The sequence below is a fragment of the Arvicanthis niloticus genome, chromosome 3 (assembly GCF_011762505.2).
Source record: "Arvicanthis niloticus isolate mArvNil1 chromosome 3, mArvNil1.pat.X, whole genome shotgun sequence".
Classification (NCBI taxonomy): domain Eukaryota; kingdom Metazoa; phylum Chordata; class Mammalia; order Rodentia; family Muridae; genus Arvicanthis; species Arvicanthis niloticus.
Window position 1 is genome coordinate 67293508 of NC_047660.1, and position 130960 is coordinate 67424467.

General features: G+C 39.6%; 5 protein-coding genes, 1 non-coding gene and 1 pseudogene across 8 annotated transcripts; 5 read left to right on the top strand and 2 right to left on the bottom strand.

The window, feature by feature from the left end:
• The first annotated feature begins 2463 nt into the window (after positions 1-2463).
• Ccnb1ip1 (cyclin B1 interacting protein 1) lies at positions 2464-12410 on the top strand. The gene is made up of 5 exons (XM_076930495.1): positions 2464-2537; positions 3372-3510; positions 8246-8562; positions 10678-11011; positions 11663-12410. Exons 2-5 carry the CDS (start codon positions 3483-3485, stop codon positions 11863-11865), a joined length of 882 nt encoding a protein of 293 aa, XP_076786610.1. The 5' UTR covers positions 2464-2537; positions 3372-3482; the 3' UTR covers positions 11866-12410.
• Positions 2641-2717, top strand: LOC117706459 (small nucleolar RNA SNORD126). Its single transcript, XR_004606548.1, has one exon. It is a non-coding gene; the product is annotated as a small nucleolar RNA SNORD126 (small nucleolar RNA).
• Positions 12411-15779: 3369 nt separating the features above from the next.
• Positions 15780-35264, top strand: Ttc5 (tetratricopeptide repeat domain 5). The gene is made up of 10 exons (XM_034498566.2): positions 15780-15925; positions 19739-19871; positions 23920-24131; positions 24481-24631; positions 26410-26501; positions 28019-28075; positions 28715-28861; positions 29000-29214; positions 32962-33106; positions 34665-35264. Exons 1-10 carry the CDS (start codon positions 15875-15877, stop codon positions 34782-34784), a joined length of 1323 nt encoding a protein of 440 aa, XP_034354457.1. The 5' UTR covers positions 15780-15874; the 3' UTR covers positions 34785-35264.
• A 19287-nt stretch (positions 35265-54551) lies between these two features.
• Positions 54552-64281, top strand: LOC117705935 (olfactory receptor 11H4). Of its 2 annotated transcripts, none has more exons than XM_076930496.1 (3): positions 54552-54699; positions 55291-55397; positions 63266-64281. In XM_076930496.1, the coding sequence occupies exon 3, from the start codon at positions 63279-63281 to the stop codon at positions 64218-64220; it is 942 nt and encodes a 313-aa protein (XP_076786611.1). In that variant the 5' UTR covers positions 54552-54699; positions 55291-55397; positions 63266-63278; the 3' UTR covers positions 64221-64281. The 2 variants fall into 2 exon arrangements, with proteins under 2 accessions (XP_076786611.1, XP_034354613.1); XM_034498722.2 differs by having other exon boundaries at positions 54552-54694.
• Positions 64282-86127: 21846 nt separating this feature from the next.
• LOC117705911 (olfactory receptor 11H7-like) lies at positions 86128-93064 on the bottom strand. Of its 2 annotated transcripts, XM_076931084.1 has the most exons (3): positions 92791-93064; positions 91166-91202; positions 86128-89979 (listed from the first exon to the last, which is right to left on the bottom strand). In XM_076931084.1, exon 3 carries the CDS (start codon positions 89967-89969, stop codon positions 89028-89030), a length of 942 nt encoding a protein of 313 aa, XP_076787199.1. In that variant the 5' UTR covers positions 89970-89979; positions 91166-91202; positions 92791-93064; the 3' UTR covers positions 86128-89027. The 2 variants fall into 2 exon arrangements, with proteins under 2 accessions (XP_076787199.1, XP_076787200.1); XM_076931085.1 differs by lacking the exon at positions 91166-91202 and having other exon boundaries at positions 92791-93063.
• A 7723-nt stretch (positions 93065-100787) lies between these two features.
• Positions 100788-101762, top strand: LOC117705929 (olfactory receptor 11H4-like; annotated as a pseudogene).
• Positions 101763-121570: 19808 nt separating this feature from the next.
• LOC117705930 (olfactory receptor 11H7-like) lies at positions 121571-127569 on the bottom strand. Its single transcript, XM_076930497.1, has 2 exons — positions 127359-127569; positions 121571-124794 (listed from the first exon to the last, which is right to left on the bottom strand). The coding sequence occupies exon 2, from the start codon at positions 124782-124784 to the stop codon at positions 123843-123845; it is 942 nt and encodes a 313-aa protein (XP_076786612.1). The 5' UTR covers positions 124785-124794; positions 127359-127569; the 3' UTR covers positions 121571-123842.
• Positions 127570-130960: the final 3391 nt, after the last annotated feature.

Genomic DNA, 130960 nt, shown 5'->3' on the forward strand with positions numbered 1-130960 from the left:
ACAGTATTTGGGTTTTATGAGAAAGTGGTTGTCCCTTGCAAACAAGGTAAAAAGCACTTGGATCAAAGACTTTTGAGGCAGACATTGTTCAAACTGTGCTGTGTCTTCCTATTTACTCCATGAGAGATGTGGAATAGCCCTTTGTGCATGCATGTCTCATTAGTTTCTGACCTACAGAACCAGTGCTCTCATTTAGTCTAAAGCAAACTGTCATCTTCCATAGCTATTTCACACTAAAGTGAGCAGAGTTAAGTTTAGGCAGAATTGTTATATATTAGGGAATTGATGTAAATTATCAGAGGTAGAAAGTTCTATGTAAATATGAAATTGTGTGGTGTTTTTTGTTTTTTGTTTTTTTGCCTCTTTTTCTGGGCTGTGTAGCCCAAGTTGGCATCATTTCTGATCTTAGTTTTACCTCTCATGTGTTGCGATCACAGGTATTTGCTTCCACACTTGGGTAGTAATTGTGTAGTCATTTTAAAGGTGGCACCCCTTTCTTATCAACTTATTAGTCATGCTAACTATCTTAGTCCTTATTTCCAGTGCAGTTTTCTGCAATGGCTTAAGTTTTCTGTATTGCATTACATTGTATTGTTCAGGATTGCAATACAGGTTACTAAACAATGTTGGTAGCTTGAATAGTTTTGAGATAAGCTCTTGCTTGGAAGCCCAGGCTGGCTTCAACTTGTATTGGTTTTCCTGCCTCTGCCTTCCAAGTAAGTTGGCATTACAGGATATATAGGAAACTTAATCCTAATTAGTTTTAATCTAATTAACTAGTTTTAATTCCCTAAGAATCCACAAGGAGGCTCACAAACAACCTTCTGTAGCTAGCTCTAGTTCCAGGGAATTTGATGCCCTCATCTGGTTCATGTATGTACTGCAGACATGTAGGCAAAACACAAAGTTAAGTGGCCTACTCATTAGTGCCATTCCCCTTGCTCCCAAATCTCAGCTGAGTTCTAAGATTAGGCACAGTATGGAGTGAGAATATATTGTGTGTCCCCATGTAACTGGGTATAATAATCTTCCAGCAGACCAGGCTTGGCTTGGCACTGACCAAGATTTCATAGGGCAGTGGTCTGTTCTGTTTCATGTGCTGGATCCCTATCATTAACAGAGTGTTTTATCTTCTAAATGCTTCTTTATGTGGTTGGAGTAAGTGCTTAATTACTACACATGTAATTTTTAATACCTACCTAATACATAACCTTGTTCAGAAGTATTCCTTGACAAGGGATTCTTTTTGTTTAGACTGACTGTGTTAAACTGGCCTTAAATCCAAACATCCTCCCTTTGAATGCTGGGTCGCACTCAGCCACCACATCTAGACGATGATTTCTGCCTTTCATTAATCTAGCCATAGTTTAATGTTAAATTGCATACTATTAAGAATTTTTAGTTCATAATTAGGTGGAGAATAGAAGTGTCAGAAGGCTATTTGTCGTAATGAACTTAAAAGTTTTCACTGCCTCCCAATTGCAATTTTCCCTACCTGCTCTCCTCCCATCCCCCGACCCTTCAGAAAAGAGCAGGTCATCCAGGGATATCAACCCAACATGGCATACAAAGTTACTTGGTACCTCCTCTAAGGCTAGACAGGCAACCCAGTAGGTTGAAAAGGGTCCCAAAAGCAGGCAAAGGGCAGAGACAATCCCTGCTCCCACTGTTAGGCATCCCACAAGAAGACCAAGCTACACCTTATATGTGCAAAGGGTCTAGGTCAGTCCCTTGTAGGCTCCCTGATGTCACTTCAGTCTCTGAGCCCCTATGAGCCTAAATTAGTTGACTCTGGGTTTTCTTGTTACAAGAAAGCTCTTAGGACAGAGGAAGTAAAAATTTCCTTTCACTGCCATCTTGTGGCCAACAGGGGCTCTAAGTGATTTTCCTATGTCTGGGGAAGTTGAAGATTAATTTAATTAGTATTGGCTCAAGAGAAATTAAAATATGATTTGAAAACTATTGTATTACTGTTCTACTTATTACAAAATGTGTGAATTGGTTTTTTTTCATAATTTTTGCTTTGCCAGAAGAGGGTGTTGGACTCCCTGGCTTGCTGTGTGCTGCCTGACATGGGCATTGGGAGCAGAGCTTAGGTCCTTTGGAAGAGCTAGTTCTCTGAACTGTGAGCCATCTCTCTAGCGCCATCTTAATTTCTAAAATTCTGAGTTTGTGTAGAGGTCCTCCCCCAATTTGGTGGTGAATTGGGATTTTGTTTATTTATGTTTTGCAGGGCCTTTTGCAGCCCAAGCTAAGTGACCTTAAACTTGGAGTATTTGACTTCAATATTTCATTCTCCTGCTGGGATGGCAGGTGTATAACACCACATCTGGCTTTAAATGACATTAGTGGCAAGTCAAGTTGAAAATAAAGTTACTCTAATTTTCCTTATCACTTGATATATAGAGCATGTTGATTGTGATTTATGTAATTATAATAAATAACCTTTGTGTTTTCTTATAACAGATGATGGTAAGCAGTTGGCTCTAGTATTTCAATTTGGATTCCTAGATTAAACAGGATTCATTTGGCAACAGGTAAATTTAATAATCATCTTTACCATGAAAGATAAGGGATGCAATATTACTAGAAGCTGACTTAGTTGCAAAGGCCTTTGTTTGCCCTTCCTCAGTCATTTACAGTTTGCTATGATGAGATGCATGTTAAGTCCGTGTTTCAGCTGATCACACTGATTATATACATGTGCTGAGCAGACTATTAGGGCAAACACTAGAAATTGAATTCAGCTTGCTAAATATTTCTTAACTTGCCTTTAGTCCTTCCTTCCCAGGGACTTCATTTAAAGAATTTGACAGAATCAACATTTAGTGTTTTGGTCTTTGGGCTAATATGAGATAAATTTAGTTGATCCTTAATATCTTGAACGATACAGAAAAAGTACTGATAGCTGATATAATTCTGTTAGCTAATGAGTTTGACAGTTTAAAAATTTTCTATGTATATTGGTATTTTGTCACCTGTGTGCCTATGTACCAAGTACCTACAGTGTCCATTGGGGTTAGAGGAGGATGTTTTGGATTCCCTGTGACTGGAGTTAATGACAGCTGTGAGCCACCATGTCAGTGCTGAGACTTGAACTTGGGTGTTTTGGAAGAGTAGCCAGTGCTCTTCCCCATCCCCACTTTTTAATATCTTTTAAGTTTGACAGTTGTAAACTCATCACTTTTCAGTCTTTATATGATTACTTGTTTAACATTATGCAGTTTTAATTTATTAAATGGGTTTGCATGTCAAACAGGTTATAACATAATTCCTTACTTGACACTTTTTATACATGTTTGTATGAGAAATTTGGAAGCACACATAGCTCATGGACAGCATTGTATACCCCCTCCCTTTTTTCCCTCCAGAAATGAAGGCTGAAATACAAGAAGTACAAATATTTAACATTCAGGAGAGAGTACCAGGTTGATACCAATCACATTTCCTGTCTGGACCTTCATGCTGTAAATCATGGTTGTATGAAAAATGATAGTTGGAGTGTCAATGGTAAGTCTTAAGATTGGGAGATTATTGATATAGGAGAATCTGAAAATTCTGCTTTGTAATTAGTGTCCAGCTGCTTGAATTTTAGTATTTAAAAAGCCAAAGCTCTTGGAAGGTGGTACAGTATAGTGGTTACATGTAGGACACATAGTAGGCTTCTAGTCACACTGGTTTATAGGCTTGTGTTCTATCAGTTCAGTTATAACATTGGCAAATTTTCTAATATTTTATCCCAGATAGTAATAATAGTATAAGACTCAAAGGGTAATTATTCTATACTACCTAGAAACTTCTGACCTAGAGAGGTGGTTGGGGTTTAAGAGTGCTAGTTGCTTTTCCAGAGGAGTAGAAGGACCCACATGGAAGCTCACAACCTTCTGTAGCTAGCTCTAGTTCTAGGGAATTTGATGCCCTCATCTGGTTCATGTATGTGCTGTGCACAGGGAGTGCAGACATGTAGGCAAAACACAAAGTTAATAAGTCCTGTGTCTGCCAAGTGGCCTACTCATTAGTGCCATTCCCATTAGCTCCCAAAGCTCAGCTGAGTTCTAAAATTAGGCACAGTATGGAGTGAGAATATATTGTGTGTCCCCATGTAACTGGGTATAATATTTGTCCAGCAGACCAGGCTTGGCACTGACCAAGATTTCATAGGGCAGTGGTCTGTTTCGTGTGCTTGGTCCCTACCATTATCAGAGTGTCGTCTAAATGCTTCTTTATGTGATTGGAAATAAACTTTGCTCCTCACTGTTGAGCCTAGGTATCATCATACAAAACTGACTTGTCTTAGGGCTTTGTGAGGATAGACAGGGTGTCTGTCCACAGTAGTGTTTTCTGAACTTTGCCATGTCAAACAATTACAAAGCAGCAGGTGAAGTGTTCAAAGCGTGGCCCATAGCTATAGTGGACTTTTTGATTATACTAGTATTCCACAGTGGTTGATCTTGAGAGTTATTAGAACATGTTTAAATTGTAAATGATTTGTTTTAAAATTTAAAACAAAAATTTAAAGTTTTAAAATTTAATATGTGTATGAGTGTTTTTGCTTGACTGTAAGTCACATCTGGTGCTTGAGGAGGTCAGAAAAGGGCATCAGAGTTACAGGCAGTTTTGTGATGATGCTGTATGTGTGTTGGAAATCAAACTCAGGTCTTTTGCAAGAACAGCCAATGGTTTTAACCATTGAGCCATCCCAAGTAATGGATTTCCTTCTTTTCCCAGAGGCATTATTTCTTATCCCAGCTGTCCTTGAACTCTGTATATCAGGCTGGCTTGCAACTCTCAGAGATCTGCCTTTCTCTGCCTCCTGAGTGCTGGGATTAAAGGCATGTGCCACCATTACTGGGTCCAATTAATAAACATTAATACATTTATTATATTATTAATAAATGTATTTGTTAATACATTTATTAATAAAAATTAATACATTTCAAAGCATCTTCAAATAATGCATTATTGAGGGTAGAATGTACTCAAAGATGAAAGCTGACTCACCAGAATTGTGTCACAGAATCAACTTGCAAGATGAACAAGAACACAAAGTAAACCCTGAAGGTTGCACATTTTGCTGTCTATAGTGTGCTTGTATTTTATGTCAGATTTATGGGGCAACATAGTTTACTTGAATTTTACATTAACACAGCTCCAGAGTATTTGATGGGGATTTTGGCATGTCAAGGAGATGTGCACAGAGGTTTAGTCTTGTTTTTAACTGTAAAAAACTGTTAGGACAATTACTTAGTATGCTTTAGTATATGCCTATTAGAGGGATGAAGGCAAGCACCATGTATTTCTTGACTTGGTATAAGAATTAACTTGGAAGTTCAGTTCTCTAAGTAAGTATTAAAATCTCTGCTTATACTCTTTGACATTTAATGAGGTTGTTTTGTACTTGTATTCTTTATGTCTGGGACAGTTAAGCAGAAAAACTCAAGGCTCAGTTGTAGTTTATCCATGAACCTACCTACTTAAATGCTGCTCCCTCAAGTTAAGGCTGAAGTAAAGCAGCTGATCCCAAGTCCAGATACCCACTGATTAATATCATGGGCCCTGCAGTTTCAAAACCAGCCTGCCTAAGAAAACAGCTACCTTCTCCATTCCCTATCTTAGCTACAGAAACCCATCATGAAGAATGTAATCTCCATTTTCTAGAGATCTGATTTCTGAGTGACTGGGTCCTGTGCCTTCATTTTGGCCTGTGCAAAACCAAGCTATAGCTGTTGGTTTAAATTCTCATCTTTTATTTCTTCCTATAAACTTAATTTGTACTTATGCTTACCTCTCAAATTTCCACTGACTTAACTGGTACCAGTAGGATTTAAGTTGCTAGGGGAAAACAAATGTTAGAACTATTTCATTAATTGAATGAATATGGTTTCTAATGGCTGTAGCTTAGTTTGTCTAACATGCATGAAAAACAGGCTCTATCTCTAGCATACACTCCCTTGATCCCAGTATTCAGTAAGTTCAGAAGTTCAAGGTCATTCTCTTACACTGAGTTCAAGGCCAGTATGGGAAACAAGAAGCCTATCTCAAAGGGAAAGAGGCTTACTGTTGGGAACTTCTGTTTGGTGTTATTAGTTCACAGCAGGTTCATACCTTCTGAAGGTGGCTGCAAGAAAATGGCATTACAGTTTGCATCCTAGCTACCTTCTAACCCTGAGACCAAGAATGCTGGCGCATTCAGCTTCATTTTAACAGTGAGAAAAAAAAAAAAAAACCACAGTTGCTATAGGTAAGCTCAGAAGGGCAGAATGACAGCAGTATTTAGGATCTGGGAGATGGCTCCGTAGGTAGAGCACTGCTGCTCTTTTGGATGTCCTGAGTTCAATTCCCAATACCTAGTTGGCGGCCCACAACCATCTATAGTTTCATGGGATCCTATGCCCTGATTTGCAGATGGTGTGCACGCAGACAACATACACGTTATTTTCAAAACAGCTACTTAACTATCAGTAAAGATGCCTCAAAGTTCTGAGACTGGAGGGATGCCCCAGCAGTTCTCACTGACCAGCTCTCAGCATCTGAGAGGGCCTCTCACAACTCTGGGGCATCCGCGCAGAAACACAGGAAGCGGGTCGCTTTTGAGAAAAGCGTCTCACTATATGACCTGGGCTACCGTGGAACTCGATTAGTCTTTTTCTCCAGTGCTGGGATTAAAAAAAAAAATCAATATCAATAAAGGCCGCCGTCACCACCACTACCTATTGCTTCCTTTAAAGCATTTTGTGAATAATTGTAACTAGGTTGACCTGTAAAAGCAGGAGACTAGGCATCTGATTACCTCAAGAGTGAGTGCCAGGTGCTACCCAACAGCCCGCCAAATGCTACCCATCAGGCCTTGCGGGGACTACGCATGCGCTCTGGCAGCTTGGCTGCGTGAATTGTGTCTTCCGTGGAAGGCCGACACCTTTAGCTTGCCTTGCTGCAGGTATTTGTTTTTGTTTTTTGTGTTTTTTTTTTTTTTTTTTTTTCTGTGAGAGGTGGGGAAAGGCAGAAAATTAAGGGAAAACCGCGGGTCATGTTCTGAAAAACTTGGCCGGCCGTCATCTTGTGTGACTTTGCCGGCTGCCTTGTGGCAATGTGGAGGCTGCACCTTCACCTCAGCTAGGAAGGGCGCTTTATACCCTGCTGGAGGTAAAGTAAAATTGGCCTCTGTTGTCATGTGAATTGTATCTAGAAACGCAGCAAGGGTGTCAGTATATCTGAACACCGGGGTCTCATTGTAGCCCATGGTTGCCTCAGATTCACAGAATCCTCGGGCGGTCGGCAGTACAGGTGTGACTTTTGAGATGAAGGTGTCAACATATCCATTCCCCTCACCCGGTAACATTGGTTAGTTTTTTGAGACAGGATCTTGGTGTGTAGATGAGGGTGGCCTGGAACAAAGGTTTCTGAATGTTGGGATTATAGGTGTGGCCCATCAATCACACTACTAAGGAAACCCTTAGTACTAAGGAAACATTGATTACTTTTTCCTTGTGGGTATATAATTGATACACCCACTGTTAAACACTATTTGACTTGCTAAAGCTGTTGCTTTCAATGATGAACACTACTGATAAATAACTTAGACTAGAGAATTTGTTGGAAACGTTTTAAATCAAACCATAGCAATATTCACAGATGCATTATTTAACTGAAAATATAAACAGGCATTTTAATGTGGAATTTTCAAGCTTCATTCATAATAGATAAATTAGCCTCATCAGACAGCTAGTCTTTTAAAATCAGGGCAGTTTGGTTAAGGGATATGAGATGTCAAGATGTATAAAATAACCTAAAGATGTCACTTAAATTTTTACTGAAAAGACACTGAAGGTATCTGCAATTTTGTATTTACCAAGTATGAGGAGTACTAGTCCTAACTGTCCTGGAACTCACTGTGTAGAATGGCCTGACTTGGAACTTTCAAGTACTGTATGAAAAAGACTTGGGCCAGCATTCTTGGTCTTAGTAGAATGCTGTATGTTTTGGTGGAAAATGGCACAAAGGACAAATTTTTGTTTCTTTGGACTATGATGTTTCTAAACATTTGCATGTGCACAATATTTTTGACATTGATAAGGGTTGGAACTATCTGTATAAGACTTTATGGCTTTGGAAAGACAAGGCATTGAAGCTGAAATCAATGTACTTTTAAAACAATGTCCATTTTTTAAAAAATCAAATAGCAGCACATTTTTTTTTTTTATTTTACATTCATTACAATTTGTCTTACCTTCTTATTTCTTGTTAGGATTCTTTTGGAGATTCATCATGTCTTTGTGTGAAGACATGTTGCTTTGCAATTTTCGGAAGTGTCGTATCAAGCTCTCTGGTTATGCTTGGGTCACTGCCTGCTCTCACATCTTCTGTGATCAGCATGGCAGTGGTGAGTTCAGTCGTTCACCAGCCATCTGCCCTGCTTGCAACAGTACCCTTTCTGGAAAGCTAGATATTGTCCGAACAGAACTCAGCCCATCAGAGGAATACAAAGCTATGGTGTTGGCAGGGCTTCGCCCAGAGGTTGTTTTGGACATTAGCTCCCGAGCATTGGCCTTCTGGACATACCAGGTTAGTGCCTGAGGTCTGGGGGGATGTCTCAGTGTGTAAAGTGCTTGTGTAGGCATAAGGACCCGAATTCAGTACTATAGGAGAGCTGGGCTCTCATGGTGAAGATACCTGATAGGCAACATCACCCTCCACATGCACAAGCACATGTGTATACAGACACACATATACACGGAAGTGTGATTTTGAAGCCTATGGAGGATCTTTGTTTCTCTTGATGTGAGGTGCCAAACTCAGGGCCTTGTGCTTTAAAGGTTGTACTGTACCAGTGAACTCAATCCCTAACTACCCTCCGAGGGTAGAAAAGTCCTTTCATTGTTATATTTTATATAAATACATGAATGTGCAGAAAACTTAGTTTAAATATTTTTCCTAATGATTTTTATTATTTAAGTATTTGTCACATGCTAAGTAGGTATTTTTGTTTTTATATTTCATGAATAAACTCTGTGAAAAGTGATTATTAATATTCTCATTAATGCTGAAAATTAATAAGTCAGCAGTTTTTTCTTAACCAACTAGTTTTCCAAATAACCACATAGAGATCTTTTAATATTTCAAAGCTTAGGCCTCAGCTGGGTAGACTAACTAGCTCATGTAATTAACCCATCCAATCTTGTGGCTAGCTATACCTACATACATGTGTCTCCTGTCTCTTGGTGAAAAGCTTCCTTTTTTCTTCCCAGAGTTCCCTTCTCCCTCCCAGGAAGTCCTGTCTATCTCTCTCTACTGCCCATTCACAGGCCTTTTATTGACCAATTAACTTGGAGCAAGTTTTTTTTGTTTTTTTTTTTTTAATCAAATCATAATTTTTACTTTTTTAACACAGGGGTTGTAAACACAAAAATGCAGGATGTGGGGAAGGGGATGACACAAGAGCATAGGTGTTCATGGGGAGTACAGATATCTTTCAGAACAGGGTATCAGCTGGGTGAAGGTTCAGGGGACAGGTCACTATGACTCTGCCTATGATTCACTTGTCCTTATCTAAGTTGGTACTATCCGCCAAGGCTACCTAGACTATTTACAAGGTCTATGACTACTCAGGCTGGTAGATTTCCACAAAAGCTGCCTGTTTACAGTAGGTTATAGCCATCTGTTTCAGTGTTTTTCCACAGAGACCCACGACTTTGTGTTATCAGGCATGTAAGTCAGGCCTATTGCTGATTTTAGGCTGATGGCTGATTTTAGGCCTTCAGTGTATAAGCAGGGCTGCCCCTGACATCTCCTCCCTTCTCCAAGTATAGAAGGGCTATGGCGATTCTAATCTTGCCAAGGCTGGGATAAAGGCCTGACCTCCAGTAATTATTAAAGGGGACCTTGTAATGGCTCCTGTTCTCCTGTTGTCCAGTGAAGCATGAGAGGGGAGCAAGGTTTGCACAACAAAAGCTGGCATATGTGAGATTTCATTCGCCTTCAGCCACCAGATCTAGGGATATAGCATTTAGCATTTCATTACATAGCGGCCCCAGGACCAGCCGCCAGTGTCTGCTTCTGCTTCTGCTTTATGGTCAATGCCATACTGCAGTTTCCTACACTTGTGTATCTAGAGTGGTTCTGTGGTGGGAAGGACCAGGCTCAGGGTTGTGCACATGCTAGCCATGCTGAACTCTTCCAAAGTGGCCATACTACTTGGTTTGCTATGTTCTAGTTACATGTTCTGCCCAACATGGGGTTACACGTGTGTAAATGCTAGAAAGCAAGGATATTTGAGATCTTATTATTTTATTCTGGATCATTAGGAAAATTGGACTTCATCTATATGTCCTGTATTACGATTTTTTTTCTTGGTTTTGTCCCATGGGGCCCAGGTGGCCTTGAGTTTGATCCTCCTGCCTACATTTCCTGTCTGCTGAGACTACATGTGTAAACCTTCACCTAACTTCTGTTGTATTTCTTAACTTTCAGGCTGCATGTCACTTGTAGATAAGACATCTTGTTTTGATAGTACAGTTTTTTGAGCAGCCCATTTTCTGTAGTCTGCTCATTGTATGTTGTGATTATGTTTTTAACCAGGTTTTAAATATTGTGATGATGATGTCCCTGTATAAGCATTCTTTCCACTTCTGCTTGGATGAGGATTTAGAGTCTATAATATTGTGCTGATTCTTTGGACAGGTACACCAGGAACGTCTCTATCAAGAATATAATTTCAGCAAGGCTGAGAACCACTTAAAACAGATGGAGAAGATATATACACAACAAATACAGAGCAAGGATGTAGAATTGACCTCTATGAAAGGGGAGGTTACCTCCATGAAGAAAGTTCTAGAAGAATACAAGAAAAAGTTTAGTGATATCTCTGAAAAACTTATGGAGCGCAACCGCCAGTACCAAAAGCTCCAAGGCCTTTATGATAGCCTTAGGCTAAGAAATATCACTATTGCTAGCCAAGAAGGCTCCCTGGAACCAGCTATGATCCCACAGTCTGGAGTCTTTGGCTTCCCATCAGGTAAGAAGGAATCTAATACCCAACTCCTAGTTTTTTTACATTGTGCTGCAATGTGTTCCCCACATTTCAGAAAGCTCTGAGAGTGAAGAACCATAGTAAGCTGAGCTGTGGATGCCTTGTTTGACTCAATACACGATTGCTATTTTTATTTTTAATTTTTGGCATTTATTTATTTATTTATTTTTGGTTTTTCCAGATAGGGTTTCTCTGTGTAGCCCTGGCTGTCCTGGAACTCACTCTTTAGACCAGGCTGGCCTCAAACTCAGAAATCCGCCTGCCTCTGCCTCCCAAGTGCTGGGATTAAAGGTGTGCCCCACAACCGCCTTGCTCCCTGCTGTCTTGACAGATGACAGATGGAGTCAGCTATTCCTCTTCCTGAAGTCTAAGGAAGGTGTGGTAGAATTGGTCAGATGTTTATTCTGTCTGCTTGATTTTTCACATGGGCGATAGTATATACTGTGGTAGGGAAAAGTGGAGTGACATGGTCTGTCTTATCTTAGGTCTATATTTATCATAGGAGATGACTTTAAGATAATTATATTATCTATCTTGTAGGAGTTGAATTTTGTTAATATTTATTCAGTGATTATGAGTTGTTTCTAAAGATCTTTTAGGAAATATTCTTATATTCTTCCTAATTTTCTCCCCTAGGGAATAATAACTCAAAGTTTTCTTTGGACCGCACACCAGCTGGAAATCAGGGTGGTGGAGATGAAGATGTTCAGTTCAGACCGTTTTTTTCGTGTTCTCCCACAGCACCGGAACCCATTAACAACTTCTTTAGTTTTGCATCTCAAAGCCATGAAGCAGAGCAGCAAGTCTGCAGCAGGGCCTTTAAAGCAAAAAGAATTTAGCAGAGTGTTCATTCCTGCATCCCTGAGTTCTCTTCACATTCTGACCTTAGAAAAAGTTGGCTTGCAGTAGGGTGTGTGGCTTCCTGTTGGGTTTCTTCTCTGTTTCCTAGGGCATGGGCATTTCATGAATCTCTGTCTCTACATTTGTCATTGCTCACACAGTCACATTGTTCCACAGATCCTGTTTCAGAACAATCTGTGTTTATGCTCATGTGAGCACCAGTGTTATATTTACATGGAGCTTTGGATTCATTCTAGCATGTATATGTTAAGTGTGTGCATTGATTTTTTTTTTTCTCTGCTAGTATATTTCTGTAAAAATTATGGTCTTGGAAAATGATGGCCAAAAATGATGGTCTTGGAAAATGGTGGCTTGCTATTAGCATGTATTTTACAGTCATGTATTTTCATTTGTGTTACTTTGTTTTGGAGGTGTGCTTATGCCAGTAAATGAAAGTACAATTTAATGCATATGAGTTGTTTCTATTTAAAAATAATTTATACTGATAAAGTTATTTTAAAATAAAACTGCTTATTTACCTTTTATGTTGATGTGTTTTTGTTTTACATATTTTTATTTTTAATTATGTGTGTCCCTGGGTATGTGCACAAAAATTTGAAGACTTTTGTTTCTACTGTTCTAATCACCTAATCTAAAATACTGGGTAAAGGCCATATTTACTGAACTGCACATCAAATATAGTAATGAGGACCAGAGTGGTGGTGATGGACAGCTTTAATCTCACTCAGGAGGCCAACAGAGGCCAGCCTGGTCTACAGAACAGCCAGGGCTACACAGAGAAACCCTGTCTCAAAAATCTAAACAAACCAAAAAGGACTGAGGAGCTTGTGTGTTAATCTTTTATGCAAATCTTATAAGGGAGAAAATTGTTTTTCTGGCCTTACTGACAGAACATCGTTAAGGCTGTGAATTGAGGTGAACCTGGAGTTTCACTGGACTGAAAGTTAGTTAGTAACTTATAGTTAGTAAGACTATAGTGCTTTCTTGGCTCAGTCAATTCCAAACAGGTTGAATATAAAGCACAAGTAGAGTGGTTCCTAGTTATAAATGACCTCAAAGCACATTAATGTGGTTACAGATTAGGTGAAAATTAAGATTTGTGAGGGTCAACTTTAAACAGAACTTCTCAAGCCATTCACATACTGCTGCTACTGACTATAAGAATGATTTAAGACAGTTTTTCTTTATTAAGTACTATTTTTAACTTATAAAGTAATTGTGCCTAATTAGTGCATTCAATTAGTGTTCCATTAGAGGGCAAACAGTATCTGGATTCCAAGTGTTTCCCCCTCCACATACACTAGTGTGAGACTGAGTTAACCTTTTTAGGCTTTGTTTTTGTAGAGATGTAGACAGGATTTTTGTTTATTTTTGGCTGGCTTGAGCTTACTATGTAGATGGTCAGTGAGTTTCACCAAATGAGGAAAGTTGGTGACAGTCTATTTCTAGCGGTTGGGGGTTGGGGGGACAAGTAGCTGTAGGTCTTAAAGGTGGCATCAAAGGTGGCCTTGGCCAAGTTGCCCATAGGGGCTGATGGCTAGCAGTTATTAAACTGGGCAGCAGCAGCAGCTTTTTAGGCACAGGATCAGGGACAATGCCATTGTCTCTGGGAGCAGGGATAAGATGCACCGACAGAGAGCCACAGTGGCCTGGCATGCATGGTACAGTGTGGGACTTGCCAATCTTGTTTTCCTAGTTGCCTTTCTGCACAGGGCAGAAAGCTTGGTTGAGATGATTGCCCCTTGATGGCAGTGCCTACCAAGACCAATTAAGTGAAAATACACATTTTATAGCTAATAAAATACATTTTAGGTTGTAGTATAAAATAAAATTTTCTATGAGATTTTTTCCAATTTTGTTGGGAAAACAGGAAATACACATCGTGAACAATTTGAAATATAAACGGTAGAATTGAAACAAAATCTAATTATAAACTGTCAGGAATATTATGCCTTTTCAAAAAGTTGTTCAAGAATTTTTAATTTGCATTGCAGGCTTTATTTTTTATTTCTTTTTAATCTTACTGCATTAATGTTTTGCCTGCGTTTATGTCTGTGTGAGTGTGTCAGATACCATAGAAATGGAATAGACAGCTGTGGTCTCTCATGTGGGTGCTGGGAACTGAACCTGGATCCTCTCGACTGCCCTGTTGTAGGCTCTTTTAAAGGTATGAAAAAGCACAGAGGAAAATTGCAGGCTTAGATTTTTTTCAAAACTTACTTTAATAAGGGTTCTTAAATGCTTTAATCTCCCTTCTAGCCTTCCACCCACCAGAGGTCATGCAAAAGAAAGGTTATTTAGGACACAGGTAAGTGGGCCTGTTTAGAAATAGTTCTTTGGGTGATTGCAATCTGTGTTGTCAGTATATCAGCAGCTCAGTCTACTAGCAAGCCATCACACACCAATCAGCAGATGCAGTTCAGTCCGCTCGCTTGGCAGACACCACACATGAGTTCAGTAGCCATAGTTGAATCCAGAATAAACGGAGAGGCTCTGCTGGATCTGTGCAGAGTCTGTGGAAATGACAAGAAGCCGGCAGAACATCATGAGAAGTTGTTTGGCGAGTTACTCTCTGTTAAGATCAGTGACAAGCAAAGATCAGCAACGTGGTGCGAGGCCAACCAGCGCCAGAATGTTCTCAATGGAGACCAGCGCGGTGCAAGCTGAGCCAAAGCACAAGCCTTGTCCCACTGTCTAAATATCACAATCCTCTCACGTGTCTGCTTCAGTGAAACATCTTTTCACCTGTCTGCCCCAGCAAAGCATTATTATGACCCGAGTCTCCAGAAATTTCCATTCAGGAAATGATTACCTTTTTTTCTTAATCTCTGCTGCTCAGTCTTTTTGGAAGCAGTTGGAGGTGTCTAATATCTCTTTGCAGAGATAATTTTTTAGCAAATGATTTTTAAAAGTTTTAAAATTGTGATTGGATGTGGTGATTCGAGTCTGTAATCTCAGTATTTAGAAGGCAGAGGCAGGAGGCGCTCCTTGAGTTCGCAGCCTAATCTACATTTAGCGTTCCAGACAATTGAGGTTACCTAGGGAGACCGTGTCTCAACAATTAAAATAAAATAAACACCAGGTGTAATAATGAATGTCTATAATCCAAACACTTGGAATTGGTTGCAGGAAGATTAGGAATTCAAGGTTATTTTTGGCTACATAGCAAGTTCCAGGCCAGCTTGGTGTATATGAGACTCTGCTGCAAACAAACAGAAGATTTAAAATTTTTATTTTTGAATTAGCAGTTCATGTTCAAGGTAAAAAATGGAAAATGCACCGAAAAGAGTTTTCTCAGGTCACCTGCAGTTCTCACCTTGTTTCTTTCTTCAGAGACTGTTTCTGGTGGAAATAATAAACATGAGAACATTATTAATGTACAATATGGTGGCATTCTAGCTCAAAACACAGTAGACTTATTAGGATAATACATTAAAAATGCTAAAAATTACACGTGCAGAAATCTTCAGTTGGTATATATTCAGACAAGTTCCCTTGTATTGCGTTCTCTTCCAAATACTACCTGACACAGATACTTTCATAGTTGGTCTTGCTTTTTAAGAGTGATATAAAAAAAGGACAAGAATATACAAAACAAAAAATGAATGTAATTAATCTAAGAACATTTTGATTCTGGAATTTGGGAAGGAAATTATGAATAAAACTATGAAAATTATTCATGAAACCGAAAGTGACCACAAACTCAGCAGGTGCTTGTTATCCCAGTTGAGAGGCCGTAGTTATCCACGTTGAGGTCAATCTGATCTACGTGGTGAGATTCTGTCTCAACAAAAGAAGCCAAACAAACCCCAAAGCAGTTCTAGGGCATGTTTGAGACACCAAGTTTTGGATTAAGTCGGTTTGTAGCAATGTCTCTGAGGCGCAGGTGGGCCTCCGGAGCCCCAGGGGTCGCTGTGGCTTCATCGGTGGAATGGCCGAGTCTCTGTGGTTAGAAAGTTGGGGGAGGAGAAGCTGAGAGCGGCTGGAATGATGGCTGATGAAGAGGAAGAAGCGAAGCACGTCTTGCAGAAATTGCAGGTGAGGCTGTGAGTTAAAATCTTTGGCTCGTTGCTCTGAAAGTAGGAAGTGCGGTGGTCAGGGCCAGGGCGGCGGAGGGCGGCGGTTCAGCGGGTGCCGAGGACTGCTCGGTGGGCGCCCGGAGGCAGTCTGCCCACCGGGGTTCCTCGGTTACAAGTAGCTTTGTACATGGTGTGGCAGGTGGCTCCCGACTGTTAACGGAGCTGGTTGTTCTCCACAGCAGCCATTTCTTTAGCATCTTTCTGCTTTGAACTTGGCAACACTCAGTAATAGACTGCAGAGCAAATGTCTTGGTTGTTGGTTTTAGGATTTACGGTGTTAATCTCTTAACCCCACCCACTCCCCAGGTGACTATTGTAGAAAGGCAGAGAGGAGTTTCCTGCAAGTTTGTGTTGTATCTTTATTTTTGTTTTAATGATTAAGATTTTCTTTAAGCCCCAGGAACTCAATTTGTGGTCTAAGACATCCTGGAATTTAAACTAGATACACTTCTATCAATTTGGTGTGTTTGTTGTTTTGAGACAGGGTCTCCTGGATGACCGGCTGTAAAGGCCACACTGGCCTCGAATTCTTAAAGATCCACTTATCTCTGCCTCCCAAGTGGTGAGATTAAAAGCCTGAGCCACCATGCTGGGTCATTTCTAACAAAATTTAAAGCATTGATCAGGTTTCTTTGTTTCTTGTGAGAGTTAAAAGAACACTCAGAACGTGGACTTTGATTAACTTTATTCCTTAGTGTGATTGGCAGAAGTCAGATTTTTAATCCTATCAGCAGCGAGACTTTAGATGCACTATGTACATTTGTATGTATAGGAAAGAAAGTACAAAACGTTATACAGAACAGTGTTTGTCCTTGAGGATATTTGGAGTGGTCATGAATCACTTTCTAGTGTCACATTTTCTTACTTATTAACAACTCATTTGTATTGCTGTCTCCACCACAGAAAATTGTTCAGCAAAATCAAAACGACTAAAACATCGACAGAAACACTTTGTTTTAAATTTGCAGCTTTGCTCATTGCGTGACAAAAAGAAACTGGCTGTGACTTTTGCTTAGATCTCTCTTTTAAAAATTCCACAAATTGTGTTCCACAGACTGTATTGACCATTTGTTTCTTTTTATTACAGAACAGAGTTGAACATGCTTACTTTATGTGCTCAAATCAGTCTCTGCAGGATTTGTTTTTCCTGGGAATAATATACATAAGAAAGTTAAAAAATACTTCTAAGGAAGGTGTCAGCTTATTGTTTTTATCAGGGTAGGGCTTTAATTACGCATATGAATTTGTTAATAACATAGGCACTACATTAGTTAATTTAATCATGACCCAGGCCCTGTTCTAATGCCTTAATCAACACGAAATTCTTTCCATTATGGACTTTACATTGGTGATTCCAGAAAGTAATGAATGAATTTAAATATATAATTTATAATGATAGTGGAGGAAGATATTAATTAGGTTTCAATCAGCGGTCCTCAACCTTCCCAATGCTGTGACCCTTTAATACAGTGCCTCATGTTGTCGTGACCCCAACCACAAAATTATTTTGTTGCTACTTCATAATTGTAATTTTGCTACTGTTATGAATTGTAATGTAAATATTGGATATGCAGGATCTCTATTATGGGACCCTTGTGAAAGGGGTCACTCCTCAGAGGGGTCTCCACCCACAGGTTGAGAACTGCTGCTCTAGGTAGCGGGGTTGTTTTTTTTTTAAATCACCTTGACACAAACTGGGTCATCTGGGATTGAAGCTCAATTGAGAAAGTGTCTCATTTGGCCTGAAGGCCTGTCTGTGGACATTTTTTTTTTTTTAATTAATGACTGATGTGTGAGGGCTCGGCCCACTGTGGGCGGTACCATCTTTGGGCTATTGGTCCTGGGCTGTTTAAGAAAGCAGCCTGATAGGGGCTGGAGAGATGGTTAAACGGTTGAGAACCCTAGCTGCTCTTCTAGAGGACACAGGTTCAATTCCCAGGACCCACATGGCAGTACTCTAGTTCCAGGAGGTCCAGTACCCTTACACAGACCTAGGTGCAGGAAAAACACAGGGGTTGACCATTAGCCCGTAAGCAAATCCTGTAAGCTGTGCCTCCAGGGCCCTGCCTTGCTGGGACTTCCCCTGGAGGCTGATAAGTTGGAGGCTTTCCTTTCTACCCCAGGGTGGGTTTTTTCTTTCATCATGGAAGTGAAAGCAAAGTAGGATAATAGGGTAAGCCTTGCTGAGAAGTTGACATCTCGGCTTCTATGGAAATTGATCATGAGCACATAGAAGCATTTAACACTTACTTGATTAAAAAAATGCAAGAAGATGCCAAGCAAACAACACAAACCTCTCAAAATTCTCCCAAAATACCAAGGTCACCAAGTTCAAATTGGTTGCTTTGTTGTGGAAAACAAGTCCTTCCTTACAGGTTTGTCATAGTTGCAAAGGCCCTATAGTTTTCATACGTCAGCATATGAAAAAATAATGGATACTTTTTTTTTTTTTCCAGAGCTGAGGACCGAACCCAGGGCCCTGAGCGCTCTCACTGAGCTAGAGCCCCAACCCCTGGATACTTTTTTTTTTTTTTTTTTTTAAACAAAACAAAACAAAAAACAGGAAATGCAGTTTGATTTTGGGAGTTGTGGTGTTTGTTTGTTTGTCTTTGGTGGTACCAGGAATGAGATCCAGAGAGTCTTATGCATGTTTTATATCTGTGAGATAACAGAGCTTAAAAGTCTATTTTTCTGTAATCACCACTCCCCATCCTCCATCTTAGTTACTGTTCAATTGCTGTGAAGAGACATCAGTAATTCATAAAAAAAAGAAAGCATTTAATTGGGCTGGCTTCTAGTTTCATAGGTTTTGTACATTATCATCATGGTGGGAGCATGGTGGCACTTAGGCAGACATGGTGCTGGAGAAGTAGCTGAGAGTTCTGCATCCAGATCTGCAGGCGCAGGAGGAGAGAGAGGTGGAGTCTGATATGGGCTTTTGAAACCTCAAAGGCCACTCCCAGTGACACATTTCCTCTGACCAGGCCACACCTCCTAATCCTTTCAAGTAGTGCCACTCCCTGGTGACCAAGTATTCAAATCTGTGAGCCTTTGGGGGCCATCCTTATTCAGAGCACAACCCCTTTGTTGTTTTGAGAAGGGAACATGTAGCCTTGGTTGTAAAAGAGTGCATCACCATGACTGCTGTGTGTGTGTGTGTGTGCGCGCACACACACATGTGCATGCATTGGGTGTATGCCAGGGCACACGTGTAGAGGTCAGAGGACAACTTGCAGGAGTAACCTGTCTCCCTTCCCCGTGTGGCTTCTAGAGCTCAAGACATCAGGCTTGGCAGTAGACAATCACCTTCACTCATAGGGACGTCTATCTCCCCTACCCAGCAGTCCAGCTTTAAGGCCAAACTGCAAAGTTTAATTCTTTGGGGGGCCAGAAAAGATAAAATAGCCTTGTTGACTTTGGCTTATTTCAAGTCTTAAGGTGTCTGTCTCCCATCTGTGGTGTGAGCAGTGCTTGGTCATACGGGAGCCCTGCCTGAGCTGGAGAGGTCCGTGTGTGTGTGTGTGTGTGTGTGTGTGTGTGTGTGTGTGGTGCTGAGGGACCCTTGCGGGACAGCTTGGAACCATGAGATCCTGTGATCCTGGTCCTTCCTCCTGATCTGCAGCGTTTGGTAGAACTGGGGACTTGTCTTACTCTGTGCCTCACATGAGCTAAGAGAACCAGCGTTGGTAGGCCAGGGCTTGGCAGGTAATGTAAAACCTTCTTGTCAGGTGCTCTCTCCAGTGAATGATACTGTTCTTGTCTTGTTTTCTAGGAACTGGTGGATCGGCTCTACTGCTTTCGAGACAGTTACTTTGAGACCCATAGTGTGGAAGATGCAGGGCGGAAGCAGCAGGATGTGCGGGACCAGATGGAGAAGACCTTGCAGCAGATGGAGGAAGTACTCGGTAGGAGCACCGAGGAGCATTCACCCCTCTGTCCTTCGGTGAAGTGTGATAGTGCTGTAGTCTTTTCTCTGTGGACTGTGTGGTATCCTGTGTGAGGCTGTTGTAGTTTAGCACAGAGTATTATTGTGCCCCTGGGTGTCAGAGCAGTCTTTTACTCCAGAAGTTTGATTATAGCAAATGGTAGAAGAGAATATACTTTTTGCAATAATTTTAATATTCTTAACTGATTTTTCTTCTTCTCCTTCTTCTTCCTCCTCCTCTTCCTTTTCCTCCTCTTCCTCCTCTTCCTCTTCCTCCTCCTATTTCTCCTCTTCCTCCTCCTATCTTTTTTTTTTTTTTTTTTTTGTGACAGGGTCTAACTATATTGCCCTGACTCTTCTAGAATTTGAATGTAGACCAGGCTGCCCTTGAAATCACCTTGAAATCTAGTGCCTCTACCTCCCAGTGTTAGTATTATACGTTTGTTCCGCCACACCTGGATACTCAAGTGTTCTTGAAGGTTCTAATGACGGAGTATCTGAAGTCTAGTCCTTTGACCTGAAATACAGTCCCCACTAAATCTTTCCTAAATTCAGCTCTAAAGTCTTGTTTGCTGAGGACTTTGAATTACTGCTTCTGTTTCGCTAGGAAATTTTCTACCTTTGGTTAAATTGCTTATCTGATCTTCTAACTTTGGTAGGTCCTGAGTATAAAATTTTAATATATGTCCTTATGATTCTCTGGATTTCTTTGGTACCTGTTGTGATATCTCCCTTTTCATCTATAATTTTATTAGTGAATCTTCTCTTTTAGTCTTTTAGTTGATTTGGCTATGGTTTTATCAGTCTGACTGACTCCCTCCCTCCCCCCAAAGACCTAACTCTTTGTTTCATTGATTCTTTGAAGTTTTTGTTGTTTGTTTCTTTTTGTTTATATCAGCCCTGAGTTTGAGTTTATTTCTTGCTTTTGCTTTTTTTGGGTGTTATTTTTTCTTTTTGTTCTAGAGCTTTCAAGTATGCTGTTAAGTTTCCTTCCTTCCTTCCTTCCTTCCTTCCTTCCTTCCTTCCTTCCTTCCTTCTTTCCTCTCTCTCTTTCTCCTTCCTTCCTTTCTCCCTTCCTTCCTTCCTTCCTTCCGTCCATCCGTCCATCCGTCCATACGTCCTTCTTTCTTTCTTTCACAGGGTTTCCCTGTGTGTAGCCCTGGCTGCCCTGGAATTCACTTTGTAGACCAGGTTGGTCTTGAACTCACAGAGATCTGCCTGCCTTTGCTCCTGAGTGCTGGGAGTAAAGACTGTTAAGTTTCTAATATGAGATCTTCCAATTTTTTATATTTATAGGCAATACTGTGAACTGCCTTCACCATGTCTTCCGAGTTTGAATATGTTGGGTTTTCATTTTCACTCAGTTGCTAAAAGATTTTAATTTCTTAAATTTTCTTCTTGACCCATTTTTTTAGTAGTGAGCTATCCAGTATCCATGAGTTTACATACTTTCTGTTGTTTTTATTGTTGTTGATATCCAGCATTAATCTGTGGTAGCAGGGTGTTAGGTCAGTTTTCTCATGTGTGTGAGACTTGCTTTGTGTTTAAGTACATAATCAATTTTGGAGAAAGTTTCATGAGGTGCTAAGAAGAAGGTATATTCATTCTTTTGTGTTTGGGTGGAATGATCTGTAATTATCTGCTAGGTTCATTTGATTTGTGACATTATTTAACTCCAGCCTTTCCCGGTTTATCAATTTTGTCTGTCCTGTCTATTGGCAAGAGTAGGGTATTGAATTTACCCACTATTGTTGTGTGTGGGTCACTATGTAATTTTAGCTGTATGCGTCTTTCTTTTTTGAACTTGGGTACCCTTCTGTGTGATCCATACATGTTTAGGATTCTAATATCTCTTAGTGGGGTTTTCCTTTGATGAGTGTGTAGTGTCTTTTCCTATCTCTTCTGACTAGTTTGGTTTGAAGTCTATTTCTTGCCACAACATATTAAAATGGTTACACCTGCTTGCTTTTGGGATCCATTTGCTTGGAATATCTTTTCTATCCTTTTATCCTGAGGTGATATCTATCCTTGATGGTAAGGTGTGTTTCTGATCTAATCTGTTTGTGTCTTTTTAAATTAGGGGATTGAGGCCATTGCTACTGAGAACCATCAGTTAGCAATGTTTTTGATTTCTGTTATTTTGTTGTTATGGTGTGGGTTTTCCCCCCTCTTTAATTTGCTATTTTGGGCTTATTTATTCCTTGTGTGTTCTTGGGTGTTGTTATAATCTTCTGTAGACTGAAGTTTTTCTTCTAGTGCCTTCAGTAGAACTGGATTGGTAGGTAGATACTTCTTATATTTGGTTTTATTGTGAGTATCTTTCTTTCTATCTATTGTGATTGATAGTTTTCCTGGGTATAGTGGTCTAGTCTGGCATCTCTGGTCTTTTAGAGTTTATAGAACACCCTTCTAGGTTTTTCAGGCTTTTTAGAGACTCTACTGAGAAGTCAGTTCTATCTACGAGGCCTGCCTTTGTATATTACTTGGTCTTCTTCCCTTGTGGCTTTTGGTATTCTTTTTTAGTGTTTTGATTATTATGTGATGTGGGGAATTTCTTCTCTGGTCCAGTACTGGTGTTCTGTGTGTTTCTTGTAACTTTTTTTTTTTTTCCTAAAGATTTATTTATTTCTTAAGACACACCAGAAGGGGGCATCAGATCCCATTACAGATGGTTGTGAGCTACCATGTGGTTGCTGGGAATTGAACTCAGGACCTCTGGAAGAGCAGTTAGTGCTCCTAACCACTGAGCCATCTCTCCATTCCTGTTTCTTGTACTTTAATAGGTACTTCCTTTAGGTTGGGGAAATTTTCATGTATGATTTTGTTGAAAATATTTTTTATGCCTTTGATATGGGTTTCTTCTTCCTCTTTTCCTATTATTTATAGATTTGTTCTTTTCATAGTGTCCCAGATTTTCTGGATGCTTTGTGCCTGGGTATTTTTTACATTTAATATTTTCTTTGACTGAAGTATTCATTTCTTCTACCTTGGCGTTAATGCTTGACATTCTATGTCTTGTATTCTGTTGGTGAGACTTACCTCTGAGATTTTTGTTTGACTTCCTAAATTGTTTATTTCTATTTTTATTTTAGTGTGAGGGTTTTTGTGTGTGTGTGATTGTTGTTGTTGTTGTTATTGAATTCTCTGTGTTTGACAGACTTTTTAAGAGGTTTATTCATCATCTCCTCTCTAAGGTCCTTGAACATATTTATAGTTGCTGTTTTGAAGCCCTTATCTTGTGTTTCAGCTATTTCTGAGAGGATACTGTTGTAGTGTTACTGAAGGCATAGTGTCTCGGCTGTTAATATTTGTGTTTTTAAGCTAGTATTTAGGTGTCTGGGGTAAGGATGATTGAGGTGTTTCTAGGTCTTGTCTTTGTTGGGTTGGTGTTCCAGTCTTTGTTTTTGTTGTTCTTCCTGGATCTTAGGAAACTGCGATTGCTGAGATTTGCCTGGCAGAAAATGCTTCTCCAGGTCAGTGGGTGTCAGAGAATCATAAAGGTGGGCTGGAAGAAAGTCTGTAAAATCTGAGGCAGTGAGCGAGGAGGACAGGCCCACCCTGAGAGTCGGGTCCTAGAGATGAAGTACTGTAGGAGAGGGAGCTCCTGTAAGTAGGTTGCAGTAAGTACGACAGAGAATATCACTGTAGAGACGGGAGTGAAATGGTGAGCCCTGGGTCTGTACAGAGAGGTGGATTCTCCAGTGAAAGGAGTCAGAGCTGAGGAGAAGCACCTGCAAGTGGGTTGCTACAGGGCTGAGGCTGAGACAGGAGAGATAGTAAAGGAAGACAGTGAAAATCTACCTGAGTCCCAACTAGGTGTGGCCCAGGGGTCCCAGGTATAAAAAGCATTTCTAGGTATTGGTGGCTGTCACAAAGGAATGGGGATGAGCTGAAAGAGAAGGCCAAGAGGATCCACAGGGAGGAGCAGAACTGAGTCCGCACTAAGATCAGATGGTGTTCTAGCCGCTTATTTACTGAGGGAAAAAATCCCTAGTTCTTCACTGCTTGATCTTTGCCTCTTTCCCCAGGTTCTGCCCAGGTTGAGGCACAGGCTCTAATGCTAAAGGGGAAGGCACTGAATGTGACTCCTGATTATAGCCCTGAGGCTGAGGTGCTTCTCTCAAAGGCCGTGAAGCTGGAGCCTGAGCTGGTGGAAGCCTGGAACCAGTTGGGTGAAGTGTACTGGAAGAAAGGAGACATTGCGGCTGCCCACACCTGCTTCTCAGGAGCCCTCACCCACGTGAGCTGCCCGCTCCCCCATGTAGTTGGGAAGTAATGGATTCCTTTGGTTCTTTAAATTACCCTAGGACAAGGATACCAGATCAGAATTGAGTCTGAATGAGGAGAATAGAGTCAGAAGGGCCGAAGGGTGGGGAGCAGGCTTGGATGAGGCCTGGATAAGGAGCAGAGGACCAAGAAAGGAAAAAGGATGGTCTCAGGTTTGGTCTAGGTGAGAAGGAAATAGCATTCGGGGTTATTCGGGCCTTAGAAGGTCAGTTGGTGCAAGCGTTGGAACTCTGAGGTCAGTGTGGATCTGCAAGTGACAGGTAGCATCATGAAGGCTGAGCGTGTTTCCTTTCCATTGGCAGTGCAAGAACAAAGTCTCTCTGCAGAACTTGTCCATGGTGCTCCGCCAGTTGCAGACGGACTCTGGAGATGAACATTCTCGCCATGTCATGGATAGTGTCCGACAGGCGAAGTTGGCCGTGCAGATGGATGTCCTTGATGGCCGCTCCTGGTGTGAGTGTTACGAGAAGATGTCCTGGTTTGTGCGCTAGTGGCCCCCAGCCGTGACGACATACTAGAGTCATCCGGAGTCTAGCTGTGCCGTCTGATTCTGAGGCCATCTCTGTTTAAAACAAGCCCTATCTTGTTTGTTTGTTTTTTAAATACTTGTGTGTGGTGTATGCCTATGTGATTGCCCGTGTCCATGTGGATGCCAGAAGACATTGTTACATCCCTAGGTGGATGCTTGGCTTCTTACATGGTTGCTGAGACACAAAATTGGGTCTGTATGATTCTACAGCAAGTACGTTAACCACTGAGGTGTCTCTTCAGCACCTCTAAACTTATTTTGATGAGCTGCTATTTTTGGAACTCTTGGATCTCTTGATTTAAGAGAGGAAACTTAAGTTTCCCCGTAAGCAATGCAGTGTCCTCTGTTGCCTTCTGCTGCTGTGATAAACATCATGACCAGAAGCAACTCAGGAGGAAAGGATTGATGTCCGTGAATAGCTTATCATCCACTGTGAAGGGAAGTCAGGGCAGGAGCTCAAGGCAGGAACCTGGAGCAGGGACTGAAGCACATGTCATGGGCAAATATTGCTTCCTAGTTTGTGTTCCAGGTTCATGATTAGCCTGCTGTCTTATAAAACTCAGGACCACCGTCCAGGTGTGGCACAGTAGGTTGGATCCTCCCACATCAGCTATCAACCAGGAAAATGCCCCACAGACATGCCTGTAGTCCAATTTGGTGGAGGTATCTTAGTAATTGAATTTTCCCTATTCTCAGACAACTCCAGCTTGTGTTGGGACATCCCCTCAAAACAAAACAAAAGAAAATCAACATAAAGACACCCCTCTCCTCAAACTAAATCTGACAGGATTTTGGTCAAATCTGTTCATCTTTCTTCTTGGGTGTCCATGTTTATCTCTTTATCTCTGTAGAATTTTAACTAATCAATACAGAGTAATACCTGGTTTGAATAAGAAGCAGGGTCTTTCAGAAATAGACTCTCAGCACCCAGGAGGTAGAAGCAGGTGGATCTTTGTTAGTTTGAGGCCAGCCAGGGCTACATTGGTGAGACCCTGTCACGGGACAAAGAAAAAAGGCTGGAGAGATGGCTTAGTGGTTAAGAGCACTGGTTGCTCTTCCAAGGATCCAGGTTCAAGTCCCAGCACCCACATTGCAAGTCACAACTATCTCTAACTCCAGTTACAAGGATCTGATGCCTGCTTCTGACCTTTGCAGGCACTGCATGGTGTAGTGCCTTGGCACACATGCAGTCAGTGTACTCACACACATAAATACAAATATAAAGAAACTTCTGGAAGCATAAGTCCTGAGTAATACTGGGCCCATTTTTTTTTCCCCCAGTAGCAGGTCTTATAAGATCCCTCACCCCTCCCTGAGGATATTTAGGCAATTAGTGGTTGTTGGGGGTGTGAGAGACATTTTGTCCTGTGTTGTGACCGCTAGTAAGGTGTCAGGTAAATAACCATGTTCATGCCCTTTTAAGCAACACTAATGGATTAAAATGAACATAGATATGAAAGTAGAAGAGGCATTGATTGGGAAGAGGGGATCAGTGGACATGGAAGGGGGACAGGAAGGGGATAATGGAGGGTGTAAATATACTCAAAATATAGTTTGTGTGTGTATGGAAATGTCATAGTGAAACTCATGATTATATACAATAATATATGTTAATAAAAACTTTAAACATACAGACTTCCGAGAGCTGCTGGTCGTATCTTGGACTGGGCTCTGAGATGGCCCACTGCTGTTGCTCTTGCAGATATCCTGGGGAATGCATATCTTTCTCTTTATTTCAATACTGGCCAGAACCCTAAGATCTCCCAGCAAGCCCTCAGTGCCTATGCTCAAGCAGTAAGTACTTGCGATCACCCAGGGTGGAAGTAGAGGCAGCGACGGAATCAGGAGCCTTTGTCCTTCCTGCGTTCCTTTAGTGAGCAGTGCTGGCAGACATTGCTGGCATCTCACATGTCTACAGAGCTGACTTAAAAGATAATAGGGTCGGTGCCTTGGTGACAGATAACTCCGTGAGTGTCTCAGTTTCTTACAGGCGTGCGTAATGACATCTTTTTCTTAGTAGGGCAAAAAAAACTTAGAAAAATAATACTTGTATAACTTTAAAGAAAATGAAAGCTCTGAAGATTAGGTAGTGTTAGATTAAGTAGTTACACCAAATTATCTATTTATTTATTTTGTAATCAGGGTCTCACTATGAAGCCCAAGGTAAATTACATGACACAGCTCTAGCTCTCCCATGGTTAGGCGGGAATGCACAGTTCCCAGGAACTCAGTGTTCTAAGCCATGTTTCTATTGATGGCACTTGCTTGGGGCTTGGGCTCCTTGAGGCTCCGAGTGCCTGTCTGTCTATTGTTAAGAGAGCTCTGAGTGGCTTTCTGGGTGATGTTTATGTAGCCTTCACTTTCATCTCTATTCTTTACTTTCAGATTCTTTGACATAATAGTCTGCTTTTAAACTTACTGTTGCTCTCCCTGTGCCTCCTGGCAGAGCAAGGAAGCAGCTATTGTATATTCATTCATTCTTGTGGTTTCAGAATCTGCCCAGAGGGCAGAGGAATTACACTGTACCCCCAATTATGTCCGTATTTATTTTATAGCTGGGTCTCACTATGAAGCACAGACTGGCCTCAAACCTGAGGCCTTCCATCTATGTCTTCTGAGAGTTGGTATTATAAGGATGCCTGGTTTTTACTCTAGCTTTTACATTTTGTGAATGTTCTCATTTTAAAGAATGTCTTTAAAATCCTGTACTCCATCTTCTGCCACAGAGTTGTTAACTCTTAATTTCCTCTTCTGCATGTAGAAAAAAAATCTTTGAACCAGCTGGTTAAACTGTTTCTTCTGCAGTGCCCAAGCAATGAATGTAATTACAAAACAGCAGCACTGCAGTTTCTACACACACATTTCTCTGTGGTGCTGCTAGCTTCTGTCCGTCTGTTTTAGAGTCAGGATGTGACTTGATATGGAACTACGACTTTGCCTGCATCCAGAGCCATGCTTATGGTGGAGGAGCGGTGCCAAGTTGTTCTTTCTGCCCTATGCTTTCCTCGTCTGTACCTTTCACTTCTTAATTAAAAGGAAACCCTCAGAATGCTTTCATCTGTCTATGTTATACCGCGTGGGTTAGTTCCAACTCTGTTTCACAGTTCAGCACCTGTATCCAGCTTTACATCTTCGACGCTTCAGGCAGAGCTGTGTATACTTAGTAACTGAACAGCAGCTTGGGTGTAGATAACATTTTGACAAGGAAGAACCTCGGGTTTTCCTAGGGAGATGAAATCGGGGGCATGTTGAGCTTGGGCATCCTTAAAGTCGAGTTGGTATCTATTGGTGATCTTTTTACCCCATTACAGGAGAAGGTTGACAGGAAAGCGTCTAGCAACCCTGACCTTCATCTCAACAGGGCCACGGTAAGACCCGTAGGTGGTGGTCATCTGATGGTAAAGTAAAAGACACAGAGGGGCTAGAGAGGTGGCTTAGGGGCTGGAAGCACTTGCTGCCCTGGCAGAGAACCTGTGTTTGGTTCCTAGCACCTATGTGGGTATAACTGCAGTCCTAGGGGACCTGGTGCTCTCTTCTGAGTGCACTGCATACACGTGGTATGCATACATACACACAGGCAAAGCACTTAAAAACAAAAATGTCTTTTAAAGAAAAATGGCATCTAGGTCTTAGCTTCTGAGGGTAACTGAGTTGGATATAGACCACGGAAAGAAAGCCTGAGCGTTCTTAGGAAGAGTGAGCTCAGTTTGACCTCGGGCTAGAGGAGTCTCATGAGTGAGCGGAAAGGCCACATTGAGTAGGGATGTGGCTTAGATAACTTCTGAAGTTTGAAGTATAAATAGGATAATGTGTGGCTTAACTGTTTCAGAGTTTGTGAGTTAGCTTCTCAGAAGTGAGTTTGTCTCTGTGCTGTGCATTGTCTTCACCTTGGCCTGGGACAAGAACATAGCTGGGGGAAGTAACAGTTTCCTCTAGATTTGTAGTCCACTGTAGTGTTTCCTCTGTGTAGTCTGTCTATACTTAAAATTTGGGTTACTTTTCTACAGTTACATAAATATGAAGAGAGTTATGGGGAGGCCCTAGAGGGTTTCTCTCAGGCTGCAGCGTTGGACCCTGCATGGCCAGAGCCCCAACAAAGAGAACAGCAACTCCTGGAATTCCTCAGTAGGCTAACCAGCCTCCTGGAGAGCAAGGTAAAGATGTGTAAGAGCTGTCAATCAGATAGAGAAATAATAGGTTTAGGTGCTACTGGGCGGTCGGGTGGTTGAGAGAAAGACTGGACTTGGCCAGTATCCCAGTTTCCAGCTGATCTGTTTCTCCTTCTTTTGCAGGGGAAGACAAAACCGAAGAAACTTCAGAGCATGCTGGGAAGCTTGCGCCCAGCCCATCTGGGCCCTTGTGGTGATGGGCGCTATCAGTCAGCCTCTGGGCAGAAGGTGACCCTGGAAGTCAAGCCACTGAGCATGCTCCAGCCCGGTGTGAACAGTGGAGCCGTGGTCCTGGGAAAGGTGGTGTTCAGCCTGACCACAGAGGAGAAGGTCCCCTTGTAAGTCTCACTTTCCTCTTCCCGCTGGACTCTCTTACCTGGCCTTTTCCTGGCCATCTTGCAAGTTATTGACTTCCCCCTTTATGGGATCTGCTCTACATGCTAGCCTTGTCTAGGAGATACCTAACAATCCCTTCATTAATTTTTTTCTTACGCTAGTACAGTTTTGTTCTATTTATTTATTTATATATGTGTGTGACAGTGCACATGTGCCACAGTTGTCATCTGGAGGTCCAAGAACAACTTGTGGGAGTTATGTCTTCTAGCATGTGTGTCCCAGGATCAAACTTAGATTTCTGTAGAGACATTTGGAGGTCCTGTCCTTTCTTGTTGTTTTCCCGAGTTTGGTGCTTTGTGAATTAATTAATTAACTCTTTCTTTCTTAATTTATTTATTTATTTATTTATTTATTTATTTATTTAATCTGTATGAGTGCACTGTTGCTATCTTCAGACACACCAGAAAAGTGCATTGGCTCCCATTACAGATGATTGTGAGATACCATGTGGTTGCTGGGAATTGAACTTAGGACCTTTAGAGGAACAGTCAGTGCTCTTGACCACTGAGCCATGTCTCCAGCTCATTTTTAAAGTAAGGCAGGTTATTTTTAAAGTAAGGCATAGAAACTTTAAAGTTCTTTATCTTTGAGTGTTCAGGCTCATGGAGTTGAAGACAAATTTAGATTCTGTGTCTAGATAGTTCTGGAAGGTGAGCTTTGGATTAGAATAGGGGCTTGGGTAGGATCTTATCTGGGTGTCTTACTTTTGTTTTCTGCCTGCCTTCCTCCCTGCCTCCCTGCCTCCCTGCCTCCCTGCCTCCCTGCCTCCCTGCCTCCCTGCCTCCCTGCCTCCCTGCCTCCCTGCCTCCCTGCCTCCCTGCCTCCCTGCCTCCCTGCCTCCCTGCCTCCCTGCCTCCCTGCCTCCCTGCCTCCCTGCCTCCCTGCCTCCCTCCCTCCCTCCCTCCCTCCCTCCCTCCCTCCCTCCCTCCCTCCCTCCCTTTCTTCCTTCCCTCTCTCCCTCCTTTCCTCTCTTCCTTCTCTTTCTTTTTTTTATATACAAACAACTCCCTTATTGACTTACTACTTAGTTTGGTCTGTGTAGCAGAGTCAAACTAGCTCTGTATTCTCACGTCTGTCTTTTCGGACAGGGAACTTTTTGAGCAGAGGGATTGTATTTTGCCATTTATTTATTCGAGTTTTGGCATACGTGTTAGATTGAGGAAAAACATATAAAGGACCCACATAAAACATGCTTGCAGTCCAGCAAAAGATGGAGTTAGTCTGTTTACCTAGAAACAATGTAAAGGCATTTATAGCTCATTTTATGTGCACGTGTGGGTGTACACATGCCATGGGGCATGTGTGGAAGTCCAAGGCAAATTGGGGCAGTTGGTTCTCCCTTCCACAGTGTGAGTCCTGGGCTTGAACTCGTGTTGCCAGTCTTAGTGGCAGGTGCTTTACCCACTAAACCATCTCCCCAGCCAGAACACGTTTAAATCTTGATAATTTAGGATTTAGTGAGTAATATACCCGCTTGATCCTTCACTCACTAGTTGGTCCTGGTTGAGTTCCTTCTTTTTGACAACAGTGGTTGGTTTTTTGAGCTAGCCCGTGCCTTGCTGGGACCCTGCTGCCTTTTCCTTCCAGGTCCCAGGCCATAGACACATAATCGCATTGTATAGCCCTGGCTGTCCTGGGATTTATTATGTAGAGGAGGCTGGCCTTGAACTCACAAACATCCACCTGCCTCTGCCTCTCAAGTGCTGGATATGTAGTACTTTACAGGGCCTCTCTTCTTTTTTAAACAAAACAAAACACAACACAACACAACAAAACAACAAAACATTTTTTACTGTGTATACCTGTGCCATGGCATGCTTATGGAGGTCAGAGGATAACTTTTTGGAGTTGATATTTGTGTGACAGATGTTCCATTACAAGACATAGCATGCATGTCTACTTATACCAGAAAGAGGAGTTCAGGACAGACTAAAATGTCCAATTTGTCAAACCAGTGCTTTTTTAAAATTGCAGTTACAAACATGAATATGGGTCAGGGGTTACTTAAAAGGAACAGGGATTACCCAGAGCAGCTGCATCACTGGCAAGCCCACTCCAACATGGGTGATGACTCCTGAAAATGCAACCCTGACACTCTATGAAGCTTCGTGCATTCAGAACATTTTTTTTTTCTTTCTGACATTTGGTTGGTTCACCCCTGAGCAACTGTTTATTCCCTTTTACACTATTGGCAGTGGCCTTCAGGCATCTTCTACTTTTTCTCTTTTCCTACACATGTGACACTTTGAGGCTGGTGAGCCTGGAACTAGAGTAACTGATGGTTCTGAGTTCAGTTGAACTCAGGACTTCTGGAAGAGCAGACAGTGCTCTTAACCACTGAGCAGTCTCTAACCCCCATCCCGGGCCTTCTTGAGATAGGCTTTCTTACTGAATCTGGAGCTCATATGCAGAGTGAGACTAGCAGGCCAGCAAGGCCCTGTGATCCTCCTTTCTCCAGTCCCCAGTGCTAGCATCACAGCCTTTTTACATGAATGGTAAAGATCTGAGCACAGGTCCTCTTGCTTGCATGGTAGGCTCTCTGTCAACTGAGGTATCTTCTGTCTCCCCACCTTGTTTTACATGTCTTTCTCTGTGTGTTTCTTTGTGTGTGTGTATACACAGAGGTTGATGTCAAAAGTCTTCCTCAGTTGCTCTCCACCTTATCCATTGAGACAGGGTTTCTTAGTTGAATACTGATCTGGCTGTTACAGCTAATCTGGCCAGTCAGCTTGTTTCTGGGATCCCTTGCCTTCACCTTCCTCTGCTGGAAGTACAGGTGGGCAGGGTAGGCCTCACATTTGTAGGGATTCTGAGGCTCTGAATTCTTGTTCTCATATTGGCACAGCAAGTGCTAGACCCACTGAACCATCCCTCAGGCATTACCCTCTCTTTTTAGACAGAGTCTAGCTGTCTTTCATGCAGGACCCTCCTGCCTCTCATTCTCAAACACTAGGATGTGCTGTCACACTGGGTTTAGCGTTCCTGTTTTAACTAGCTAGTTTCCCCCATTTTTTTCTCCCCATTTTTCCTTATTTTCCCTTTTGATTTTTGGAATGGGGTTTTGCTGCATAGTTCAGGTTGATAGTAAACTCTGTGTGTTTCAAGCTGGCCTTGAACTTGTGATCCTCTTACCTCAGCATTCTGTGAGCTGGAACTGTAGGTATATCTCAAACATTCAGTCAAACATGGAGCTACTTCCCCAACCCAAGTGGTGATGGGTTTATCTGACTCCCGCTAGGCTATGGGTCATTATAGCAGGATTAGAATCTTACTGCTAACAATGTTTGATATGTAGTAGGTAATCAAAGTTTGTGGAGTCAACCTAAATTGACAGAGATTGCAGAGGGTTTGGTTAAGGATGTAGTAGTTAAATTGATAGGCCAGGAATAATGGTCTATTGGCTAGGCTATGGATAAGGGAGGGTCTAGCTGTTAGGCCAGGGATAAGGGTCCAGCTGCAATATTTATATATATATATATGTATATGTATGTATATAGATAGATAGATAGATAGATAGATAGATAGATAGATAGATAGATAGTATAGTGGATAATGGTACTTGTAGATTGCTAAGTAAGTGACCAAGAATGCATTTGTTGTTTTGTATATTTTAAAACCTCTGTTTGTATTTTCCCTGCTCACAAACCTTACTTTTTTTCTCTCCCTCTTTAACCAACTTTAACCTGCAGCACATTTGGCTTGGTAGATTCTGATGGTCCTTGCTATGCGGTGATGGTGTATAATGTGGTACAGAGCTGGGGAGTGCTCATTGGGGACTCTGTAGCCATTCCCGAGCCCAACCTTAGGCATCACCAAATCCAGCACAAGGGAAAGGTGAGTAACAAGGAGTCTCGGAAACTCAGTCTCTGAGGGTGGCACCAAACCTCTCTAAACCACAGAAGTAGAAGTAATGATTATGTGTGTGATGTGTGTGTGCTCTCGTGTGTATGTACTGTATATAGATTTGTGTGATACGTATGTGCTCTCCATGTGTATGTGCAGTATATACATCTGTGTGATATGTGTGTGCTCTCTGTGTGTATGTATAGTATATACATTTGTGTGATATGTGTGTGCCCTTGTGTGATATGTGTATGCTCATGTGTCATATGTGTGTGTTCTTGTGTGTATGTATCATGTATACATTTGTGTGATATGTGTATGCTCTCTGTGTGTATGTACTGTATATATTTGTGTGATATATGTGTGCTCATGTGTCATATATGTGTGTGCTCTCCATGTGTATGTACTGCATATACATTTGTGTGATATGTGTGTGCTCTCTGTGTGTATGTACTCTATATATATTTGTGTGATATGTGTGTTCTCATGTGTATGTGCTGTATATACATTTGTGTGATATGTGTTGTGTGATAAGTGTGTGCTCTTGTATGTATGTACTTTTCTCAGGGACAATAGAAATATTGTTAGACTTAAATACCATGACCAAAAGCAATTTGAGGAGAAAAGGGTTTATTTCATCTTATACTTCTGCATCACATTCCTTCAGTAAAGGAACTCAGGGCAGGAATGGAGTCGGGCCTGGAGTTTCAGCACATGCAGCTGTGCTGGGTTTCTTACATGGATGCTGGAGACTTAAATCAGATCCCCATGCTGGAGAGCAAGCACCCTGAGCCACTAAACTATCCTTGGCACTGCTTAGCCGTTAAGAGCACCGGCTGCTCTTGTAGAGGACTCAGGTTTCATTCCCACCACCCACGTGGTACCTCACCACCATCTGTAACTCCACTTTCAGGGAATCTGACCTCCATGGGCACACATATGTACATGCATACATGCAGGCAAGACACTTATGTACATAAGAGTAAAATAAGTAAATCTATAAAACCAAGACGGCATGAGAGGAGGTACTTAGTTGTATTTTTATCATTTAGGTTGGGGCAGCAACCTAGTCTGCACAGAACAGAGCCAGTTAACTATCTGTTGTATAGCTAAGGATTGGCATATTTAAAACTTAAAAAAAAAAATACGTGTATTTGTGTGTATGTGTGTGTCTGTGTGTATGAGTGTGTGTGTGTAATTTTATTTGTATTTGATAGGTTAATTTCAGGCTTTACAACCAGACTAGCAAATTCCTGTGGTTCTGGCTGGCCACTGTTTCTAAAACCTCTGGAGGAGGGCAGATTCTCTGAGAACCAGTGGCATCCTTTTCTCAGGGAGCTCAAAGAATTTGCTTTGTTGAATGAGGGAACAGTCTTATTCTTGTAATTGTATTGGTGGTACCCTATCTGTCTCAGAAACTCTCCTTTGTTTGTTCAGTTGTATCCATACATATATGCATGTAAGATAGGGAGGGTAGGTGGAATAAGTTCATTTGTTGGAGTTATCTGACCTAGACCTGGAATGAATTGCTCTCCGTCTACTTCTCTAGGACTATTCCTTCTCCAGCGTTCGTGTGGAAACGCCTCTTCTGCTGGTGGTGAACGGGAAGCCACAGAACTCCAGCAGCCAAGCCTCTGCCACAGTAGCTTCAAGGCCACAGTGTGAATGATCTTGTAGAGACAGTGAAGACACATAGATGAGCTCACCGCTCGTGCTGTAAATGGGGATTTCTCTCCCCCACCCACCACCCTGTAACATAGTTGAGTCTCTTTCCTCCTGTCATATTCCAGCCCTCTTCAGAGCCATTGGGACCCTTGTTTATTTCTCCTGACTCTTCAAAGGTGCCGACTTGAAGAAAGAGCAAAGAACTCATAGAACTGTTGGGACCATGTCATGGGAGACTCAGGACCCCAAGTCCTGAGAGATTTTGACAGTCCACGGGATCCCTGTTCTTGCCTCCTTCCTGAGTCTAATATGTATGTACATAACAGTTTACTATTTATTGATGAGGGGGCTCAACTTTCTAGTGGCTTCATTTTTGAGCAGTTTTTAATTTTTTTAATTTTTATGTTTTAAGTTCTGATTGTCTAAAAAAAAGTTCTTTCTCTTCCTTAGGGCTGGAGCAAAATTAAATTTGTTTTAAAAAGAATTTACCCTATAGTTCTGTCTCCTTATTGTCTTCTGTTATAGAGATTCCTGGTATTAAAATCTATAAAGTCTGTTGGATTAGTACTGCTTTTTTGGGTATTATACAAAATAGCTTATCTGGAATTACAGGCAGTTGAGAGTTGCTGGTGTTGGGAACTGAACTCAGATCTGCATGAGCAGTATATATGTGTGCATGTACGTATGTACGTATGTATGTATGTGCATGTATGTATGTATATACATACGAATGTATGTATATATGTACGTATGTATGTATGTATGTATGTGCATGTATGTATGTATATATGTATGTATGTATGTATATATGTACGTATGTATGTATGTGCATGTATGTATGTATATACATACGAATGTATGTATGTACGTATGTATGTATGTATGTATATATGTACGTATGTATGTATGTATGTATGTATATATGTACGTATGTATGTATGTATATATGTAGTATATGTACAATTAATGTGAGTAGTATGTATGCTGAACCAACTATTCAGGCCTAAAATTTTTGTTTCTTATTTTGTGTGTATTGTGTGTGTGCAAATGCAAGTGTGAATTCCCAGATGTATGAGTGAGGCAATAGCAGGGTGTGGGCGTCTTTCTCATCTGCCCTGTTGCCTTGAGGTAGGGTCTCTCACTGAACCTGAACTTGCTGTTTTGGCTAGGCTGTCTGGCCATCAAGCTTTTGAGGTTCACCTCTTCCTACCTTTTAGTGCTGGAGTTTCAGGCACATGCAGCTATGCTGGGTTTCTTACATGAATGCTGGAGATTTAAATCATGTCCCCATGCTTGAGAGCAAACCCCTGAGCCACCGACCTATCTCCTAGGCACTGCCATGGTTTAATTTTTATGTTTAAAAATAAAACTTTTTTTTTTTTGAGACAGGTTCTTATAATATAGCCTTGTATGGCCTAGAACTCATTGTGTAGACCAGGCTGGTCTTTGAACTCAAAGATTTACTTGCCTTTGCCTCCTGGGGCAGAGCATCTCTATTAAAGGTGTGGATCACGGTGCCTAGTACTGCTGGGGCTTTAAACCAAGACATTCTATAATAATGTTTGTGTTGGTAGCATGGACCATTTCTTTTCTTTTAAATATGGTCTTATTTTGTTTTGTATGTATGTATGTATGTATGTATGTATGTATATATATATATATGTATGTATGTAATTGTTCATGTATTATGTGAATGTGCATGCAAGTATGCATGTATGCATGTATGTGAATGTGCATTTATGTAAGTGCATGCATACATGCATGTATGTATGTGAATGTGCATGTGTATGTATGATGTATGTATGTTAGTGTATGTATGTGAGTGTGCATAATGTATATATGTATGTGAGTATATTTGTATGTATGTGGTATATGTAGATCTGTATCACTCTTCTGCTGTTGTATCACTCTTCACCTTATTTCTTCACTAAACCTGGATGGAGCCTGGTGGCCTTGAGCAAGCACAAATGATACTCCTGTCTCTAACCTCACAACACGAGAGTCACCTGACCGTGTGGCCATGGCTGGCTTTTTATGTGGGTGCTGGGGATCTGAACACAGATTTTCATGCTTAAGATGCAAGCACTCTTAACCCGCTGAGCCATCCCTCTAGTCGGTAGCCCACTTCTGGGACAGTAGAAGAGTAGTTTGCGCATAGTATCAGCTCCAGAATCAGAGTGCCTGGGATCAAATTCATCTCACATGCTGCCATCTTAGGGTAAATGTCTTCTCTCTGTGTGTCTTGGGTAATGTGCTGAGCATGTGATGGCTAATTTAATGTCACAGTAGACCTACAAGGTAAGTAGCATCCTACTTAATAGCTGTGGACATGAAATTCCCAGGTAATCAAAGCTTCTCTCCTTGATCAAGCTGTGGCGGGGCTCCTCTGAGCTGTTTTGCAGCCTTGCATTGTAAAGACTTGAATAAAAGACTAAGATATTACTTATCTAGTTTATACTTTGTATCCTTTTTTAAGATTAGCATATAAGTAGTGTGTCTCCATCATGACAATTTCATATATTCTTTCTTTCCACTGGACAGTCCCTTCCAGGCCACTCCATCACCTTCCCCTCTAGTCCTTTCTGTCCTCCTCTGGGTCCCCATTTTTATAATGCCATTTCTAATTTTATGTCGCACTTTTTTTTCAAAATTTATTTCATTTAATTATATGTACATGTATGTATCTGAGTGTGGGCATGTGTCTGTGAGTTCAGGTGCCTGTGAAGGCCAGTGGTGATGGATCCCCTTGGAACTGGAGTTACAGGGGGCTTTAATTTGCTTGGTGTGGATATTGGGAGCCAAACTGTGTTCTCTACAACTGAACTCTGGCCCTTTGCAAAAGCAGCAGGTGCTTCTGTCCACCACGCCGTCTCTCTAGCTTCCATATCATGTGTATTCTATGTGTCTCCTCGTTCATATCCCTCTCTTTCCTCAGTCCTTTTCTAGTCAATACCTACATTCACACCTCCTCCATATTATACATGGCATACAACACAGAATCTGCACGGGAAGAAAGGATGGTGTCTGGTATTCATAGTCTCCTTGAAAGTCCTCTGAGAAAACTCAAGACTGCTGTAAGAATGGATTGCTTGTCTGTCTCCTCACACATGGAGATAAGGCACCCTGTCTCCTAGCCTTTGGAATGGGAAGGGCCTAATTTGATAAGTGCCAATTAAATCTCAATGAGTTTTATGTGGACCAGCTTTCTTCCTGCTTCTTGACTACTGGACAGCCTTTTCTCTGTGTTCCCTCATTATTTCTGTAAAGCTCCATCACTGCTGGGCAAGCTGAAGTTTGCAATGTTTGAGTCATGCTGCAATAGCATATTAGAAATATATCTGTGCTACTTTTAGTAAGTGTACTGTATCTTTTAATACAAGAGGCTGGGTTTGTAGCAGTGGCAGGGCACTCAGTGAGTGTAAAGGCCTGGGTTCAACCCTCATCAACTGCATAAAATCTGAAAGTCCATAGCCTTTGAAACAGTTAAGGGTTCAGATCCTGGCCTTGCTGCTTATTAGCACACGAACAGACAACATGCCATTATGCTCATCATTGTTAAAGACAAGAAGCAGGGCTAGAGAGGCCATGTACTGGTTCAGAGCATGCACTGCTCTTGCAGAAGACCCGAGTTTGGTTCTTAGCAGCATGTCTGATAGTTCACAACTGCCTGAAGCTCCAGCTCCAGGGCTCTGGACTCCCTCTTCTGGCTGCCACAGTGTAGGCATGCATAGCTACATATTTACACGTCAATAAAATCTTTTAAAAAACTGGAGAAAGTTTCAGCTATAGGGGGAAAGGCTTATGGTACCAGTCAGACAAGAAATGCCAAGCTACTGTGCTAAGTTACCTGTACTAAGAATGGAAAGGAAGTATATGAGGTGAGGAGAAAAGGTTGGTGTATCTGATGGCAGATTTGGTACTGAGGTGACTTCTTAGGTTTCTAGCCTAGGAGACAGTATGTGATGAAAACTGTTAACATGATAGATGACCACAGTGGTCACTGGTGGTTTTGATGTCTCCACTTTCTTGGAGCTCCAATGACTGTTTCGATCATCTGCCTGGCTCCTTTGGGTTGTGAGCTATTGAAGGTATTCATCTTTGATTTCATAGTTCCTGGGTGGCTGTACGACAGAAGTGCTCAATAAATGTACATGAATCTAATAACACCTCTCATTACATGCTAGGGTTTTCTTTATGGCTGTCCTCGCTGGTTTTTGTCAGTTGACCTGAACTTAGATTATCAGTTGAGAAAATGCCTCCATAAGATTGCTTGTGGGCAAGTCTGTGAGTCATTTTCTTTATTAATCATTGATGTGAGAGGGTCAAGCTCACTGGGGTGGCACTACTCCTGGACTTGTGGTCCAGGGTGGTATAAGAAAGCAGAGTGAACCAGTTAGGGTCCATGTCTTCTGCCTTAGTTCCTGCCTCCAGGTTCCTGCCTGGAGTTTCTACCCTGACTTCCTTCAATGATGGAGTTGACCCGAGTGTAAACTGAAATAAACCCTTCCCTCTGTGCATTGCTTTTGGTTATGATGTTCATCACAGCAATAGAAGACTAAGACCATGGCTAATCAGGAAGTAACTGTTTTCACCTTAATTGTCATACATGTATTAATTTGGAACAGGAGGTGGAAGCTTGCCAAAATATGGGCTACTTCTGGGCCCCCAATCCCCATTGCCTTTTCTTTGTGCTCAGGGAGTTGATCCTGATGCAACTGTGTGAGTCACTGTCCCTCAGTGCTGTTCGATCTGCTGCACTTTTAATTGGGACTTAGTATAATCACATTCCTCTCGCCACCCTCACAGCCTTCTCTAATTAGTTCTCAGGGGTCTTCCACTCCTGTGCCCCAAGCAAGCACGGCTGCTGCAGGGAGCTCCAGATGGGTGCCTGGGGAACCCTGGATGATTCTGATACAACTCTGCGTGTTTAAGTTTCTTTTCTAATTTGTTAAAACAACTTTGCCTTTGGATTGGGCCTGAGAGAAGAGGATTCCTTTGGGTGTTGTTTCAGAGGCAGTTTGGATGCTGCCAAGCGCTTCTAGGCATTGCCAACTACTGTATTCTGAATAAATCATTTTGTTCCTGTTAGCAGAGAGGGGAGAAAGGGTCTGGTCCAGCTGCTCAGAGGGAGCCTGTTTGGTGATGGGAGAAAGGAACGGTGAAAAGGGAAACCACTGAACCTTGGCATTGTGGTCCATAGACTGCTCCTGCCAGTACAGACCTTGTGAGAAACTTGTCTTAGAGTGAATTTGAGTTTTGCAGCTTTGGCCAATTATTTGGGTTATAGTAAAATATTTTTAAAATAAACTTTGTATTTTAGAGCAGATTTAAAGTCACAGCAACAGTGAATCAAAGTATAGCATTCCTGTGTGTCTACTTTTCTGCTGAATTCCCAGCCTCTCCTATTGGCATCACATACTAATACTAATAATACTGACATCTCTTGATCACTTCAAGTCTGCAATTTACACTCTTAATGAATATTTTATGGGTATTGTAAGTGTATACTGAAAGGTGTTTATCATCATGTGACATAGTTTCACTGTCTAAAATCTTTTGGGTTCCACTTGCTTAGCCGGTTTTCCTTCCAAATCCTTGATCATTTTATCTTCTCATAGAATATAAAGTTGCAGTTATAGAGTACATGATGTTTGCAGGTTGACTTCTTGAATTATATTTTTAACACCCCCCCACAAATTATTATGATTTTAAAGCTACGGTAGAAAACACATCTCTTTGAGGCACATCTAGCCGTATCTACCTTATGATCTCTTTTTCTGATAACTGATTATTACTAAGTGAAATTAATTACCTGGGTACCAAACTCACCTTCGAGAAAGCAATGATAGAAGTTTGATTTTCAGTATCTCTTTAAAAAATTATTTGTTCATTTTATGTGTATGGTATTTTGCCTGCATGTGTGTCTATGCAGCATGTGTGTGCCTGGTGCCAATCTCAGAAGAGTGTGTCAGGTTTCCTGGAACTGGAGTTACAAACAACCTGTGAGCTGCTCTGTGGGTGCTAGGATGTGATCTGGGCCAGAGAGCTCTTAACCATTGAGCTCTTTCCAAGCCAATCTTTAGTTAAAAAAAAAGAGAGACCAAGTTGGCCCCAGACTTGCTATGTAGCTGAGGATGACCTTGAACTTCCAACCCCCTTCTCTTGATTCCTGAGTGTTAGACACAGGCACATACCACCACATCAGTTTTATATGGTCTTAGAGACTGCACCTAAGGCTTCTGTATATGGTAGGCAAGCACTCCATCACCCCAATTCCTTTCAGTGCTGTTGACTACTGTTCTTTAGTGTGATTATAGTCAAGGTCCAGAATGCAAAGCACTTACTTGAAGGTTGAATTGCAGTGTTTACTGGATATCAGAGTAGTTGCTAGACTGTACACACTTACTTACAAATTTTGGTCTTGTAAGACAAGAAAGATGTAGAAATCTCAGTCAACACATAGTTTCATCAGTGTTCACTGAGAACTACATACAACATGTGGGTCACAATCCCTTTGAGGGTCAAACACCCCTTTCACATGGGTTATCTAAGACCATCAGAAAACAGACATTTACATTACAATTCATAACAGTAGAAAGCTACAGTTATAAAGCAGCAACAAAAATAATTTTATGGTTGGGGGTCACCACAACATGAGGAACTGTATTAAAGGGTCCCAGCATTAATTAGGAAGGTTGAGAACCACTGTTCTAGATAAAGCAACTATATGAATGTATTTTCATTACTTATATAAAAATTGTGATTTGGGAATTGTTCTAAGTACCTCAAGAGCTTTTAGTCTCTTTTAAATAGGAATATACCTTTTAAAAATGTGTGCCTGATTGTAGCATGATACCACTTTGCAGTACATAACAGTGAATGAATAAACATAATTTGTGAATATTTCATGGGCTTTGTAAATGTATACTGAAAGGTGTTTATGATGGTAGTGGCATGTGGTATAATTTCACTGTCACCATAATCACCATAATCATTAATGGCTATTTTTTGTTTTCTACCTTGCTGACTTTCAACTTAGAAGATCAGAATTTTACATATTTTGAAATATTTTATGTTTGCATTGCTAGAAACTTACTAGAGAAGGTAAAGAAAAATTACTTCATGACCATGTGTATCTTTGCTCAGATCAAAATGGCTGTAGATGGGCTCCTACTAGAATTCCATCAAATAGTTATAGATTTAGGGTGTTAGAATTTTAGAACATGTTCCCACCAGATGAAGAGTGCATGGCTGACCAGCAGTACAAGAATAGTTTCTTCAGGAGACATGGAATTTTAGGGAGTATATTAGCCTACCAAGATTCTAGTTCTGCCTAATTTTTCCTCTCTCTATATAAGTTTTTTTTGAGGTGGCCATTTTCTTTTGCCATATCAGATGTTAGAGAAAATCTGTTTTACTTTTTTATTTCTTTGCCTGATGTATCACTGACATGTTGACAAGCAAAAAAAGAGACCTGGTTCCTCTGAGACTCAGTTCTGTGTGTGTGTGTGTGTGTGTGTGTGTGTGTGTGTGTGTGCATGCATGTGTATGTGTGCATGTGTGTGCGCTAGTATGTGCGTTTGTATGCACATGTGTGAATGTGTGTGCATGTATATGCATCTCTCTCTCTCATTAGTATGAGAATTTTAAGATCAGTTAAATACCTATCTATCTTAGTATCTTACTATTAGGATATCTTTCTGAGAGAACAGAATTTGGATAGTTCAATTTCTTTGGATAGTGTTGGGAGCCGACTTTAGCAGAAAGCGGCTAGATCAACTTTGCAGCCATCTGGAACCATATACCCTGACGAAAGATTTGGTTTTCAATAGCCTACAACAGCTGAAGCACACTCTGATATCCCACATATTTTGTGTTGCTGTTTACTGCCTCCAGCTACAAGGCGCACGTGGTAGCCACGCCTGCAAGGCATGCGGTTCACATGCTGTCCACGTGCTATCCAGGCCATACATGCCTGTAAGGCGCACGTGCTATCCAAGCCTAGATCTCCTTTGCTATAATATTCAATGTGGCAGCCCAAAATGGTCAGTTATGCTGCATATTTTTAGAGATTTTGCGATCAATTAATATTTCCAAAGCATTTTCCATGATTTTGTTTTTCATGATTTCACAAAGGTGAAAGTCAGTTTAAAACATCCTTTATGAATTAGACACCTATCAAACCCAAGATGCTGGTTCAATGTCCTATCAGCTTTAGCTAAGCTTGTCATTCATCTTTCAGTTTCTTATTATAAGGAACATAAAATCTTGGGATAAAAAAGGAAGGAAGGGCTTGGTCTCCCAGGTCACTGCTGTTTGTTGTGGTAAGAGGCACATGCATTCCTCATGGTCATGGTTCATGGGACAATCTCAGTGTAATAGGATCAACAGCTTAATAGCAGTCAGCCTGCCAGTCAGACTTCAATTTTATGGAAACATACCTGGGGTCTTGTACTTTCTGAAGTTGATGTTGGCCAGAATAAAGTGGATAATGATTGGGCAATCCTTCTCCACATCAGGATTCTTAGGTTTAAACACAGCATTCCTTTAATTCTTCCCAATCAAACACATAAGGATCAATCTTTGGAAAGGGGAGCTTGTTCATTTTAGCCCACTTCTCTGCAAGCAGAAGTTCCTGCAGGGAAGAGAAAGATGCATTTAGAAATTTTCAGTCTTCATTCGCCAGCTGGTCTGTCCATTATTCTACATCTATTGGGTGTTAGTATCTTCCAGCAGTTGCTAAGACAAAAAGACAAAAACAAAAACAAAAACAAACAAACAAAAAAAGAATCACTGTGTTGTTCAAGGGCTGTGCACATCTCCAATATCTGTAAAAATGACTCTTTAAACTATTTTAATACCATTACATTAGTTCTCAACATGGGCTGGCTAAACAGCAGGCATCTGACAAATATATTAATGAACTAAATTGAATAAGAATTTACTAAAAAAAAAAATATAAATGGTCCAAAATATTTACAACTGTGTGAATGGGTTTTAAGCCTTGGGAGGTTAATGACTTTTATAGTGAAGAATAAAAAACACTGTGTCTTGGTTGGTGTGCTGTTGTTTTGTCAAATTGACATAGCTAGCATTATCTGAGAAAGGGGAACCACAATTGGCAAAATGCCTCTAGTAAAACTGTCTTGTAGGCAAGCATATGGGAGCTTCTTCTTTCCTTCCTTCCTTCCTTCCTTCCTTCCTTCCTTCCTTCCTTCCTTCCTTCCTTTTTTCCTTCCTTCCTCCCCCCTTCCTGCCTCCCTCTTTCTTTCTTTCTTTCTTTCTTCCTTCCTTTCTTTCTTTCTTTCTTTCTTTCTTTCTTTCTTTCTTTCTTTCTTCCTTCTTTTTTCTTCTTTCCCTCCCCCCCCTTCTTGGTTTCTTTCCATAACCAGAGCATTTGTCTTAATCAGTGATTGATGGGGGAAGGTCTAGCTCACTGTTGGTGTTACCACTCATATTTATGTAGTTGTGAGGTATATAAGAAAGCAAGCTGAGCAAGCCAGTGAGCAGCACTCCTTCACTGCCTCAGCCTCAGTTCCTGCCTCTAGATGATGATCCGACTCACTGGACAATGGATTACAAGCTATAAAGTGAACTAAACCCTCTGTTCCCAAAGTTACTTTTGGTCACAGAGTTTCATCACAGCAATGGAAACAGTAACTAAGACACCCTGTTACTGGATTTTATGCCTGTTATCTCCATCAAAGTGTAAAAAAACATATCAATTAAATTATTTTACTAAGAATGTGAAATTCAGGTGTGACTCACCATTAACTTTCATATCAGCATGGTATAAGTTCTTGTACAGCTGGTAAGATTGCTTGTAGAGAAAATACTTTTAAAAAACTGTAGGTTGGTTTTTGGATAGCTACTACATACAGTGAGATTCTAGAGCTTTCAGTGCTGGATGTTCCTATTTTGTTGGATTTTGTATTACTAGTAAATTGTTTTTTTTTTTTTTTTTTTTTTTTTTAATACAAATAAGTATGGAATGACATAATGGCAACACGTTTTAGTTTTACTCCCTTCCTTCCTTCCTTCCTTCCTTCCTTCCTTCCTTCCTTCCTTCCTTCCTTCCTCCCTCCCTCCCTCCCTCCCTCCCTCTCTTTTCTTTTCCTTTCTTTTTTCTTTCTTTCTTTCTTTCTTTCTTTCTTTCTTTCTTTCTTTCTTTCTTTCTGTTTCCTCCCCCCGTTTCTCTTTCTTGTTCTTACTATGTAGCCTTGGCTGGCCTGGAACTCCCCATGTAGAACAGATTGATCTCAAACTCCAGATACTTGACTGCCTCTGCCTCCTGAGTGCTGAAATTAAAAAATATACAACATCATGCTTGGCCTCTATTGTGATTCCAGGTTGGTTTTGGTTTTTTTTTTTTTTTTGACTCTTCCCTTGGGATGTCCAGGCTCTGCTGCACACCAATGGAGGAAGGGTGGAGTGGAACTGCTTTCTGACCTCTGCAAGCGAAATCCTGGGTCAGCATGATCCTAGTCTGGCAGTGAATGTAGGGAGAGGCAATCTCAGATATCAGTTACAGTTCTTCAGTGTTACAGCTCTTTTAGACAACAGCTTTCTTAGACAGTAGTCAGCAAAACAGCTTGTGCTCTTTGTTAAGGGTGAACAAGGACTATCTATCTATATAAGCCTTGGAAAGTGGGAAAGGGTTCTTCTTAGGGTAAAGTTTCACTGGCTGAGGTTTAAGGTTCTGGGGATACCTTATTTGCATGGAGAGGCATTCCAGGAAGTTGAACCTATAATCTAACCAAGGACTACATGACATTCCTTTGGTAGAGTGTGGGGGTTGGGCTCTTCAGCTAGAGTAGAGAAGAGGAAGCCCTGTTGGGAAAGAGAGGCCTGCATTTTACATTGAGCTCAGGAGAGCTATCTGGTCATGGTAGATTTATAGTAGCAGAATTTCCCAATACTATATTGTATTTCTTTTCTTAAAGTTTGCTAGATGTGGTGGCATATGCCTTTAATTCCAACATGTAGGACTCAGGGACAGGTGGGTTTCTATGAGTTCAAAGCCAGCTTGCTTTACATAGCCAGTTCTAGGCTAGCCAGGGCTACATAGTATGACTATCAACACATTAAAAAATATTTTAACATTTTTGCTGATTTATTTTATATTTATGAATGCTTTGCTTGCATATATATATATATATATATATATATATATATATATATATAAACATGTGTGTCTGATACCCTGTATCATGTTGGATACTCTGGAACTAGTGTTATGGATAGTTTTAAATCACCATGTAGGTGCTGAGACTGAAACTTGGATTCCCTGCAAGAGAAGCAAGTGTTTTAACTGCTGAGCAGCCTCCCTGTTTATTTTCTTAATTTTGAACTTTGCACATTTAACAAAAGTTAGTACACATCTTCACATCTTCAAAGTGAGCATGATTCATATCTTCTCATTTATTAGGCCATCTCATCAGTTCTTCTAAGTTCCACTCACCTGAGCAGAGTATCTCTATGCTCTTGTACCCAGTGAATTTCTTTTTGGGAGATAGGGGGACTTAGAATATGCTCTGTTTTATAGCCCAGGCTACCTTCAAAATCATCTTGCCTCAACCCCTAGAATGCTGGAATTTTAGTCAACATATCTGGCCCAAATAATATTTCTAGTCTAGCTCGGACTCCACCTTCCAATGGTAGCTTATAAAATGTTCTCCAGAAAACAGTGTGAGTGAAAGTAGGGGTTCAGCTTGTGGGATTCTAAAGGATGTCTGTCCAGCCCTGGTTGCTATATAATGTGTTTTTCCCTGACATATTTTGTTCAAATGTTATAGTTATTTACATTGATTCATAATGGCTATGGCAGTAATTCTTCAAGCTCTAGGAACACTCTTAGGAAATCATATAGAGTCTCTAGGAGACTAAAGTAAATTAACCAAGTTTGCATGGATAGTGAAAGATCAATGAGAAGAAAAGACAGACACAGGGATGAGCAACTTAATGCACACGTTTGTTTTTTGGGGAAAAAAACCACCCTGTAAGGAGGTTTCTGTCAGACTAAGAGCCCTCTCTCTGCTTAAAAGCTGGGGTAGTTGCAGGTCAGAATTGAGACAGGGAAGGGAGTTGAAAGTTTCCCCTTTGGTTCACAGTTGGCATTGCTGTGGTAACCAGTGAGCAGACAGTTAAAGAATGTCAGGTGATCAATAATCTCTTGTGGCCATCCATTTTCAGGGGTCTGCAACTGGCAGGGACAGAAATCTAGGCAATTTACTTTAGATTGGGAACAATAAGTCAAAGCAGAACCTCAACAGTGTCGGGTTGGTAAGAGAAAAGGAATGTGAATGTTGGGGGTCAGGGCTGGAAGTGGGCAGGACCTGAGCTGCTCTGACAGCATGGAACATAACAGAAGAGTTAATGACAGAACAGGTACCAGGGGAGGGCGTGTCTGTAGGACCTGAGTTTCCTTTTCGTGGGTGTTGTAGGGGAAGTATGAGAGTACAGATAGGTTTTTAATAGGGTTGTTATAGATCTCTTTAAAGTTAATCCCATTGGTTTGTGCTTTGGTCACAGTAGGACCACTGGGGTCCATTGTTTTAATAGTCTGATAGTCAGATTGAAAGGCAAGTGTCTCTTTAGTATATCTTCATTTCTGCCTGGCCTGTTACAAAATTAGTTGTTGTTAGTTTTTGATTTTTTTTTTTTTTTGAGACATTGTCTCACTGTATAGTCTTGGCTTGTTTCAAACACAGAGATTTAACTGCTTTTTCTTTATTGTAATCACTTTAAGTATGCTGAAAAAGAGAATGTATATATAGTTAAAAATAAATCACTGTAAAATGATTCTATCTATCTATCTATCCATCTATCTATCTATTTTTATCTATCATCTACCTATCAGTAATTTAGCTCATCTATCTATCTATCTATCTATCTATCTATCTATCTATCTATCTATCTCTTACTTATATATCATCTATCCATCCTCTCTCTCTCTCTCTCTCTCTCTCTCTCTCTCCTTTTCATACACAGGCAGATATTTTAAAATCAAGTATATAGTGCTCTATAATTTTGATAGCAGTCACAAGTATTATGACACATAAGGACAATTTACATACATGCAACATTCAAGAACATGGATGACAAATAGCTGTAGCACATAAACAAATATCAATATGTTAAAACAACATGATTGCATTTAACCATTGAGGAGCGAAGGGTGGTGTGAGATATATCTGGGCAGATGGTGGGCCTTTGGGAAGAATTTCCCTGTGAAAGGGAGGTGTGGCTGAGTTTGGTCAGTTTAACTCCCACAGGACAGAGAAGAGAATGTTAGAACCCCCTGGAATGAGAATTACAGACAGTTGCAAGCTGCAATTTGGGTGCTAGAACTGGACCTGAGTCCTGTGGGAGAACAACTTAACCACCTTTAATCACTAAGTCATATCTCTAGCCCCTAAAAAATACTTTTTTTTTTTTTTTGAGACAGTGTTTTTCTGTGTAGCCTTGGCTGTCCTAAAATTCACTTTGTAGACAAGGCTGGCCTGTAATTCAGAGATCTGCCTGCTTCTGTTCCTCGAGTACTGGGACTAAAGGCAAGATATAATTTTAAGAGAGAGAGAGAGAGAGAGAGAGAGAGAGAGAGAACACTTTTAAAATTTCAGATTGAGAGAAAGTACTGAGGTGGTTATTCCCAATGTATTACATTTGGATCCTGAATGTGCTGGTTTTGGATATAATTTTCTCACTGTGTCTCCAGCTTCTTCTTGGAGGGGAGAGAGTGACTTAGGACATCTGGAGATTCAATCCTTATAACCATGTCTCCTGAAAAGCTGCGTACTATTTCACTTGACCCAGGAACATGGTGTAGTTGAGTCTAGGGATTTCTACCTTCAGTACCAGTGGCATTTATGAAATACTAAGTATGTCTTTGTCAGAAAGCACAAACAAAAACCAAAACAAAAGCAAAAGAACATAGGTAATTGTAAGCCTTCCTTAGCAAGACGGATGAGCCAAGTGACAAGCAACTCACCAACAGGGCAAGATGGATCCAGGTTTGAGACCCCGAGGAATGTTAGTGTTGAGGTGACAGAGATGTTCTTCCATATCATTGTCCTTAGCGACTGGAGGAGTTGCCTGAACTTTGGGAGACTTCAACTCAGGCCAAGACAGAATTTGTGACTTCAGTTTTATGATAAAACTACAGTGGTAGGTGCTCATCATGGCCGATGGACAAGGGTCACAGTAGGAAGGATGTGCACCATCCTGTGGCGTAGGCCTCAAACAGTGCTTACATCTTAACACTCATATCACTATTGTGCCAGTGGGTACATCTTGCTTGTTGGTTCAGTATTGTAGCACGGAGGATTCAACACTGGATACTACCATTGATGGCTGTGCTGGCTGCTTTCTCCATCAACTCGACACAGGCCAGAGTGACATGGGAAGAGAACATCAATTGAGAAAATGCCTCTACCAGACTGGCCTGTGGGCAATTTTGTGGGACATTTTCTTAATTAGTGATTGGTGTGGCCCAGTCCATTGTGGTATTGCTACCCCTGTGTAGGTGGCTCTGGGTTATATATGAAAGCAGACATATAAGCCAGTGGAACAAGCCAGTAAGCAGCATTCACTGGCCTCTTTTTGAGTTTCTGCCCTAACTTCCCTTCATGGTGGACAATAAGCTGTACACTGAAATAAGCTCTTTCCTTCTCAAATTCTTTTGGTCACAGTACAATAGAAATCATAACTAAGACAGATATTGGTACTATTGTTATGACAGCCCTGATCATGTATTTCTGAGTAGCATTTGAACTTTGGGCTGGAAAAGTCACTGAGTGCTCAGATCTCAGTGAGCTGTTCTGTGGGAGCTTGAAGGACAAGCACATTGAGAACCATGTAGACTATGGAGGTCTAGCTTGTGAAGTTTCAGAGGGAAGCAAAGGTTCTACTGGGGCTGTTCATGTGGTGTTTGTGTTAGAATCTATGGTGTGTGGTCAGCTAGAGTTGAAGAGGTAACTGTGGTTAAGAAGGGACCAGCATTGCTAAAGTAAAATCTTTGCTTTGCTGGGACAATTAATGCTGGTTAGTGAGAGCTGAGAAATTAGCACTGATAAAGAAGAGGCCTGTATCTGGAGTACACCTTTAAATACTAGCACGTGGGAGGCAGAGGCAGGTGGATCTCTGAGTTCCAGGCTAGCCTGGTCTACAAAGCAAGTTCCAGGTCGGCCAGAGCTACCCAAATAGTGTGTGTGTGTGTGTGTGTGTGTGTGTGTGTGTGTGTGTGTGTGTGTGTGTAATCAAAGCAATTGACAAAACAAAAGGAGGCAAGTATCCTTGAGGAAGATCCTACTTCTGGGAAGTGTTCCCTCAGAGTCAGTATGTGGTCCAGAGGCAGCCAAGGCGGTACCTCTTACTGGCAGCTGAACTTGGTAATGTGTAAGAATCTTCCAGATGGTGCTGGTTTGAAGGCATGAAACGGTCATGAAGGGCTCCTAAAGCATGACATTATGAAAGGCCTGGAGAGGCTGTTGACGAAGGGGCAGCCTCAGTAACAGTGAAAATCCCAGAATTGAAGAGATCATGGAGAGAAGCTGAGGCTTGGCACCATGAGGCAGGGCCAGAGTCTCTGTAGAGAGCCTAGGAGAGGCTACTGATGAAGTATAGCCCAGATGTAGCAGAGACCCCAGGATTTTGGAGATGCCAGTACTACAGGTCAACCACCAAGGACAGCAGTAAGTGTGGAGTGAAGCTGGTCTGAGTCTGGGGCAAGCTGCATGTGCTGCAGATGGCAAAGCCAGAGAAGTGGAGGGGGTTGACAAGGCCATTCGGAACCCAGAGGACCATGAGTCCAATCCTGTTAATAGTACATAAACCTAGAAATTTAAAGCTATTATCCACTTTTGAGAACTAAGACTCAGAATTTGTCTTTTTGGGCTTGGGTTATCTCACTTCGTGTAGATCTCTCTGATTTCCCTCTAAAACTATTTATTTTTAATTTAAAAATTTTAAGCGTGTGTGTGTGTGTGTGTGTGTGTGTGTGTGTGTGTATGTGTGTGTTTATGCTTGTGTATGCACATGTACTCAGAGGCCAGAGGTGTTGGCTATCCCTGGAGCTGGAGTTATTTCTGGTATTGTTATCCCTACAACATATGCGCAGGGAACTGAACTCAGGCCCTGTAAGCACAGTATAAAACTAGTAATAGAAGTAATGTGGTACTGGTTTGGAAACAGACTTGTAGACTAGTGGAACAAAACCAGAACATCCAAACATTAGTGATGTAACTACACCATCTGATAGTTGGTTGACAAAGAAGCTGTGGTGGTTTGGATGAAAACCACCCATAGGATCAGGAGTGGCACTATTAGGAGGCATGGCCTTATTGGAGGAAGTGTGTCACTGGAGGTGGGCTTTGAGGATTAAAAATGTGCAAGCCAGGCCCAGTCTCTCTGTCTCTCTATCTCTCTCTGTCTCTGTCTCTCTATGTCTTTCTCCCCCCATCCCCACCTCCTGTTGCCTGCTGATCTGGGCGAAGAACTCTCAGCTACCTCTCCAGCACCATGTCTGCCTTTATGCTGTCCTGCTCCTCAACACACAATGAACTAAACCGAACCTGTAAGCCAGCCCCATTTAAACGATTTCTTTCCAAAAAGTTGTAGTCATAGTGTCTCTTCACAGCAATAGGACACTGATTAAGACAGAAGTAAAAGACATGGACTGGAGTAGAGGCAACTTCTTCAAACAATGATGCTAGAAACCTGGATATCTACATGCAGAGAAATGAAATCAGGTAAATGCTTATCATCTTGTATAAAAACTAACTTCAAATGGATCAAAGATCTAAGCCTGAAACCTGATACTCCAAAACAGCTAGAAGAAAACATAGGCAGTGCCCCATGTGGTATAGATGTGTGAAAGGATGTTCTAAGTAATGCTTCATTTTCCAGGAATTGAGGCCAACAATTGGCAAGTAAGACCTCACAAAACTAAAAAGCTTCTGCATAACTGGGGAAAAGAATGATTTAGTTGAGAGGGACCCCACAGAATGAGAGAGAATCTTCTCCAGCTAGCCTAGGACAGAGGATTAATATCCAAAATATATAATTAACTCAAAAAAGTCAAGAAATAAATGACCCAATTAAAATGGGTTACAAATCTGAACAGAGTGTTCTCAAAAGAACTAAAAATGGCTAAGAAATATCTAAAAAATTGCTCATCATTCTTAGCAATTAGGGGGATACAAATCAAAATAATTTTGGGATTCTATCTCAAAATTGAGATTACCCCAGTCAGAATGGCAAAGGTCAATAAAACAACCAACCACAAATGCTGGTGAGGAGGAGGAGGAAGAGGAGGAAGAGAAGGAAGAAGAGAAGGAAGAGAAAGAAGCAACCCTTCAACTATCTCCAGGTAGTTTTGTAATGATATTTGTCATCCCCAATGCTGGCCTTATTGGTTGAGGCACCAGGCCACTAGGAATTGTTTCCTAAGTTTTTGCATAAGGCATCACAAGTCACTAAGCCAGGCTCCAAACCTTAGAGAATGAGAAGCGTGCTCTTATTTTATTTTTACCTTTTCCCTTTATTTTGGTCTCTTCAGGGATGAGAATAACAAAAATAAAAAAATTGTAATACAAACTAATCAGAAAAATAATTAGTACAAACACTTAGCATACTAGAACTTTATTTTTCTGTTATATATTTATTTATATCAATTAGGTTATGGGATCATGAGCAAAGGGCTCCAACAGCTCGGGTTCTTTTCCATTAATGCTCACAGTGTTCATTCCTGGGTGGAGTGGTCTGCTGCTCTCACTGAACCTGATGCCTTTCTCTTCAGCTTCCTTTTTTAATGATCATTTTTATTCATCAATTTTCATGAAGTTCTTTTGGGGTGTTAGTGTGCTTAGTTTGCTCAATTAATTCTCTTGTCAAGATATTCCTCTTTACCTTGCTTGTTTACAACAATGTCAACAGCATGTTAGTGATGTTGTAGAGCCTGGTTTTTCTAGGGCAACATTAGTACAGCATTCCTCATTGAACAATGCTTATTCCCTTGATGTCTAAATATATCACCCTTCTAATAGATTCATACATTTAAACAACACCACATTTTCGTTTTTTCTCCAACATAATATTTTTATTGATTATTTTGGAATTTCACTTTGTGCACCCCAATAACAAATACTTCCTATATCTCCAGATCCATTGTCCTGTGATATTCCAGCCTAGAAATAAGAAGGAGGAAGAGGAGGAGGAGAAAAAGAAGAAGAGGGGAGAGAGGAGAAGGAGGAGGAGGAAGAAGGAGGAAAAAGAGGAGGAAGAGAAGAAGAAGAAGGAATAATAATAGTAAAGATGACTAAAGAAAACCAAGTTCAATTTTGTGTTATCATATACTCACTGGAACATACTCAAACTATCAGTGGCCAACCTATTAAAGAAAATTGAGTCCTTCTTCACCTGCATCCCCACCAGAAGCCATCAACTGTGGAGAGATACACTTCAGCATCCTTATCACAATGTTCAACAGTTCTCTTCAATGGTCTGTCTAAACTGTTACTTTCTTTAGGGGACAGGGTTGGTAGGGGTAGGGGTTATCACAGAAGACTTCTATGTCCCCATTTCTCAAATGTGAGTCTGTAGTTATGTACACAACTGCAAATGTAGGTCCCTTGCTCTTTGCAGAGAGTGGGAGTACAGATCATGGACTTGCACATGGTTCCTGGTGACAGCACAAACAGACATCCACATGGACTCTAGCTTCAGCATGTGTCATGGACCTCAGCATGTTCTTCAGTGGCAGTATGGACCACAGATATCAACAGGACCCTCTACTGCAGCCTAAGCCACAGATATCATCATAACCCTTGATGGCAGCACAGACCACAGACAGCCACATGGCCCATAGTGGTAACATGGTCCACTGACATCAACATGGTCCTGGCGACAACCCTACATTTTCTTAACTACCAAGAAAAAGTCTGCCATCTTTCTCTCCTTTGCCTTCTGTATTAGTCATTTTGGTAAATTCCTGGAAGATGGCGATTCTGGCTGAAAAGCCATGAGAACTTCTTGGTCATATCTAACTGAAACTTAGTACTCTTTCTTTGATCTTCCATATCTCTCCCCTTGTCTTATTACCATGAAGCCTTTGGTAACTCTCTGCTTCTATGCCTCACCTTCATTAGATTCCACATGCGAATGGAGCTAAGCAGTACTTGTCTTTTTGTGCCTGGGCTGCTTCCCTATAAGAAAATAGTTTCTGATCCCATTTTTGTTATTGAAATTGGAGCATTTAAAAAAATTGTTTACTGACAGGGTCTCACTGTGCAGCCTCAAATGGTTTGGACTTGCTAAATAGTTCCAAGCTAATTGTGAACTCACATAGCTCCTCCTGCCATTTGACTGCTGGGATTAAAGGCATTTACCATCATGTCTGACTTAGACTTGATTTTTATGACACTAAGAGAACATAGCTTGGTGTTTCTCTGTGTTGATATTTATTTTTTACTAGAAGGGAAAGCTTTGCTCACCAACTTCTACTTGTTTCACTGCTTCTCAGAGGGTGACACCTTAACGGGGTACAATTGGAAGTCTCTTAGAATTGTGTGCCATTTTATATAGCTCCCCCTTTTCCTTAACTCTAGACAATCTGCTAGAATTAACACATAAAAAGAAAATATACTAAATTTCATGTAAATCCCAAGAGTTGAGAAAACAATGCCCTTCAGGGGAAATGAGAAAGCCCCTGAGACCACCTGGGAAGTAAAAGGTTGTGGTAATCCCTGAGAGGAAGCATGCTCTTAAGAGAAGGTCACATGCTAAACATCACAGCAAAAGTCCTAGAGAACAAGTCTCTGGAGTCTTCAGAAGTGAAGTGAGGTGAACACACAGATGTATCCATTCCTCTTTCTAAGTTTTCCTCACAGAGCTGTTGAGGAGATGCCTGATGCTGAGGTAAGGTGAGGCTCTACTGTGCTCATCGCTTTCTCCAGGACAGTTCCACTGCATGCCATCCTTTACATCTAGGACAGCTATCCTGCATCTGAGAGAAATATGAGTGGTCCAGATTATAACCAGCTCAGGGAGATTATAGGGTGCTTTTTATTTAATAAACCTAATTATTTGGGGTTTCTTAGAATTAAAGGAGGTGGAGAAGAACAATTTAGGGTAAAAGTTCCAAATGTGCACACACTCATAATTCCAACATACAAGATGTAAGAGCAGAAGACTCACTGTGAATGCAAGATCAGTATGCATAGCAAGTTCTGAGCCAGAAGGGGCTGTGTAGTGAGACCCTGTCTCTAAAGCAAGCAAGCAAGCAAGCAAGCAAGCAAGCAAGCAAGCAAGCAAGCAAGCAAGCAAGCTTCCAACCAGACAAAGCCTCCAAACTTTGAACTGTGAATTCAGGACAAATATCCATTAGCTGAAAAAATTTGAACTCTCCCTAAGTCACAGTTGTGAAATGAATAGTGGGTACAGGTGGTTACACTTAAAAATATTTTATTATTGTGAATCTTAGAGCATCATTGAGAAACAATCTCATTTCCTAGGAGTTGTCCAGTGGAATATTCCCTTTCTCAGGCTACCTGGAAAGACAATGTGCTGAGTGAGCATCCCGGGAAGAAGGATTTTTAATCCAGCTACCACACTTGCACTGGTACGTTTTGAAATTGGTTTACTTCCTTCTACTGAAACAGAATGTATACAGAAGCTGATCCCCAACGATTATAGATGAAAAATTGCTTTACAAATTCCAAATGCATGAGAAACACCATGAAGTGGTAGAAATTTCACTATACTAACTTCAGGAAACCTAGCCACTGGGGTAGAGGTCAATCACAGAGTTGTCATTTATACTGGGAGAGAGAAAATCAGTTTCCTCTAATAGAGTGACATTGGATATTTAAACCATTTCAGATAAGGCTTTATGTTCAGGAATAGTTGACCAACATGCAATGGACTCCACAGTATTTTTGTGTGCTTTTCATTTGGTAACAATTTGGAGTTTTCTTTTTAAGTGTGCTTTTATTTTGTGTTTTTGGTTTTGGAGGGTCTGTTTTTGTATTGGGTGTTCTTTTTTTTTTTTTTTTTTTTTGAGAAAGAACTAAAAGTTCGGTGGATATGGAGTGCAGGAGGATCTGGAAGGACTTGGGAGAGAGGAAGAATATGCTCAAAATATATTTAAGTTTATACTTTGTTTTAAATAAAAATATAATAAAAAGTAGCTTCAGAACTCCTAGAATATGGGATTATGAGAATTTGCTGAGCCAGTCTATTCCAGTCATATGAACATTGATCTTTTTAGTTAAGCACTCTCTCTTTGACATTCTATTACCTATCTACATTTTCCCCAAAGGCTTCCAGAAAAAAAATAATGTTACTGTTGATAAATCTCTTATAGGGCACAGCAGTAGGAAGGCTAAATTGCATTGTGCTGTCAGTGCATGTGGGACATGTCCTTGCATTATTCACATTAAATGGGCATGATCTGTTTCTTAGAACAAAAATCAGGAAACTCAGATCTCATGATTCTAGTTGTTTGTTTAAAAATATGTAAGCCTTTCATCTGTCATCTATAGGTGAGAAAGGGACTGATTTTTGCTTTACAAATAAATATCTGAATTCATTTACTGAGTTGCTTCAAGGAAGATGGTAAAGCATGTCTTTTGCAGTCACTATTTATTAGAAAGGTGGACATTGTAGCCTGGATGCTCAGCCTTTCCATGTTTTCTTGAAATTCATGAACAAGGGCTAGAGAGACTGCTCGGTAGTTAAGAACAGTGGTGGTTCTTCTGGAGGTCCTGGTTTGAGTTCCAGCATCCAATTGCAGCTCACAATCATCTGTTTCAGGGATCTAATGCCCTCTTCTGGCCTCACACACAAAGGTGGACACAGACATACATGAAGGCAAAATCCTCACACACATAAAATTATATATCATCACCATCACCATCACCATCACCACCACCACCACCACCACCACCACCACCACCACCACCACCACCACCACCATCATGATCATCTAAAACAAGCAAAAGGAGACTTGAAGTAGTAAAGCCCAAATCTTTGTTCTCAGGGATCACAACTGATCTTTCCTTTGAATCTGTGATGTTTGCTACCTTGCAAACATCTTTTTCTTACATTTCTGGTGACCTCCAATACTCCAAATAAGAGATCTAAAATTGACAAAAACAATCTCAATATATATAAACTATTGTTTTTAACTCTGTTTTAAAGGACATATTTTAATTACTTTTAAACTTATATGTATGTGGCAAGAGGAGAGGCAGGTATGTGAGTGCAGGTGCCTGTGGATGCACCCTTTGGAACTAAACTTCCAGGTACCTGTGAGCTGCACAACCTGGGTTTGAGAACTGAGCTCAGGTCCTCTACAAGGGTAGTGTGCACTCCTCACCGTTGCGTGCCTCTCACCATTGCATGCCTCTCACCATTGCACACCTCTCACCATTGCATGCCTCTCACCATTGCATGCCTCTCACCATTGCATGCCTCTTACCATTGCATGCCTCTCATCATTGCATGCCTCTCACCATTGCATGCCTCTCACCATTGTGTGCCTCTCACCATTGAGTGCCTCTCAAGCCCCTCAAGACTTTTCATCAGATCATTAAATATTAACTTATTGTAAAACTATTATTGCTTAAATACATATAGTTGCACATTTTATTTATTCAATTAATAAATACATTTTTTGGCCATTGATATATAATTTATTGTTCAAATATATGAAAATGGCCTCTCACTTTCTCCAAAAAAATTAACTCCACTAGATGAAATGGGAGAAAATCTCCTTCCATTTTATCCCAGATCCCTTTATAAATTTACCTCCATTTTTCTTACCCTTAGAGTTCACCGAGATGTGTCTCTAAAACTCTTACTTCTCCTCCAGATATTCCAGGTTTGACCTGCCGTTGATCATTGTAGCCTCCCAGGGACCTGCACAAACCCACACAGGAACACAAATATATACATAATTAATAATAAAAATAAACCTCATAAAAAAGGGAGAATCTCATTTTTTTTTCATTTCACCTATGCAGGACTCTGAGTATTATGGTTAATATATATGAAAAAGATAATTTTTTGGTATGCTAGCTAGACAGCTAGTATGGTATAGAAAACCTTTAGGCCAGAGGGTAGTGACAGGTTCAGAAGTAATAAAAGTAATGTTTATAGCATAGAATAATGCGTTGCGATGAAGGACTCTCTCTCTCTCTCTCTCTCTCCCTCTCTCTCTCTCTCTCTTTTTGTTTTGTTTTTTTGAGACAGGGTTTCTCTGTGTAGCCCTGGCTGTCCTGGAACTCATTCTGTAGACCAGGATGGCCTCAAACTCAGAAATCCACCTGCCTCTGCCTCCCAAGTGCTGGGATTAAAGGTGTGTGCCACCACCACCCGGCAGCAGTAGGGCTCTTTTTCAATAGTACTTTTTATTATTCCAGTGAGTTTCTTTGTATAGGCTCCTGCCATATAATTTATTCTTTGTGAAGGAAGGCAGTGGAGGTTGGCCAGAGCTGCTGTGCATGTAATTTCCTGAGATATAATTTATAGTATGTAAATAAGTGATATGCAAATAAGGGATATGCAAATAAGTGCTGGATGATCAAAGTTCAGTCCTCGTCAAAGGCTCCAGCCCTTGGGTACCAAGCTTCAGTTATATGGTGTCAAGATTGTTCCCGTACTCCACAGCTAACAGTTTGAGATTTCTGAACCATCCTTGTGAAAATACCATAAAGAAGACTAGCTTGCTCTTCTGTGTGTTAAAGAGAGGTTAGCAAAGCAGCTGTAATCGTGAAGACTTTGTTCTGATCTCAGAGAAGCGGAGTAAGTAGCTGGGTTATGAAATGGCATCTGTAGATGGTCAGTGGTTTGTGAGGAAGCACCACAGTGTAGAGGCTGGAGGCATAGAACACAGACTGTCTGGTAAGCTAAAAGAGGCTTTTAGAAATGGTATATTTACCTATATAATGAAAATAGGACACCAGTTTTAGAGTTTTGGGCAAATTAAGGGAGATGGCTCAGTGGGCAAGAGTACTTGTTGCTCTTGCAGTGGACCTAGGTTCATTTTCCAGCTCCCACATAGGGGTTCACAACCATCTGTAACTCTTCTGACCTGCTGCACACACACATGGTGCACATATACACATGCAGGCAAAAACACTCCCATATAAAAGAAAATAAATAAATTCTAAGAAAAAATAAAGTTAAAGAAAGACGAAAAGAACAATTCCAACCAAAGATAAAACTTCATAAGCAAAAGGATCATCCCGAAACAGTCCTTTCCAGCTATTTAAGAATAGAGGCGATTGCGTGCATCTCAGACTGTATCATATCATTGTTCTAAGAGGTCCGGAACATAATCCTATGCAGTGTTTAAGGAAAGGTAGGCCAATTACAGCAATCTGACAAAGCCAGAGTCAGACTGGCAGAGACTATGGCTTTTTTTTTGAGGAGTAAGAATACTTTCTGGAAGGAATTAGGAGCTATAACAGTTTTTGGGGACCTTCTAAGACCATTTTATACTACAAGCTAGCTAAAGGACCAAAATTAGAAGACTAGAGGCAGAAGCTATGTAGGCAGAAGACATAGAGACAAAGCCTTTGTAAGGGGAGTAGAGTTTCCATGAATTGTTTTCCTTTAGAGGTCAGACTTCTGTGGGTAAGAGAACCTAGAGTCCCAAGCATACTGCTTCTCTTTGTAAAAGCTGTCAACTTGAAGTGGGTCAAACACTCTAATTTAAAATGTACTGTGTATACAAATTACTCTTAAGCCCAAATAGTTACTTACTTAATTACTCCATGCCCAATAATAAATGACCAGCCAAATGCCAAACTCCATGGCATTTTTGGATATTTTTCATCTTGTAATGCCTTGTCTGGGTATTTTTTATTTGTTTATTTTTATCTTTAGTTCCTTTGTGTATGTACTATAGTTTCTGTTTTTATGTTTTTATGGGATTCCCATCTGCGTGAACATGTGTGTCTCTACATCTATCTGCGTTTCTTGTGCTTTGACTATTTTTATTCTGCTTGATTTGTCCTATTTTAGTGTGTTTGTTTTTTATTTAACTTATTTTGTTTTTATTATTTTTTTAGATGCCCATTTCTTTTCTAAGGAGAGAGAGATAAAGAAACGGTATATATTTAGATGGGAGGAGAGTTGGGGGATTTGGCAAAAGCTGCTGGAGGGGAAACCACAGTCAGGATATTTTGTATGAAAAATAATCTATTTTAAATAAATGAAAAACAATCAGTACTCTGGAGAGGTTGGAATGGTGCAGGTCCAGAGGTGAATTATCTTATCTTGGGCTAAGCTATGGCCCTTTACAATAGCCATTCCTTGTCCTCTCTGTCAGAATTAACATCTGTGACAATAAATAAAAAGCTTTTAGAATCTATTTGCTTAATCAGGCAACCTTCTACCAATCCAAAAGCTAAGAATGTCATCAGACAGCATCTTGGGCCTGTAGGAAAACATCCCCCATCCTACTGTACCTGCTCCTCTGATGTACACACCAACGTATCATAACCTTGCCTGGATTTACAGTTTTCTCTGTTCTGTGAAACAATAAGAAATTTTGTGAAACTGCTTCCCGTTGGAACATGGAATCTGGGGTAACCTGTATCTATGCTCCCAGGCCATGGTCACTCAGATTGGCTCCAGAACAAACTGTCTCTTATTCTTTTAGAATTAAGACCACAAACACTGAAACTGCTAGAGGACAGCATAGGGAAGACTCGTTGAGGTGTTGGGGTAGGCAAGAGCTTTCTGAACAGAACTTTAGTGGCACAAGCACCAGCCCCATATACCAACAAGTAAGACTACATGGGATTAAACAGTTTCTGCTTAGCAAAATAAACTATCATCAAAGCAAACAGATAGTCCATAACATGGAGGGAAATCTTTACCTGATATTCTTCAAAAAGATGGCTAATATCCAGAATTTCAAAGAACTGCAGAAGTTAAATACCAATGATATAAAACTACTAATGAACAAATGCAAGTACGAAACAGTCAGTTTTCTGAAAAACAAACACGAAAGTCCAGTAACTATATATTATTTTAAAATGTGTTCAGTATCCCTAGTCATCATGGAAATGCAAATTAAAACTATGTTGACATAGTACTGACTGCACCCTCATTAGAAGGCTACTGTCAAGATATTTGGCCACAGATGTTGGAGAAAATGTGGGGGAAGAGGAGTGCCGATTCACTGCTGGTGGGGGTGCAAATCAATACTGTTATAATGGAACTTAATCTAAATGCTTCTCAAAAAATTCAAAATGCAACCACCATGTGACCTGGGTATTCTACTCATGGGCATATGCCTAGATTGCTCTATACCCTATAGCAAAGATGTTTGCACATCTATTTTGTTGGTGTTATAGTCACTTTATCAAGGAAACAGAAGCAACTTTAATGCGATCAACAGATAATATAGATAACGGAAGGGTAGCATATATACAGAGTGGAATCTTATTCATCTATAAAGAAATATGAAATCATGAAATTTGCAGGTAAATGGGTAGACTTAGAAAGTATAATATTAAATAAGAAAGTACCATATTACATAAGGCAACCCAGTCTCAGGAAGAAAAATAACCTCTGGTTCTCTCTTATATGTGGATCCTAGCCTAAAGTAAACACACACACACACACACACACACGTATACCTGTAAACAACTGTAAGTGTGGGTATAACAACATTTAGAAGGAGAACAAGATAGAATAATTGTAGATAATAAGGAAAGATATATCAGTTGAAAAGAAGACTATAAGCCTACTTATGTTTTTTAGGTTCTATTTGTCATAGTTTTCTTATTTTGTGGTGGATAAGTGTATAAAAATATAATTGTAGTGAACCTTTGAAATCGTAAGTGCACCTTCATGACTTCAAAACAGATATTTAAACTGTATGAATCTCATTGAGCTGTACAAAGTTTATAACAGAGCAAGAATGTCTTTGAGTGGCTACCTTAATTTATCCTGGTGATTTTTTTTAATGTATTGATTATAATAGAGATTTAATTTCTATAAAATTGTTCCATTGAGGATGATAGCCTTTATCTTTTTTTTTTTTTTTTTTTTTTTTCTCAAGAATTAAGTAAAGCAGTGTTGTGAGTGACAGGCAGGCATAGGAAGGAACTGTAACGAGGGAGGTCATGTTTCTATTGGAGCAGAGTGCGTGGAGAGAGGGAGAGCAGTGAGATGTCTAGATCCTGAGTAGGGTCTGCTATACACTCTATTTCCTATTATCTTATCAGGCAACAAAGAGAGCTCGAGTCGGGGGCAGCAAGGACAGCTTGTCTGCAGTTTGAGAATCCAATTCCCAGGCTCCTTATCTGTTGCTGGAGAAGGGAGGTGGAAGAAATCTGCCCCTCCCATGAATGTCCACTGCTTTACTACAGACAGAAAAAAGTTCCAAGCACTCAGATTCCACCCCAGCTTACTCAGGGCACTAAGAGAGTAGATCTCTTTGGACTCTGCAGCATGTTTCGTCTCCCAAAGGAGAGTGCTGAAAGAGTGGGGAAATCGTTATAGAAACTATATGGGTCTGGGTCCTGCTGTAAGACCTTCATTCATTCACCAAAAAGTAGAGTCAGGCAGGATCTGTCATTCCTTGAGTATCCCTCCCAACTGGAGATGAATTAGAAAGGGAACCATGTGCAGGAGGTCTACAATTGATCAGACATAGCCATGAAGATCCATAAGATCAGTCTTAAGGCCAGCTGATTTGCAAGTTGCTTTTAAAATGATACCCGGGTGCCCATGAAGCATTTGAGGAATGCCGTCACAATTTATGAAGACAGAGGAGAAAGAGCTGGTTGGCATCCATACTCAAAGTTTTTGGTGTAATTTGTGGAATACTAAAATGAGTATCCCAAACTGTTATCACATTTCTTGAATTCAAGATTGTGTCACACTAAGAAAAATGAAGTTTACAGACTCAACAGGAAGATCACTCAACCAGGAAATTATCAAATCGTGAAGGATGAGAGGTACATGCAGATGAGAGGGACTGTAAGGTGAAAAAACCGGGGCCTAGGGACTTTTATGTCATCAAAGATGGATGGTGGGGTGAAAAGGAAAGGCACAAGATGACTCTCTTCTTCCTGGCTCCAGAATCAGTAATAGATTATTAATACATTTTGAAAAGATGATAGACTCTATAAGCACTCTAGCATAGAGGTTAGTGCTGAGGAATTGTAGTGTAGGGCTATTTGGGGTATTTGTGTCTAGATGGTCAGTGTTATTCACCATAGCTCTCTCTAATTACCTAGATCCCGTTTGACTCCTGTCTCAGGAGGACCAAGAAGGAGAAAATATGGAGGGTATATCATTGGTATAGAAATACACTCAAAGCAAAATAAGATAGGATTGGATCCATCTTCTTTCAGAATATTCTTGTCTCTCTTTGTAGAACTTAAGTTTGACATTCATAAAGACCTTCAGATATGTTGAAAGCAAGAGAATTGGGGTTAAACTCATGTCTTTTTCTCCCTTCAGATATTTAGATCACATGAACAGATCAGCAGCACATGTAACTGAGTTTGTTCTCTTGGGATTTCCTGGTTCCTGGAAGATACAAATTTTCCTCTTTGTGCTGTTTTTGGTGTTTTATGTCTTGACCTTTTTGGGAAATGGAGCCATCATCTGTGCAATAAGATGTGACTCACGTCTACATACCCCCATGTACTTCCTCCTGGGAAATTTTGCCTTCCTTGAAATCTGGTATGTTTCCTCCACTGTTCCCAACATACTAGCCAACATTCTGTCTCAGACCAAGGCCATCTCATTTTCAGGGTGCTTCCTGCAGTTCTATTTCTTCTTTTCACTGGGTACAACTGAATGTCTCTTCTTGGCAGTAATGGCTTATGATAGGTACCTGGCCATTTGCCGCCCCTTACATTACCCTGTCATCATGACTAGGAGGCTTTGTTCCATTTTAGTATCTTCATGCTGGCTCATTGGATTCCTTGGGTACCCAATCCTTATCTTCTCCATTTCCCAACTTCCATTCTGTGGTTCTAATATTATTGATCACTTCCTCTGTGACATGGACCCATTGATGGCTTTGTCCTGTGCCCCAGCTCCTATTACTGAATTTATTTTTTATGCCCAAAGTTCCTTTGTCCTTTTTTTCACTATAGGATACATTCTTCGGTCCTATATTTTGTTGCTCAGGGCTGTTTTTCAGGTTCCTTCTGCAGCTGGCCGACGAAAGGCCTTCTCTACCTGTGGTTCCCATTTAGTTGTGGTGTCACTGTTCTATGGGACAGTAATGGTAATGTATGTGAGTCCTACATATGGCATTTCAACTTTGATGCAGAAGATCCTTACACTTGTATACTCTGTAATGACTCCTCTCTTTAATCCTCTGATTTATAGTCTTCGCAACAAGGACATGAAACTTGCTCTGAGGAAAGTTCTGTTAGGAATGAGAATTGTCAAAAATATATGAGTCAAAGTTGTGTCATACTTAAATGTTCTAATAAAGAACAAACTGGAGATGTATCAATTCATTCACTTGTCTTTACTCTTTGCTGTATTTTCCTTTTTTTGAGATAGGGTCTCATGCAACCCTGGCTGGCCTCAAACTCACTCCCTAGCCAAGGATGACCTTGAAAAGATTTGATTCCTCTGCCTCCATATTTCAAGTACTAGAATTATAGCTGTGCACCACCATGCCAGGGCTTTGACCATGTTTTAAACTACCAGTCATATTTTTCCAAAGCCCTAATAAAACATGATTTCTATGTGAGATGATCTCCTACTCAGCTACTCATGGTTTTTCATTATACACCTCCTCCATCATTGTAACAAGACAATTAAGGCAATTTTGTTTGTTTATTGATGTGTTTTTATTAGTATTTGCAAGATGAGAACTAAAAATAACATTATAATTCACACATAGTCATTACACTTACTGGAAATAAAACAGATTTGTTTCAATTTCTAGAACTGAAAAAAGAGACATGATTTAGTGTGGGTCCCTTGTTCTGGAGGGTGTCCCACTATGGTCTCCCAACTGGGGACAGAGTGAGAGCAGGGAGGGCTCTCCACTGTCTCCCTCCGGCCTGAGTGTCCACTGTCTGTAGGTCTCCAGCCAGGCATGATGCAGGAGGTCGGGGTCCAAGGACACAGAGTGCAGGCAGGAGGGGAGATTGCCTGCCTCCACTGCTGCCTCCACTCGCTGCCACTGTCGCTGACCAGTCTCTCCCAGGTGCTGCCCCTGTCTCTCCATGCTGAGCCGGTCCAGGCCCGGGCTGGGCCGATAAGAAGCCGGCCAGCTGGCACAGCGGCAGCTTGGTGTTCCAGGCAGGTTCTGGGAGAACAGAACTCTCCCCAAGTGTTACAGCTCTTGTGACAAAAACTCTCAGACACCAGGATGATTCTTGAGCTCGCTTTACTTCCCCTAAATAGAGCCCTTATATACAGTTTTGGGGTGGGTTAGGGTCTGGCAGCAGATAATGCCTATTGGCTTGGCCTGAGAGAGCTTGGAGATATCTCATCTGCATGTGGAAGAGCCTGAGGGACCGTTCTCATGACTGATGGTCATAAACCTCTCTGTGGGAGGGGTTGTTGGAGGACTGAAGCTAAGTGAAAAGAACCAGGGCTTGGGAGCAGAGGGAACTCCTACCGTCCAATAATGGTCTGGGGTTCCAAGCTCATTCTCAACCAAACACTCAGCTGCTTCTCACAGCCTACTGCCCTACAATTTAGCATCTAGACAAAAAAGCAGAAAGAACTGAAGATTTTGTACAAGAATATGGACTTATCTTCAGAGAACCTCTACCAGAACCAGTTCCATGTCTGGTGAGATATTCAGTATGTAAAGTGGCTTGTTAGAAACCTGATGACTGTATTTCTATTTTTGTCAAGCTTTAAGAATGGCATATATAGTTTGATCATGCTAGCCCTTTTTGTCCTGAGAATACTTTTATTCCTGCCCATCGTGTTAAAGCTTTTCTTTAACAACATCAACATGTTGACAGCCAAAGTACATGATTTGAACCTGAAAATGGACCCCCAGACAGAGTTATTAAATTAACAGGCTGGCAAGCCAAGATGGGTAAGATTCTGTACAAATCCTTACCAACCTAAGACAGAAGTGCATTGCTTTTGGTAATGCATATTCCATGATGGGTAAGGAAGGCATTCTTGTCAGAATGACCGAAGACAAGCTCAGTATTGTTAATGAAATAAAAAAGGAGGAGAGGCAGAGAGCCTTTGGGGCTGCTTGGCAAGAATCTGACATGGGCCAAGGACAAGGAATTAGGCTTCAGGTAGGATTCTGACATTAAGCTAGAATAAAGAAGTAATTTCAGGTAGGAATCTAAATCTTAGGCTAGAACTAGGAAGTAGGTTTCAGACATGAAAATGACTTTGGGTTAGGACAGGGAAGTTGGCTCAGATACTTTGGTCATCCTGATAAGCCTTTAGAAACAGTGATCATGGGAGTGTTCATGTAATTGGGTTTATTGCCTTGCTTTTTCTTTGACTATTTGTGCTTATTGTCTTGCTTGTTCCTTGACTATTTGCCTCTATTTTATTGGTAGACCCTCAACCTAGAAGTGATCTTAATACATGCATGTAATTAAAATGGTATAAAAGCATAAAGGAGGGGTGATATGATAGGGGGTTCTAGGGAGGGGAAATGTGGAAAGGGGATGACATCTGTATTGTAAATAAATAAAATGTCCAATAAAAAAATTAAAAAAAAGAAACCCAATGACCTGACTTTAATCCATAGGGCTCATACGGTGGATAGGAGAAACCACTCCTATCCTTTCTCTTCCACCTGTGTGCAGTGGCATGTACTCTTTCAGCATGATTAACTAGAAGACACAATTTTAAGTTCAAAAAGAATTTTTTTTATCTTTTTTATTTTATTTTATATTTTATTTACATTTAAGATGCTATCCCCTTTCCCCATTTCCCCTCCCTAGAACACCCCTGTCCCATGCCCCCCCTTTCCTTTTTGCTTTTATACGATATTTTTAAAATGTTAATTAAAGGATTTATAAGTTTGGTAATGCTCAATCAGAAGCGTAACCCAATACCCAACCTAGATATAAAAACTATCTTTGACTGGTGGAGACATGTGAACATCTGCCTCCATGCCCCCTCTCTCTTTCTCTCTCACCACCTAGCTTCTCCTCTTCTTCATCTTCTCTCCTTGTTCCATCTCTTCCTCTCAGTACTCCTTCCCACTTAGCTCCTCCTACATATCACCCTTCCTGTTAAAGTAGAACTTTTCTTTCAAAATACAATTAGAGCATACTTATTCCTAATTGTACCAGTGAGGTACAAGATAGTCCTAATACCCAGTCCATCATTCTGTTGACTAACTAGAACCTCTGTCATCTCTTCTAACTAAAACACTTACTTTTGATCCTGGCTTTTTGGCTTTAGAATGAATGTTAGCTGAAAACCATCTACTCAGATCTTTTCTCTCAAAGTAAATAGCCAGGATTGGTTATGAGACTATAGGTCTTCAACCCCATCAGAAATCCAGAATGACTGAGTTAACTGAAGTTATGGGAAGCACTAAGCATAGCTTCTAAAACTTAGCCAATTTATAGAGACCGCTGAACACCTGAAAAGCCCCTATACTACCGAACGTTGGAGCATCAAATCTTCAGCCTTCTGGCCCAGAGTCATCTGACAGACCTTAGTGATGCAGGATTATTAAGGGCTGATTACTCTGTCTAGGCAGATATAATCAGTCGACTATTCTGCATGTGTGTCCTTTTCTGGACAGTTATTTGTCTGTAGATGGAGAGAGGCAATTCTTGCCTAGTGGCTGTCTCCCCACAACTGGAGTATCTCCAAGGATGCTCAATTTCTTCTTAGAATCCAAGACAGGAAGCTGTCAGGAGCAGACAGGTCTCTAATCAAAATAAACATTAATATATAAATATTTGTATCGTCAGTTCTATGGACTTCTGATGTTTTGAAAACCAACTATCCATGAAAGGTAACCTGGACTGTTGTGTGTTAACTCCTCTCAGCTATTTCTAAATAAAATATGGAAAACACCCTAACAATAAACTCAAAACCATGAATTTGCTATAGTCCCTTAACTCATAGGTTAACCGTCCCAGATCAGTTAAAAAAGTTAAAAAAGGGCTGGGTCTAGGCCTTGTATTCCTAAATGTGTTATACAGGCACAATGCCCATGAGAGTATCAATATTCATCTCATTTTTATATTAATAAGAGGCTCATACCAATGAAAACCTTAAATTTGAAATCAAAGTAAATTTTGTACCATTTAAGAAATTATAACTTCATCTTGATAATAATTATACAGATTTCTACCAATAGGTTATGGCTATGCAATAAGTTCTAGCTAATCCCCCCTGTTCCAACAAGACCACTACTTTTCCCTAGAAAGACAGACCATTATTAACCACATTAGTCCCCAAGCTCAGGGAATAGGGGCACTGACTGTTCTTTAACTTCTTCAAGCTGATTAAGGGCATTGAGATTTTAGAAGAGGGGTGGGGGGAAGAGTAAGTTGATAAGCCTCTGATGCTGTGTCTTCACTGAATCCAGATGGAATTCCAGGACATCGGAGGTTTGGGCAGGTCTGCTCAGTTTGCTTGATGAGTAGATACACCAAGGCTGTGTACTCTGCAATATACAATTCTCAGAACAAGTTTTAGTATCAAGAAAAAAAAAAATTCCCACCCCCAGGGGGCTGACATTTTTTTTAAAGATGTTGGTTCTGACGACTTTTTTTTCCCGCTTGTTAAAATTGGTTGTATTTACATACCTACGCCCCCTCATTATCTCCTCCCCGCCCTCACATCCCCCCCCCACTGTGTGTTCATTTTTTTTTTTTTGTGGGACCAAGAAACTCCTCTCCCACCTATGTCCAACAAGGCCATCCTTCCCTACATATACCTCTGGAGTCTTGGGTCCCTCCCTATGTGTTCCCAGGCTGGTGGTTTAGACCCTCAGGGGCTCTGGTTGTTTGGTATTGTTGCTTTCCACCTGGGGTCACTAACCCTTTCTGCTCCTTCAGTCCTCTCACTAAGTTCTCCATTGGGAAACCCCTGATCATATCAGTGGTTAACTGTGAGCATCGTCCTCTGAGTGTGTTAGTCTTTGGCAGACCTCTAAGGAGACAGCTGTATCATGTTCCTCACATTATGCACTTCCAGCCATCCACAACAGTGTTTAGATTAGGTGGCTGTACATGGGGTGAATACCCAGGTGGAATGGTCTCCTGATGGCCCCTCCTTCAGTTTCTGTTCCATGTTTTGTTTCCCTATTTGCTCCCTTGAGCATTTTTGTTTCTCGTTCTAAGTAGAACTGAGGCATCCCCTCTTGGTCTTCCTTCTTCATGAGCTTCATGTGGTCTGTGGGTTGAGTCTTCGCTAATCCAAGCTTTTGGGCTAACATCCGTGGAGATATGTTTGTGTAACTATATTCTTTTGGGGTTTTTGGAAGATTACTTTCTTGCTTTTTCTAGGTTGTAGTTTCCCTCCTTGTGTTGGAGTTTTTCACCAATTATTCTTTGAAGTGCTGGATTTGTGTTGAGATACTGTGTAAATTTGGATTTGTCATGGAATATTTTGGTTTCTCCATCAATAAAAGGTTGTAGTTTCCCTCCTTGTGTTGGAGTTTTTCACCAATTATTCTTTGAAGTGCTGGATTTGTGTTGAGATACTGTGTAAATTTGGATTTGTCATGGAATATTTTGGTTTCTCCATCAATAATGATTGAGAGTTTTGCTAGGTATAGTAGTCTGGGCTGGCATTTGTGTTCTCTTAGGGTCTGTATGATATCGGTCCAGGATCTTCTGGCTTTTATGGTCTCTGGTGAGAAGTCTGGTGTAATTCTTATAGGTCTGCCTTTATATGTTACTTTGCCTTTTTCCCTTACTGCTTTTAGTATTTTTTCTTTGTTTTGTACATTTGATGTTTTGACTATTATATGGCGGGAAGTATTTCTTTTCTGGTCTAAACTATTTGGAGTTCTATAAGCTTCTTGTATATTTATGGACATCTCTTTCTTTAGGTTAGGGAAGTTTTCCTCTATAATTTTGTTGAGGATATGTACTGGTCCTTTAAGTTGGGTGTCTTCCCCCTCATCTATACCTATTATCCTTAGGTTTGGCCTTCTCATTGTGTCTTGGATTTCTTGTATATTTTGGGTTAGTAGCTTTTTGTATTTTGCATTTTCTTTGACAGTTGTGTCAATGTTTTCCATGGTATCTTCTGCACATGAGATTCTCTCTTCCATCTCTTGTATTCTGTTGGTGATACTTGTGTCTATGACTCCTGATCTTTTTTTTTAGGTTTTCTATCTCCAGGGTATTGTCCCTTTGTGATTTCTTTATTGTTTCTACTTCCATTTTTAGATCCTGCATGGTTCTGTTTAATTCCTTTTCCCGTTTGGTTGCATTTTCTTGCAATTCCTTAAGGGATTTTTGTGTTTCCTCTTTAAGGGTTTCTATCTGTCTACCAGTGCTCTCCTTAAGTTCTTTGAGAGTGTTATTTATGTCTTTCTTAAAGCCCTCTATCATCATCATGAGAAGTGATTTTAATTCTGATTCCTGCTTTTCTGGTATGATGGGGTGTTCAGGGCTTGCTCTGATGGGGGAGCTGGGTTCTGATGATGCCATGTAACTTTGGTTTCTGTTGCTTACTTTCTTGCTCTTACCTTTTGCCATCTGGTTAACTCTAGTGCTGCTTGTACTTGCTGTCTCTGACTGAAGCCTGTCTTTCCAGTTATCTAGCTTGTGTCTGATCTTCTAGGGGTCCAGATGTCTCTGTGATCTTTTCCAGCTGCACTGATTACAGTGGTACCTCTAGGATGCCTCAGGATATGGTGCCTCCAAGCTAGTAGTCGAGCTAGGTGTCTGCTGTTCTGGGTGCAGTGTCTCCTCTAGAATATCTCAGGATATGGTGTCTGACGCTCTGAGTTCAGTTGTTCCTCTGTGGCTCTAGGTTGAGTGGAGCTTCCAGTATGTCTCAGGTGGAATCCGGGGTCCACACAACAGCAGACCTGGCAGAGGTCTGATCCAGGCCTCAGATCTGAGAACTAGTTTCTAAGACACTGTCCAAGTTAGAGCGCCTGGGATCCCTGCTTCCTCTGGGTTCTTGGAGGTTGGAGACAGAGCTGCCACCCAAGATCTGCTCAGTGCTCTGGCCCAGACCTGAAGGAACCAGTGTTCCGGGCCAGGAGTGACTTCCTGGGTCCTTGTGGGTCCCAGTTACTCCCTGTTTAGGGCGGACCCTGCTATCTGCTTACCTAAGATACTGCCTGAGTTAGAGCGCCTAGGATCCCTGCTTCCTCTGGGTTCTTGGAGGTTGGGGGCAGAGCTGCCACTCAAGATCTGCTCAGTGCTCTGGCCCAGACCAGAAGGCCAAAAAGAAATTTTTAAAAGCTCCAATGAGTCTGACCTTAATAAAGAGGCAAATGGTATGAAAATGTGCTGTTAGCATGCTTTTGTGCCATACCAAAAGGCCATAGAAAAAGTTATCTGGCTATGGGAGACAGTTGCTGATCTAATACTATCATCTTGATTTTCATCTATTTTTATTATTTTCATTTTTTAATTGAAAATTTATATAACAAATTTTGATCATGGTTTCCCCTCCCTAGCTCTTCCCAGATCACCTTTACTTTCCTACTCACTCAACTTCATGCCTTCTTACTCAGTTTCTTTAGGAAACAAATAAGAAAAAAAAAGACTGAAAAATAGTCAAGGGTTTTTATGTGAGGGTTTTCCGAGGAAAGGGACTGGGATAAGAAGTCTGTTATGTAGTAAAATAGACAAGAAATCTTATTAATCCAGTTGCATTTCAGAGTAGTTTATCCCTGTGATTTTTAAAAAAGATTTATTTATTTAATGTACACCACTGTTCTTTTCAGACACACCAGAAGAGGGCATCAAATCCCATTACAGATAGTTGTGAGCCACCATGTGATTGCTGGGAATTGAACTCAGGACCTTTGGAAGAACAGTCAGTGCTCTTAACCACTGAGCCATCTCTCCAGCCTTATACCTATGATTCTTAAGTCATGTTTAATTTCACAAAGACTTCTTTTTTTTTCTGAAATTACTTTTGGGGTAATATTTAAAATGAGAGACATTTTGGAACCCTGTAAAATACACAGGGAATATAACATTCCAATGTACACAATGAAAGCAAATTCTTTAATCAAATAAAAGAGTATTATAAAATAAAAAAGAAAAAGCATCACACACACATATACACACTCACACACACATCTTAAAAGCACACAATAAAGAAGTATGAAACGCAAAATAAAAATTCAAAACCCAACCCCTCCAAAAAATCAAACCAAACAAACAAACAAACAAACAAAAAACAAAAACCAACCAACCAACCAACCAACCAACCAAAAAAAAAAAAAAAAAAAAAACCCACCATAACATTTTGTGTGTGTGTGTTGGCCACCTACTACTAAGCATGGAGCCAATCTTAAGGTTATATACCCAGTGAGACTCCATTGTAGAAAACTAATTTTTTTGCAAGCAGTTTTTAGTTGGAGATAGCTTATTGGTTACAGATGGAAGCCCCTCTCCACTGTGTCCCCTCTCAGGGCTGGGACCACATCTGGCTTGAATCCCTGCAAGCTTTGTGCATGCTGCCACAGTTGCTGTGAATTTATATGCATATCAGTTGTTGTGTCATGAAGACACTGTTTCCTTGGTGTCATCCATCCCCTCTGGCAATCTTTTTGCCTTTTCTTCAGCATAGTTCCTTGAGTTCCAAGAAGAGGGATTTGATGAGGACATCCCAAAGTATTTTATGTTTGAATACTTGTTTCTGTAGTTGGTGGAACTTTTTTGGGCAGGATTAGGTGGTGCTGCCTTTTTGGAGAAGTTATGTCACTGGGTGAATGTAGCTTTTAGGTTTATAAAGACTCATGCCATTCCTAGTGTGCTTTCTGCTTCCTGCTTCCTGCTTGTAGTTTTTGAGGTGAGCTCTTAGGTATTCCTGCCACTATGCCTTAGCACTGTCACCACAGACTCTAATCCTGTGAAATCATAAGTCAAACTAAAACTCACTTTTATATGTTGCCATGGTCATGGCATTTTATCACATCAATAGAAAAGTAAGTAATAAAACAAGCTGAATTAATATAGAAAAAGATGAACTAATTCTTTTTATTTTGTCTGAGCATAGTAAAATAAGTCTACAGATCAACAGCAAGAGAAATTCTGGAACATATACAAGGGAGATTAAACACACTATTGCACAATGAGTGTGTCCTTGAAGAAATAAAAAAGGAAATTAAAACTTTCATAAAATAAAATAAAAATGGAACCACATCATGGCCGTTAGTCTCCATTGAGAAGTCAGTGGTTGTTCTAATAGGTCTACCTTCATATATTACTTAGTAGGATAGAAATGAGAACTAAGAGGGAACTTTACAGGTCTATATGCCTACATCAAGAAATCAGGGCTGGTGTAAGATCAGCTTAGCTTCCCTTGGACCTGCTCAGTTTTTTCTACTAGCCATCTGCATTCTGTTGTGTCAATTACTGATATTCAGAAACATTTTCTACCACAGAGTACCAGCCACTGTTCTGGGTCTCAGGTAGGTGATTTTCACTCTTTTCTATCCTCAACTGAGATTTCTTTTGTCTCATCCTCAACACAGTAGCAACTTTCTTGCATGTGTTCCCCCCCCCCATCCCTATCTACCTTCATTCCCCAGGAATTCTGCCTCTTGGTGCAGATCCAACTTAGCTCTTTTTTGTGGACCCTCTCAACTTTCCCTTCTACATCATCATCATTCTTTTGTGTCAGCTGATAATACCCAGACATACATTTTTCATTAAAACTGCAATTATCTATATGTTCAAGAACCTTAAAGAGGACATGAATAAATTCCTTAATGAAATTTGTAACTACACACAGAGTGGAATGAAATAATAAAAACACTTCGAGACACAAAATAGAAATAGAATCACTAAAAAAACCCCAAACTAAACTAAAACCAGAAATAAAAAACTTAGGAAGTCAAGCAAAAACTTCTGAGGTTATCCTCATCAACAAAGTACAAAAGATTGAAGGGAGAATCTAGGCATTGAACACAGGTAGAGAGAATGGTCATGTCAAACAAAGAAAATGGTAAATCTAGAAAAATGTAAGCAAAAAACATCTGGTAAATCTGGAACAGAAGAAAAGAGCAAATCTATAAATAATAAGAATAGAAGAAGAAAAGAAACCTAGATCAAAGCATAGAAACTATTTTAAACAAAATTAGAAGAAAATATTCCTAACCTAAAGAAGGAGATACCTGACAAGGTACAAGATGTATACAGAACACCAAACAGGGTGGACCAGAGAAGAAATTCCCCATGACGCATAGTAATTAAAACACTAAATGTACAAAACAAAGAAAGAATATTAAGTAATGTATAAAGGTAGACCTATTAGAAAAACCCCTGACTTCTCAATGGAGACTAAAGGCAAGAAGGGCCTGGACAGATGTACTACAAACTCGAAAAGACTACAGATGCTGGCCCAGACTAATATATCCAGCAAAACTTTCAGTCATCATACAAGTAGAAAAAAAAAGACATTCCATGATAACCAAGTTTAAGCAATATATATTTACAGAGTCAGCTCTACAGAAGGCACTAGAGGGAAACTTTAACTGCAAGAAGTTATTAAGCCAAGAAAAACACAACAAATAATAAACAATCTGAGATTAGTGAATCAGGAGGCATGGGGAACCCCTTAGCATAACAACAAAATAACAGGAATCAATAAACACTGCTCATTGATAACTCTAAATATCAATGGTCTCAATTTCCCAATAAAATGACAGACTAACAGACTGGGTTAAAAACAGGATCCATCCGTTTGCTGCAGCCAATCAACACACCTTAATTTAACATCAAGGATAGGTGTCACCTCAGGGTGAAAGGATGGGAAAACATATTGTATGCAAATGACCCCAAGAAGCAAGTCAGTGTAGCCATTTTAATATCTGAAAAAAATAAACTTCAAACCAAAATAATCAGAAGAGATAGAGGACACTGCATACTCAATGAAAGAAAAATAAAACATCAAGAGCTTATTGTAATCAAAACATTTATGCACCAAAGTAAGTGCACCCAAGTTCATAAAAGAAACATGAGTACAGTGAAAACCATATATTGATTCTCACATAGTGATAGCAGGTAACTTCAACTGTTTTTTTTTAAAGATTTATTTATTTTATTTATATGAGTACACTGTCACTGTCTTCAGACACAGCAGAAGAGTGCATCAGATCCCATTACAGATGGTTGTGAGCCACCATGTGGTTGCTGGGAGTTGAACTCAGGACCTCTGGAAAAACAGTCAGTGCTCTTAACCACTGAGCCATCTCTCCAGTCCCCGATAGCAGGTGACTTCAATACCTTACTCTCACCAGTATAATGTCATCCAGACAAAAACTAAGTAGGTAAATGCTGGAAGTAAGTGACATCATAATTCAAATGGATGTAAAAGATATTTACAGACCATTTCACCTAAACACAAAAAGATGAACTTCCTTCCCAGCAGCTCATAGAATGTTCTCAAAAATTGGCCACATATATGGAGACAAAGCAAGTCTCAACAGATACAAGAAAATTGAAATAACATCTTGCATCCTGTCTGAACACCACAGCTTAAAGCTGGATATTATCAACAACAGAAATACAGAAAGCTTAAAAACTCATGGAAAGTGAACAATTTTTTACTGAATAAAAATCTGGGACAAAATAGAAATTGAGAAAGAAATTAAAAACCTTTTAGAATTGAATGATAGTGAAAATACAACATTATCAAACTTATGGGACACATTTAAGACAGTTTTAAGGGGCAAGTTCATAACACTAATATTTACATCAAGAAACTGCAGAGATCTCACACTATTAAATTAATGACACACTTGAAAGCTCTAGAAAAAAATGAAGAAACAACAGGCAAAAGGAGTATATAGCAAAAAAAATCAAACTCGGGAGTGGCATAAACAAAATACAAACAAACACAAACATTACAAGGAATCAATGAAACAAAGAGCTGATTCTTTGAGAAAAATCAGTAATATTGATAAGTCCTCATCCAAATTAACTAAAAGACATAGATAAAAAATTAATAAAATAATGGATTAAAATGAGGCTATCACAACAAACACTGAGGAAATTCAAGGAATTATTATTATTATTATTATTATTATTATTATTTTTGGTTTTTCGAGACAGGGTTTCTCTGTATAGCCTTGGCTGTCCTGGAACTCACTCAGTAGACCAGGCTGGCCTCGAACTCAGAAATCCGCCTGCCTCTGCCTCCCAAGTGCTGGGATTAAAGGCGTGCGCCACCACCACCCGGCCAATTCAAGGAATTATAAGGACATAATTTAAAAATCTCTACTTGACCAAATTGGAAAATCTACAAGATATAGATGAATTTCTTGATATACATGGTCTATCAAAGTTAAGTGAAGATTAGAAAAATAACTTAAACAGACCTATAATTCCTAGAGAAAATAAGCCATAATGAAGTCTCTCAACAACAACAACAACAACAACAACAACAACAACAACAACAAACCTAGGTTGATGTGGGGACGAATCTCGCGGGCGGGGGAAGGGAGTCCGGCGACAGAGTCTCAGGGCGGTCCGGCATCAGGGCTTCCCGCACCGCCAGCGGAGGATCCCACATTCACACAGCTGTTGGTGGGCGGGCCGGAGGCTGCATCGGCAAGGTTCCAGGGTTCCAAAAGCTGGGAATCAGGTGGAGAGACCATGGACACGTGGAGTCCAGTTTTCCAAAGCTTTTATTGTTCATGGCATGGTGAATGGGCGCAACTGGTACACGCTTCCCCCACCAAAAGCCAGGGGAGACCAGTCTTATAGAGAAGGGAGAAAGGGGAGGGAATAACTTAATTAGCTACGCCCCTGGCCTTTTGATAATTCATTAATATTTAAATCTCTGGAGGTGGAGACTTGTTAGTCACACCCTCTACCTGTCCTACGTGACTTAAGGTAACAGGTTAAATGGAGTTACCTCGTCCAAGGCCCAACATCCCACCCTCGTTTCTTTCATAAAAGGAGGGGCAACTCTGTGTTAATGAGAGATGTGGACCACGTGGAAGTAGTCTGGAGTCCCAGAGCACGGGGAGATAATATGCCGTCCCTGACAGGCAATGTCCTGTTGGGTCTCCTGGCTATCTCAAACCCAGCGCTCTATCAAGGGGGCCTAAGAACAGGGCTAAACATCCTACCGTCCCTAAAAGGGTCTCTGGGGTTTAAAGCCCGTTCAACCAGGCTATGTCCAAACCATGTCTTCACGCCCAACATCTCACTGTTTTTAGTGAAAATTTTGGATGAGGTAGGTGGTCAAAATAAAACACTATGTAGGCCAGAGGGTGTAGCATAACTAAGTCAAGGGTAATGGGAATTGAGGGTAGGGTTTGGAAGGCAGGGAATCATTGAAACAAATACAGATTGTACAGTTTGAGGGTAATGACATCTGATTAATCTAAACAGACATTATGTTTTCCTCACTAACATGTAACTTTAGCTATGTGACTTTGGCAAAAGAGTTCATTTGTAGCTGGAAGGTCTGGATCTGTCTTCTGTAGTGAGCATCTCTGGAGCCTGGTGTGGGTCTCTGGATCTCACCATGTTTTGGGGTCTTCAGTCAGATGAGATGACTGGAAGAAGGCAGGTTGGCAGGTTCCAGGAGGTGGCGCTGTCACTGGATCTTAGCGTGTCTCTGGAGTCTGCAGTCAGATGAGGTGGCTGGGAGGAAGCAGCTTGGCATCTCAGGCAGGTTCCAGAGGATGGCTGGACTCTGTTGGATCTGTGGGTATACCTGTAGGATAATCACAGCAGGGAAGCAGCATCTCCGGCAGGGAGATGTCTGTAGGCTGGATATGGAGCATTAAATTGTTTGGGAATAAGCACCTTATGGCCTGTCGTTAAGATCTTGGAAAAGGAAAGGTGTTTGAGGAAATTCAGTCTTAGAAGGTATCTTGGATAGCTGAGGGAGAAAAACAATGTTAATTTTGTATCTGGGATTGGCAGCAACAGTTTGCCTGTAAAAGAAATTAGTTGTTAATTAAGACTCAAGAAATGGTGATCAGCACGTTGACTTAACTGTGGAAGGAAATTAGATGGCTTTTAAACCTTGAAGAAATTATAAAGGTTGAAAAATAATGTTGGACATCTATCACGAGTATTAGAGAGAAAAGGCAGCATTAAAATAGAAAAAATAACAAATTTTTGGTTGAAAAAACACAAGCATTGTTGTTCTGGTGTTCCTGTTAGGAAGAAAAGGAAACGTTTAAAAATTTTTGTTGAAAACCAGGAATGTTTGTTGCAGGTCCTCCTGTTGGGGAGGAGCAGTAATGGCGGTTTTAGAAGCAGTGGGGGGAGGGGCTTAGCTCTGCCATGTGGCGTCTGGGTGCTCTGGCAGGGAGGTTCTGCATTCCCGCTTTTCTTTTTCTTAGCTGGTAAATTTTAAATGTAGATAAAAGTAAAGGCCAACTTTGAAGAAGAAAGGGGAGGGAATAACTTAATTAGCTACGCCCCTGGCCTTTTGATAATTCATTAATATTTAAATCTCTGGAGGTGGAGACTTGTTAGTCACACCCTCTACCTGTCCTACGTGACTGAAGGTAACAGGTTAAATGGAGTTACCTCGTCCAAGGCCCAACAGGTTGAGGTGAGTTCATTACAGATTTCTACTAGATTCTCAAAGAAGAATTAAAGCCAATATTCCCCAAAATATTTTGCAGCACATCCCATACCCATGCCCAGTCCTTCATCTCCCTCTGCACCACAGACATCATCTATCCTCCTGATAGGACTTGCCCTACCTGCATTGACTCAATAGAATCCTTTGGTTTACCTCCAATACCAAACTCCATGCCCAGACTACTCACATCCTCATTCAGGGTCTAACTTGTTGAGTACACCTGACCTCAGCCACATTTTCTTCTCAATCTACTAGATATAGCCTGGGTCCTACAATTTCTACTCCAGGCTAATTTGGCTTTTCCTGCCTTCGCTACAGAGGAGCACCTAAGGGCTTAGATGAGTATTCTAGCTACTTATAGAGCAAACCACAGGACTCTCCTACATCATTTCTAAGCTTTCCACTCAGACCTATCTATCCACACATTCTTAACTTAAAACAGGAAGCACATTCTGTATAATAGCCCAGTCTTCTCTGGTCATCTGAGTTCATTGTACACAAACTATTTCCAACCTCTATACCTAACCCATGCCCACAAGGCATGCTGAAATAAAGAATCCCCACACACTATATATGTCTCATAGAGACATATATATGCATCTAAAATCTAAGGAACTACCACAGCTCAGTAATTAGAGGATAATGTGATCAAAAGTGTACAAATACTTCAACCAATGTTTAAAACAAGAAGATATATAAATGTCTAATTTATATAACTTTCCCACACCTTGCTTCATCTAAAACAAATTCAGAACTTAAAGGAAGTCCATATTTCCAGATATCATCATAGGAAAACCAACAATATGAAAGATCAAGCCAGTATTGTGGAGAGCTTTTGGGCCACCTTGTAGGAATTTGGTAGAAATTTGACTTTGGGCTAGGACTCAGGAAATAGGCTCAGATAAAAAAATTACATTTGGGCTAATACAAAACTTAAGGTAAACTCAGCTGAGGAATGTGTGGTATTCCTTTTATCTTGGTCATCTTGATACGTCTCTAGAAACATTGATCATGGGACTTTGTTTACTGCCTTGTTTGTTCCTTGACCTAGAACTGGCCTTATTATTTACATGTACTTAATATAAAAGCAGACTTAGAAAAAAATAAACCTGCTTCAGCCTCAGCACTGGCCGGAGTCATGTTATAATGTTGTCTAATTGTCTTTTTCCTTTTCAATCCTTGCTCTCTCCCTTGAGACCTTGTTGACTTACTGAGCTGCCTTGGTTAGATGGTGCCTCAATGGTGGAGCTCAAGTAAAGGGTATACAGTGAAGGACACCACTGGAAAAGGAACATGCACAAAGGAAATTTTGGGCCAGTGGTGAATAAACCCTGTAAAAAGAGACAAGGTAATGGTAGAATGCTTTTTGTGTATGTGTTTAGAGTTATGTTAAAATCTAGAGGAGCGAAGACAATTGTAACAGATGCTCTTAGTCTTTGGACCCTGATTAAAGACAGTTTAGACCATAGACATGAGTGAGAGGATGGTTCTGAGAAAAGCAGTCCTCTGCCTATCTGGGGATGCTTTGGTGAAAGAGAAGGAAAATTAATGTAAGCTGTTTCAGAGCTCTCCTAGGGACAGGAGGAGGTGAGGAGATGACTTGTTTCCTCTCTGGCCCTCACTGGAGAAATGCTTAGTTCTGGTTCTGTGTCTCTTAGGTAAAATATATGGTTCCTTTGGCACATCTAGTTCTCTTCCTTCTCAGTCTATTTTCTGTCCTTAGCACACCAATCCATCCATGTCTGTCAGTTTATGTCTACAGTTTCATTTCATTGCTTGATCGTTGTTTCATGTTAAAAAAATGAATAAACTTTATCTGCTGATTGTTCACCCCTTGATTTAGCCTTAACTCATTAAAAAACAAACAAACAAACAAACAAACAAACAAAAACGCAGTTTCAATTGGCACAACAAAAACTGATAAGTTATCCTGCACCTATAGCTAGGAATCTAGTGTAGCTGGAGAAGCCCCGCCAAGGGCTGATTGTCTGCACAAGCCTCTCCTAGCTCTTAAAGGGGCCAGCAACTTCTTCACTTCTGTGGTAAGGGAGCTGATGGCTGCTTTTCCTAGAAAAATCTCTGTGATTGTATTTATTGGGCTCAGCAGGTGACAATGTGTTCCTCTCTTGAAATTACAGCTAGAAAAAGAAGCAAAATTTTGTCTGGTCTAAATATATAAGGTGTGTGTAGCCACTTTTTTTTTCTGACTGGTTTTAAATGTATAAGTATACTCTGCATGTCTTAGTTATGTATTATTGGCTTATAAGTTATTGGGTATGATTAAAAATTTGTAACATTGGTAACAGAAATTTAGCTTAAAGCTGGTAACTCAGGATGGGAGTCATTCTAGACAACAACATGTGGCATGAACTAACCCAGGGAAACAAGTCTCTAAAGATACCTCTAAATTGGGATAATTTAACTTTAAGTAATTCTTATCCTAGAAATTGGACTTATAAAAGATAGGATTTAAAACAATGTCTCCTTAATGAGGTATTAAAAGGTGCACCATCATGTATTCACATATAAGAACTGGCAGCCAAACTTTGTAACATGAAAGTAATGCACTTTGTATTGATGTTAGAGAGAATGAATGTTTCCACTGTTAAAAATTGTTTTTGCTTTCAAAAATAATGGTTATACTCTGATATTGCAAAAAAAAAAAAAAAGAAACCCTTAAAAATTATAGTTAAACTGCCAACGTTCCATTAGCTGGAGTTTACAATTCAATCACAAGTTCAAGATTTTAATTCTCCTTGGAACTCACCCATATTTGTAATTAAGAAAATAATTAGGCAGTTGGAGATTATTGCAAGATTTAAGAAAGGTTGATGAAACTATAGAAATTATAAAAGCATTACAACCTGGCTAACCTATTCCAGCTGATATTCCAAAAATTACATATAAAATTATCATAGTTGAAAGATTGTTTTTATAGTATTCTGTTGCATCTTGATTGTAAAAGGTTTGCATTTAGTGTGCCTGCTTGTAATTTTAAAGAACCCACGAAGTGATATCATTGGAAAGTTTTGTCTCAAGGAATGGCTCCACATTATTCCAAAAATTTGTTACTGCTTCAATACAAGAGGTTGGGACTTTGAATCCTTCTGTGTATATTATTCATTATATGGATATTTTATTAGCTGATCCCTCTGAAGGAGTTTTACTACAAGCCTTTGCTCTTATACAACAAGGTTTAAAATCTTGGGGATTAGTTATTGCTCCAGAAAATATTCAAAGGCAATATCCTTTTCAATATTTGGGACATTGGTAATATCCTAAACAAATTGTGGCACAGAAAATTCAAATAAGAAAAGATAATTTACTTACTTTAAATGATTTTCAAAAGTAGTTAAGAGATGTTAATTGGCTAATACCTCATCTTAATCTTACCACAGGAGAACTTATATCTCTGTTTGATATTCTCAAGGGGGATGCAAATCCTAATACCCCTCGACAGACAATTAACTGATGAGGGATTAATAGCTTTGCAGAAAGTAGCGAAAGCTATTTGTCAACAACAGATACATTATATAGACTATGACCAATTATTGGCTGTTGTGTTCTTGCTACTTCTCATGCACCCATAGCAGTCCTTTGGTAAAAGGGACGATAAATGTGGATTCATCTTTCTTCATCTTCAAGTAAAGTTTTAATATCCTGTTTTGAAGCTGTTACTGTATAAATTCAGAATTGTAGGATAGAAGCACAAAAGTATTTTGGGAAAGAACCTGATGAAATATTTATAGCTTATTCAAAACAGCAATTAAGTTGGTTATTGCAAAATACTGATATTTGGCCAATTGCATGTGCAAACATTTCAGGCAAAATTGATAATCATTATCCAAAAGACAAGTTGATACAATTTGCCTCTGTATTTGCTTTTGCATTTCCTATAAATTTATGCATGCTGTCCATAGAGAATGTGTTTATTGCATTTACAGAAGGCTTATCTAATGGGAAGGCAGCATATGTAATTGGATTACATGCTTATTCTCTTGAGTTTCCCCATGATTCATCACAAATAATTGAATTATGTGCTGTAGCCACTATTTTTAAAATAAATTTTCAATTTGTATACTGATAGCCAATATATAGCCCATGGTTTACAATTGCTTGAAATTAATTCTGTTAATTCTCAAATTATACTGTTAATTCTCAAATTTCAAAATTATTTATGCAAATACAACTCAATTTAAGAGAACATACTGTTCTCTTATAGGACATTTAAGAACTCATACTGGATTGCCCAGACCCCTTAGTGAGGGCAATGCCCCAGCAGATTTGTATACCAGGCATATTATAGGCCTTACACAGGAACAAGTGGCCAAACAATATCATTCTTTGCATCATCAAAATAGTAATAGCTTGAGGCAACAATTTGGTGTTTCTAGAGAATGAACATGTCAAATTATAAAGACTTGTTTTCAGTGTACTCAAATTCCATCTGTACCACATAATGGTGTTAATCTTTGAGGACTCATACCTAATCGATTATGGCAAATGGATGCTACTCATATTTCTGATTTTAGAAAATTAAAATATGTACATGTGACTATTGATATCTTCTCAGACTTTCTTCTTGCAACTGCTTTAACAGGAGAAGCAACAAAAAATGTAATTACTCATTGCCTATGCTGTTTTTCCGTGCTGGGTATTCCAAATCAGATTAAAACAGATAATAGAATTGCTATTGCAGTCAAGCATTTGAGACTTTCTGTTGATAATTTAATATTACCCATATTACTGGGATTCCTTATACTCCTCAAGAACAAGGTATTGTGGAACTTTAAAACAATATCTTCATAAAACAAAAAGGGGGGATTATATCTATATATACCACAAATTTATTTAAGTCATGCTCCTTTTGTTTTAAAATTTTAAAAATTTGGAAGCTAAGGGACTCTCTGCTGAGTGTCTATGGCACCCTAAGTATAAGTATGCCTAGGTGAAATGGAAGGATTCACTTACTGGCATATGGTAAGATCCTGCTCAGGTATTAATATTGGGAAGTGGGCATGTTTGTGTTTTTTTTTTTTTTTTTTTTTGCAGGATGCTAAAGGAGTGTGGTGGCTTCTAGAGTGATTTATGAGAGACATGCTGATACTGGGACAAAGAATGGTGCTGACTGTGAGCTTGATGAGTGCCTTCCTTGACAATGGTGACAGGGAAGCTGTATTGTATATATTCCTGACCCACCTTTGCTTGCCTATATCTCAGATTTGACAAGTTGCCTTGCCTCAGACTTTTAGACCTTGTGGGGCAGAGAACATGGAAAATGTGGAAACTGCCTTCAAAAAATTAATTAAATAGAGAAGTTGTTATAATGACGCTTCTCTTTCCTTTAATGTGACCAGTTATTCGGACTCAATCATGGACGGGTCTAGAAATCAATCTAATATTGGAAAAAATTGACAATCTTCATTTGGCTTGTTCTGGACATTTTCAGAGACATATTCAAAAACTGATAACTGTCTTGTATAAAGTTACATTTGCAGTGGATAAAATTGGGATAGGATCCGGACTTTGAATAAATCCAGTTCTTGGTTCTGGACATTTTCATAGACATATTTGAAAATTGACAACAGCCTTGTATGAAGTTACATTTGCAGTGTATGAAATTGGGATAGGATCTGGACTTCAAACAAGTATTAGTGCATGTATTAAGGCTTCTAATCTTTTATTAATTGGCAATGTTAAAATTAGTTTTCTTTTTTTTACAGTATTTAATGTAAGTTGTATTGATTGTATACTTTCTAATTGTGTTAGTGTGTTGAAACCTGGAATGTCTGTTATGGTGGTCATTAACCAACTTTTGTTTTATTGCCTGTGTGTATGGCAGGTACTCTGAAAAAAGCTTGCAGATACTGGAAGAAGGGAATCAGGTTTTAAGGCAGAAGCAAGAGGATAGTGGACTTGATTATTGCTGGTATAGCAGCTTTGATTACATTAGTAACTAGCACTACTGCTTCTGCAATTGCTTTAACACAAGAAGTTAAGACAGGTACTTTTGTTAAACATTTAGCAAAATGTTACTAATGCTCTGAGTATTCATGAGGATTTAGTTAGGCATTTGAAACGACAAATTGATGCTCTATGATACTATTTAAATTTTTGTAGAGGAGGTTCAGAGTATAATAGTAAAAAGCCATTTAGAGTGTTATGGTAAATGCCAGTGGATTTTTGTCACTTCTAAAATTTACAATGCTAGTCACTATAATTGGGAAAGAGTCCAAAGACACTTGCAGGTTATTTGACACAATTCTAACACCTCTCTGGATGTTTTAACTTTACATACCATGATTGATTATGAATTTAAAGAATGTTGCTCTGCTGAGCTTTGATGCTGTAGATACTGCTGATAAAATTATTTGTGGCCTGAGGTCAGTGTTTTCATCTTGGTCAAGCTTCAAGAATGGCATATATAGCTTGATCATACTAGCCCTTCTTGTCCCAGGAATACATTTATTCCTGCCTATTGTGATAAAACTTGACTTTAACAACATCAATATATTGGCAACCAAAACACATGGCTTGAAACTAAAAATGGATCCCCAGACAGAGTTATTAATTTAACAGGCTGGCAGCCAATGATGGGTTGATAAGAGCCTTGCCAACCTAAGACAGAAATGCATTGCTTTTGATAATGCATATTCCATGACAGGTAAGTAAGGCATTCTTGTCAGAACAACCTAAGACATGTGTAGTCTTGCTTATGAAATAAAAAAGGGAGAGATGTGGAGAGCTTTTGGGGCTGCCTTGTAGGAATTTGGCAGGAATTTGCCTTTGGGCTAGGACTCAGGAAGTTGGCTCAGATAAGAATATTTACATTTGGGTCAATACAAAGCTCAAGGTAAACTTAGCCAAGGAATGTGTGGCATTCCTTGGTCATACTGTTAAACTCCTAGAAACGATTACAGGATGTTGTTTATTGCTTTGTTTGTTCCTTGACCTAGAACTGGCCTTCTTATTTGTATGCACTTAAAATGATATAAAAGCAGACTGGGAAAAAAATAAACCCGATTCAGCCTCAGCACTGGCTGGACTCATGTTATAATGTTGTCTAAGTGTCTTTTTCTTTTCAATCCTTGCTCCCTCCCTTGAGACCAGGTTGACTGCCTAAGCTGGTTTGGTCACAGTATAGTCTCTCCAAAACCAACCAGTTCCATAGAAATGCTTCCCAACAAAATTATGTAGATGAACTCCAGGGAACAGAGGTTAAAAGAACACTCATAAACCCTCTCAAAGAATTCAAAGAGGTTAAAGAGCATGAGTGTATGTGCACACCCACCCACCCACCTCAACGAAATCAAGGAGAAAAAACTTGAGAATAGATGCCCAAATGATCCCCAAGGTAACACAAAAATAAGGCTGATGAAAATGATAAAGATAAACTAAGATTTGAGAATGAAATTCAGTCAGAAGATAAGGAATTGAAAGGGAATCAGTCTGAAATGAAGATGAAACTGAAAAACTCAGTAGCTTAATTAGAAAATTCAAAGGAAAGTCTTAAAAGAAGGATGAATGAAACAGAAGACTGGCTATCAAGTCATGAAGACAAAATAGAGGACCAAGAGCAAATAAGCAAGAAAAATGAGAAATTTACTAAAAAAATACAAGAGAGGAACCACAGAAAATATGGGACACCATGGAACCCAAAACTTTGAAGTATATGCATAGTGATGGAGTTGAAACCTAAGTCAATGGCCTAGAACAGAACTTCAACAATATAGAAGAAAACTTTTCTAAACTGAGGGAAGTTTACATACAAATACAGGAAACTTGAATTTTTGATTTTAGCTATTCTGATGGGTGTAAGATGAAATCTCAGAGTTGTTTTGATTTGCATTTCCCTGATGAATAAAGACACTGAACATTTCTTTTTGTTTGAACATTTCTTTAAGTGTTTCTCAGACATTACAAATTCCTTTTTTGAGTATTCTCTATTTATCTCCGTTTAAATAGAAAACTCAAGCTACAGCACATGCTAGCAAGGATATGAAACAAGGGAAACACTCCTTATTGCTGTTGGTATTTCAAACTTGTACAATTTGGCAGTTTTCCAGAAAACTGGTAATAATAGCTCTACCTCAAGACCCAACCATATCATTGCTGGGCATATATCCAAAATATGCACCATCATTTCATAGGGAAACTTGTTCAACTATGTTCATAGCAGTATATAAACAATATAAGTAATGATCACAACTTGGTTAGAAGATAATGTGATCAAGAAGCATATAAAGACTTGAACCAATATTTAAAACAAGAAAATATACATAAATGGCCAACATATATCTTCTCCCCCACCTTGCTCCATCCAAAAGCTCTACCCATGGTTAATTTCTTGGTTCTCATGAAAGCTTTTAATCACTTTGCTTACTGTTAACACACACTTTCCTTACCTAGAAATTAGAAAGCTCAGTATAATCTAGAACCAGAAATTTAATTTTTAGATCCAAATTGTAACTTGTTCTGATGATTGAATCTGGCTTAAGATTGACCTACTTTCTGTCTGACCTATACTCCTTTTCCCATACTTTATTATGCTGTCCCTGGTTATTCTAGGATGACGGTGGTAAGGAAGGCAAAAATGTTTACTAGGCTGGAATAGTGACGTAATCAGGTCTGGTTGCCTTATAAGTTTAGTAATGTCTGCACGTTAATTTTTTTTCTTAACACACAATGGTGTGCACACTCGAAAACATGCACACATACACATGCATGCACAGAAACACACATACACATGCATGTACAAATACATACAGACACCTTCCAACACCCACATACTTAGGTGGGTTCTTCAGACAGGAACAGTGCTTTCATAGTTAGCCACTACTTGCTTCTTTATCATTCTTCTCTGGTGACCTACTCTGCATAGACTCTTTTTGTAATTGCTTTACTTCTCCAAGTAATACTTCTGGGTAGAATCCCTTTCAAGATGGTCAAATGGGTTACTCTTCATGGAGTATAAATATGGGTGCTTTATATGTTGTGGAAATGTAGCTGATTGTTTCTTCCTTTGCTCTAAGAGTCAGTCACTCCCCTCCTTACTCCCAGTTTGTTAACCACAGACCATACAGTCATTTCTCAAACTATGGAGAACAATGTTGAACCATACGAATGATTGTTCATTCACATCTGAGACCAGAAGGCAGTCTCATTCAAATCACTACAGTGGTTCTTTGGATGGACTCTTCTTTCATTAGGGAAATCACACATTCAACATCTTTCACTAAAGGTAATCTTATTTATGGTTTCAGTCTAATTCTGAGTTCCTCTTATCTGCTGTTGGTTAGGATGACGAACTAATACATGTGAAGTTATATTCACAGTATATTAATGAGTCTATGAATGATGCTTGTTTAAGTTAAGGTTACTGTTGCTGCTGAAATATCATGACCAGAAGCAATTTGGGGAAGAATGAGATTATTTGGCTTACACTTCCACATCATAGTTCATCATTGGAGGAAGTAAGGGCAGGAACTCAAATTAGGCAGAAACCTGGAGGCAGGAGCTGATACAGAGGCCATGGAGGGGTGCTGCTTATTGGCTTGCTCATCACAACTTGCTCAGCTTGCTTTCTTACAGAACCCAGAACCACCAGCCCAGGGCTAGCACCACCCACAGTGGGCTGGACTCTCTCCCATCAATCACTAATTATGAAAATGTCCTATAGCTGGATCTTATAGAAGCAATTTCTCAATTGAGGTTCCCTCCTTTCAGATGATTCTAGTTTGTGTCAAGTTGACATAAAACTACCTAGTTCAAATGACCCATTGTCAATTGGACAACAAACATATCACTGTTAAGTCATACCCTCTCCTTTCTTATTCATCCACAAAATCACAATTAACATGAACATCACAATATAAAACATTTTACAAACTTTAAACGCTCCACAGTCTCTCCAAAATTGAAACACTTTAAAATTCAGGCTCTTTAAAAATCCAAAGTCTCTTTTAAAACCTAAAAATTAAAAAAAAAAATAGCTTCTCAATTTTCTGTTTCTGAAAAATAAAAAAATAAGTTAATACTTTCTTACTTCAAGGAAGGAAAACCCTGGCACAGTCACAATCTGAAGAGAGCAAAACCAAACTCTGAAAGTGTAAATAACTCAGTATCTAATATCTGGGATTCACTCACAATCTTCTGAGCTCCCCCAAAGTGTTTGAGTCACCTCTCTGATTCTACCCTTTGGAGCATACATTGATTAACATCTAGACTCAGAATGGTGTCATCCATAGCTGGTGAGCTATCTTTTCATCTTAAACATTTTTTTTGTTGTTCTTTTGAGACAGGGTTTCACTATTTATCCCTGTCTGATATTAAACTCACATAGATGTATATACTTTTGTTTTCAACCACTGAGATTAAAGGTACAAACCAGTATGCTCTTCCTAGATTAAAAAAACCCCCAAGATTCATTATTATTTTTATGCATATATGTGTTTGTCTTTGTGAGTATATGTCACATCTTTGAAGGTGCTCTTGAAAGTAAAGAGTGTTCCATAGTTGGGTAATAAAGCCCTATTTATTAGTTTTGCATAATCCTCTTCCCAAAGAAAACATTATAAAGGGCATATTTCATGTCCTTGTTACGCAGACTATAGATAAAAGGATTTAAAGCTGGTGTCACCACAGAGTATATCAGTGTGATAATTTTATGCATAGCAACAGAGTTGCTAGACTTGGGAGTCACATACATCACCATTATTGTTCCATAGAACAGAGACACAACCAGCAGGTGGGATCCACAGGTTGAGAAGGCCTTTTGTCGTCCATCTGAAGAAGGAACCTGAAGGACAGCTCTGAGCACCAGGGTATAGGATCCAAGGATGTACAAACTGGTGAGGACAATGAAAAGAGTACTTATAGAATAGAATACATGCTGTATTATGGGTGTAGGGGTACAGGAGAGGACCATTAGTGGGTCCACATCACAGAGAAAATGATCAATGATATTGGGACCACAAAAAGACAATTGGGAAATGAAGGAAATGGGAATCAAATGTCCAGAGAAACCAATGATCCAACAGAGGGACACCAGAATACTGCAGAATTGCCTAGTCATGATGGAAGGATAGTGCAGAGGGTGGCAGATGGCTAGGTATCGATCATAAGCCATGGCACAGAGAAAGAAACATTCAGTTGTGCCCAGGGAGAAGAAGAAGTAGAACTGAGTAAAGCATCCAGAGAAGGACATCGTCTTAGTTTCAGAAAGAAAGTGAACCAGCATGTTGGGAACTGTGCAGGTGACATACCAGATTTCTAGGAAGGAGAAGTTGGCTAGGAACATATACATAGGGGTGTGAAGTTGTTGGTTCCACCTCACTGCACAAATGATGGCCATATTCCCAGTCAAAGTTATCATGTAGACCAGCAGAATCAGTGAGAAAAGTGTGATTTGAATCTTCCAGGGACCAGGGAAGCCCAGTAAGACAAAATATGTCACTCTGGATTCCTCTGATGTATTCATGATCACCAGGCTGTGGGGAGAAGATGGATAATAATGATACACTTTATTGATGAAATATCTTGAAGCTTTTCTTTGGACCAAGAGATTGACCCATGCAGGCAAATGCACTGAATACTTTAAAATAAGCCTTGAAAAAATCTTATCCTATTTCTGAGTATTTCCCTTTGGCTTTGTTTCTAAAAAATGAATTCTAAGTTTTGTGAGTGTTCTTTGGCAGTAGAGAAACAACAATTAAATTTTGTTTTTGTTATTCTAGTGATATACCACTCTGTTAGCATAAGGGCCAGAGTTTGATCCTCAGCACCAGAAAAACAGTTACAAATAATTAAAATAAAAATATTAAAATAAGGGCAAAAATGTTTTTTGATTGTTTTTTGTTTTCCTGGCTTGGTTTTCAGTGAAAGTTGTTCAGACACAACCAAAGTGATCACCTCCAAATGTGAAGACATACATGACATTACTTTTAATAGAGTTTGTACAAATTTCAATGATGTATAATTTGACATTAATTTAGATTGTTTTTGGAGCTGTTTTTGTTAAGAGAATTTATTTTTTACTATATTAAGTACTAACAGAGAAGATAGTCAGTAATCATAAATAATTTTATATAGTTTTTTCCTATTTTAAGATACTTGTATTATAATCTCATTCATAATTTTATAAGTCATCTTTATTTTTAGTGATAAAAGCCACTATTATTTACTATGCTTAATTTCCCATTGATAATTTATCATGTTTTTATTCATTTAAAATTGTATGAGAGTGTATGGGATTATTTATGAGATTTTTTTTTCCCAAAAGCACTTATCAATTTCAGCATTTCCCTTAAGGTTCATTATTCAGGTCCTATCTTAGTTCATTTAAATATGTCCAATATGTTAAAAAAAACAGGGCACAATAATGAAAATATGTTTTCTAAATTTAATTTACTCACATTCCAAAATTTATCTCCCTTTTTTGCACAACACAACAATCAAAGATATATTTGTTTTCTTTATAGGAACATGTTAATTTTACACAAAAAGAAGTTTTATTATGACTCTGTCTCATGCAGGTAATATACTTCTATGGCTCTCACTCTCCCTTCTCAACTCATTCTCCCTCCAAATCCTCTTGGTTTTCTTCTTCTTATGTTATAATTTCCAAGAAAAAATAATTTTAAGCATCACCCTAGGATGTAGGTGAAAAGTACTTACCTAGCATGTGTGAGGCACTGGATTTCATTAACCTATTCTGTAAAAATAAAGTAAAGCAAAAAACTGAAATAAGAACAAATGAAAGAGAAAAGGAATCAAAGCACAGAGAAAGAGCCCGATGACAGCCTCAGTGTATAAACAGAATCCTTTAAAAATCCTTCTTAATGATAAGGTTTTATTATGGCTAGTATTGGCTGACCTGAAACTTGCTATGTAGCCTCCTATTTTGAACCTCAACATTTTGAACCCTCCATCTTCTGGTCTTAACCTTCTGAGTGATTGATAAAGTCATGAGCACTATGCCTGGTGAACAAAATCATCTTAACTTTTTCATGAGTAAGAACACTTTGCAATTTTAGTAAAAATTGTGTGTATATATATATACATATATATATATATATAATTTACAGTAATCACTGAACATAACAAAATTGAATAAGACTATTGCTGAGATGCTATTCAATGAGACAAATATACTTGTGGTGGTGTAGCTTTCACAGGAACAACAATTTAGCAATAGCCCAAGTGAATGATCTCAACTGAACAACATAACTTCTGCACTGTTAGACAAGAATCTATGAAGAGAAGAAACGTAAGAATGAAGAGATCTTAAGTGTTTGAAACTAAGATTATTATTAAGAATTATACCAACCCATATTGATTCTCATTTTGGTAAGACATCAAGAAATACTGACACTACACATTCTGTACTTTTCCACATAAGAAACCCCTCTTCAATAGAGTGCTGAGAAGTCCTTTCACCTGGAATGAAGCAGCAGCAGCAGCAGCAGCAGCAGCAGCAGCAGCAGCAGCAGCAGCAGCAGCAGCAGCAATAGCAGCAGCAGCAGCAGCAGCAGCAATGACTCTGAACCCAGGTCACAGATTTTGATGCCAAATCAAAATATGAAACTCTGAGCTACATGCATATCAGCTATGGATTACATTTGTTGACATTAAAGACAACAGAGCAACATGTGCAGATAAAATGTTAGTCATGGCAGATGAAACTTCACAGATAACTGCCAATGTTAATGCAAAAGGGTCTCCCTTACATGGCTACCATTAAGTTCTACATGAATTTTCAATCTCATCAACACTGATTTCATCTTACCATACAACCACCCTCTCTTCCTTCTCCTTATTCCCCTTTTCTTCCTCTTTGCTTCTCCTCTCAAAGAGAAGGTGTCTATCTCTAAGACCCCTCTATAGCTCATGCTGTCCTCAAACTCAAGAACCCTTGGCTCCCCTCCCAGGGCTATGGTTACAAGCATGCACCCCATTCCCAGATCCTTTCTTAATGAGCCATGGGATGGATGAAGAGAGAACTGAGAATGAAAAACAGTAACACCCAGTACTGATTCCTATTGGTTTCCATTTCAGTGGAAAGAGCTATCCCCTCACTATTCTGCATACATATCATAAAAGGCCCATCCTCTCTGATGCCTTAGCCACATTGAAAGGGGAGACATGAATGATTTGTTACTGTTCTAACACTGTCTTTAGAGTAGGCAAATTCTTCAATGACCTAAATATTCCAAATAATTTTTTTCTTTTGGTTTTGAGCAGAAAGACAAACTAGCATTTGTTGACAGCCTTTTGAGCCCTTCATTACTACATAGACCCACCTGTCATGCAGGACAACACTAATGCCTGCCAGACACTAGTTATCCTTGAGTCAGAATAAGGCCACAATGATTCTCTCCTTTCGTGGGTCAAACATAGATGCTGTGCATAAGCATTTCATACATTACTAATTCTGCTTCTTTTGCTCTACATGGCTGTAGTGTTCTGTTTCTCACTGTGTAAAGATTGTGTGTTGCTCCCAATTTATATCTTATGTTGCCCACTCTTACAACTTCTCAGCTCGCTGTACAAATGAACCTATTATTTTCCATGTTGTCCTTGAGGACCTGTTTGCTTCTTGTCATGGAGTTTCATTAATGATCTTGATAAATTGCTCTACAGGGATTATTAAAGATAATGTGCACATTCCCATGGCCTCTTTAAGTTTGTGTAGCTCTAATAGGGCATGTAATTTTGTCTTATGAGATATATAGAGTGTTCAATTAAATCCCATTTCTTTTTAAACATTTCTTTATTATATTATATTTTAAAAATTATATTTTAGTTTTAAAGATTATAATTATATCATCTTTCTCTTCCCTATCCTCACTTCAAACCTTTCCATATATTCCTTCTTGCTCTTTTTCAAATTTGTTGCTTCATTTTTCATTAATTGTTGTTATACAGGTGCACACATTACTCAGTATGTAAATGCATCCTGATCAGTCTAATTACTTCATTTTTATGCATGTTTTTATTGATAACCATTTGGCTTTGGCTAACTCACTGGTATACTCTTCCCTGGGGAAGACTGTTTGTTATTCTCTCAGCATCACTTAGTTGTTTGTACTTTTAACTCAGAAGGTACCATGGAAGCTTCTAAAGGAAGGAAACAACCAATATTGCCACCCAGGTCTGATGAGTATAAATCACCACAACCACTTACATGGCACAATGAGGGTGCAGTAGTGGTATCTTATCTTATTATCTTATTGGTAAACAACAACTCTCTAATTGTATTTAAGACCTGTTCAACATGATAGAAATCATACCTGATATTGGAAACCTAACCAACTACCCATGGCTAGTGAAGTATGGATCTTAGAGAAGAACCTGGAAGTATCACTTTGTCAAATAGTATAATCCATAACTGCATTCTAAATATCTGTCCTTACAAATAGGTTAGGGCAATCTTCACCCCTCATCAAGGAGACTTCACTTTGCAATAGATGAAAACCATTACAGTTTCTTAAGAAATGCTTGTTTAATTTTTGGTTACATTTGTTTATTTAGATCATTTTGATTTGTTCTTGGATTCGGTTTGTGAGAATTTTATTGAGTATTTTTGCATTGATATTCATAAGGGAGATTGGTCTGAAGTTCTCTTTGTTGTGTCTTTGTATGGTTTAGCTATGAGTGTGATTGTGGCTTCATAGATTGTATTGGGTAGTGTTCCTTTTGTTTCTATTTTGTGGAATAGTTTGAAGAGAACTGGTATTAGGTCTTTGAAGGTCTGATAGAATTCTGCACTAAAACCATCTGGTCCTGGGTTTGTTTTTTTTTTTTTTTTTTTTTTTTTTTTTTTTTTTTTTTTTTTTTTTTGGTGGAGAGACTTTTAATGACTGCTGCTATTTCTTTAGGAGTCATGGGACTGTTTAGATGGTTTATCTGATCCTGATTTAACTTTGGTACATGATATCTGTCTCGAAAACTGTTCATTTTATCCAGATTTTCCAGTTATGTTGAGTATAGGTTTTTGTAGTAGGATCTGATAATTTTTTGAATTTCCTCAGTTTCTGTTGTTATGTCTCCTTTTTCAGTTCTGATTTTATTAATTTGGATACTGTCTCTGTGCCCTCTGGTTAGTCTGACTAAGGGTTTATCTTTCTTGTTTGTTTTCTCATAGAAACAGCTCATGGTTTTGTTGATACTTTGTTTAGTTATTTTTGTTTCTACTGGTTGATTACAGCCCTGAGTTGGATTCTTTCCTGCCATCTACTCTTCTTTGGTGTATTTGCTTCTTTTTGTTCTAGAGCTTTCAGGTGTGCTGTCAAGTCGCTAGTGTATGCTCTCTTCAGTTTCTTTTTTTAGGCACTTAGTGCTATGAGTTTTCCTCTTAGCACTGCTTTCATTTTGTTCCGTAAGTTTTGGTATGACGAGCCTTCATTTTCATTAAATTCTAAAAAGTCTTTAATTTCTTTCTTCATTTCTTTCTTGACCAAGTTATCATTGAGTAGAGCATTGTTTAGTTTCCGTGTGTATGTGGGCTTTCCATTGTTTTTGTTATTATTGAAGACCAGCCTTAGTTCATGGTGATCTGATAGGATGCAAGGGATTATTTCAATCTTTTTCTATCTGCTGAGGCCTGTTTTCTGACCAGCTATATGGTCTATTTTGGAGAAGGTACCATGAGGTGCTGAGAAAAGGCATATTCTTTTGTTTTAGGATGAAATGTTCTATAGGTGTCTGTGAAATCCATCTGGTGTTAGAGCTCCTGAGAATCCAGCTTCCTCAACTGCCCCAGAGAGCAAGGAATTCTCTGCTGCTCTGAGTATGGTGGTTCCTCGGATGCTTGAGTACATTGGTTCCTCTAGGATGGGTCAGGATATAGTGTCTTCAGGGAGCAAACCAGCTAGGAGTCTGCCCCAGCAGAAAGGACCAAGTGAGGGACAGAAGGGGAGTAGTATTCCAAAGGGTGGGGTTTGGGTGGGTGATGGGTCCTGAGTGCCCCAGGCTCCAGCTCTGGGGCATAAGGTTATGGGGGACAGTTCTTACCTGCTGCTCTGAGTACAGTGGTTCTTCTAGGTTGGATCAGGATATGGTGTCTTCAGGTGAGCAGACCAGCTAGGAGTCTGCCCCAGCAGAAAGGGGACAATAAATATCTTAAAACCATAGCCTATTTCTCTTCCTTGGGACCCACTGTGGGGAACAGTGGAGACAGTTTTCAACTACCAAGCTGCAGCCTAATTCTCTCCATCTCTATGTTCTCAGCAAAAGAGACCACCAGCCACTTAACCCAAGCAAGCAAGCCAAGCCAGCCTTGACCCAGCCAAGCTAGTTGCAGTGACAAGAAATCATCCCCACAGATGCAGCTGGAGCGCATCCTTCCCCTTCTTCTCTTTGGCTGTGGGCTGATCTAGCCTGTATGCCTCCACTTTAGTCTTGGCCCTTCCGTGGCCTCCCAGTGGTTCCTGAGAACTCAAGGGCCTGAGAACCAGCTGGTTCCCAGTCACCTTTTGGCCCAGGGACCCCTAAGCTAAGAGCCTTGGCTCCTGTTGGGACCTCAGACTGTGTTCTCCCACCCTAAGTGGAGGGAGTCCTGGGGCTTTGCACAGCCCAGTGTCTGCTTGGGACCAGCATGGAATGAACATAGTCAAATTTCTGCGCCTCTGTCTTCATGACATGTCCTAGCTGTGTGGCGAGACAGTTGCAGAATCCACACATAAACCCAAAACAGGTCCCATGCACACTTCAACCCAATATTTAGGTATGGACCTTGAATTCCTGATCTTTCCAAGACTTTTAACATGAAGAGATGTTGCATTTTGTCAAGTGCTTTTCAGCATCTAATGAAATGATCATGTGGTTTTTTTTCTTTGAGTTTGTTTATGTAGTGGATTACTCTGATGGATTTGCATATATTGAACCATCTCTGCATCCCTGGCAGGAAGCTTACTTGATTGTGGTGAGTGATCAGTTTGATTTGTTCTTGGATTTGATTTGTGAGAATTTTATTGAGTATTTTCGCATCAATATTCATAAGGGAAATTGGTCAGAAGTTCTTTTTCTTTGGTCTTTGTGTGGTTTTGGTATCAGTGTAACTATGGCTTCATAGAATGAATTGCGTAGTGTTCCTTCTGTTTCTATTTTGTGGAATAGTTTGAAGAATATTGGTATTAGGTCTTCTTTGAAGGTCTGATGGAATTCTGCACTAAAACTATCTAGTCCTTCGCTTTTTTTGGTTGGGAGACTTTTAATGATTGCTTCTATTTCTTTAGGAGTTATGAGCTTGTTTAGATAGTTTATTTAATTCTGATTTAACTTTGGTATTTTATATGTGTCTAGAAAATTGTCCATTTCATCCAGATATTCCAGTTTTGTTGAGTATAGGCTTTTGTAGTAGGATCTAATGATTTTTAAAATTTCCTTAGTTTCTTCTCTCTTTTCATTTATGATTTCGTTAATTTGGATGTGTTCTCTGTGTCCTCTGGTTAGTCTGGCTAAGGGTTTATCTATCTTGCTGATTTTCTGAAAGAACCAGCTCCTGATTTTGTTGATTCTTTGTGTAGTTTTCTTTGTTTCTACTTTGTTGTTTTCTGCCCTGAGTTTATTTCCTGCTGTTGACTCCTCTTGGGTACATTTGTTTCTTTTGTTCTAGAGCTTTCAGGTGTACCGTTAAACTGCTAGTGTGTGTTCTATCCAGTTACTTTTTGGAGGCACTCAGAGCTATGAGTTTTCCTCTTAGCACTGCTTTCATTATGTCCCATAAGTTTGGGTATGTTTTGCCTTCATTTTCATTAAATTCTACAAAGTCTTTAATTTCTTTCTTCCTTGACCAAGTTATCATTGAGTAGGATGTTGTTTAGCTTCCCTGTGTATGTGAGCTTTTTGTGTTTTTGTTGTTATTGAAGACTAGTCTTAGTTCGTGGTGAAATGAGAAAGCTCCTGAGACCATCTGGAGAGGGAACAGGGATAGTTGTAGTAATCTCTGAGAGGAAGCATACACTTAAGAGAAGGTCACATGCTAAACATCTCAGCGAAAGTTTGAGGGAACAAGTCTCTTGAGATTTTAGAAGTGAAGTGAGGGTAACACACAGGTGTATCTATTCCCCTTTGTGAGTTTTCCTCACAGAGTTGTTGAGGAGATGCCTGATGCTGAGGTAAGGTGAGGCTCTACTGTGCTCATCACTTTCTCCAGGACAGTTCCACTGCACTCCATTCCTTATATCTAGGACAGCTATCCTGCATCTGAGAGAAATATGAGTGGTCCAGATTATAACCAGCTCAGGGAGATTATAGGGTGCCTTTTATTTAATAAATCTAATTATTTGGGGTTTCTTAGAATTAAAGGAGGTGGAGAAGAACAATTTAGGGTAAAAGTTCCAAATGTGCACACACTCATAATTCCAACATGCAAGATGTGAGAGCAGAAGACTCACTGTGAGTGCAAGATCAGTATGCATAGCAAGTTCTGAGCCAGAAGGGGCTGTGTAGTGAGACCCTGTCTCGCAAGCAAGCAAGCAAGCAAGCAAGCAAGCAAGCAAGCAAGCAAGCAAGCAAGCAAGCAAGCTTCCAACCAGACAAAGCCCCCAAACTTTGAACTGTGAATTCAGGACAAATATCCATTAGCTGAAAAAATTTGAACTCTCCCTAAGTCACAGTTGTGAAATGAATAGTGGGTACAGGCGGTTGCACTTAAAAATATTTTATTATTGTGAATCTTAGAGCATCATTGAGAAACAATCTCATTTCCTAGGAATTGTCCAGTGGAATATTCCCTTTCTCAGGCTACCTGGAAAGACAATGTGCTGAGCGAGCATCCTGGGAAGATTTTTAATCCAGCTACCACACTTGCACTGGTACGTTTTGAAATTGGTTTACTTCCTTCTACTGAAACAGAATGTATAAAGAAGCTGATCTCCAAGGATTATAGATAAAAAATTGCTTTACCAATTCCAAATGCATGAGAAACACCATGAAGTGGTAGAAATTTCACTCTACTAACTTCAGGAAACCTAGCCACTGGGGTAGAGGTTAATCACTGAGTTGTCATTTATATCTACTGGGAGAGAGAAAATCAGTTTCCTCTAATAGAGTGACATTGGATATTTAAACCATTTCAGATAAGGCTTTATGTTCAGGAATAGTTGACCAACATATAATGGACGCCACAGTATTTTTGTGTGCTTTTCATTTGGTAACAATTTGAAGTTTTCTCTTTGAGTGTGGTTTTACTTTGTTTTCTTGGGTTTGTTTTTGTATTAGGTGTTTAATCTTTTGAGAAAGAACTAAAAGTTGGGTGGATATGGGGTGCAGGAGGATCTGAAAGGACTTGGGAGAGAGGAACAATATGATCAAAATATATTTAAGTTTTAACTTTGTTTTTTTAAAGATTTTTATTTTATTTTTAAAAAAGATTTTATTTATGTTATGTATATGAGTACACTGTTGCTCTGAGGACATCGGATCCTGTTACAGCTAGTTGTGAGCCACCATGTGGTTGCTGGGAATTGAACTCAGGACTTCTAGAAGAACAGTCAGTGCTCTTAACTGCTGAGCCATCTCTCCAGCCCTTAACTTTGTTTTAAATAAACATGTAATATAATAAAAAAGTAACTTCAGAACTTCTAGAAGAAGGGGTTACAGAATTTTACTGAGCCATTCCATTCCATTCATATAAAAACACATTCAGTTAAGCATTCAATCTTTGACATTCTATTACCTATCTACATTTTCCCCAAAGGCTTCCAGAAAAAATAATGTTGTTGTTGATAAATATCTTATAGGGCACAGAGGTAGGAAGGCTAAGTTGCATTGTGCTGTCAGTGTATATGGGACATGTCCTTGCATTATTTACATTAAACGGGCATGATCTGTTTCTCAGAACAAAAATCAGGACACTCAGATCTCATAATTTTAGTTGTTTGTTTAAAAAAAGTGTAAGCCCTTCATCTGTCATCTGTAGGTGAAAAGAGATGTATTTATCTTTTACAAATAAATATCTGGAATTCATTTGCTTCAAGGAAGATGGTAAAAGATGTCTTTTGCAGTAACTAATGATTAGAAAGATGGACACTGAAGCTTGGTTGCTAAACCTTTTCATGTTTCCTTGAACAGGGGCTAGAGAGACTGCTCAGTGGTCTTTCAGAGGACCTGGTTTGAGTTCCAGCACCTATATAATCTCTCCTAGGAATCCAATGCTCTCTTCTGCCTTCCCCAAGCCTCAGGCACATAGGTGGTACACAAATATGCATGTAGGCAAAATGCTAATACACATAAAATTAAACAACAACAACAACAACAACAACAACAACAACAACAACAAAGGAAGCACAAAAAAGAGACTAAAAATAGTCCAAATCTTTGTTCTCAGGGATCACAAATAATTCTTCCTTTGAATCTGTGTTGCTTACTACCTTGCAAACTTCTTTTTCTTATATTTCTGGTGACCTCTAATACCCAAAATAAGAGATCTAAACTTAACAAAAATCTCAACATATCTATCTATCTATCTATCTATCTATCTATCTATCTGTCTGTCTGTCTGTCTGTCTGTCTGTCTGTCTGTCTGTCTGTCTGTCTATCTATCTTAGTTTCTGTTAACTCTTTTAAAAGATGCATTTTTTAAAGTTGTGTGTATGTGGCAAGAGGAGAGGCAGGTATATGATTGCAGGTGCCTGTGGGTTCTAGAGGCACCAGGTACCTCCAGAACTAGAGTTACAAGTATTTGTGAGCTGCACAACCTGATTTCTGAGAACTGAACTCAGGTCTTTTGCAAGAGCAGTTTGTGTTCCTAACCATTGAAAAATGAAGCTTACAGACTCAAGAGGAAGTTCACTCAATCAGCAAATTTCTTAGTCAGTGAAGGATGAGAAATACATGCAGATGAGAGAGGGCTATAAGGTGAAAGGCCTAGGGAATTTTATATCATTAAAAATGAATGGTGGGGTGAAGAAGTAAAGGCATAAGATGACTCTCTTCTTCCTGGCTCCAGACTTGGCAATGAATTGATGCATTTACTGAAAGCTCATAGACTATAAATGCTATAACATAGAGGTTATTGCTAGGAAATTGTAATGTAGGGTTATTTGGGGCTATTTGTGTCTAGATGGTCAGTGTTCTTCACCATAGCTCTCTCTAATTTCCTAGATCCTGTTTGACTCCTGTCTTAGGAGGACCAAGAAGAAGAACAGAAAGAGGTTATATCATTGAAACATACTCAATGTAAAATAAGATAGGATTGGTTCCATCTGGTTTCAGAATATTCTTTGTAGAACTTAAGTTTGACACTCATAAAGAACTTCAGATATGTTGAAAGCAAGGGAATTGGGGTAAACTCATGTCTTTTTTTCTCCTCAGATATTTAGATGCCATGAACAGATCAGCAGCACATGTAACTGAGTTTGTTCTCTTGGGATTCCCTGGTTCCTGGAAGATACAAATTTTTCTCTTTGTGTTGTTTTTGGTGTTTTATGTCTTGACCTTGTTGGGAAATGGAGCCATCATCTGTGCAATAAGATGTGACTCACGTCTACATACCCCCATGTACTTCCTCCTGGGAAATTTTACCTTCCTTGAAATCTGGTATGTTTCCTCCACTACTCCTAACATACTAGCCAACATTCTGTCTCAGACCAAGGCCATCTCATTTTCAGGATGCTTCCTGTAGTTCTATTTCTTCTCTTCGTTGGGTACAACTGAATGTTTTCTCCTGGCAGTAATGGCTTATGATAGGTACCTGGCCATTTGCCGCACCTTACATTACCCTGTCATCATGACTAGGAGGCTTTGTTGCATTCTTGTATCTTCATGCTGGCTCATTGGATTCCTTGGGTACCCAATCCTTATCTTCTCCATCTCCCAACTTCCATTCTGTGGTTCTAATATCATTGATCACTTCCTCTGTGACATGGACCCATTGATGGCTTTGTCTTGTGCCCCAGCTCCTATTACTGAATTTATTTTTTATGCCCAAAGTTCCTTTTTCCTGTTTTTTACTCTTGCATACATTCTTTGGTCCTATATTTTGTTGCTCAGGGCTGTTTTTCAGGTTCCTTTTGCAGCTGGCCGGCGAAAGGCCTTCTCTACCTGTGGTTCCCATTTAGTTGTGGTGTCACTGTTTTATGGGACAGTAATGATAATGTATGTGAGTCCTACATATGGCATTTCAACTTTGATGCAGAAGATCCTTACACTTGTATACTCTGTAATGACTCCTCTCTTTAATCCTCTGATTTATAGTCTTCGCAACAAGGACATGAAACTTGCTCTGAGGAAAGTTCTGTTAGGAATGAGAATTGTCAAAAACATATGAGTCAAAGTTGTGTCATACTTACATATTCTAATAAAAAACAAACTGGAGATGTATCGATTCATTCAATTGTCTTTATTCTTTGTTTCATTTTTTTTTTTTTTTTGAGACAGGGTCTCATGTAGGCCTGGCTAGCCTCAAACTCACTTTCTAGCCAAGAATGGCCTTGAAAAGATCTGATTCCTCTTCCTCTATATTCCAAGTACTAGGATTACAGATGTGTACCACCATGCCAGGCTTTGATTTGTTTTGTACACTCAGTGCTATTTTTCAAAGCCCAAGTAAAACATGATTTCTATGTAAGGTGTTCTCCTACTCAGGTACCCTTGATTTTCACTGAAAACCTTCATCATTGTGACAGGACATTGAAGTCAACTTTGTTTATAATTTTGTTGAGATTAGTATTTTCAAGATGAAAACTAAAAACAGTGTTCCAGTTCCAACTTAGGTATTATATGTACTAGAAATAAAGACGGTTTGGTTCAATTCAATTCTCAGAACTGGAAAAAGAGACATGATTTAGAATCTAGACAAAAAGAAGGAAGAAGTGCATCTTTTGTACAAGAATATGAAGTTATTTTCAGAGGACTAATAGAACCATTTCCATGTCTAGAGGAGTGACTCAGTGGCAAAGTGAGCCTATAAGCCTAATGTACTGATTTCAATTCACAGGGCCCATGCAGTGGAGAGGAGAAACCTACTCCTAAAAGTTGTACTTACTCTTCCACTTGTTTGGCATGGCATGTACTCCTCCAACATAATTAATTAGAAGATATAATTTAAAAACACATCTCCAACATAAAATGTGTACTTATTAACATCTTAAAGTTTCCAAAAACTCTGAGGTGTCTGTCATTAATATAGAGTCAAATGGCATGAAAAAACTAACCCCCAAACCAAACCAAAACAAAACAAAAAACCCAACCCCCCACCAAAACAACTCTAGGGGTGGCATAAAGAAAATAAAAATAAATAAATAAAAGGACTAGATGGTTAGAAATAATCAAACTCATGGCTGGTATAAATAAAAGATAAACACAAAAATAAGACATCAATGAAACAAAGAGTTTATTCTTTGAGAAAACCAGTAAGATTGATAAGTCCTCATCCAAATTAATTAAAATGCATAGATAAAAATTGATAAAATTATTGATTAAAATGGGGCTATCACAATGAACACTGAGGAAATTCAGAGAATTATAAGGACATACTTTAAAAATTTCTATGAAGCCACAAATACTCTGATGTCTTAACCACACAAAAACCCAACAAAGATAGAGAACTTCAGACCAATTTTGCTTATGAATATTGATGCAAAAATACTCAATAAAATTCTAGCAAATCAAATGGTGCAGACCCATGCCCAGTCCGCTCCTAGGTGGATGCCGGACTCCTCCCGAGACAACCTAGAGGATCCACTGAACCCAGAGTGATAGAGGGTCCTCTAAATCCAGAGTGGCAGAGGTACCATTGAACCCAGAGTGGCAGAGGAACAACTGAACTCAGAGCAACAGACAACATATCCCTAGACATCCTAGAGGAACCACTGCACTCAGAGCAGTGGACACCTGTTCCTGAGACATCCTAGAGGAGACACTGCATCCAGAACAGCAGACACCTACCTAGTCTGATACTTGGAGGCAACACATCCTGAGGCATCCTAGAGGTACCACTGTACTCAAAGCAGCTGGAGAAGATCACAGAAACATCTGGACCCCGAGGAGATCAGATGCAAGCAAGATAACTGGAAAGACAGGCTTCAGTCAGAGACAGCAAGTACAAGCTGCACTAGAGTCAACCAGATGGTGAAAGAAAGTGCAAGAATGTAAGCAACAGAATCCAAAGTTACATGGCATCATCAGAACCCAGCTCCCCCATCATAGCAAGCCCTGAACACCCCATCACACCAGAAAAGCAGGATTCAGAATTAAAATCACTTCTCATGATGATGAGAGAGGACTTTAAGAAACACATAAATAACACTCTCAAAGAATTTAAGGAGAGCACTGGTAGACAGATAGAAATCCTTAAAGAAGAAACACAAAAATCCCGTAAGGAATTGCAAGAAAACACAACCAAACAGGTGAAGAAATTAAACAAAACCACCCAAGATCTAAATATGAAAGTAGAAACAATAAAGAAATCACAAAGGGAGACTACCTTGGAGATAGAAAACCTAAAAAAAAAGATCAGGAGTCATAGACACAAGTATCACCAACAGAAAACAATAGATAGAAGAGAGAATCTCATGTGCAGAAGATACCATGGAAAACATTGACACAACTGTCAAAGAAGATGCAAAATACAAAAAGCTACAAACCCAAAACATCCAGGAAATCCAAGACTCAATGAGAAGGCCAAACCTAAGGATAATAGGTATAGATGAGGGGGAAGACTCCCAACTTAAAGGACCAGTAAATATCCTCAACAAAATTATAGAGGAAAACTTCCCTAACCTAAAGAAAGAGATGTCCATAAATATACAAGAAGCCTACAGAACTTCAAATAGTTTAGACCAGAAAAGAAATACTTCCTGCCACATAATAATCAAAACATCAAATGTACAAGACAAAGAAAAATACTAAAAGCAGTAAGGAAAAAGGGTAAAGTAACATATAAAGGCAGACCTATAGGAATTACACCAGACTTCTCACCAGAGACCATAAAAGCCAGAAGATCCTGGACCAATATCATACAGACCCTAAGAGAACACAAATGCTAGCCCAGACTAGTATACCTAGCAAAACTCTCAATCAATATTGATGGAGAAACCAAAATATTCCATGACAAAACCAAATTTACACAATATCTTACCACAAATTCAGCACTTCAAAGGATAATTGGTGGGAAACTCCAACACAAGGAGGGAAACTACAACCTAGAAAAAGCAAGAAAGTAATCTTCCAACAACCCTAAAAGAAGGTAGCTATACAGACATATCTCCACTGCCAATAACAAAAAAACCAGGAAACAACATTCATTTTTCTTTAAGATCTCTTAATATCAATGGACTCAACTCTCCAATAAAAAGATATAGACTATCAGACTGGATACATAAACAGGACCCAACATTTTGCTGTATACAGGAAATGCACCTTTGTGAAAAAGACAGACACTACCTCAGAGTAAAAGGTTGTAAAACAATCTTCTAAGCAAATGGTCCCAAGAAACAAGCTGGAGTAGTGATTCTAATATCAAATAAAATCGTTTTTCAACCAAAAGTAATCGAAAAAAGATAAAGAAGGACACTTCATATTTATCAAAGGAAAAATGTACCAAGAGAAACTCAGAATTCTGAACATCTATGCCCCAAATGCAAGGGCACCCACATACATAAAAGAAACTTTACTAAAGCTTAACACACCTATGCTCATTTATTTGATCGTTGACAAAGAAGCTAACACCATCCAGTGGAAAAAGGACAGTATTTTCAGCAAATGGTGCTGGTTCAACTGGAGGTCAACATGTAGAAGGATGCAAATCAATCCATTCATATCTCCTTGTACAAAGCTCAAATCCAAGTGGATAAAAGACCTTCACTTAAAACCAGATACACTGAAACTAATAGAAGAGAAGGTAGGGAAGACCCTCGAATACCTAGGCACAGGGGAAAAGTTCCTGAACAGAACACCAATGGCTTATGCTCTAAGATCAAGGATTGACAAATGGGACCTCATAAATTTGCAAAGCTTCTGTAAAGTAAAGGACATCGTAAATAAGACAAAACGGCAACCAACAGATTGGGAAAAGATCTTAACCAATCCTACATCCAATAGAGGGCTAATATCCAATGTATACAAAGAACTCAAGAAATTATACTCAGACAACCAAATAACCCTATTAAAATTAGGGTACATAACTAAACAAAGAATTCTCAACAGAGGAAACTGGAATGGCTGAGAAGCACCTTAAGAAATGCTCAACATCCTTAGTCATCAGGGAAATGCAAATCAAAACAACCCTGAGATACCACCTCACACCAGTCAGAATATCTAAGATCAAAAACTCAGGTGATAGTAGATGCTGGCGAGGATACAAAGAAAGAGGAACACGCCTCCATTGTTGGTGGGATTGCAAGCTGGTACAACCACTCTGGAAATCAGTCTGGCTGTTCCTCAGAAAACTGGATATAGCATTACCTGAGGATCCAGCTATACCACTCCTGGGTACATACCCAGAAGATGCTCCAACATATAATAAGGACATATACACCACTATGTTCATAGCAGCCTTATTTATAATAGCCAGAAGCTGGAAAGAACCAAGATGTCCCTCAACAAAGGAATGGATACAAAAAATGTGGTTCATCTACACAATGGAGTATTACTCAGCTATTAAAAATAATGAATTTGAGAAATTCTTAGGTAAATGGATGGATCTATAAATTATCATCCTGAGTGAGTTAACCCAATCACAAAAGAACACACATGGTATTTACTCACTGTTAAGCGGATGTTAGCCCAAAAGCTTGGAATATCGAAGACTCAACCCACATACCACATGAAGCTCATGAAGAAGGAAGACCAAGAGGGGATGCCTCAGTTCTACTTAGAATGAGTAACAAAAATACGCAAGGGAGCAAATATGGAAACAAAACATGGGACAGAAACTGAAGGAGGGGCCATCAGGAGACCATTCCACCTGGGTATTCATTCCATGTACAGTCCCCTAAGCTAGACACTGATGTGGATGGCTGGAAGTGCATGCTGTCAAGAACATGATATAGCTGACTCCTTAGAGGTCTGCCAAAGACTAACACATTCAGAGTACGATGCTCACAGCTAACCACTGATATGATCAAGGGTTTCCCAATGGAGAACTTAGAGAGAAGACTGAAGGAGCAGAAAGAGTTTGTTACCCCAGGAGGAAAGCAACAATACCTAACAACCAGAGCCCCCCAGGGTCTAAACCACCAGCCTGGGAGCACATTGGGAGGGACCCATCACTCCAGTGGTATATGTAGGGGAGGATGGCCTTGTCGGGCATATGTGGGAGAGGAGATTCTTGGTCCCATGAAAAACCAACACAGAGTAGGGGGGTATTGTGAGGGTGGGGAGGGGGTAGTGGGGGCAAAGGATAGGTACGGGCACAGCCTCATACAGGGGGGATGGGATAGGAGGTTTCTGGGTGGTGGGAGGAAGTGGGGTAAGGGGATAAAATCTGAAATGTAAATATAATACCCAATTTAAAAAAAAGGAAAGAAAAGAAAAAAAAGGAAAAAGAAAAAAGAGAAAAAAAGAAAAAAGAAAGAAAAAAAAGCAAAATAGGAGATTTAATAACACAAATGGATGGATTTAGAAATTTAGGAGGCAGTTTATGTTAATGGAAACAGCATCATAGAAACGAAAATCACACCCTCATAGAAGCACAAGGAGGGTAAATAGGATAAGGGGTTCCTGGGTGGTAGGGGAATGGGATATGGGAATAATATTTGAAATGTAAATATTATAACCAATTAAAAAAAGGAAAAAAAAAAAGAAAAGTTGTTAGAACCAACATCTTTAAAAAATGTCAGCCTTCTAGGAAAAAAATTATCTTGATACTAAAACTTGTTCTGAGAATTGTATATTGCAGAATACACAGCCTTGGTGTATCTACTCATCAAGCAAACTGAGCAGACCTGCTCAAACCTCCGATGTCCTGGAATTCCATCTGGATGCAGTGAAGACACATCATCAGAGGCTTATCAATTTACTCTTCCCCCCATCCATCTTCTAAAATCTCAATGCCCATAATCAGCTTGAAGAAGTTAAAGAAGAGTCAGCACCCCTATTCCCTGGGCTTGGGGACTAAGGTGGTTAATAATGGTCTGTCTGTCTTTCTAGGGAAAAGTAGTGGTTTTGTTGGAACAGGGAGGATTAGCTAGGATTTATTGCATAGCCATAACCTATTGGTAGAAATCTGTATAATTATTATCAAGATGAAGTTATAATTTCTTAAATGGCATAAAATTTACTTTGATTTCAAATTTAAGGTTTTCATTGGTACAAGCTTCTTATTGATATAAAGTGAGATGAATATTGATACTCTCATGGGCATTGTGCCTGTATAACACATTTAGGAATACATTAGACCCAGTCCTTTTTTAACTTTTTTAACTGATTTGAGATGGTCAGCCTGTAAGTTAAGGGACTATAGCAAATTCATGGCTTTGAGTTTATTGTTAGGGTGTTTTCTATATTTTATTTAGAAATAGCTGAGAGGAGTTAACAGACAACAGTCCAGGTTACCTTACATGGATAGTTGGTTTTCAAGACGTCAGAAGTCCACAGAATTGACATTACAAACATTTCTATGTTAATGTTCATTTTGATTAGAGACCTGTCTGCTCCTGACAGCTTCCTGTCTTGGATTCTAATAAGAAATTGAGCATCCTTGGAGTTACTCCAGTTGTGGGGAGACAGCCACTAGGCAAAAATTGCCTCTTTTCATCTACAGACAATTACTTTCCAGAAAAGGACACACTTGCAGAATAGTCAACTGATTATATCTGCCAAGACAGAGTAATTGGCCCTTAATAATTCTGCATCACTAAGGTCTGTCAGATGATCCTGGGCCAGAAGGCTGAAGATCAGATGCTCCAATGTTTTGTAGTATAGGGACCGTCCAGGTGTTCAGTGGTGTCTATAAATTGGCTAAGTTTTAGAAGCTATGCTTAGTGCTTCCCATAATTTCAGTTAACTCAGTCATTCTGGATTTCTGACGGGGTTGAAGAATTATAGTCTCATAGCCAATCCCAGCTATTTACTTTGAGAGAAAAGAATTAAGAGGATGGTTTTCAGCTGACATTCATTCTAAAGCCAAGAAAAAATCCAGGTTCAGAACTAAGTGTTTTACTTAGGAGAGATGACAGAGGTTCTGTTTGATGGACTGGGTATTAGGTCTATCTTGTACCTTACTGACACAAATTGGTATAGTTATGCTCTAATTGTATTTTGATAGAAAAGTTTTATTTTAACAGGAAGGGTGATATGTAGGAGGAGCTAAGGTGAGAGGAGTAAGGAGAGGAGGAGGAGAAGGAGAGAAGGAGCTAGGTGACGAGGGGGGGGGGGTGAGGAACATGGTGGCAGATGTTTGTGTGTATCTCCGCCAGTCAAAGATAGTTGATATATCTAGGTTCGTTATTGGGTTACACTTCTGATTGTATGGACATCTTGTTATTGAGCTTTATCAAACTTATAAAGCCTCTGATTAACATTAAAAAATTGTATAAAATGAAAAAGGAGAAGGGGGTGGAATAGACATTCTCTAGGGAGGGGAAATGGGGAAAGGGGTGGCATCTGAAATGTAAATAAAATATCCAATAAAAAATAAAAACAAAAAAATGATATGATTAAATTTCCAGGTAAATATCTGATATGATTTAATACTCATTCCTTTAGATGAGACCCATGCCCAACACTGGTTGTGTTACCCAGAAATAGACACTAGATAGTTCAGAGACCTAGAGTAAAACCAAATATTACTGGTATTAAAAACAAAACAAAACAAAAATGTAGTGATAAAATGACTCCTATTGATATTCTGTTATTTTCAGAACAAAGTCGTATTCAGCCATCATCAGAGAAAGCTTTCTCCTACAGCAGATGGGAATAAATACTGAGACCCACATACGGATTATTATTGTGGTCTGAACCCTCAGCACAGCTGTAGCCATTTTGTTCCATGCCTGCCAGCTATTTCATATTGTTGCTGTAAAATGTGTGCTAGTTATTGACACAGGATAATTACTTGACTCAGAGTAAGATCATGCTGATCACATATCCTGTTATGTTCTGTATGAGGTTTGTTAATCTTGAGAAATTCCACAAAGCTTTAAGTAAGGGTCATCTAGTTAAAGGTCAATATGAACTGTTATATCTATAATGGCTTGAGTCCTTGCTGCACCTACCTGAGCTCATTGTGGTATTTGTGTTTTCTTTTCCTTCATAAACCGGCCCTGAGAAATGCTTGTTGTTGTGGTTCAGATAATTCTGAGCTACATTCCAGAGCTGATCAGTATTAGGGTGTTCCTGTGGTTTGTGGAGCAACTCTCAGACCTCAACATTTGGTGTGTTGGCCAGGAAGCTCCCAACCCTTGAGTACCCCTCAGTTACTGACAGTGAACACCCCCAGGTCAGCTGAGTCCTCCATAAGGAGGTAAGCTCTTTTTTTATACCTGTAGAGTTCTTTTTCTTTGGTCTTGTTTATGGTTCCTTTTGGAGAAACTCAAGAGTTTAAAAACTGGACGCAGTGTTTTCTTGGGTCTGAGAATGGAGGACGTTCCTATTTCACTGGCTAGGAGATTGGAGTACAATCTACCCATTTGGACTTGGATTTGTTTGGGTCTCTAGTCTGAGAGCTTGTGCAGTGCTGTATCTCTCTTTGAAACTCAGTCTTGGTTGTGTGGACCCCGGATTCCGCCTGAGACATCCTGGAGGTTCCACGGATCCCACAGCCAGCATAGGTAGGAAGACCCACACACTGCCCTAAGCCCATAGCTAGGTGCTGGGAGTGCTATCCATGTAAGGTAATCTGGACTGTTGTCTTTTAACTCCACTCAGCTATTTCTAAATAAAACATAGAAAACACCCTAACAATAAACTCCAAGCCATGAATTTGCTATAGTCCCTTAACTCACAGGCTGACCATCTCAAATCAGTTAAAAAAGTTAAAGAAGGACTGGGTCTAAGCCTTGTATTCCTAAATGTGTTATACTGGTACAATGCCTATGAGAGTAACAATATTCATCTCACTTTATATCAATAAGAAGCTTGTACCAATGAAAACCTTAAAATTTGTAATCAAAGTAAATTGGTGCCATTTTAGAATTTATATCTTCATCTTGACAATAATTGTACAGATTTCTACTAATAGGTTATGGCTATGCAATAAACCCTAGCTAATCCTCTCTATTCCCACAAAACCACTACTTTTCCCTAGAAAGACAGCCTAACATTTACCACCTTAGTCCCCAAGCCCAGGGAATAGGGGCGCTGACTCTTCATTAGCTTCTTCAAGCTGATTATGGGCATTGAGATATTAGAAGAGGAGTGGGGGGAAAAGCAAATTGATAAGCCTCTGATGCTGTGTCTTCACTGCCTCCAGATGGAATTCCCGGACCTCAGAGGTTTGAGCAGGTCTGCCCAGCTTGCTTGTTGAGTAGATACACCAAGGCTGATCATTCTGCAATATACAATTCTCAAAATAAATTTTAGTATCAAGATAGTTTTTATTTTTAAAGAGGGCTGATATTTTATTAAGGATGTTGGTTCTAACCGCTTTTCTTTCCCCCCTCTTTTATTGGATATAATATTTACATTTCAAATTTTATCCCCTTACTGCATTTCCCCCACCACCCAGGAAACCCTTATCCCACCCCCCCTCCTCCTGCTTCTATGAGGGTATTTACCCACCTACCCCCCAATCCCCCTCCCCACCCTCAGATTCCCCCCCCCCCACTCAGTGCTCAGCCTTCAAGGTACCAAAGACCTCGTATCCCACCTATGCCCAACAAGGCCATCCTCCCCTACATATACAGCTGGAGTCATGTGTCTCCCCATATGTGCTCCTAGGCTGGTGGTTTAGACCCTAGGGAGCTCTGGCTGGTTGGTATTGTTGCTCTCCTCATGGGGCCACCAACCCTTTTGGCTCCTTCAGTTTACTCTCTAACTTCTCCATTGGGAACCTTTGATCAGATTAATGGTTAGCTGTGAGTATCTGCCTCTGGGTATGTCAGACTCTGGGGGACCTCTAAAGAGACAGCCTTATCAAGCTGCTGTCAGCTTTCCCTTCCTGACATCCATATCAGAGTCTATTTTTGGTGACTGCACATGGAATGAATACCCAAGTGGAATGGTCGCCATACAACCTCTCCTTCAGATTCTGTCCCACACTTTGTCTCCATATTTGCTCCCTTGGGTATTTAGTTACTCCTTTTTCTTTTGTTATTAATAATTTAATTTTTTACATTTTAAATGCAGTTCTCCTTCCCTGTCTCCCCTCTGCAAACTCCCATTCCCCTCCCTTTTGCTCTAAGAGGGTGCTCTCCACCTCCCACCCACTCCAGGCTCACCTCTCCAGCATCTCCCTTCTCTGGGGGGCAACAACAAGCCTCCACAGGAGCAGGCACCTCCCTTCCTACTGATATCAGATAAGACAGTTTTTTGCTATATATGTATCTGGAGCCCTGGACCCTCCATGTGTACTCTGTGGTTGGTGGTTTTAGGCCCTGGAAGTTCTGTGGTGTTGAGTTACTTGATATTGTTCTTCCTGTGGGGTTGCAATCCCTTTCAGCTCCTTCAGTCCTTCCTCTAATTCTTCCATTGGCGTTCTGGGGCTCATTCCAATGGTTGGCTGTGAGTATCTGTATCTGTCTTAGTCAAGTGCTGGCAGACCCTCTCAGATGATAGCCATACCAGCTTCCTGTCTGAGAGCACTTCTTGGTATCAGCAACAATGTTTGGGTTTGGTGCCTGCAGATGGGATGGATTCCAAGGTGGGGCGGTCTTTGGATGGCTGTTCCTTCAGTCTCTTCTTTACTTTTTGTACCTGAATTTCCTTTAGACAGGAAAAATTCTGGGTTAAAATTTTTGAGATGGGTGCATGGCCCCATCCCTTCACTTGGGGCCATGTCTATTTATTGGAGGTCTATTTATAGAGTCTCTTCAGGCTCTACCTCCCCACTGATGGGTAAATGTCATCCCAGTTGGGTCCTGGGAGCCTCTCGCATCCCTGACATATGGGACTTTCTAGCAGTTCTCCCAGTTCCTCTCCCTCCATTGCTACTTAATTCTATTCATTCTCCTGGCCTTCTGGACTTCTCTCTTGTCTCTTCCCATACCTGGTCCTGCCCTAGCTTTCGCCTCCCACTCCCCTCTCCAACCCAGGTTTCTCTCTCCCACTGTTTCCTGTGATTATTTTGTTCCCCCTTCTAAGTGGGATTGAAGCATCAACACTTTGGCTTTCTCTCTTTTTAAGCATCATGAGGTCTGTGAGTTGTATCATGAGTATTCTGAGCTTTTGGGTTAATAACAACTTATCAGTGAGTACATACATGTATGTTCTTTTGAGCTGGGTTACCTCACCCAAGATAATATTTTCTAGTTCCATCTATTTGCCTGCAAAATTTGTAAAGTCATGGTTTTTAATAGCTGAATAACATTCCATTGTGTAAATGAACCACATTTTCTATATTAATTCTTTCATTGAGGGACATCTGTTTTTTCCCCCAGCTTCTGGCTATTTTAAATAAGGCTACTATGAACACAGTGGAGCATGTGTCCTTATTATATGTTGGAGCATCTTTTGAGCCCAATAGTGGTATAGTTGAGTCTTCAAATAGAACTATTTCCAATTTTTTGAGGAACAGCCAGATTGATTTTTATTGGATAGTTTATTTACATTTCAGATGTGATTCCCTTTCCCCATTTCCACCCACCCCAAAACCCCATACCATCCCCCTTCTACTGCTTCTATGAGGATATTCCTGACAAGACCATCCTCGCCTAAATATACAGCTGGATTCATGGGTCCCTCCCTATGTGCTCCCAGGCTGGGAGTTTAGACCCTGGGAGCTCTGGTTGGTCGGTATTATTGCCTGTCCCATGGGTCCACAAAGCCTTTCAGCTCCTTCAGTCTTCTAACTTCTCCACTGGGGACTCCTTGATCAGTTCAATGGTTAGCTGTGAGCATCCACCTCTGTACATGCCAGGATCTGGCAGACCTCTAAGGAGACAGCTTTATCAGGCTCCTGTCAGCATGCATTCCCTGGCATTCAAATCAGCCTCTGCCTTTAGTGACTGCACATGGAATGGATACCTAGGTGGACCAGTCTCCAGACGGCCCCTCCTTCAGTTTTTTTCCTACACTTTGTCTACATATTTGCTCCCATGAGTATTTTGTTACTCCTTCTAAGAAGGACCGAAGCACCCACACTTTGGTCTTTCTTCTTCATGATCTTCATGTGGTTTGTGAGTTGTATCTTGGGTATTGACAGCTTTTGGGCTAATATCTAACTAAAAGTGAGTACATACAATGTGTTTTCTTTTGTTATTGGGTTACCTCACTCAGGATATTTTTTAGTTGTAACTATTTGCCTAAGAATTTCATGAACTCATTGTTTTTAATAGCTGAGTAATACTCCATTGTGTAAATGTACCACATTTTCTGTATCCATTCCTTTTTAAAAGGACATCTGGGCTTCTTCCAGCTTCTGATTATTATAAATAAGGTTGCTATGAACATAGTGGAGCATGTGTTCTTGTTATATATTGGAACATCTTTTGGGTATATGCTCAGGAGTGGTATAGCTAGGTCTTCAGGTAATGTTATGCCCAATTTTCTGAGGAACCACCAGACTGATTTCCAGAGTGGTTGTACAAGCTTTCAATCCCACCAACAATGGAGGAGTGTTCCTCTTCCTTCACATTCTCACCAGCATCTATCACCTGAGTTTTTGATCTTAGCTATTCTGACCGGTGTGAGGTGGAATCTCAGGGTTGTTTTCATTTGCATTTCCCTGATGACTAAGGATGTTGAACATTTCTTTAGGTCCTGCGTGGCCATTCAAGTTTCCTCAGTTGAGAATTCTTGTTTAACTTTCTACCCCACTTTTTAATATGGTGATTTGGTTGTCTGGGGTCTAATTTTTTTTTGAGTTCTTTGTATATATTGGATATTAGCCCTCTATTGGGTGTAGGATTGGTAAAGATCTTTTCCCAATCTGTTGGTTGCTGTCTTGTCCCAGTGTACTTTGCTTTACAGAAGCTTTGCAATTTTATGAGGTCCCATTTGTCAATTCTTGATCTTAAAGCATAAACCATTGGTGTTCTGTTCAGGAAATTTTCCCCTATGCCCAAGTATTCGAGGGTCTTCCTCACCTTCTCTTCTATTAGTTTCAGTGCATCTGGTTTTATGTGTGTGGGTTCATTTCTGGGTCTTCATTCTATTCCATTGATCTTCCTGCCTGTCTCTGTGCCAATACCATGTAGTTTTATCACTATTGCTCTGTAGTATAAGCAATTGAGGTCAAGGATTGTGATTCTACCAGAAATTCTTTTATTGCTGAGAATAGTTCCCACTATCCTGGGTTTTTTGTTGTTCCAAATGAATTTGCAAATTACTCTTTCTATCTCTATGAAGAATTAAGTTGGAATTTTGATGGGGATTTCATTGAATCTGTAGATTTCTTTTGGCAAGATATCCATTTTTACTAAATTAATCCTGCCAATCCACGAGCATTGGAGATCCTTCCACCTTTTGATATCCTTTTCAATTTCTTTCTTCAGAGACTTGAAGTTCTTGTCATACAGATCTTTCACTTGTGTGGTTAGATTCACACCAATGTAGTTTATATTATTTGTGACTATTGTGAAGGGTGTCAGTTCCCTAATTTTTTCTCAGCCTGTTTATCCTTCATGTAGAGGAAGGCTACTGATTTGTTTGAGTTGATTTTATATCCAGCCACTTAGCTGAAGTTGTTTATCAGGTTTAGGAGTTCTCTGGTGGAAGTTTTGGGGTCACTTAAGTATACTATCCTATCATCTGCAAATAGTGAAATTTTGACTTCTTACTTTCCTATTTGTATCCCTTTGATCTCCTTTAGTTGTCCTATTGCTCTGGCTGAGACTTCCAGTACTGTATTGAATAGGTACAGAGAAGGAGAAATTGGGCAGCCTTGTCTAGTCCCTGATCTTAGTGGGATTGCTTCAAGTTTCTCTCCATTTAGTTTGATGTTGGTTACTGGTTTGCTGTATATTGCTTTTACTATGTTTAAGTAAGGGCCTTGAATTCCTATTCTTTCCAAGACTTTTACTGTGAAGCGATTTTGAATTTTGTCAAATGCTTTCTCAGCATCTAGTGAGATGATCATGTGTTTTTTTTTCCTTTGAGTTTGTTTATATAGTGGATTACATTGAGGAATTTCCAAATAATGAACCATCTTTGCACTCCTGGGATAAAGTCTACTTGATCATGATGGGTGATGCTTTTGATGTGTTTTTGGATTCAGTTTGCGAACTTCTGTTAGTTTCACTGTGTCTCTGTTCAGTTTTTGTCTCTATGATGTGTGCACCAGTGAGAGCGGGCTGTTGAAGTCTCTCATTATTATTGTGTGAGGTGCAATATGTGCTTGAGCTTTCGTAGAGTTTCTTTATGTATGTGGGTGCCCTTGCATTTGTAGCATGATGTTCAGAAGTGAGAGTTCATCCTGGTAGATTTTTCCTTTGACCAGCACAAAGTTTCCTTCCTTATCTTTTTTGATAACTTTTGGTTGAAAGTCAATTTTATTCAATATTAGAATGGCTACTCAAGCTTGTTTCTTGGGACAATTTGCTTGGAAATAATTTTCTAGCCTTTTACTTTGAGGTAGTGTCTGTTGTCACTGAGATGTATTTCCTATATTCAGTAAAATGTTGGATATTGTTTATGTATCCAGTCTGTTAGTCTATGTCTTTTTATTGAGGGAATTGAGTCTATTGATGCTAAGAGATGTTAAGGACCAGTGATTGTTGTTTCATGTTATTTTTGTTGTTAGAGGTGGAATTATGTTTGTGTAGCTATCTTCTTTTGGGTTAGTTGAAAGAAGATTACTTTCTTGCTTTTTTTCTAGGGCGTAGTTTGGAAAACTTTTTGTATTGGAGTTTTCCATCTATTATCCCTTGTTCAGCTGGATTTGTGGAAACATATTGTTTAAATTTTTTTTTTTTATGGAATATCTTGGTTTCTCCGTCTACAGTAATTGAGAGTTTTGCTGGGTATAGTATCCTGGGCTGGCATTTATGTTCTCTTATGGTCTATATGACATCTGCCCAGGATGATCTGGCTTTCATAGTCTCTGTTGAAAAGTCTGGTGTGATTATGATAGGTCTGCCTTTTTATGTTACTTGCCCTTTTTCTTCTATTGCTTTAATATTCTTTTTTTGTTTTGTGCATTTGGTGTTTTATTACTATGTGATGGGAGGAATTTTTTTTCTGGTCCAATTTTTTTGGAGTTCTGTAGGCTTCCTGTATGTTCATGGGCATCTCTTTCTTTAGGTTAGGGAGTTTTCTTATATGATTTTGTTGAAGATATTACTGGCCCTTTAAGTTTGGAATCTTCACTCTCTTCTATTCGTATTATTCTTAGGTTTGTCTTCTTATTGTGTTCTGGATTTCCTGGATGTTTTGGGTTATGAGCTTTCTGCATTTTGTATTTTCTTTGACTGTTGTGTCAATGTTTTCCAGGGTTCTATTGGAAACTGGAAGAATCCTTTCCCTGTTTGCTCTGTGGTTCTTGTGCCCGCTGGTCTTCTTGTGGGTCCCTCTTTGGCCAGTTATTGCAGCAAAAGTGGTGGTCTCACCTATGAACTTAGGAGTGACAGCTCTCCTGAGAGTCCAGCTCTCTCTAGGTGGGATTTAGGTATGGAGAGCCATGTCACAGCCTGAGCTCTGGGGTGCACATGGAGACCAGAAGTAAAAACAAGTTTCATGAAATTATTTAAATATGTAAAGCTATGGGACATTTAAAAATTTTATTTAATATTTTATTATCATTGATGTGTTTGTAAAAAGATAAAGAGGAGCAATATGTTTTGGTGGATGTGTGGTGAGGTGTGGGGAAAGGGGTGCCTTGGCAAGGCTATGCTGAGGCATCCCTTTTCCTTGAGGGACCAGCTATAGGATTGTATAGTATAGAGTTTATTCAGGGCATGCAGAGGGGAGTTGATAGTGTAGTAGAGGCAGAGAAAGGCATACAGAGATAGATAGATAGATAGATAGATAGATAGATAGATAGATAGATAAGTGGAGTAGAGGCTAGCCATGAGCACATGGGGGGGGAAGGGAATGGGAAAAGATGGGGCATTTGTGGGAAGGGGCAGGAGGATAGAGAGGAAGCAGGAAGGCAAGAGCAAGAGTAAAAGCAAGAGAGGAGGTGTCAAGCAGCCCCTTTTACAGTGAGTTAGGTTTATCTGGCTGTTGCCAGGTAACTGTGGAGTGGAGGATACCTGGCTGTTGCCAGGTAACTGTGGGGTGGAGGATACCTGGCTGTTGCTAGGTAACTGTGGGGTGGAGCTTAGACAAAATGCTAACAACAATGTCTTTATTAATACATGATGGTTACAATGAAAGAGAAATTTTTTGGATATTATATTTACATTTCAGATTTTAGCCCCTTACCCCATTCCCCCACCACCCAGAAACCCCCTATCCCATCCCCCCTCCTCCTGCTTCTATGAGGATGTGCCCCCACCTACTCCCCCACTCCCAACTCCCCACTCTCGAATTTTACCCCACTCGGTGTTCAGCCTTCATGGGACCAAGGATCTCTGAAAGAGAAAATTTTAATAAATGATGATGGAAACTATAATGACTTTGGAGATTATAATGGAGAACAGTAATCAAATTATGGACCCATGAAGGGGAGACAATTTTAAAAAAGCTCAAGCAATTCTTGTTATGATAGCTATGAATCTGATGTTGGAGATAATAAATTCAATAACTGGAGGTTTTCATTAATATATATATATATATATAGGTATTGATTGGTGCAATATGGTATCTATTAGATTTACATTCCTGATTTTTTTTTTTTATCTGTTGTAGGTTTGTCTCTTTTTTGAACTCCTTTTGTCTCTGTCTCCTTCAGCAAATCCTACCAGCGTGTGCCACCACAACCGGCAATGTCTTTCTCTTTTCATTTTGCCAGATATATTGCTCTGTAAATTATGCTAATGATACCAGGAATCTGAACAGATAAGACCTCCCTCAGCCTAGGTAAAAAAAGTCATAGTCTCTTTATGGAATATGTTTATGCGTTAAACAGTTTTATTTTGGTACTAGAAGAACTTCAATTCAAAACTATAATTTTTAAGGCCTAAGTATAACTGGGATTGATAGTCAATAACTTTGAAGGTGATCAAAGTTTTTAATGTGCTCAGAAATATATTTAAAGCATGCTAAGTACTCATGCAATTAATTATAAGATTAAGTTTTATTTAGTCTGTTGTTTTATGTTTGTAAGGTACAGTTTGGAGCAAAAAAATTAGAACCAAACAAAGATAACTAACTAAGATATGCTACATATGTACTAGCCCTCAAACCAGTTAGAGATCTGCTGAACATGGCATTTAATATGTTTAAACTTGACATGAAGGACAGAGACTCCCAAATCCTAACATTAACCCACTCCAAGATGTCCAAAAGATATGGGCACAATGACTAAGGACACCACTGGTATTATGATATGATCACCACTGAAAATAACTGCCACAATGTCTTGACTGTTGCCAGGTCTTAGCTTAAACTTGTGAACAAACAGAGAACTGGAGAATTGTTTGCCACACGTTGCTTGAGACAATGTGAGACCAGTCTCTCCCATGTTCCTTGTACACAGAAAAAGCCTTTTCACCTTCTGGGCCTGATGGCCAAAGAGCGCCTCTGCCCTCGATGCCATAGAGACACAGGAGCCTGGGTTAATGGTCTAGCTAATAAAATACAGACAATTCTCTGTCATTTTAATTGATACATAGGCCATTTAGATTGCAATTTATCCTTCTTCATGTCCCTGATCAATTGACAGCCATGCTAATTATAGCTTGACAGCTAGAAAACCACAGGCAACTAGATTCTTATCTCAAGGTAATTCACCACTGTGTTAGTTTGTTAGTTGATTCATTATTCAGTTAATTAATTTAATTCATTAACTTCAGTTAATGAAGGTCTCTTATTAAAAGAAAACACAAATTTGCTTTGCTCACAGGCTTCATATTAAATGATTGCTTTCAATAACTAACTGGATGTGTTATTAATTTTATGTATTTAATAATTGGATAAAAATACAAAATTTAAAATTTATTTAATGTCTGAGGATGTAAAACTTGTTTATGGGCTTAGGAAAATATTTGAGATTAAGTAGTGCAAGTGATTAAGGTTAGACAATGTAAAAACCCTTAAATGATGAAAGAAAAGTCATCCTCTTGCTTTCTTGCCTTCTTGCTCCTGCTCTATCCTCCCTTCCCTTCCCCCTCTTTCTCCTCATGCCCATGGCTGGCCTCTCCTCCTCTTCCTCTTCCTCCTCCTCCTCTTCCTCCTCTTCCTCTCCTCCTCCTCTTCCTCCTCTTCCTCTCCTCCTCCTCTTCCTCCTCTCCTTCTCTCCTCCTCCTCTTCCTCCTCTTCCTCTCCTCCTCCTCTTCCTCCTCTCCTTCTCTTCTCCTCCTCTTCCTCCTCTCCTCCTCCTTCTCCTCCTTTTCCTCCTCTCCTCCTCCTCTTCCTCCTCTCCTCCTCCTTTTTCTCCTCTCCTCCTCTTCCTCCTCTTCCTCCTCTTACTCCTCCTCTTCCTCCTCTTCCTCTCCTCCTTTTCCTCCTCTCTTCTCCTCCTCTTCTTCCTTCTTTTCCTCTCTCTCTCTCTCTCTGTCTCTGTCTCTACTACCCTCTCAACTCCCCTCCCCATGCCCTGAATAAACTCTATTCTATACAAAAAAAGAAAAGAAAAAAGAAACAAAGAAAAAAAAGAAAACTCATTATTTGTGTCTTCTCTTGGCATTCTTTTCCTTCTGTTGGCTTATTTTGTCCAACATTGATGTGTTGGTTTTTATTTCATATTATTATATTTTATTTTGCTTTGCTTTGTTGTTATCTTGTAGAAGCATGTTCTTTTCCAATAAGACACAGAGAGGCTTTGCAGATCCAGAGGTAGTGGAGGTGGGGAGGATATGGGAGGGATACAGGGAGAGGAAAATGTAATTAGAATATATTTTATGAAAAAATTTTATTTTGAATAAGTTGGAGTGGGGAGAAGAGAACCATCACCCCACCATAATGGAGGAAACTCACAGAATAAAATGTTTATTTGAGTCTATGGTTCCAGAGGAAGAAGAGGCTGTCAATTCTGGGAAGTGTGGCAGCAAGTAGTAGGCATGGCAGTGTGTCAGGAAGCTGAGGGCTTACACCTTGGGTCAAAAGCACAAAACAGAGGAATTTAAGGCTTCAGCTCTCATAGACTGCCTATACTGATATATGTTTAGCAAGGCCACACCTCCTCCTGAACCTACTCCACTGCACCACCAATGTCCTCTTGGTGTTTAAATGCCCCAAGTTGTGGGAGTCTTTCATTTAAAACAGTACAGATACTGTTCTTGTTGACAAAGGGTTTTCACTGTAGAACACACATACAGAAAAAGCCTTACCTCAAACAAACCATTATGACAGAAATATGTGTAGCCTTAATGCACCATGGTGCATCATGGAGCAGGGTATATCAGACTGACAAAATATTTTTTCCTAGAAGTGATACCTGAGTTGGATACTAACAACAGAATAAGTTCTTCTTCTTTGACAGGTAAAGTTATGCACTGAATATTTCCTCAGGTGCAGCAACAGGATAGTTTTTAAATTATGGTTTCATACAAAATATTTCCTGTGTTTCTTTCAGCTAACTAGTCTAGTTAAGTCCCTTAAAAGTGAGGGCTTAGTAAGGCAAAACTGATAGGTATTCAAGTTTGCCTTTAGTACCATCCTGTCAGGTGCTTTGACTTTTTCTCTGTTATTTTTTTTTATCATTCTTTACATTCTGAATCTTAGAGTTCTTAATTTCCCAAAGATGTTTTCTAGAGCTGCCCCATGGTCTTTCAAGTTAGCCCCCACCTCACTGACTCAGTGGAATAAAAATTACTATAACTATAACTATTTGGTTTGATAATCTGTACATGGAAGTACATAAAGAACCAATATTCTTTCCTGAACAAATTGGTTAAAAATCCTTTGAATACTATACTACCCATGGTTGATCTATTGGACACTATGAATGCTTTTTAAAAATCACTTTATTTATCATTAACACAAAATTTCCTTATCTAGAAATTAGAAAGTTCAGTACAGCCAAGAGCCAAAATTTTCATTTTTAGATCCAAATTATAACTTGTCCTGATGACTGACTCTGGTTTAAGACCTACATTCTGTCTGACTTGTACTCCTCTCTCCCTTCTTTATTATGTTGCCCCTGGTTACCCGATGTGGGGAAAAAAGGCAGAAAGATGTTTGCTAGACTGGAATAGTGATACAATCAGGTGCTGTTGCCTTGTAAGTTTAATAATGTCTCCATGTTGAATTTATTTCTTAACACTGAATGAGTTGAACACTTGAAAATATGCATACATATAGGCACACACACACACATACACACATAGACACCACACAATGCACCCCACATGAACACACAAACACACACCAACAAACAACACTCTCTCACATGCACAGTCATACACACACACACACACACACACACTCTCTCTCTCTCTCTCACATGCATAGTCACACACACACACACACTCTCTCTCACATGCACACTTATACACATGCACACACACTCTCATACACATTCATATATACTCACACACTCATAATAACCCCTCCAACACACTTTAGGCATGTTTTTCAGATAGGAGCAGGGCTTTCCTGGTTGGCTACTCCTTGCTTATTTCATTGTTCTCTGGTGACCTACTCTGCATAGAGACTCTGTTGGAATTGCCTTACTTCTACAAGTAATATTTCTGGATAGAATCCCTTACAAGATGGTCAAATGGGTTGCTTTTCACAGAGTGTAAATATGGGTGCTTTACATGTTGTGGAAATGTGGCTGATTGTTTCTTGAGAAAACTCTTAAAGCCAGCTCATCTATTCCCAGTATATAAACCATAGACCATTCAGCCATTCCTCAAACTATGGAGAACAATGTTGAATCATGAGTGGTTGTTCAAACATCTGAGCCTAGGGAGTAGTCTCATTCAAATCACCACAGTGGTTCTTTGGATGCACTCTTCTTTCATTAGGGAAATCATACACATAAAATCAGTCACTAAAGGTATTCTTATTTATGATTTCAGTCTAATTCTGACTTCATACCTACTGTTGGTTAGATGATGAACTAATACATGTGAAATTATATTCACAGTCTTTTAATAATGAGTCTAAAATAATATTTGTTAGTTAAGGTTACTGTTGTTTCTGAGCAATTTGGAGAAGAAAGCATTTATTTGGCATACACTTCTATATTATAGTCTATCACTGAAGGAAGTCAAGGCAGGAACAGGCTAGGAACCCGGAGGCAGGAGCTGATGTGGAGGCTATGGAGGAGCGCTTGCTCATCATAGCTTGCTTAGCTTCCTTTTTTATAGAACCCAGGGTCACCAGTCGAGGGATGACACCACCCATAGTGGGCTGTGCTACTCCTATCAACCACTAATTATGAAAATGTCCTACAGCTGGATCTTATAGACATAATTTCTAATTGAGTTTCCCTCCCTCCTTTCAGGTAATTCTAGCTTGTGTCAAGTTGACACAAAACTAGCTAGTTCAATTACCCACTTGTCAACTTGACACACAAACATATCACTGTTAAGTCATAACCTCTTCTTTCTTATTTATCCCCAAGATCCCAATTACCACGAACATTACAATATAAAACACTTTACAAACTTTTCATGTTCCACAGTCTTTACAAATTGAAATACTTTAAAATTCAGTCTCTTTCAAAATCTGAATTCTCATTTAAAACCTAAATTCTTTTTCAAAATTAGTTTCTCAACTCTGGGCTTCTGAAAAACAAACAAACAAAAGTTAATACTTTTTTCCTTCAAGAAGGAAGAACCCTGGCACAGTCACAATATAAACAAAGCAAAAGCAAACTCTGAAAGTATAAATAACTCAATATCTAAAACTGGGATTCACTCACAGTCTTCTGAACTTTCCTAAAATGTTTGAGTCACTGCTCTGATTCTACACTTTCTAGCATATATAGATTAACTTTAAGACTCAGATGGCTTCATTTTAAACCTGCTCAATTATCTTTCCATCCTTGGCATATTTTTTCAGCCTTTTGAGACAGGGTTTTACTATGTATTCCTGTCTGACACACAACTTAACAGACTTTTATTCCCTGCTCTCAACAACTGAGATTAAAGGCACACACCACTATGCCCTGCCTAGATCAAAACAAACAAACAAAAAAAACCCCCAAGATTAGTTTTTATTTATGTATTGTGTTCATCTGTGTGAATATATATCACATCTGCAAAGGCACCCTTGGAAGTACTGAGTGTCCCATCACTGTGTATAAAAACTCTGTTTATTAGTTTTGTGTAATCCTCTTCCCAGAGAAGACATGATGGAGAGCATATTTCATATCCTTGTTACGCAGGCTATAGATGAAAGGATTTAAAGCTGGTGTCACCACAGAGTAGATCAGTGTGATAATTTTATGCATGTCAGCTGAGTTGCCAGATGTGGGACTCACATACATCACCATTATTGTTCCATAGAACAGAGACACAACCAGCAGGTGGGATCCACAGGTTGAGAAGGCCTTTTGTCGTCCATCTGAAGAAGGAACCTGAAGGACAGCTCTGAGCACCAGGGTATAGGATCCAAGGATGTACAAAGCAGTGAGAATAATGATAAGAGTACTTATAGAATAGAATACATGCCTTATGATGTGCGTAGGGGTACAGGACAGTGCCATTAGTGGGTCCACATCACAGAGAAAATGATCAATGATATTGGGACCACAAAAAGACAATTGAGAAATGAAGAAAATGATAATCAAATATCCAGAGAAACCAATGATCCAACAGAGGGACACCAGAATACTGCAGAATTGCCTAGTCATGATAGAAGGATAGTGCAGAGGGTGGCAGATGGCTAGGTATCGATCATAAGCCATGGCACAGAGAAAGAAACATTCAGTTGTGCCCAGGGAGAAGAAGAAGTAGAACTGAGTAAAGCATCCAGAGAAGGACATCGTCTTAGTTTCAGAAAGAAAGTGAACCAGCATGTTGGGAACTGTGCAGGTGACATACCAGATTTCTAGGAAGGAGAAGTTGGCTAGGAACATATACATAGGTGTTTGGAGTTGTTGGTTCCACCTCACTGCACAAATGATGGCCATATTCCCAGTCAAAGTTATCATGTAGACCAGCAGAATCAGTGAGAAAAGTGTGATTTGAATCTTCCAGGGACCAGGGAAGCCCAGTAAGACAAAATATGTCACTCTGGATCCCTCTGATGTATTCATGATCACCAGGCTGTGGGGAGAAGATGGATAATAATGATGCACTTTGTTGTGAAATATCTTGAAGCTTTTCTTTGGACCAAGAGATTGACCCACAGGCAAATGCACTGAATATTTTAAATCAAGCCTTGAGTAAACCGTATCCTATTTCTGAGTATGTCCTTTTGGCGCCAAAGTCTGTTTCTAAAACGTGAGTACTAAGTTTTATGAGTGCTCTGTGGCAGTAGAGAAACATCAAGTAAAATTTAATTTTTGTTATTTTAATGATATACCACTATCTCAGCATAAGGCCCAGGGTTTGGTCTCTGCCCAAGTGAAACAGGTACAAAAAAATCAAAATAAAAATATTGAAATAAAGGCAAAATTTTAAAAATTTTTCTTAGTTGGTTTTCAGTGAAAGTTGTTTAGACACAACCAAAGTGCCATTACTTCCAAATCTGAGGACATTTGTGCCATTATGTTCAATAGACTTTCTACAAATTTTAATGGTTTTTAATTTGACATTAATTTAGATTGTTTTTAGATCTGTTTTTAAGAGACTTTATTTTTGATTACATTAAACAATGACAGAAGAAAAAATTAATAATAATAAATAATTTATGCTGTTTGCTTGTTCCTATTTTAAGACATTGTATTATGATATTTATGTAGTTTAATTTCACATGATAATTTTTTTCATGTTTTTTATTCATTTAATATTGTTGTATTTAAAATAGACATAATGTTTGGAATATTTATGAGATTTTCCCTCATAAAGCACTTTTATCAGTTCCAGAATTTTTCTGAAAGTTCATTATTCACAGCCTATTTTCATTTATTTAAATTATGTCGAATATTCAAAACACAGGGCACAAAAATAAAAATAGTTGTTTCTAAATATAATTTACTCACATTCCAAAATTTGCCCCTCCCTCCCTTTTTGAAGAACATAGTAATCACAGATATGTCTGTCTGCTTTATAAGAACATGTTAATTGTTCACAGTGATGTTTTACTATGACTCTGTCTTGTGAAGATGATACACTTCTATCTTCCTCCTCCTTCTCAATCATCTTTCCTCTGAATCCTCTTGTTTTTTTTTTCCTTTTTTGACATAGTTTCCAAGAAAGAATAATTTTAAAAATCAAGCTGGTATGTAGGTAGGATTTACCTAGCACATATGACGTTGTGGATTTCATTAACCTGTACTATAAAAAAAATGTACAACAAAAAAACCTAAAAAAAAAAAAAGAGAAAAACCATCAAAGCACAGAGAAAGAACACAGTGACGGCTTCAATGTATAAACAAAACCCTTTAAAATTACTTTTTTTTTTTTTTTTTTTTTTTTGGTTTTTCAAGACAGGGTTTCCCTGTATAGCCTTGGCTGTTCTAGAACTCACTCTGTAGACCAGGCTGGCCTTGAACTCAGAAATCCTCCTGCCTCTGCCTCCCAAGTCCTGGTATTAAATTAAAGGCGTGCACCACCACTGCCCAGCTAAAATTACTTTGTAAAGATGCTGTTTTATTATGTTTAGTACTGGCTGGCCTGAAACTTGCTGTGTAGCCTCTTAGGCTACATTTTGAACCTTTGAACTTCTGTCTTAGTGTTTTGTCATGAGAACTATGCCTTGCTGAATAAAAACTTTTGATGAGAAAGAACATTATACATTTTTTCTATAGTAACACTATACATTCTATACTTCTCCACATAAGAAACCTCTCTTCAATAGAGTGCTGAGCAGTCCTTTCACCTGGAACGAAGCAGCAGCAGCAGCAGCAGCAGCAGCAGCAGCAGCAGCAGCAGCAGCAGCAGCAGCAGCAATGACTCTGGACCCAGGTCACAGATTTTGATGCCAAATCAAAATATGAAAGTCTGAGCCACATGCATATCAGCTATAGATTACATTTGTTGACATTAAAGACAACAGAGCAACATGTGCAGATAAAATGTTAGTCACAGGAGAGGATGGCAGATGAAACTTCACAGATAACTGCCAATATTAACGCAAAAGGGTCTTCCTTACATGGCTACCATTAAGTTCTACATGAATTTTTAATCTCATCAACACTGATTTCATCTTGCCACACAACCACCTTCTCTTCCTTCTCCTCATCCCCGTTTTCTTCCTCTTTGCTTCGCCTCTCAAAGAGAAGGTTTCTATCTCTAAGCCCTCTCTATAGCTCATGCTGTCCTCAAACTCAAGAACCCTTGGTTCCCCTCCCAGGGCTATGGTTACAAGCATGCACCCCATTCCCAGATCCTTTCTTAATGAGCCGTGCAATGGATGAAGAGAGAACTGAGAAAGAAAACAGTAACACCCAGTACTGATTTCTATTGGTTTCCATTTCAGTGGAAAGAGCTATTCCCTGCTATTCTGCACACATATTATAAAAGGCTTATCTTCCCTGATGCCCTATCCACATTGACCTGTGACTGACTTTGATATCCTTTAGCTCGTTGGCTTTGGAGTGGTCAAATTTCATGATAACTTAAACATTCTGGAAAATTTTCTTTTTCTTCTAGTTTTGAGCAGAAAGACAAACTGACATTTGTTGACAGCCTATTGAAGGTATAGTTTCCTTACTATGTAGGCCCACCTGTTATGCACAATAGTAGTGCCTGCCACATACTAAGTCATCCTGGAGTCAGGACAAGGTCACAAAGATTCTCTCCTTTCCTGGATCAAACATGGAGGCTGTTCATAAACATTTCATACATTACTAATTCTGCTTCTTTTGCAATACAAGATTGTAGTGTTCTGTTTCTCACTGTGTAAAGATTGTGTCTTGGTCCCTATTAATGTCCTATATTGCCCCTTTTTTAGATTTCTCAGCTCTCTGTACAGTTGAACCTATTATTTTCCATGTTTTCCTGGAGGACCTGTTTGCTTCTTGTCATGGAGTTTCACTAATGATATTGATAAATTGCTCTGCAGGGATTATTAAAGATAATGTGCACATTCCCATGGCCTCCTTAAGTTTGTGTAGCTCTAACAAGGTATGTAATTTTTGTCATGAGATACATAGAATGTTCAATTAAATTACATTTCTTTTAAACATTTCTTTATTATATTTTATTTTAAAAATTATATATATATATAACTATATATATATAATTATAATTAGTTTTTAAGGTTATATAATATCATCTTTCCCTTCCCTATCCTGTATTCAAACCTTTCCATATAAACTTTCTTGCTCTTTTTCAAATTTGTGGCTTCATTTTTCATCAATTGTTGTTACATACATGCACACACATTTCTAAGCACTTACATTCACATCCCAACCATTTGGTTTTGGATAACTCATTGGTGTACTCTTCTCAGGAAAGACTGTTTCTCCCACTCTTATTATCCCTTAGTTGCTTGCACTTTTATGCTATCAGAAAGTATCATAAAAATTTCCTAAGGAAGCAACAAACAGCAGTCCTACACAGGCCTGCTTACTATAAATCCCAACATCCATCAATGTGGCAAAATAATCTAAGGCACATACACCTTGTTGGTAACTAATTCTACTCTAATTTGACTTGAGACCTGCTCAACAAGATGGAAGTCATACCTTGTATGTGAAACATAACCAACGACCCAGTGCTAGTGAAGTCATATGTCTCAGAGAAGAACCTGAAACTATGACTTTCTTAAACCAGTATAATAGCTAAAGGCATTCTTAATATCTGTCCATACATACAGGAAAGTGTAGTCTTCATTCTCACTATGTAAACATCACTTTGTCATAGATGTAGACTATTACCATTTTTCTTTTAAAATAAGCTTGTTTAATTTTTTGGGTTACATTTACTTATGTACTTATTTATTTTATCTATCTATCTATCTATCTATCTATCTATCTATCATCTATCTGTCTCTCATCTATCTATTTATCATCTATCTTTCTATCTGTGTTTGTCTGTACATGTGAGTGTGTGCTGTCTTGGGTATGTGGAAGTCAGGTGACATTTGTGGGAGTTGGTTCTCTCCTATTTTGTGGGTTCTAGGGATAAAATTCAGGATGTCAGGCTTACCAGCAGGTGCCTTTACTCACTGAGCTACTAACTGGCCCTCACCCAGAAAGACAAGGCTAAATACGGTGGATGAGAAGTACAATTTGTGGCAGTGGTGGCTAAGCAGTTAAACTCCATGACAGGTTTGACATCACATGTATCTCCAATTCAGCACCACCCCAATATCCAAAAGGAAGGTCAGCTCAGATTCAGGGGAAGAAGGTGGAACCTAAGCACTGCTCTCTGAGGCTGTCATCCAAGCCATCCCCTGCCAAAGTGGATGTGATGCCAACACAGGTCTCAGGAAAGACTAAATAAATCATCAGATAAGAAAGTACAAACAAAAGGAAAGGGGACCGACTGGCAAACAGGTTGAAGTGGCTGACCAGTAAACTACAGATCTGCCTTCAGAGAATGGAGGACAGAAAACCAGAGGCCATCTTCTGAAAGAGAAGAGAAAAAAGTCATGGCTGACTAGTCATTCATCATGTTTGTCTGTGGTCTCTGCCTTCCTTCTGTACATCCCAGAGGAATATTTTTTATCAACTATTTTCTAAATGTGGGAGTGGAGTGGGAGGAAATTCTGAAATTCTACATCGTCTATTTCTTAAAACGTAAATGTTTTTTGAAGAGTTGAAACATTTGCTTTTTGTTTTTTTTTTTTTGTACAACCAGAAAATACCAGGATACTGAATCAGGAGAGGCTGTAACTGGCTTGAGAGGGGGAGGGTCACTGTAATATTCCACAGAGAGTTAGTTTTTTATCCTACAATACTACAATACAGAGCATACTAAATGGCGATTTGGAGTCTTTATGAATTTGTGTTTGGAATATTTTCAGTTATATCTGGTTTCATGTTTCTAGTAGAACTTCTTCCTAAAAAACTCACACTTTGTTGTCCTTGCTTTGTCAGAACTGTAATGTCTTTGGTCATGGCAGTCCATTTTCCATTTTCCTAACAATGTGTTGTAAAACATAGAAAATTTGTGGCACAAAATTGTGATTCACTAAAATTGAGGATTATTGTTGGGCCATGGAGGGGTATCCTGGTTCTTGGGTTGTGGGTTCGGCCATACCCCCCAGAACCCAGGCTTCTGTCAAGAGAGTCTAATCTCCATTCCACCTTCACCCTTCAGTCAGGTACACAGGTGGAGGGCGTGATGCAGGTCCTAGAGAGATTTACATACTAATAATATACCTGAAGGCCAGAGGGTGGAGCTGATTAAACATTCCTCCCCAGCCCCTCCCCTCTCTTCCCCTCCCTATTTAACTCAGGTCCTTCCTGGGTTTTTTGGGGTGTGCATCCAGATCCATCCAGCATCTGCCATGTCAATAAACTGGTTTTGGAAACCCAAGGACTTCCTCGTGTGTTGGTGCCATGCCGTGAGGAACCGTGGAGAGGCTTTTAGTTAATGAGCAGCCGCCGGGCCCAACTTCCAGCTGGAAGAACCCAGAGAGTTCCCAGCCAAATACCCACAGCCTGGCGGGAGGAACCCTGGGTTCCCCAGCAGCCTTTTCCCCACAGATAAGTGTTTGACTGCTATGTGAGAAGTTAAGAGAAACTTCTCAAGTTTGAGGCTGGAGCATTCCTGGAATACAAAGAGAGACAACACATGGCTCTTCAATTGTGTACACAAATACAATGTGTGATTCTTCAGAGTTAACAAGCAAAATGTTTGTACTCTGTTCTCAGCCAATAAAATCTCAGTTGTAAATGAGAAAAAGAAATAAGTACAATTTGTGATTTTTAATGTAAATCTTGGGATTAAGAGAGTATTATCCCCAAATGACCATGCAACTAAGAGAGCACTGTATGTGTGTGCACACATGTGTGCTCATCTAAGAAAAATTATTTTCTATTAAAGATTAAAAAGCTTCGATAAGTATGCAATTGATTTTTTCCATCAGAGAATGTTCAATATATATATATATATCATAGAGGAAGAATATATATATACTCATAAATAGACATATTGCTCAAGAATATGTTAACACTATGTAAGTATTTAATAAGGCCACACATATTCACAAAGATTTGTTTTTGAGCATTTGTCACCAATGAGCTAAACTTAAATTTGAGCTCTTAAGGACTGTGAACAATGAGTTTCTTCCTCTGTTTCAATGTGGGTTAGCATATACTTAAATGAAGCAATTCTTTATTGGTATTATACATAAGTTATAAGTGACCCATTTGCA

What these genes read in the sequence shown, in the direction of transcription:
- Ttc5 (XM_034498566.2), top strand. Translation starts at nt 15,875, where the DNA reads ATGATGGCTGATGAAGAGGAAGAAGCGAAGCACGTCTTGCAGAAATTG. An exon ending in TCAGTGCCTATGCTCAAGCA is followed by an intron (nt 26,502 to 28,018) that starts GTAAGTACTTGC and finishes ACCCCATTACAG; the next exon opens with GAGAAGGTTGACAGGAAAGC. An exon ending in ACAGAGGAGAAGGTCCCCTT is followed by an intron (nt 29,215 to 32,961) that starts GTAAGTCTCACT and finishes TTTAACCTGCAG; the next exon opens with CACATTTGGCTTGGTAGATT.
- LOC117705935 (XM_076930496.1), top strand. Translation starts at nt 63,279, where the DNA reads ATGAACAGATCAGCAGCACATGTAACTGAGTTTGTTCTCTTGGGATTT.
- LOC117705930 (XM_076930497.1), bottom strand. Translation starts at nt 124,784, where the DNA reads ATGAATACATCAGAGGGATCCAGAGTGACATATTTTGTCTTACTGGGC.
- LOC117705911 (XM_076931084.1), bottom strand. Translation starts at nt 89,969, where the DNA reads ATGAATACATCAGAGGAATCCAGAGTGACATATTTTGTCTTACTGGGC.
- Ccnb1ip1 (XM_076930495.1), top strand. Translation starts at nt 3,483, where the DNA reads ATGAAAAATGATAGTTGGAGTGTCAATG. An exon ending in TGGCCTTCTGGACATACCAG is followed by an intron (nt 8,563 to 10,677) that starts GTTAGTGCCTGA and finishes TTCTTTGGACAG; the next exon opens with GTACACCAGGAACGTCTCTA. An exon ending in AGTCTTTGGCTTCCCATCAG is followed by an intron (nt 11,012 to 11,662) that starts GTAAGAAGGAAT and finishes TTTCTCCCCTAG; the next exon opens with GGAATAATAACTCAAAGTTT.